This window comes from Oryx dammah, unplaced genomic scaffold (genome assembly GCF_014754425.2).
Source record: "Oryx dammah isolate SB20612 unplaced genomic scaffold, SCBI_Odam_1.1 HiC_scaffold_13, whole genome shotgun sequence".
NCBI lineage: Eukaryota > Metazoa > Chordata > Mammalia > Artiodactyla > Bovidae > Oryx > Oryx dammah.
The window spans coordinates 30,466,362-30,606,117 of NW_024070197.1; the positions used below are offsets into that span (position 1 = coordinate 30,466,362).

General features: G+C 48.5%; 6 protein-coding genes and 1 long non-coding RNA gene across 11 annotated transcripts; 1 reads left to right on the plus strand and 6 right to left on the minus strand.

The window, feature by feature from the left end:
* Positions 1-2,386: 2,386 nt before the first annotated feature.
* On the minus strand, positions 2,387-8,746 carry CMTM2 (CKLF like MARVEL transmembrane domain containing 2). The gene is made up of 4 exons (XM_040253436.1): positions 8,491-8,746; positions 8,206-8,364; positions 3,182-3,283; positions 2,387-2,656 (listed from the first exon to the last, which is right to left on the minus strand). Exons 1-4 carry the CDS (start codon positions 8,713-8,715, stop codon positions 2,402-2,404), a joined length of 741 nt encoding a protein of 246 aa, XP_040109370.1. The 5' UTR covers positions 8,716-8,746; the 3' UTR covers positions 2,387-2,401.
* A 454-nt stretch (positions 8,747-9,200) lies between these two features.
* Positions 9,201-21,876, minus strand: CMTM1 (CKLF like MARVEL transmembrane domain containing 1). The gene is made up of 4 exons (XM_040254121.1): positions 21,574-21,876; positions 18,386-18,544; positions 11,400-11,498; positions 9,201-9,568 (listed from the first exon to the last, which is right to left on the minus strand). Exons 1-4 carry the CDS (start codon positions 21,874-21,876, stop codon positions 9,266-9,268), a joined length of 864 nt encoding a protein of 287 aa, XP_040110055.1. The 3' UTR covers positions 9,201-9,265.
* A 356-nt stretch (positions 21,877-22,232) lies between these two features.
* Positions 22,233-44,118, minus strand: LOC120872794 (chemokine-like factor). 2 transcript variants are annotated; one of them, XM_040253439.1, is made up of 4 exons: positions 42,477-42,554; positions 30,382-30,540; positions 25,678-25,773; positions 22,233-22,523 (listed from the first exon to the last, which is right to left on the minus strand). In XM_040253439.1, the coding sequence occupies exons 1-4, from the start codon at positions 42,552-42,554 to the stop codon at positions 22,407-22,409; spliced, it is 450 nt and encodes a 149-aa protein (XP_040109373.1). In that variant the 3' UTR covers positions 22,233-22,406. The 2 variants fall into 2 exon arrangements, 1 of the variants encoding a protein (XP_040109373.1); XR_005723335.1 differs by lacking the exons at positions 22,233-22,523; positions 25,678-25,773; positions 42,477-42,554 and adding an exon at positions 43,628-44,118 and having other exon boundaries at positions 29,925-30,540.
* Positions 44,119-44,155: 37 nt separating this feature from the next.
* On the plus strand, positions 44,156-70,849 carry TK2 (thymidine kinase 2). 3 transcript variants are annotated; one of them, XR_005723334.1, is made up of 11 exons: positions 44,197-44,377; positions 45,234-45,271; positions 51,700-51,774; positions 53,847-53,900; positions 54,475-54,564; positions 56,662-56,735; positions 64,172-64,260; positions 64,832-64,911; positions 67,844-67,924; positions 68,293-68,406; positions 69,063-70,849. XR_005723334.1 is itself a non-coding variant. In XM_040253437.1 (10 exons), the coding sequence occupies exons 1-10, from the start codon at positions 44,230-44,232 to the stop codon at positions 69,159-69,161; spliced, it is 828 nt and encodes a 275-aa protein (XP_040109371.1). In that variant the 5' UTR covers positions 44,197-44,229; the 3' UTR covers positions 69,162-70,849. The 3 variants fall into 3 exon arrangements, 2 of the variants coding, with proteins under 2 accessions (XP_040109372.1, XP_040109371.1); XM_040253437.1 differs by lacking the exon at positions 68,293-68,406; XM_040253438.1 differs by lacking the exons at positions 54,475-54,564; positions 68,293-68,406 and having other exon boundaries at positions 44,156-44,377.
* An 8,467-nt stretch (positions 70,850-79,316) lies between these two features.
* Positions 79,317-82,135, minus strand: LOC120873316. Its single transcript, XM_040254122.1, has 3 exons — positions 81,781-82,135; positions 80,031-81,009; positions 79,317-79,366 (listed from the first exon to the last, which is right to left on the minus strand). The coding sequence occupies exons 1-3, from the start codon at positions 82,102-82,104 to the stop codon at positions 79,317-79,319; spliced, it is 1,353 nt and encodes a 450-aa protein (XP_040110056.1). The 5' UTR covers positions 82,105-82,135.
* Positions 82,136-88,246: 6,111 nt separating this feature from the next.
* Positions 88,247-94,926, minus strand: LOC120872795 (protein BEAN1-like). Its single transcript, XM_040253440.1, has 3 exons — positions 94,626-94,926; positions 90,178-90,328; positions 88,247-88,710 (listed from the first exon to the last, which is right to left on the minus strand). The coding sequence occupies exons 1-3, from the start codon at positions 94,918-94,920 to the stop codon at positions 88,371-88,373; spliced, it is 786 nt and encodes a 261-aa protein (XP_040109374.1). The 5' UTR covers positions 94,921-94,926; the 3' UTR covers positions 88,247-88,370.
* Positions 94,927-120,626: 25,700 nt separating this feature from the next.
* On the minus strand, positions 120,627-124,842 carry LOC120872796. Of its 2 annotated transcripts, XR_005723337.1 has the most exons (3): positions 124,659-124,842; positions 123,576-123,691; positions 120,627-120,886 (listed from the first exon to the last, which is right to left on the minus strand). It is a non-coding gene; the product is annotated as an uncharacterized LOC120872796 (long non-coding RNA). The 2 variants fall into 2 exon arrangements; XR_005723336.1 differs by lacking the exon at positions 124,659-124,842 and having other exon boundaries at positions 123,576-123,748.
* Positions 124,843-139,756: the final 14,914 nt, after the last annotated feature.

Sequence of the window (139,756 nt, forward strand, 5' to 3'; positions counted from 1 at the left end):
AGTAAAGTGAATCAGTTATACATATTCACATACCCACTATTTTTTTTTAAGATTCTTTTCCCATATAGATAGGCTATTAGAGTATTGAGTAGAGTTTCCTGTGCTATTGTGCTATTACAGCAGAGTGTTTTTTTCCCCCTTATTCACTTGAAACAAATTTCTCTGTCTCTATGAAATTAGGTGAAACAGTTACTCCTTCTGGTCATAGGAGCATCCCTATGCAAACTCTGTGTGCCCAGCGGCTGTGATGGGAGAGCTGGGTTTGGAATGAGCACAGGTCATGTCTTTCCCCAGGGTGTGCTGCCAGCGTCATCCTGGTGGAAGATGAGGCTGGACATGCAGGAGCCAGAGCCCACACGAAGCCAGTGCTTCTCCTCTGCTCAGTGCCTGACACCACCCTACTGGGGGTCGGAGAGGGTCCCAAGGTCCTAGAGCAGAAGCCCTGAAGTTCAGGTTCCCTCTGAGGGTACCGTCTCTCCCATCCCAGGATTGACACCTTCACCCCAGAGAGGAGGAGTGTTGAAGCAAGAGAGGCAGTAGTAGGGGCTCATCGTGGGTGGGGGCACACGCAAGGTAGTTGTGGGGAACCAGCTAGAGCTCTGGGCAGTTTCAATCTGCTTCCTTTCAGGATTGGGAACACGTGTACACCCGTGGTGGATTCATGTTGATGTATGGCAAAACCAATACAGTATTGTAAAGTAAAATAAAGTAAAATTAAAAAAAAAAATCTGCTTCCTTTGCCTGGTTCCCAGGAGTAAGCGAGCACACGTGCGCTCTTCACCGGTGGGGTCTCAGTTTCTCACGTGCGTGTGTGTGCTCAGTCGCTTCAGCCGTGTGCGACTCTTTGTGGCCCCATGGACTGTAGCCTGCCAGGCTTCTCTGTCCATGGGATTCTCCAGGCAAGAATATTGGAGTGGGTTGCCATGCCCTCCTTGAGGGGATCTTCCCAACTCAGGGATTTAACCCAGGTCTCCCGCACTGCAGGTGGATTCTTCACCACTGAACCGCCTGGGAAGCCCCTGCTTAGTCTTCCTGTTAGTCTCAGTAGTTTTCTAATGTGCTATGGAGACTCCCAGTCCATCCTAAAGGAAATCAACCCTGAACACTCACTGGAAGGACGGATGCTGAAGCTGAAGTTCCAATACTTTGGCCACCTGATGCGAAGAGCCAACTCATTGGAAAAGACCCGATGCTGGGAAAGGTTGAGGGTAGGAGGAGAAGGGGGCGACAGAGGATGAGATGGTTGGATGGCATCACCAATTCAGTGGACATACATTTGAGCAAACTCCAGGAGATGGTGAAGGATAGGGAAGCCTGGCATGCTGCAGTCCATAGAGTCACAAAGAGTTAAACACGACTGAGCAACTGTACAATAGAGACTCCTGGTATCAGACCCCAAGGTTGAGGTGCCCCCATATGTGGTTTGAACTGCTCATTCCTCAAGGAGAATCTCTGAGCCCATGTAACTCTCCTCCCTCTTCTGTGTCTCCTCCCAGGAGTATGGGTCCTGACCTCACTGCTTCTGTTCCCTTCTAGCCAACACTGTGTGGGTCTATTCTACAGCTTTGGTTATAGAAGACTCTTTTTTGTCAGTCTCCAGCTTGTTTTCAGTGAGGACTGCCCCACCTGTAGATGTGTGTTTGATGTATTCTTAGTGGGAGATGAGCTCAGGGTCCTTCTCTGCCATTTTCATCTCCTTCCAGGCACTTGCGCTTTAGTTATATTTTCATTTCATCTTCCAGGCACTTGCGCTTTAGTTATATTTTCAAGTCCTAAAAAATCAGGTTTATATTGCCCTTGACAATCTTATTTTTCTTTTGGTCTGGATTTCCTGATAATCTATTTTTAATTTGAGGATAGTTGCTTTACCATCTTGTGTTGCCTGATAATATTTTGACACAGGGAAAGCAAGAACCACCTCCAGAGGTTTTAACCACTTTCTGCCAATGTCTCTTGCTTTCTATTTCCTCTCTGGGCAGAGACCCTGCTGAGTTGATTCTGTTTTTCCCTGTTCCTGAAATGCATAGAAATGTGACATGAAAAGGTCACTGTGAACAAAATGCAGGCTTTTGTTTTCCAGTCTCTGCTTTTCCATTGGCCACTCTGGCTGCCTGTGTGGACAGTGGGTGCCACCCACACTTCTGGTCCCCCCAAATCCCCGGGTCCCCCTCCAGCCTTGCCCTCCATACCAAAACTTTTGGCTACTCCTGTTGAATGAACAAAATAACCATTACGTCAACTTTAAGGTTTTCAAAATCCATTTAAGAAGAAATTTCTTTTCCAATCAGCGATGGTGGTTGAAATGGATAAGAAGACCATTCTAGAGAGAAGACAGGCCAGACAGTGGAAACGTGTTCTGTGGTGAGACGCCCGGCCACTTGTGACACCGTGTGCCTCCGCCTCACTTCTTGCCTCCCTTTGCCTTGCCCTTGTCTGCTTCCCCCTTCTTGGCATCTGTCTTTGCCTTGGGTTCCTTCGGTTTTCCTCCCTCCTTTTTTTTCTCTGCCTGCCCTGTTTTTTCTGCAGGCTTTGGCTTTTCAGGCTCCCTTGGTGGTGGAGGAACCAGCACATTCCTTTTGATCTTCTTGCCTTTGAAGTGTTTCTTTTGAAGACAAACGTCCACTAAAGCAAAAAGGGCGGCCACACCTATAAAGACCTGGGAAACAAAAGAATCCTCGTTACTTGGGGGCTTTTCCTTCAAAATGTCAGAGTTCCTTCCTGGCTTCCATGATCAGTCGCTGCTGCTTAACCCCTTCCCTCGACCCCTCAAGCTGCCAGATCCCAGAGAGACTTCCGGTTTGCCCCCTCCACCCGCCAGCCTCAGCTTCCTCAGCTGAGCCCCATCCCTTCTGTCCCTCTACCTCAGTGCCTTTTCTTTTTCTCTACAGACCGCCTGGGTGGGGCCTTTTGCTCTGGGGTCCGCAGGCTGCTTTGAAGAGGAAACCATTAGCTAGGTGGGCTCCCTGTACACCATCTTTATTTATTTATTTATTTATTTATTTATTTATTTTTCACCATCTTTATTTAAATGGATTTTCCACGAAAAACACCAACTTAACTTTCAAACTTTGCTTGGATGGCAAAATTTTGTGAAAACAGGATCTTTTCCTTCTGGGAAAATAACTGTTCTCCTGAAGTGCTGATTTCTGAGCAAATAAACAGCCCAATGTGCAAGACTCACCACAGCGGCAAGGTAGTTCGGTGGCACTGTTTGCCGACTTCTGATAGCAAAGACCGCGGCCCCCACAAGGAAACCACAGCAAAACAGGTCGTTGAGAAGATCCTGAAAGCATGGGAGAGATAAGTCAGCTCTCAACAGGGCTGAGGCCCCTTCAACACCTGCTGATCTAGCTTCCGCCAAGGGGAATGGTTTTAAAAATGGCCGAGCTTCTGCCAAAGGGAATGGTTTCCAAACTTCTGCCCCATCTAAAATGTGTGTGTTAGTTGCCTAGTGGTATCCGACTCTGAGACCCCATGGGCTGTAGGCCACCAGGCTCCTCTGTCCATGGGATTTCCCGGCAAGAGTACCACAGTGGATTGCCATGCCCTTCTCCAGGGGATCTTCCCTGGAGATCAGGGATTGAACCAGGGATCGAACCCCATCCCCTGCATTGTAGATGGTCTCTTGCACTGCAGGCAGAGACTTTACCACCTGAGCCACCAGGGTCAGATGACATAGGAAGGTATATAGGAAGATGAATGTATAGCGGGGTAGGGGGACATATCTGTAGTTAAACAGCTGGACTCTGAGTTGAGACACAAAATCCAGGATGCTTAACTGCCATTATGGGCTGCCTTGGCTACTATCCTGTGAAGTCACACATTTGGTGGCTATGTTTTTAGCTCTGCTTTTCCCCACTTCCAAGGCTCACTTAAATAAATTTGCAGCACACAACGTCTTTCTACCCTCGGGGCCAGTGCCTCTTTCTGAATCCAGGGTGGGCTGCGTTGCTCACAGGAGGTTCTGTTGCACTCTGGTCCTTCAGCTGGAAGCCTGGCAGCGACGTCTTCACCCTCTGCCCACTCCTCCCCTGAGCCTTTGTAAGGCCAGATCACTTCCTCATCATCCACCCTCTTTCCCATCCCTTGTGGCTGCAGTCCTGCCCTTGCTCCATATCTGTTTCAGTGACCCTATACTGACAAGGTCCAGATGTTCCCAGATTGAGCAAAAGGGCTGTCTCCTATGCTGTCTTCCTCTCAACTACCACCCACTGTGGCTCCCTGGCACAGCCAGACTTAGAGTTGGCCGAACCAGGGCCACAGCAAGTTGGCTTTCTCCCCCATCACTCCTGAGGCCCAGAGCTTGTGCGTCCTTTTAACCCTGTGGGCAGTGGCTGACCCTGCAGAGTTGGGCAGTGCCATCTTTCCCCTTGATTTCTCTGATGCCATTTTCTGTGGGTTGTCCTTCCCTGGCCACCTTGTCTCAGGCCTTTTCTTTTCCTCTTCAGTGTTCTGGATTTTAATACATTTCAAACATATAGAAAATTGTAGAACAGCCCAATCCTGCTCCCACCTCCACCGGCCATGAACCACTGAGATTAAACAGATGTTAATGTCTTGCAGTATTTGCCTCATGGCTCTCAAAAAGAAAAAAACAAACCCTAAACAAAAAAGCTTCACGGATGAGCCAGTCTCACCATTCCATACCTCTCCCTGCCTTTTGCATGACTTCCAAGTCTATGGATAGTCTTCCCAGATGTATAGCAGTATTTTCCTCTCTATTCAGTTCAGTTCAGTTCAGTGGCTCAGTCGTGTCCGACTCTTTGTGACCCCATGGACTGCAGCACGCCAGGCCTCCCTGTCCATCACCAACTGGGTATAAAAGTGGACTAAGGGTTCCTGTTCAATGTCGGTTCTCCCTTGAGCTGGTCCACTGTTCTAACAGCATCTCCCACTCTAATAAATTTTCCACAGGACTGGAAAAGGTCAGTTTTCATTCCAATCCCAAAAAAAGGCAATGCCAAAGAATGCTCAAACTACCACAAAATTGCACTCATCTCACACGCTAGCAAAGTAATGCTCAAAATTCTCCCAAGCCAGGCTTCACCAATACATGAACCGTGAACTTCCAGATGTTCAAGCTGGATTTAGAAAAGGCAGAGGAACCAGAGATCAAATTGCCAACGTCTGCTGAATCATCAAAAAAGCAAGAGAGTTCCAGAAAAACATCTATTTCTGTTTTATTGACAATGCTAAAGCCTTTGACTGTGTGGATCACAACAAACTGTGGAAAATTCTGAAAGAGTTGGGAATATGAGACCACCTGACCTGCCTCCTGAGAAATCTGTATGCAGGTCAGGAAGCAACAGTTAGAACTGGACATGGAACAACAGACTGGTTCCAAATAAGAAAATGAGTACATCAAGGCTCATTGTATATTGTCACCCTGCTTATTTAACTTATATGCCGAGTACATCATGAGAAATGCTGGGCTGGATGAAGCACAAGCTGGAATCAAGATTGCCAGGTGAAATATCAATAAGCTCAGATATGCAGATGACACCACCCTTATGGCAGAAAGTGAAGAAGAACTAAAGAGCCTCTTGATGAGAGTGAAAGAGGACAGAGAAAAAGTTGGCTTAAAGTTCAACATTCAGAAAGCTAAGATCATGGCATCCGGTCCCATCACTTCATGGCAACTAGATGTGGAAACAAAGGAAACAGTGGCTGACTTTATTTTCTTGGGCTCCAAAATCACTGCAAATGGTGATTGCAGCCATGAAATTAAAAGATGCTTACTCCTTGGAAGGAAAGTTATGACAACTTAGACAGCATTTTAAAAAGCAGAGACATTACTTTGCCAACAAAGGTCTGTCTAGTCAAGGCTATGGTTTTTCCAGTAGTCATGTATGGATGTGAGAGTTGGACTATAAAGAAAGCTGAGCACTGAAGAATTGATGCTTTTGAATTGTGGTGTTGGAGAAGACTCTTGAGAGTCCCTTAGACTGCAAGGAGATCCAACCAGTCCATCCTAAAGGAGATCAGTCCTGAATGTTCATTGAAAGGACTGATGTTGAAGCTGAAACTCCAACACTTTGGCCACCTGATGCGAAGAGCTAACTCATTTGAAAAGACCCTGATGCTGGGAAAGATTGAAGGCAGGAGGAGAAGGGGATGACAGAGGATGAGACGGTTGGATGGCTTCACTAACTCAATGGACATGAGTTTGGGTAAGCTCCAGGAGTCGGTGATGGACAGGGAGGCCTGGCATGTTGCAGTCCATGGAGTTACAAAGAGTCGGACATGACTGGGCGACTGAACTGAATACTCCTGTAACCTGTCTTGTAAGATTTGTTTATGCTTTGATTATGATTTTGCACTTGTTTGTCAGGAATCCCATGGATTTCTTCAGAATACTATCAAATTGGGATTGATTTTTATGCCAGTTTCCAGGCACTGTGTTTTCTAAACTTCATGAAGGTTTCCAGGCTGAAGGCAGGAAAAACTTAAACCAAATCTATACAAAGGGCTTCCCAGGTGGTGCTAGTGGTAAAGAACTCACCTGCCAGTTCTAGAGACATAAGAGATGAGAGTTCAATCCCTGGACCAGGAAGATGCCCTGGAGGGGGACATGGCAACTCCCTCCAGTATTCTTGCCTGGAGAATTGCATAAACAAAGGAGCCTGGCAGGCTGCAGTCCATAGGGTCACACAGAATCAGACATGACTGAAGTGCCTTAGCAGGTACACACACATACAAAGTGTAAGCTCAAGGTTCATAGTTCTCAAGGTCTTTTGTGGTTTTTCCTCACTGAAAACTCAGGTAGAGATGAGTATGCTTTCTTGTTCCTCTCTGTAAGGAAAAGGTGTCTCCTCTGTCTTTTCCCTCAGGGTACAGTATTTGCAGGATGCTGGCCTTATATGGGATTTTTGGTTCTAAATCTCCACTTTGCCTAGGACCAAGGCCGCATCTCTTAACTTGAGAATATGTGAGAATCCATGTTCAGAGTTCCTGGGCTAACACTTCATGGGCCATCTCCACCCACACTGAAGCAGCTGATTAGATCACTGCTCCTGTTTCCCATTTCTGGCATCTGTGTGTTTCCCCCTTTTTTTTCTTTTGCCAACTCAGCCATTCAGTTAAATCAATAGTGTTTACATTTCCCCACTAATAGTTTTATGTAAGTACAGCAGGAGGATTTTCAGGATTCAATGATTTTTCATCTTGTGGGAACTACCAGTATCTTCTCAGGGACTTTGGCTGGAAATGTGTCCTCTGCTTATCCCTTTCCCAAGAGCCTTATATGGCCCTCTTTTCCTTTCTCCAGACCTGTGGGTCCCTGGATTCCAAAAACTTTTAACAAGTAGGCAGGACAGATTGCAGTTAGGGACTCAGACTCTACTGAAAAAGCTGGGTTTGAATCCTTTTTCTGCCACTTACTACCTGAATTACCTGGGGGCAAGTTACTTGGCCATTCTGAACCTATTTCGTGTATAAAGTGAGTGAAAATGGTGAGCACAGGACTCCAGAGACATGCTGTGATCAAGCAATGAACAAGGAACCTTGGGTTAGTTGGAAGGTAGGTAGGTAAGTTTTGTGATTACCTAGGTAATGGGCAAGGGTTCAACTCCGTGAGTCTTCGCATCAGGCGCTTTATTTTTCCTCTCTAGGAACAATCTAATACAAGATTATTACTGTCTTCATGTTACAGATGAAGAAACAGTCTGGCAGTGGTAACTTGCCCAGCTCAGTCCCATTCCACTGAATGATTGCTTTGGGCTGAACATCTTTCTGGGCTTAACACCCCTTTACAAGGATAGTCACTGTAGATCTGGTGCTACTTTAGAAGTGATTTTTCTTTTTAATTCTCATTTTATATGACTGATTTCTTTCTTGGATTTCAGGCAACAGGGTACCTTTGAAGTGATCTTTTCAGTCAAGTGTACTGGCATAGGGGTTGGCAGGAACCACTGGTTGCTACATCCCCCTTGCTGCCAAGGAGAGCAAAGCTTCAGGAAAGCAGACTTCTTCCTTTGACCACAAGGTAGGGAAGGGGCCCTCCACCCTTAAGCTGAGCTTTTTGGAAGCCTTTTTTACCTAATTTCAGCTGCCCCTGCTCTGGCCCCACCTGAAGGTGCTAAGCCCATGCCTGGAACACAATAAGAGAGATGAGGTATATCTCTTTGTTCAGTCACTTTTCAAGTGCCAAGATACATGCATGGATGTCACACCAGGCTCAGCCACTCCCCACCACCCCTCACTTACAGAAATGGGCCACAGGATGAAGGGCACGTATCTCTGGATGGCGAAGGTGTAGATAATGATGAAGAAGATGAAGATGGATATCTCCATGGTGATGATGAGTGTCAGGATGGGGTGTACAGTGGTCCCCGTGAACATTACCAGCGAACCTATTAGGCAGGCCTGCCAGAGATATGCCCTTTGAGCCATGGCAAAGGGCTCAGGCCACAGGAGCCTCAGGGAACCCACTCCTCCCTCCTCCCGTCTTTGGACATCCCGCTCCCACCCAGGGATACAGGCCCAACTTACCAAGCTAATGAGCTTGACCTCAGCGTGCCCCACACTCCAGAACTCTTTATTGCTGTCCTTGAATTCCCACTTGTAACGGCGACACCCCTTCCTCGTTCCCACTTCATCTTTGGGCTGCTCTGACTTTTTCTTGCTCTCTGCTGGTTTTTTCTCGGCCTCCTGCGCTCCAGGTGCCGCTGGGGCTGCTGCTGCCGGTTCCCCGGGTTTGTCCTTTTTATCAGCCATCTGACCGTGAAGCTCTCAGGTTCTCACGGCCTCCCCAATTTCTCCTGCCGTCCCTGGCCAGGCCCGGCCTTTGCGCGAGCCAGATGCCCACCGACCTACTTAGAGGCCGCGCTCAGCCAACTGCCAGGAAGGAGGAGCGAAAAGCCAACGCCTGGCGCCCTCCTGGCGCGCGCCTGGTCTTCCCACGCGAGTCCCCCCTACCCGCCCCGGGCCCCCGGCCCCCGCCCTCCGGCGGGCGCGCCCCGCCAGGAGCACCGCGCGCATCTCCGGGCACCGCTCGCACCTCCATCTCCGGGCCGCCTACCCCTTGCGCGGAAAACGCCGCCCCAACTCCGGCTCAGGTGGTGGTGGTGGTTCAGCTGCCGCGCTGAACTCCCCTCGCAACTTCGACCTCGCGAGGCCTCTGGAGGCGGCCCAGGGCTGTAAGTTTACGCCGGCAAACGTAACGCGACTTTTACGCAAGGCCGCAAGAACGAGCAGAAATATTACCGGTTTAGCAGTCCCGATTTTATGATCACATGTGGGCCGAAATGGGTGACAGCGTGAGAGCTCAGCGGCGAGAGCCGCCGGAGGAAGGAGTTGGCGGGGTTTTTTTCATAGGCGTCCCCGAGGGTTCCTCCTGCGAGGTTGCTTTCGAGGGTGGCTGCCACCGGCTGCGTTGCTTCACAGCTGCCCTTGTAGGTGTGTTTGGGCCTCCCCTTGTGGGTGTCCTTGTGGGTGGGATGGGTTCCGGGGCCAAGGGTCCACTGGTTTCCATTTTGATTCCCAGGGCTTTTTTCAAGTTATTCCTCATCGTCTTGGTGACCAGAGTCGCATCAATGACACACACGGTTGCTGCTGTGAGGCACAGGGCCTGGCAGACACAAGACCAGACGCAGGAAGGAAAGATAGGGTTATTTTGCAGCTCCGCAGCAACCTGTGTTCCTTATCCTGGGGTGTGGGAGAGTGTGGGGAGGGGCCTGTGGGCGGCCCCCTGTCCCCCACTGACCTTCCACTACCTCTTTGGTGTCTGCCCACTTGGCTGCAAGCCCATTGGGGCATTCCCAGAAAAAGGGTTTTTGGACATGGGCTTTACCACCAGGGATGACCTTGCCTAAGGCCTGAGGCCCTAGGAGGAGAAAAGGGCACTGATCCTAAGGGGCTCCAGGTGGTGGTGGAGTCCTGAGAAGGCTCCTGGATGGACAGGACTCTTGGGCTTTATTTGAAAGGGTAGGTAGTTGTTTCCAAAGAGACAAACTGGGAGGAAGAGAATTCCAGGTACCCAACTGGGGTCTCCATCTGGTGTGGCTGAGACCTGTGGAGCTGGTGAGGGAGGGGGCAGAGTTGAGGCTGGGAAGGTGCAGGATCTGGGACTTCATCAAGAGGGGAGGGGAGGTTCCGGATTCAGGAAGCCCAATTGTCCCAAGATGAATGGAGAGTGACCAGGGCTGGAGGCAGGGAGACCAGTGTATGTGTTGAGGGGATTAGGGTGGGGGTGGGGTGGTTCCAACCATCCAGGTAAGTATTGATGGAGACCTGGGGGTGGGAACTCCTGAGAAGGTGTGATGGCTGAGTTAACAGATAGGGATCATGGCCTATAACACCCAAGATTCCAAGTACTCCTCAGTTCCTGTCTGCCTTGTATGTTTCTCTTTCTGTTTCTGGGTTGCTAAGTCGATTCAGTCCTGTCCAATTCTGTGCAACCCCATGGACTATAGCCTACCAGGCTCCTCAGTCCATGAGATTCTCCAGGCAAGAGTACTGGAGTGGGTTGCCATGCGCTCCTTAAGGGGATCTTCCCGACCCAGGGGTGGAACCCTCATCTCTAACATCTCCTGCATTGGCAAGCAGGTTCTTTACCACATGCACCACTTGGGAAACGCATAAATCGAGTCTGATTCTGTGACCCCACGGACTGTAGCTTGCAGTTTCTCTGTGTGGTCACTTAATCCCTGGTTGCTTTCATGAACTTTTCCAAGGTAGGTCTTGTTGTAACTGATCTTGAGCTCCCTAAGTTGAAAGGGGCTCAGTCCCCAACACTGAGCTCAGGCCTGGCACAGTCTAATGGGATTGACAAATATTCACAGATCATAGGATGAATTTGAAGAACTTACATTTTTTTTTGTTTGTTTTTTTGTTTTCTGGATTAATTTCTATTCCCATTACTTAACTTCTTGAGTCAAAGTCTCACCACCCTATTCCCCACCCCCTATCTTCCAGGCATTTAATCTGCCATTTCTTGTGCTCTTCATATGATGAGGATTTGTCCCAGCCTTGTGACCTAGGGTAAGGTATTTAACCTCCATTCCCTTATCTGTAAAAATGAGAGTTGTAAAGATTAAGACAGAAGATGCCTAGCCTAGTATGGGAATGTCTTCCTTGCTCACTTTGGCAATGTACTTTTTTTTTCTCTACAATCATTTTTTTGGAATACATTTGGCAACGTTTAAAAAAGTAGTGTGTATGATTTTCAGAAAAGTTTGCATAGACTTGTTTTTGTACTTGGAGAATGAGTATTAGAATGAAGATTTTCATGAGCTTAGAGCTTGTGCAACTTCAAGTCTCTGAAGAAGTCAGCACAAGAAAGAGCAGGGGTGGTTGGTGGGGGGTGTTCTGTAAATGTAATAATGATGGTCTGCTAGTTTCCCTTTTCAAAGAATCTTGAAATACTGATCTTAAATGGAGTTGTGAAGGCTTCTACTTACCCCTCCAATATAGAACAAATGCCTTCTTTCCTTTTCTTGTATAGCCAAGATGGCAACTATTACAAGGAACACTGCAGTAATAAAACTGTTGATAAGATCCTGCAACACAGAATTGAAAACTGTCAGGTTTACATGAAAATGTCATTTCATAAAGTCTTTAAATTAGTCAGTTACGTATCTAAGGATGAATGCCTTTTAAAAACTTTCCCTTTGATTAATATTAACAGGAACGAACCCTCAGCAGCATAATTCTTATATCTTCCAGAGATGTGAATTTATGTGATTATAAGGTCCTGGATAGGACTGTCAACAGAAAGGGGTTTAACTTCATTAAAGAATACTCTTTTTATAACAATTTTTCCATCAGGTTTTTTGAAGTGCATAGGGAAATGGACAAGAAAAAAAACCCCGAGGTCTGACTGCCCGACCCAGACTGACCCGCCGTAAATACAATCTTATTGAAGTTTTGTATTTTAACTTAATGTAAATTCTGCATTCTATTCCATAATACATTTGTTTTAATATAAAAATAAAAATTTAAATTAATGTTTGACTGATTTAATTCCACTCCCAAATCTGCAGATCACTAGAACTGAAACTTTGGAAGGTGGATCATATTTATTCTGTAGGATCACACATCCCAAGAAGACAGGAACCCATCTGAGGAGCTGACCTGGTATTCTGGAGTGAAATTGACTTTCTCTCTTTCCTAAAACATGGCCAGAATTGATTTGTCTAGACATCTATAGGCTATTTGTGTCCTTCTTTTTGGATGTCAGTACTGGAGCCCTGCTGTCTAATCATATTGGGTCTAAGTGGAGCTCCATGGTGTGCTGAGCATTTTCCTGTCATTGTCTCATTTAACCCTCACAAACACCCTGCACAAAGCCACTGTTAGAATCCTCATTTTAAGAGGATGTAACAGAGGCTTAGAGAAGATCATTAAATTGCCTATGATTGAATATCTGCCAAGGAGTCGAATCAGAACTCAACTCCCTATTGCCCTCCATCAGGGACACCCAAATGAGGAGGAAATGATCTGTCCCCCTAGGTTGGAAGTGCAGCACCTGTCTTTGGCATTTTCTGTGGAATGAGTAATAGAGGGTCAAAGTGGCATGGGACAAGCAAGGTGAGGGTGTTTTTTGTTGATCAACTCTTTTGGCCTACCAAGTACTGGATGTATGATCTGGGGCATGTTTTATTGCCCCTCTGTGCCAGCTGGCTAATTTTCTTTTTTAGCTATGCTGCATGTTGGATCTTAGTTCCCTGACTAGTGATCCAACCCATGCCCCCAGCAATGGAATATGGAGTCTTAAACATTGAGCTGCCAGGGAAGTCCCCCAACAGGCTCATGGTGAATATGGGGATAATGATTGGGATTCATTGACTTCATCTGAGGATTAAATGGCATAATGAATCTGAAAGCATCAGATGAGGTACCTGGCATCTAGTTGGTAGTGGGAATGCATCAAAGTGCAGATTCCTGATAATCTGCCCATAAATGTGCACGGAGAGTAAACATTCCGTGAACTCCAGGTGTTCTTCCTGTTGATATTGGTGAGCAAAGAGCCCTATTGTGGAATGGGACTTGCTTCTTAGAAAGGCACTAATGTTTGCTATTCGGGCACATGAGAGGTAACACTGGTGGGGGCACATTGGTGCAGGTCTGCCCACAGTGGGGCAGGTACAATGGTTTGCAACTTTGCAGGAAGCATAGCACCTGAGGATTGTGTAAACCAAGATATTCAAAGATGTGAACAGGGACATTGAAGCAGAGTGTGAACTTTTAAAAATAATAATTAACTGTTGTCTCCATCATTGAGAATTTGGAGGAAGGTGCATTAATAATAATAATAATAAATGCAGACTTGATCTCTCTAATCAATCATTGACTGTCTCATCAGAATCCCATCTCCTCATTGGACTTTTGGACTCTTGCCAGGAAGTGCTGTCCCGAACTGCCTCTTGGTGGTAGCGCTTGCTTTGTATGGAACATTTCTATCATAGCTCACATCTCTTGAGCACTTGCTATGTGTTGCATCCTGGGCCAGGGCGTTCATATGTGATCTCATTCGATTCTCACAATAAACTCTTATCATCCCCAGTTTACTGATGGGTCAGCGACTTGCCTGGGGTTGCTCAGCCAGTAAGTGGCTATGATCCTCCTCACTCCAAGGGCCTTCTCCTGACTAACCCCACTCCCTTTTGCCTTAGACACAGACCCTCTAAGCTGCCCTCATGTTTGACAGAGAGAAAGGTATGTCTTCTCAGATGAAGTAAAACTGCAGCTGAATCTTACCACGTGCAAAAGCACTTCTAGTTTCCCCATAAATGCCATCTTTACTCATCATCTTTTTCTTTCTCTCTTTGACTAAATTACCTTATTGACTCAAATAGTTGCCTCTGATGAAATGATAGGTTTGTGACTTGACTATTATTTTTCCATAAATTGCCCAAACTGTTCCCAGAGATAACAAAATTGTGTCAAATTAAAATTGGGAAAAAAGATGCTTTGATGATGAACGGTTATTATTATTTTTAATCACTAAATATTAGGAAGGAATCAAACATTTTACAATTTGTTTCACGAAAGGTGGTATTTGTTAACAAGAATATATATGCAATAAACAGTACATGGTATTTGACTAACAACAGCTTTCACTGGTTTGTGCCTTGGAGTTCTCCAGACACATGGCAGAACCTAATCAGACATCACCACAATTGTTTTTCATTAATTTGAAGGGGACATTCTAAAGCTGATACCTTTTACTTATAAAGATATTGCTGAGAGTTTTGGAATCATCTCTTTGATAGAGTTTTAAGTAAATGTGTTTTATTATGTTTTTTCTAAATTGTTTTCTATTGGGAAAAAAAAATCAACTTGACCAGAATTCAGTTTCTCTGACTGTGTCAGGAAATATATATATATTTACAGTGTAGAAGTGTTAGTTCAATTCAGTTCAGTTCAGTCACTCAGTCATGTCTGACTCTTTGCAACCCCATGAATCACAGCACGCCAGGCCCCCCTGTCCATCACCAACTCCCAGAGTTCACCCAAACCCATGTTCATTGAGTCAGTGATGCCATCCAGCCATCTCATCCTCTGTCGTCCCCTTCTCCTCCTGCCCTCAATCTTTCCCAGCATCAGGGTCTTTTCAAATGAGTCAGCTCTTCACATCAGGTGGCCAAAGTATTGGAGTTTCAGCTTCGACATCAGTCCTGCCAATGAACACACAGGACTGATCTTTAGGATGGACTGGTTGGATCTCCTTGCAGTCAAAGGGACTCTCAAGAGTCTTCTCCAACACCACAGTTCAAAAGCATCAATTCTTTGGCACTCAGCTTTCTTTATAGTCCAACTCTCACATCCATACATGACTATTGGAAAAACCATAGCCTTGACTAGACGGACCTTTGTTGACAAAGTAATGTCTCTGCTTTTTAATATGCTGTCTAGGTTGGTCATAACTTTCCTTCTAAGGAGTAAGCGTCTTTTAATTTCATGGCTGCAATCACCATTTGCAGTGATTTTGGAGCCCAGAAAAATAAAGTCAGCCACTGTTTCCCTATCTAGTTGCCATGAAGTGATGGGACCGGATGCCATGATATTAGTTTTCTGAATGTTGAGCTTTAAGCCAACTTTTTCTCTGTCCTCTTTCACTCTCATCAAGAGGCTCTTTAGTTCTTCTTCACTTTCTGCCATAAGGGTGGTGTCATCTGCATATCTGAGGTTATTGATATTTCTCCTGGCAATCTTGAGTCCAGCTTGTGCTTCTTTCAGCCCAGCATTTCTCATGATGTACTCTGCATATAAGCTAAATAAGCAGGGTGACAATATACAGCCTTGACGTACTCCTTTTCCTATTTGGAACCAGTCTGTTGTTCCATGTCCAGTTCTAACTGTTGCTTCCTGACCTGCATACAGGTTTCTCAAGAGGCAGGTCAGGTGGTCTGATATTCCCATTTTTTTCAGAATTTTCCACAGTTTATTGTGATCCACACAGTCAAAAGCTTTGGCATAGTCAATAGAGCGGAAATAGAAGTATTAAAATATGGGCTATTTAGAAGACAGTGATTATAAATCATAGTTTTCTTGGGTATACTGATAGATGACACTGGACGAGGGTGGGTAAAGTTGATAATGAAATCTAACAGAGAAGACAGTGATTCCAACACAGGTAGGGTGAGGAAAGCTGGGCCTGGCTCAGCCCCTGGGGGCTCTGCATCACACTCTGGGGTCCCATAGCTATCCAAAGAAAAGAGAAAGTTCTCCTCTAAGGAGTGAAGTAGCAAAAGGGGGCCTGGCTTTACCAGGGTTGAGTGAAGGCCTGCAACCCTACACAGGCTGGCCTGAGCTGCCCACGACTGTGGGAACAGCTCCTCTCACGAGACCCTCCTTTTCATGCTGAGGAGACCCTGCTCCTGCCTCTCTCTGAAACTCTTCCTGGACACCCCCCTTGGACCATCCAGCAAAGCACAGGGCCTTGAGGCTCTCTCCAGCATTGTGGCTGTAGACTATTTTCCTAAGAGGGCTCTAGTCCTCCTTGACCACAGCTGCTGACCTCGGTGCTGTGGAGCCCTCATTTGCCGACCCCCCCAAAATTTGTACCCTGCCCCCACCCCAGAATAATCAGTTCATGGTTTGCTCCACATCTTAAGGAACCATGAGAGAACTGAGTTCTTTCTATCTTCAGAGAAGATAAAATTTAGAAAATGTGAGGAGGGCGAAGACATAGGAAAAAGGGTTGAGAGAAAACATCACAAGGCAATAGGGGTATAAAGCCTGGAAAGAGTCTGGGCTTTAGAGTCAGACAGACCTGGGCTCAAATCTGAGTTTCCACGTGCCTACATATGACCATGGGTAATGGTCATATTAATGGTCTCTTTAATCTAATTTTCTCATCCGTTAAGCGGGCAGTGGAGGTGGGGGGTGGGGGCTGGGCAGTGATCACAACCTCTCTGGGTTGTTGTGAGGATGAAATAAGGCAATCTGCATGAAGTGCCTGGTACGTGGAATGTACTCAAAAACCGTTACTTTACCTTCCCTTCTTGAAAATGCCATGGACAGGGATTTCATTTCCCCTCAGAAACCTCTCCATGGTTATAGCTCTCCATAACTGAGAGGCTTTTCCGCACATCCAATTAAAGCTGCTCACAGTCTGCTTGTTCTGCTTCCTGCTGCTCAGCACTCTGTTGGACAGAGAGAGCTCAGCGGCCTTTTTATAAAATCCCTCAGACACTCGAAGAAAGTACTTTGAGTTTCAATTTAATAGCAACCATCAGCTGCAAATCACCACTTGCTGTCTGCCTCTACAAGGATTAAATCATGCAGCTGCTGATTTTCAACACCTCCTGAAAGGAGATCAGGGTGGAGAGCAGAAACGAGGCACTCTGTACTCAGGCAAAAACTGGCAGGACAGCTCTTCAGATAGATATTTTCAGGAGCTGATTATATGAGTCCAATTCTTGTTCCTCTTCATATCTGGAAAAGCACTAAAATCCTTCACAGTGATGACTCTTCCTCATGACTAGCAAAAGCATCATGAGACTAATAGAAACTGTCTGGAAAAATACGTGCTTGATGGCATGTACTTCCCCTTCACCAGAGTCACATGACCTTCCCTCCTGCCTCTTTGGAGCAGTTTTTCAGAGCTACCTGAGATGCTGTCTCCCAAGCTGCAGCCCTTATTTGGCCCCAACTAAAATTTAACTCACAACTCACATGTTGTGCAATTTTTTTAAGTCAACACAACCGATCCTACTTTGTGGTTAGAAAAAGGCACCATAAGAAAGTGGAATGTGGAAGAGGTGTGAGTTCATTCTGAGTTAGGATGGTTCAAGGTGCAGAGGATAAAAGGGTAAAAGCCACCCAACTGCCTTCTGGGGTCCACGGACACTTTGTAGCGAATGTTTAGTTTTTTGGCAAGCCTTTTGTGATCTTTGCTTTAACCACCTTTAAAGTTACAGGAACCCTATTAGTTTCTATTATCATCCTTTCCTTCCTTGAATTTCCTAGATGGGGAAACTTGAGGCTAAAGTTTTCACAGCTAGGAATGTGGCAGCGCCAGGAACTGGGTCCATGTCTATGTCTGGACCAAAACCGTGCTACGTCTCTAGTCTGTGAGGATGCACAGCCTCAGGCTCCGAAATAAATACTATTTTTCTGAGACCTCAGGAATTAGCTTCGGAAATTTCTCAGCTGGTAAAAATGATGAGGTTTTGGGGAAAAAACTATTGAAGAAGGCTATGCTATGTCTCTTCCTGAATTCCCCACCATATGGCACTCCTTTGGGAAGACGGACCCTTAGCACACATGAAAAAGTTGACTCTTGCAATCTTTCAGGGCACACACGACAGTTTCCTAAACTTTGCCATGTTGTAGAAACATACTTTTCAGAGAGATGTTTGTAATTTGTTAGAGAGGGCACTGTTTGAAAAGTAGGACAAACATGTGCTATTTCATAAAGCAATATATTACTGAATATGGGCTTCCCAGGTGGCACAGTGGTAAAGAATGAGACTGCCAATGCAAGAGACACGCGGGTTCAATCCCTGGGTTGGGAAGATCCCCTGGAGGAGGAAATGGCAACTCACTCCAGTATTCTTGCCGGAGGAGCCTGGTGGGCTATAGTCATGGGGGTTGCAAAGAGTCCGACATGACTGAGCATGAACGGAGAGGAGAAAGGGATATTACTGAATATACTAAGTAAAAACTTTACTTTCTTTAGGACCAGCTAAAAAGTACCACATGTTCAGGGCCATAATCAGATGGAAGCAGGTGTGTGTATTGGTTGTTCTATACACAGAGGGGTTCCAGGAATCTTTCTGGACTTAGGCTAGCTTCTTCTCTGGGATTAGGGCAACACTGTCACAGCTCAGTTATGTGCTTGTCCAAAGAGATCCTTCTATTGTGCTCAGTCGGGGAGAGCCTTTACCCTGGGGCCGAGGGCAAAGCTTATATGCAAATTATGAAAAGGAACACTTACAAGTAAGGGCCAATGTAAATAAGTCATCAAGTGGTGAAGGGTTAGCATATATATTAGAATGAAAAAAACAACGATGCAGGTTTCCAGAATGGTGATTGCTATGTAGGACTCTGGGGCTTCGGCAATGATGAAAAAAATGAATGCCCCTATGAGAAGGCCCTGTGGTAAACAAACAAACAGGATTTGTTTTAATGCAAATAGGCTATTAAAAAAACCCAAAAAACAGAACAAAACCATAAATGGCCAGAATGCAAATCTGATTATATTGCAATGGCCTGTATTGTTTGGCACATACATGTTAGTTTTAAAATTCTTTATGTTTTTAAAGAAATGAAATAATACACACAAATAAAAAATGCACACAGTACAGAAGCTTCTTTCTCCTCCCTTGTCCTAACCCTAGTTTATCTCCTTAAAAGTAATCACTGTTAACTGTGTATATTTCATGCCAGAAAGAACTGTGTGTCTACAGGCCAAGTGAAGTAAATACCTATTGATTTTGATAGAGTGAGATTAAAGTCTCACTTTTCTTTCTTTCCTAACACCTGCTGATTATCCCAACATCATTTGTTGGGAAACACCTCTGATCTGAAACCCAACTGTATCATATACTAAATTCTCATATGTATTTGATTTTGAAACTCTTTTCCTCTATTGAGTTGCTGACTTCTTTTCTAGTACTTTTGAAATTACAAGCAACTTATTTCATGTTGTATTTTTGTCTGACTTGGACCCCCTTTCAGTACTCATTCTCAGGTTGTTTATGTTTCTTGTTTTTGTCTTGATCTAGTTCCCCAAACTAAGCCTGTTGGTATTTTAACTGGAATTTCCTTTAACTTATAATATGGAAAGATTACAAAATTTAGTCTGACCCTTCAAGAACAAAGTATGTCTTTTCAGTTATTTTAGTGGTTTTTAAAATATCTCTAATAGAGTTTTAAAGTTTTCTTTGTATAGATCTTTCAAATTTATTTCATTTAATCTTAGATATTTTACCATCTTGATTGTTGTTGTAAAGAGAAATATTTTCTTCTAAGTACTTGTTTGCTCATTTCTACTGAGTTAGTAGAAATTATTGTGTTCTAGCGTGTTTCCCAGTCGATTTTATTTTTACATCTTTGATCAGATCAGCTGTAAGAAATGATATATTTTGCCTTTTCAGATAGTCTTACTTATTCCTTTTTCCTGTCTGATTGTGATGACTAGTGTTTCCAGCAAAACACTGAATAATAGCATTGATAGTGGGCATCTTCTTTGTTTTTAATGGGAACATTTCTCTCGTTTTAATGGGAATACTTCTGAGGTTTAATTATATCTGATACTGATTTTGGGGTTTATTTTATAATGTCAGTGAAATATCTAGTTAACTAGTTAACTGGTCTTTCTCTCTTCTTCCCTTGCTTACTTTTTTTTTGCAATCAGAGATGAATGTTGAATTTTGTCAAATGTGTTCTATATCCTCTTTGATAGAGTGTCTTAATTTTTTCTCCTTTTACTTATGGTGGATTTGTCTGAGTCCTAATATTGAATCATCCTTATGTTTCTTCTTCATGATGTGTTTTTTAGAAGTACCAATGAATGTTTTCTGTTAACATGCTAATATTGTTGCTTTGATACTAGTGAGATTTCTATTGAATATTTACTTTTCTTTTTCTGAACTTGGTCAGGTTTGAGATCAATGTTCAGTTCAGTTCAGTTCAGTTCAGTTGCTCAGTTGTGTCCAACTCTTTGCGATGCCATGAATCGCAGCACGCCAGGCCTCCCTGTCCACCACCATCTCCCGGAGTTCACTCAGACTCACGTTCATCGAGTCCGTGATGCCATCCAGCCATCTCATCCTCGGTCGTCCCCTTCTCCTCCTGCCCCTAATCCCTCCCAGCATCAGAGTCTTTTCCAATGAGTCAACTCTTCGCAGGAGGTGGCCAAAGTACTGGAGCTTCAGCTTTAGCATCATTCCTTCCAAAGAAATCCCAGGGCTGATCTCCTTCACAATGGACTGATTGTATCTCCTTGCAGTCCAAGGGACTCTCAAGAGTCTTCTCCAACACCACAGTTCAAAAGCATCAATTCTTCGGCACTCAGCCTTCTTCACAGTCCAACTCTCACATCTATACATGACCACTGGAAAAACCATAGCCTTGACTAGACGGACCTTAGTTGGCAAAGTAATGTCTCTGCTTTTGAATATACTATCTAGGTTGGTCATAACTTTTCTTCCACAGAGTAAGCATCTTTTAATTTCATGGCTGCAGTCACCATCTGCAGTGATTTAGGTCTGAGATCAATGTTACACTGACTTTATTGAATAGTATCAGAATTGCATCCTATGAAGGTTTGAAAGGGTTAACCTGTGAAAAAGTCTAGGCCTGATTGTTGTTGTTCAGTTGCTAAGTCCTGTCTTACTCTTTGCAACCCCATGAAGTGCAGCACACCAGGCTTCTCTGTCCTTCACTATCTCCTGGAGTTTGCTGAAACTCATGTCCATTGAGTTGGTGATGCTATCCAACCAGCTCATCCTCTGTCACCCCCTTCTCTTGCCCTCAATTTTCTGGGCCTGATACATTTTTGAAAGATACTCTCATTTTCCTCTCTGTGCTTATATTGGTCTGTTTTGATTTGTCTCTATTCTGGGATCAGTTTTGGTAACTTATATTTTCCTAGAAAATCAACTCTTTGACCCAATTATTCATATTTGTTTTGCAAAGTAACTTGTGAATCCTTTCAGTTTACAGTATCCTGTAAATCCTTTCCCGTTCACAGTATTTTCCCTTTCTGGTTTCTAACTTTATATATATGTCCTCCCCCACCCCACCCCCTTTTTTCCTGTTATATGGACCAGTGGCTTATCAGTTTTATTGGTCAATTATATTACTTTTGTTTGCTAACTTACACTTTCCTGCTATTATCTTCATTGCTTCCCTAATTCCCTTTGTGAGGGAAAACTTGAGAAATATAAGTGAGGGATTAGGGGTGGGTGGGTAGCCTGCCAAATTTAGTAGCAAGGGTTGAGTGCGTGGGAGGAGTCAGGGGAGAGGGGGAAGAAAGGTGAAGACTGGCAAAGGGAATTAGGGATGCTTCCCCCCTCCCCCAGGTGGCGCACCCCTGGGAATCACTCACTCCCAGGGGCCAAAGTTGGCCTGCCTCCACCCATGCATCCGCCCAGCGGGTCACCAGCTCTCTCTGCTCACCAGCCTAATGATTTTCAAGGCTCCTGTGGGCGAGAAGAAAAAACGCTTGATGCTGTCCCTGAATTTGGGTGGGACTTTGGCCCGGCCCTCAGCACGCTTTTGGATGGCCTCCTTCTCTTCTTGGCTGAGGGTCGCAGGCTGCTTGAGTAAGGATGCTGAGGGCGCCGCGCTGACGCGGTGCTCGGAGAGTGTGGATTGACCCGAGCGCTCGGGATGCGGCCCCTCTGCGATGTGTACAGAGCGCGCGAGAGTCCCCCGGGATTTCGAGCCCTTGGAAGGTGGGTTGAGCTTTTGAGCATCCATGGTGGACCCCTGGGCCTGGTGGTGTCTGACGGGCCCTGCGGCTCTGAACCTTGCACGGCGGTGGCCAGCCCTCCTCTGGGAACTAGCGTCTCGCCCCAACGGCTGTGGCCCGCCTCTCCCTCGCGGGCGCACGCAGCTGTCGCTCCTCGTGGATAAACTCAGCCCCCCAGGCACCCTCGTAGCCACGGGATGTGACGCCGGGGAACTCGAGATCCCCGCAATGCCGCCACCTCCGCCTTGCCAGCCAGCCGAGGAGAGTGGGCTCTGGGGACCATTTCGGGCTGTCCGGGCGCTTTCTCTTTCTGCCTCCCGCCCCCTACCCCCTTGGGCCCAGGAGTAGGAAAAGGGATCCGGATTCCCAGCGCTTCCTTGGAAGTTACAGTGCCAGTGAGCGCTGGGCGCACAGTTCCTAAATCTCTTCTTCCAGCTCCCATATTGAGATGAAAATGAGAACTGCAGAAAGTATGTGTTAGAAAAAGAGATATGTTTAATACTTAGCATCGACTAAAAAGAATATAAATTTACAAAACTCATAGTTTCTCATGAGCATCAGTTTTCTGATAAGGGCCGCCTGGATTAAGCAGCAGCTTCCGGTAAATAAGTGCCCCATCGGCAATAGAGAACACCGAGGCCGCGAGTCCAAACACCTGAAACAAAGACACAGGGTCACTGCTTGTGGCCACGGTCACACAGGTTTTAAATGGTCTGCCTGCCAGATTCCTCTCCTGTTAGGGTTCCCTATGCTGTCATCTAATCCTAGAATGGGAAGAGATTTCAGAGATTATTTTATTTGCATTCTCAAGTTTAACCAGTACCTTCCTAGAGAAAGGGAAAGATGATTTAAGTGAGCAGAAACCAATATTGAAGTGGTGTGGGCTCTGAAGCAAATACTTGTCTGGATCTCTTGCTCCCGGATATTACTGTTTAAAGCCCTACTGATAAAATTTAGTTACTAATCAACATTTCTATACCCAGTGTTCAACTGTTCCATTTTTCTATTGCGAACTGTACCAGAGAAAAAGTCAGGGTTAACATCAGCTCAAGATTTAAGCTGTGATAAGCACTTTGGAGAACTAGAGTGATGAGATGATCCTAAGTGACCTCTCCAAGGCTGGGCCACATCCACATAAGGGGTGAGATTCTAAATAAGCCTCAGGAAAAACTGAGTAAAAGGAATTAACTGGAACATGGTCTTTAGGTTCTCTGATGGCTATTTGAGAACTGGCACTCGGGCTGGAGAAAGGGATGTCAGTGCTATCACCAGCTCCATCCAACTGCCCAGGAGGTCTGGCTTCAGACTCTGTCCCTTTCCCATCCTGAATCGCAAACACAGCTTCCTAGGTTCTGACCATGCTAAGTATTTGGTTGCCCAAAAAAGTCATTCGGGTTCTTCCATAAGATGTCACAGGAAAACCTGAACCAACCATTTGATCAACCCAACACTTACTATAGATGCTTTCATGACTCTGCTACTAGCATGCTGCTGGTTCCTCCACCAGTAAGCACCTGCCTTTCTTCCCCTTTATTCCTGGCAAACTATGATTCTAGAGAGAGGTCCTGTTGTTGTTGTTTAGTTGCTATGTCATGTCTGACTCTTGCAACCCCATGGACTGTAACCCACTGGGCTCTTCTGTCTATGGAATTTTCCAGGGAGGAATAATGGAATGAGTTGCCATTTCCTTCTCCAGGGGATCTTCCTGACCCAGGGATGGAACTCGAGTCTCCTGCACTGGCAGGTGTATTCTTTATCACTAAGCCACCTGGGAAGCCTGCCTGAGAGAGAGGAAGTTGCTTCCTTTTTCTTATGCTTCATAGTACTCCACTAACAACTTAAATACAGCTGTTTGCACTTTTGTCTCCTGTATTAGGCTTTAAGCAACTTGAGGATAGGGGTCACATTCAAGTCTGGGGACATCCAAAAGAAATACGAGTTACCAATGTAAACCACATAATTGATCTGGAATTTTCTAATTTCCACATTAAAAAGTAAAAAAAAAACAAGTGAAATTAATTTTAATAATATAATTTATTTAGCCTGATATAGGAGAAGGAAATGGCAACCCACTCCAGTATTCTTGCCTGGAGCATCTCAGGGACAGAGGAGCCTGGTGGGCTGCTGTCTATGGGGTCGCACAGAGTCGGACACAACTGATGTGACTTAGCAGCAGCAGCAGCAGCAGCCTGATATATCCAAATAATATAATTTCAACATATCAATAATATAATAGAATTATAAGTGAAATATTCTACATTCTTTGAGGGGAGTAGTAAGTCTTTGAAAGCCAATGTATATTTTACATGTACAGCTCATCTCAGTTCAGATGAGCCATATTTCCAGGGCTCAGCCACTTGTGGCTTACGGCTCTATACTCTGTCAGCACCTACCAAAGTGCACTTAAAGAATGAATCAATGAATTAATGAGGAAATGAAAGTAAATTCTGTGCCTCCTCGTTCTTTCTCCCTAGTTGAGGGATAAAATAATCTTTAAAGATAGCTAGGAGAAATTGCTGTTACTGCACTGTCTCATTTCTAGGGTAATTCTCATCCCTCATCAAATTGCTTTGGGCCTAGTGAAGTGGAAAAGCCTTTGTGGTTGTTCAGTCGTTAAGTCGTGTCTGACTCTTTGGAACGCCATGGACTGCAACACTCCAGGCTTCCCTGTCCTTCACCATCTCCTGGAGTTTGCTCAAACTCATGTCCGTTGAGTCGGTGATGCCATCCAACCATCTTATCCTTTGTTATCACCTTCTCCTCCTGCCTTCAATCTTTCCCAGTATAAGGGTCTTTTCTAGTGAGACGGCTTGTCACATCAGGTGGCCAAAGAATTGGAGATTCAGCTTCAGTATCAGTCCTTCCAATGAGTATTCAGGGTTGATTTCCTTTAGGATTGACTGGTTTGATCTCCTTGCAGTACAAGGGATTTTCAAGAGTCTTCTCCAGCACCACAGTTTGAAAGCATCAGTTCTTTGGCACTCAGCCTACTTAATGGTCCAATTCTCACATCTATGCATGACTACTGAAAAAACCATAGCTTTGACTGCATGGACTGGATTCTGACATATGTGGCCACTTCTCCCAAGAAAAGATAAGGAAGTTAGAGGGAGATTTATTTAAGAAGAACTTTCTAATTCACTTCTCTAAATTGGAACCTAGAAAAGTCATGATTTTGAACCCCCTCTAAGAAATCTCAGAAGAATATCAGATGAAACTGTAACTAATTACTTGACTCTTGGTTTGTTTTGGCTTGCCTTCCAAATTAAACTGATTAGCTTTTCTTCAAGCAGTGTTCAAAATAATCCTTTTGTTACAAGTCTTCCTACCACCCATTCCCTTACATGACACATGTTTATTCCATCTGTAGCAGGATCTGGACAAGAAATAACTGAGCTCAGAACTGTGTGTCATTCCTTAACAAGCAGGATGTATCATTTTCTTGAAAAGGGATAGCTATGAAATTCATCCACCATTTGTTATTTTTGCTTGATATCAGGTTTCTGAGAGCTTAGTATTGTAACTCATTCCTAAACTGTAAGTTCTCCGTTTAGTCGAACCCTATATATCTGTGAGAAATACAGAGGAACCTCTTTATTTAACTTCAAATTTAGTGTGAAATCATATTCCTTCACATTAATCAGGGCATGTGTTCATGCACAAAAATATTAAGCCACTAGGTACTGTATACTGGGATAGGAGCCTCAAGGATGAAAACGATCTAGTTTTCTGTTCCTCTATCTATTTTTCAAGTAAATTTGAATTCTGATCAAACCTGAAGGGAGAAACTGGAAAGAACCTCCACTTACCCCTCCAAGGACTGTATATACTGTGGTTTCTGGAATCAGTGCCAACACAGATACAACTATCATAAATACTGCTGCTACCACTGAGTTGATAATATCCTGAAAACACAGAATAGAAAGATCAGTGTTACATGAAGATCAGCAACAGAATGAATCTGCTCCCTAAAGATCTTGAAAATTCCATTTTTTAATCAAATTTATTTAGTTTAAATAAATTAGTTTTAGGAAGTCAAACTGCTATTGTAAAATGACATGTATATTGTATTTGGTCAACAATGATGTCTAATGGGTCTCTTAATGTATGACACACCAATCATTAATTCCTTATTAGGGCTTATTTGTTTTTTGTTGAAAGGTAGTTGGAGAGAGAACTCATCTGGTTAGGACTGGGTATGTCTTATGTGGAAGGTTTAAAGTAAAAGTCAGAATGCTCAGTTTTAATAAGTGTGGAGTGGTCTACACCATAAAACAACTTTATAATGTTACTCCAAATGCAATTAATAAAACTTTGAGCAGGATAAACTTAATTTTGGGAAAGAAACCCCCCCCCACATCTGTATGTAACAGCTGGCCAATTATGCAATCATTTCTGAGGATGTAGCTCATTCATGTAATAATTTCTTGAAGCATTTCTGAACTGTGGCTTTAAGAGGTGCAACTTATATTTGGAATGGATGTATACTGTGGAAAAGGAAAGTTGTCTTTATTCTGGAATAGTTTATGTATATTAGCAGATAACTGTAGCAAGAAGGAATTATTAACACAGAAATCTTCCAAACCCTGGTAACTTAGAAAAGTAGTTATTACAAAGAAAACAGGAAGAAATTCAATGGGGACAGGGCAAGAGCAGATGATACACTTAGGCAGAAAAAAAGTCCTCGTCTGCAGGAGATGTTGAGACTAGCTGTCCTAGGTTAATGCTCTTCTCTGCTGGGTATTTTGCTGTTTCAAGGCACAGACCACACTTCTGCTTCAGACAGATAGCCAGCCTCCTGGTAGTAATTTGAGTAAGTGTATATAAATGGCTTCAGATAAAGATGATGTTCTAGGAAGGGCAGAGAATAATGGCTGGGGGTGGGGTAGTGGGGAGGGAAGGATGCGTCTGCCCCAGAATATCAGTGATCCTTAATAGTGGTTTCAAGCCTTGTTTTTCTATTAAAAACCGAACATCAGTATGCCATGGAGTAGACTATAAATGTAATTACAAAAATGGAGTTTTCTTAGAAATTTTGAGCCTGTTCTTACATATCACCGCAAAAACCTGGGTTGCCTCCCTGTGTGTGTTTTCTGTCGCTGGAGCACTTGAGGGGACCAGTCAGAGGACACCTGCTCTGTGAACTGTGTTAGGTACTACACCTCTGGGACAGTGACATGCATCACAGATCTGTTGTGCAGGTGACCAAGCCCTTTCCTAATCAGTGAAGACAGTGGCCATTGATAGAAGTATTGACAGGTTACCTTCCCCCTTCCTCCAACCCCGTAGATTAACTGGAATCTTCCGCCATCTTGGTGTCCCTCACTCATGTTACAGGCGTTGTTCCCAGTTATGCTCCGGCCTCGCTCCTGCCGGCCACTCTGCAGGGACCTCACTCTGTTCATTACCCTCCTTGGTCCCTGGGAGGTTTCTTCAGCTCAGTGCTGACCCTCTGCCCACAGCCGTCTCCTTCCCTGCTCAGTCTAACTATTCCCACCACTTTACTGTCACTTGCCCACACCGGGGGCCTCTGTTAATACAGTGGAAAAAAATATATAAATTTTTTCTGGGCTTTCTCGCCTTACTTGCAACATTAGTCACCTCTCCTTTCTTCCTGAAATGCTCTCCTCTCTTGACTTCTAGGACACGGGTCTCCCTTGGGTCCTCTCCTGTCCTTCTCTGCCTACTCACTTCTCCCTTTCACGCCAGATGTTGCTATTTCCCAGTCTTGCTTTCATCTTGCTCTACTCTCCCTTGGAGCCATTTTCCCATCACAAGGTGATAACTCCCCCAAAGTTGCAGCTCTAACTTCTCTCCTAAGCCTCAGACCGGAACATTTCCATCTGAATGTCCCATAAGGCACTAAAACCTTCTATTTCTCAAGCTGAATTCATTATCCACCTCTCCCCTCAAATAAACCTATTCTTCCTCCTAAACTTCCTGTCTTGTTACCCTCTTAAGATGGTTCTTTAAATGGCAGCTCTCCTTGACTTTTTTCTGTTACCCAATCCTATCAGTTTTCATCAACACTCTTTCTCTCCAGGTACAGTTTTAACCTTGATTTAGGCCTTTCTCATTTTCATGTCTGGATTATGATAACAGACTTCTAAGGGGTCTTTGAGACCCACCTCTGGTTTTGTCCCTCTTCAAGCCATTATTGACATTGCTACCAGCGATCTCCTCAAATATAAACTAATTGTGTTACTCTACTTAAAAATCTCCCAAAGCTTCCAGTGGCTTTTGGGTTAAAACCCAGGGCACTTGAATTCTTGCATGCTCTGACCTCCTGCTACTGTTGCTGCTGCCTCGCTTCAGTTGTGTCTGACTGTGCGAACCCATAGGCGGCAGCCCATTCTCAAATCTCTACTCTTGCCCCTTCTCTGCTTCGCGGCCACTCAGAACTCTTGCAGGTCCTTAAGGGCTCAGCTTTTTCTCCACCTAGAACCTCACACGCACATTGTTCCCTGTACTGGGAGAACGCTCAGCCCTGTTATCAGTCAGCTGACTACTTTTCATCCTCCAGCCCTCAACTCAGGCGTAGTTTTCCTCAGGCAAGCCCATTATGATTTGGTTTCCTTCTCCTCCGGGGAACCTCCACACCATCCAGGGAGCACCTATTAATATTATACTGAATTGCTCATCAATCTTGCTTCCTGGCTATATGGAAAGCCTGTCAGGTATAAGACTTGTGTTTTGTTTTCTCAAAGAGCCTGGTATAGAACCTGGGATTAGCAGAAACTTAATATTTGCTGAATAAATGCTTTCATGGGCTCAAGAGCAGAGAGGAGTCTGGGTTTCATGATGGAGTGATAACTGAGTTGGCCAGATAGCATCATTTCTCAGAGTACAGTATCAGCCCAGGCTGAGCCTCAGAGATTTGGAGACTGCTTTTCAATATGCTGCATGTAGGCCACGCTCCCTCTCCGTGTATTCTGTGAAACTTAATTTCCAAGTTTATTACTGGGACACGTAAGAAGCTCCAGAGAATTAGTACAGTTTGGGGAAAAAAATAAACGCTAAAATGTGCTAGTTTTATTAACCTTGGAAAAGCAGAGTGTGAAGAGCACCATATAACTTTTAGGGTGTAAGATGAACGGGATGTGAACCATGTTCATCATCTCTTTGGGATCATTTAGCTGAGTCCTTCCTGCCACTAAATGATGTTACAGGGCCACCTAAGGGAGGCTTTGTCATCTGTCCGGACCTTACTGCAGTCAGGTCCAGCTGCACAGTGGAGCACAGGGAGGAGTTTGGAGAGATGCCACGGAGATCCTATCCTCCCCCCAGCTCTTCACTTTGGGGATGTTCTCAGCTTGTGATTAGCCTGAAATGCTCATCATTGGCCTTCAAAAGTGGTTCCAGAAAGCGCCACCTTAAGGCATGTTTATGGTTTGAGAACAGCTCTGAAGTCCTCTCTCCTTAATATGGGTTGAAGTGAAGTGTTAGTTGCTCAGTGTCCAACTCCCTGCAACCCCAGGGACTGTAGCCTGCCAGGCTCCTCTGTCCATGGGATTTTCCAGGCAAGAAAACTGGAGTGGGGTGCCACTTCCTACTCCAGGGGATCTTCCTCTGACCCAGGGATTGAAGCCGAGGCTCTTGGGTTACCTGCATTGCAGGAGGATTCTTTACCTGCTGAGCCACCAGGCAAGTCCCCTAATACAGGGTCATCAGCTTGGATACGAGTGCTCTGGAACCCAAAAAGGATGAGACCAGTGCAGCTACCAGTCCGGCCAAAGGGTGGAAAGCCAGCAGGGGTCTCAGAAAGGAGACCTAAGGACACAGGATTCTGGGGTTAAGACTTGAAAGAGGAGCAGTGAAGTTGCTCCCGTTTTCCTAGAACCAACTTATGGTCCAGGCTGACAGGCCAAGAATCTTAGCTAATATCTTCAATTTGCCTATTTCAAGAGTTTCTGGACCATTTGGGTGCTCCACTGGGCAGCTATTCCTAAAGCTGTGAGTATGACAGGTAAAGTCCCTATGCTACTGAAAACGGTTCCACAAGATGAGTTAAAAATTATTTAGCATCAATGATGACAGACATTTTAAAGTAAGATAACATTGTGCTTTATTCAGCCTCTAAATTATTTTGATTTTCCATTTAGTGATCAGGGATATATAAGATGTAGATACTTGTGTATCTGGCTCTCTGTTCCCTAATTTTGAGGTCATATCAACATGAACTTCAAAGGGAGGTAAAGATTAAGAATGTTCTATGATTTTATTTGACCATGATCTTAAATTTAAATTTATTTTGATGATCTACCCCTAAGTGAATTTCCCTGACAGAAGCATCAGCTGTTATCTACCGATAGATGGAGCTCCGAGGAGAATCCATGCTCAATGGTTCCTCTGGTTCCCTGAGGATCTCCCCAGAGCACATTAGCAGTGGATAGCGTTCCTCCTTCCTAAGCCTGTTAGATTCCTTAAAGGTTTACGAAAACTAAACAACAGAGTTTATTAAAATGTTTCTCTATGGCAGGAAAAAGTAGTTAACAATGAAACTGAACACTTACAAGTAAAGGCCAAAATAAACAGCTAATTAATCGATCAAGTCTGAGTATATATAAAAGTATGAAAAAGAAAGTAGAAGTGACTTCAAATCCAGTGACGACAATGTACGGCTCTGGCGCTTGTGCTAGGATGAAAAAGGTCATAGATGTCGCAGCTAGTGCCTAGAGGGGAAAAAAAAACAAACATGACCTCTTCAGTGATGATTGAACAAGTTTAAGCTGTAAAAATGATCAATTCTAAAATGACAAAATAAATGGGTTTCTTCTTTATACACACACACACATCTGAAAGAGGCAGACTAAAATGCACGGATGTCAACTTCTCTTCTCATTTTAGAGAACCAGGTATCCCTTTCTGTTTTGTTTAATTAAGTTCTCCACTTGTATACCTAATGCCATCCCTTCCCACATCCATGCCCTTGATCTTTTCCCACTAAGTAACTCCGTTTCCCTCTCACACCTTCACTCTCTCCTCCTGCCCTAGCTTCTTTCCTCATCATCTTATCAACATATCTAAGTTATCTTCTCTCTCTCTTTTTAAACAATATTTATTTATTTATTTGGCTGTGCTGAGTCTTACTTGCTGCATGTGGGATCTAGTTCCCTGACCAGGGATTGAACCCAGGTCACCTGCATTAGGATCATGGAGCCTTAGCCACTGGACTACCAGGGAAGTCTCTAAGTTGTCTTCTCTTAAAACATACACAACCCTTCCTTTCATCTGCTCCCCACAGAAATTCCCATTTTCTACTTCTCCCTATAATGCTTCTCAAAAAAAGCCTGTGTACTAGCTGTTATAATTCCTTATCCTCCTCATCACTCCTTAACTTGTAACAAAAATCTGGAATCTACCGTCAAATTTAAACTTAGAATGTTGCCATGAAAAACACTGGGGGTGCTTCTCTGATGGTTAAGTGGTGAAGAATCCATCTACCCATGCAGAAGACACAGGTTTGATCCCTGGTCTGGGAGGATCTCACATGCTACGGAGCAACTAAGCCTGAGCACAACTATTGAGCCTGTGCTCTAGAGCCCGGGAGCCACAACTGCTGAGCCCACGTGCTATAACTTCTGAAGCCCACGAGCTCTAGAGCCCGTGCTCTGCAATGGGAGAAGCTGCCACAATGAGAAGCTTGTGCACTGCAACTGGAGAGTGGCCCCTGCTTGCCGAAACTAGAGAAAAGCTCATGTGGCAACGAAGACCCAGCACAGTCAAAACTAAATAAACATTATTTTTTAAAAGAAAAATACTGGGAAGGAAAGTTTAAAACAAAGTGTCAGAGAAAAACAATTCTCTGAAAAACCCTGTGGAGAAGAAAAGAAAAAAAAAAAACACCAATTCTGATACCTCACTTTTTAACATATTTTCTCTTATCTAAACATAATGCAATCAGAATGAACAAAAACGTAAGTGAAAAAAAACCAAGATAATTAATCTAATCTAATTTCCTCATTTCCAAATGAAGATATAGAAAAGAGAAATGATAAGTGACTTAAAGGAAAAAATAAGCTGGTAGGTCCCTGAGAGTTTGTTGATGTTGTGATGTTCTTATGGGAGATACAGCTTTATCCAAAGTCTCTGTGTACTTGGAAGATGGTTTTGGCAGGAGTCTTTGCTGACTAGACTTATGATCAGTCTGTCGGCATCCACATTCTCTTTTTAATCTCAGATCTATCTAGGCTCCTTATTCATAATTCTATCAGTTACTTTAAAAGTATGTGTAAAAGTAGCTTACTTTGAAACTTCTAAATTGGTCAGTTTCTTTTACAGTAAATATAACTTGTTACTAAATAATGTGTTCTTTATAATTAATATAATTACTATCAGCAACATATCTCAAATCACTTCATTTACTCTATTGAACCAAATAAGGCCTTGAGTTCATGGGTTATGAAATCAAGGGTCATTTTTTCAGTCCCCATCATCTGTAACCTCGGAATTGGGCACATTTCCCATGATTTCAGTCACCCGGGGTTCTCCCTCAATCCATATCTACAGCTCTTATAATTTTCCTGTCTCCTGGCCTTCGTTTTCAGTTAATTTTTCAACATTTCACTAATATCTCAAACATTTCATCTATATAGACTGCTTTTGCCAAGATCATCAATGATTTCAAAATTACTAAATTTAACAAACATTTTTCAATCCTTATGCTACTGGATGCCCATGACTTACTTGCTATTGGCTTTTTCCTACTTTTCTACTCCTTGACTCCCATGTCACCTCTTTGAGTTCTTATTCCTCTGAAACTATTCTGCCTTGGTGGGCTTTCCTTTTACGCATCACTTTAAAATACTGACATTTGTTTAGATTCTATCTACAACCTCCTCAATAAATCTGAGTCTCTATCCCAGGTGTATCTTCAACATCTCACACATAAACAGCCATTTAGAACATCTGAATAACCTACAGGAATCTTCAATTCACCGTGGGCAAAACTGATGTCACCTTGTCCCTTGCTCCTGTATTCACTATCTTAATTGGTGATATGACCATCTACCTTTTCACCTGCCCTGGAAACCTAAGATCACTGCTCCAACTTACTGCCCACAACAGACCAATCATCAGGTCCTGCTGACTTAATGCCTAAACATTTTGGGAATCCACTTAGTCACTCCAATTACTGCTCTTCAGTATCTTTTCCTTGAACTAACATGACAAAGGTCCCACAGTGAAATTTCTAAAATGAAGATCTGTGCAATGCTCCACCTGTTTAAAATCCTTCCGTGGCTCCCCATGGTTTTCAGAATAGAGCCTCCCTTCACCATGGTGTTCGAATCTTCCATGACTCAGCTCCTGTCTACTTTAGCAAAGAGCTTTTGACAGTTTATCTACAGGGTAATTCCAGTGTTCAATTCTCAGTCCTCATCTTATTTGAACTGTCATCAGTATTTGTCACAGTTGATCATTCTCTCGAGAACTTCCTTCATTTGGCTTCTAGGACACCGTACTCTTGGTTCCTCTCACTTCCCTAATTGCTCTTTCTCATTCTTCTTTGGTTTTCTCTGGTGGCTCAGACAGAAAAGAATCTGCCTGCAATGTAGGAGAACTGGGTTCAGTCCCTGGGTTGGGAAAATCCCCTGGAGAAGGGAATGGCTTCCCACTCCAGTATTCTGGTCTGGGGAGTTCTATGGACAGAGGAGCCTGGCTGGCTACGGTCCATGGGGTCACAAAGAATCAGACATGATTCAGTGACTTTCACTTTCATTCTTCTTTGCTGGTTATTCCTCCTCTCCCCAACCTCTTAATGTTGAAGTGTTCCAGGGCTCAATCCATGGTGCTCTTCTCCACTCTATGTACAATCACCTCTTGATGATCTCATCAGTCTCGTGACTTTAAATACCTCTATTTCTGCCGTGGCTTCCTGGTGGCTCAGTGATAAAGAATATGCCTGCAATGCAGGAGGTGCAGGAGACTTGGGTTCGATCCCTGAGTCGGGAAGATCCCCTGGAGGAAAACACGGCTACCCACTCTAATATTTGTGCCTGGAGCATCCCATGGACGGAGGAGCCTGGCGGGCTACAGTCTATAGGGTCGCACAGAGTCGGACACGACTGAAGGGTCTTAACACACATTTCTGCAGTGCCAATCTCTCCTACAATCCAGTCTTGAATATTCCAAATGCCTATTCAGTATTGCCACTTGAATGTCTAATAGACATCTCTAACAATGAAATCCAAAATTGAACTTCTGTTTCTCTGGCTACATCTGCTTTACCCACAGGCTTTCAGTGGATGGCAGTTCCATTCTTCCAGCTGCTTAGGCCAAAAACTTTGGCAGGATCTCAGACTCCTCTCTCTTTTTCACACCACACCTGGTTTATCAGCAAATCTTGTTGGGGCTACTTTCAACATATATCCCAAATGTGACCATTTCTTATAACCTACTCTGCTAGAGGCCTGGTCTAAGCCACAGCCATCTCTTGCTCAGATTACTGCAATAGCTCTAACTGATCATCTTTTTTTTCTACCCTTGCCTCTGCAGAATCCTCCTGTCCCCCAAACCCCCAGCCCCCAGTCTACTGTCACCATAGCAGCTGGTGAACTTTTTAAAATGTTAGTCACATCATATAAAACTTTATTCAAAACCTTCATCTCCCACTGTCCCCATGTCACTCCAGCCCCACTGTACTGGTTTTTCTCACTTCTCCTTGAATGCTTCAGGTACATTCCTGCCATAGGGCCATTGTACTGGGTGTTTCTTTGCCTAAAACACATCTTCCTTCATCTTGGGTTGGCCAGAAAGTTTGTTTGGGGTTTTCTATAACATCTTATGGAAAAAACTGAGCAATCTTTTTGGCTAATCCAATGTATTCATAGTTAACTTTCTCTTAACGCTTCGCTCAGAAGTCATCTCAACAGGGCCTAATCTGACCAGTCTAGTCTTGCTACCTGCAACTGTCCTCTCCAACGTTTCCGTGTGTTATACTCTCTTACCTGGCTTTAGTTTTCTCTTGTTCCATAGCACTTACCCCCTTCTGGAATACTACACCATTTATTTATTTCTTCTGTTTGTTGTTTTTTTCCCTCCCTCCCACTCCAATACATAAACTCCATGAGTACAAGGATCTTTGCTTTGTTCCCTGATACTTCCCAAGAGCCAGAAACAGTGCCTGGCCCATGGCAGGCTTTCAATAAATATTTGTTGAATGGAAAAAAATAAGGCAGCACTCAACTTGTTATGGTTTCTTATAAATCATGCATTTTTTTTTTTTTGTCCTCCAAGCCTTTACTCAGGTGACTGTCCCTTAAACCCTACCCGTGTCCCCCTAGGAAGCTTCCTGATACCTCCTTGTTTAAATGCCTCATTCTGTGCCCTAACTTCATCTTATCAAACACCAAAACTATCTGCTTGTGTGTCTGACTCTGTCTAAACTGAAGGACCCCATGAGTCAGGGACTTTTGTCTTGGATGTCTGTTGTTTCAAGTCCTAACTCAGGGCTGGGAAGACAGTAAATATTTAAAATGTTTGTGGAGGAAATTCGTATGTCAAAAATCAAAACTTTCTCACAAAATCCTGTTTCTCCTCCAGTGTTCCAGAGTTTTCAGAGCCCCAGACCTTCCAGTCACTTCTTTCCTGATTATTTACTCCCAACCCAAGGGAATTTCTCTGTTCTTTGAAGTGAAAGTGTGTTAGTCACCCAGTCATGTCCGACTCTTTTCAACCCTGTGGATTGTAGCCAGGTTCCTCTGTCCATGGAATTCCCCAGGCAAGAATACTGGAGTGGGTTGCCATTTCCTTTACCAGGGGATCTTCCTGACTCAGGGATCGAACCCAGGTCTCCTGCACTACAGGCGGATTCAGGCGGATTCTTTACGAGGGATTCTGAGCCACCAGGGAAGCCCTTTGAACTTGAGTAGTTTTCTAAACTTCCCTCAGGCCTTCTGACTTGCAGTATGTTATATTTTTCAGAATCAAAGACTTCGGTGCAGAAGGGCCTTGCGTGCAGTTTGTCCTGCCCACTCACCTGGAGTTGGAGCTGCCATTACAGCCTGCTCACCAGGTGCTTGCCTACACCTGGTACCTCTTCTGTCTGGGAATGTACTGCCTTCCCAAGTGGCCACTTATTTTGCCACTTTCCCAATAGAAAACTCTTTCTCTTATTAAGTGGGGCTGTTTCCTTGTAAGTTTTAACTTTCTATCCCCTCTTCTGATAGGTCACCTCTTTAGAATTTAAGAATTATTTTTTTCCTTCCCCTTTTCTTAAAATTCTTCAACATAGTCTCCTATGATAGTTTCCACTTCTCTAACTAGCCAAACAACAGTTCATTCTCTCCCAAACCTCTATCCAGAACTGGCTGCAATCTCTTGGCAGGTCTGACACCCCCAGAAGTGCACAGTTCCACTGTCCTTGCTCTGGACTCTATTGGCCTTGTGCTCACTCAGATCAAAACTTGTGAGTTATACTGTAAAAAACACACGCACATGAAGATTACACAATACGTTTCTAAATAACCAACAGGTTACTGAAGAAATCAAAAGGGAAATTAAAAAATTTCTAGAAACAAATGATAATGAAAATACAACAACTCAAAGCCTATGGGATGCAGTAAAAGCAGTTCTAAGAGGTAAGTTTATAGCAATACAATCCTACCTCAAGAAATAAGGAAAACATTGAATAGGCAACCTAACTTTACACCTAAATCAACTGGAAAAAGAACAAAAAAACCCCCAAATTATTAGAAGGAAAGAAATCATAAAGATCAGAGCAGAAATAAATGAAAAAAATGAAAGAAACAATAGTAAAGATTAATAAAGCTAAATGCTGGTTCTTTGAGAAGATAAACAAAATTGACAAACCTTTGACCAGACCCATCAAGAAAAAAAGAGAGAAGAATCAAATCAACAGAATTAGAAATGAAAAAGGGGAGGTTACAATAGGCAATGCAGAAATACAAAGGATTATAAGAGACTATTATGAATAATTATATGGCAATAAAATGGATAACCTGGAAGAAATGGACAGACTCTTAGAAAAGTTCAATCTTCCAAGACTGAACCAGGAAGAAATAGAACTTATGAACAACCCAGTTATAAGCAATGAAATTGAAGCTGTGATCAAAAATCTCCCTAAAAACAAAAGCCCAGTCCAGATGGCTTCACAGGAGAATTCTATCAAACATTTAGAGAAGAGCTAATGCCTAGCCTTCTAAAACTCTTCCAAAAAATTGCAGAGGAAGGAATACTTCCAAACTCATTCTATGAGGCCACTATCACCCTGATACCAAAACCAGACAGACAACACAAAAAAAGAAAACTACAGGCCAATATCACTGATGAACATAGATGCAAAAATTCTCAACAAAATTTTAGCAAACAGAATTCAGTAGCACACCAGAAAGCTCATACACCATGATCAAGTTGAGTTTATTCCGGGAATGTAAGGATTCTTCAATATATGCAAATCAATCAATGTGATACACCATATTAACAAATTGAAAGATTAAAACCATATGATAATCTCAATAGATGCAGAAAAAGCCTTTGACAAAATTCAGCACCCATTTATGATGAAAACTCTTCAAAAAATGGGCATAGAAGGAACCTGCCTCAACATAGTAAAGGCCATATATGATAAGCCTACAGCAAACATTAAACTCAATGATGAAAAACTGAAAGCATTTTCCCTAAGATCAGGAATAAGACAAGAGTGTCCACTTTCACCACTATTATTCAACATAGTTCTGGAAGTCCTAGCGACAGCAACCAGAGAAGAAAAAGAAAAGGAATTCAGATCAGAAAAGAAGAAGTAAAGCTCTTACTATTTGTAGATGAATGATACTGTACATAGAAAATCCTAAAGATAGTATCAGAAAATTACTAGAGCTAATCAGTGAATTTGGCAAAGTTGCAGGATACAAAATCAATACACAGAAATCACTTGCATTTCTTATACTAACAATGAAAAATCTGAAAAAGAAATTAAGGAATCAATCCCATTCACCATTGCAACAAAAAGAATAAAATATCTAGGAATAAACTTACCTAAGGAGATAAAAGAACTCTACACAGAAGGATGGGCTCGATAAAGGACAGAAATGGTATGGACCTAACAGAAGCAGAAGATATTAAGAAGAAGTGGCAAGAATACATGGAAGAACTGTACAAAAAAGATCTTCACGACCCAGATAATCATGATGATGTGATCACTAATCTAGAGCCAGACATCTTGGAAAGTGAAGTCAAGTGGGCCTTAGAAAGCATCACTACGAACAAAGCTAGTGGAGGTGATGGAATTCCAGTTGAGCTGTTTCAAACCCTGAAAGATGATGCTGTGAAAGTGCTGCACTCAATATGCCAGCAAATTTGGAAAACTCAGCACTGGCCACAGGACTGGAAAAGGTCAGTTTTCATTCCAATCCCAAAGAAAGGCAATGCCAAAGAATGCTCAAACTACCGCACAATTGCACTCATCTCACATGCTAGTAAAGTAATGCTCAAAATTCTCCAAGCCAGGCTTCAGCAATACGTGAACCATGAACTTCCTGATGTTCAAGCTGGTTTCAGAAAAGGCAGAGGAACCAGAGATCAAATTGCCAACATCTGTTGGATCATGGAAAAAGCAAGAGAGTTCCAGAAAAACATCTATTTCTGCTTTATTGACTATGCCAAAGCCTTTGACTGTGTGGATCACAATCAACTGTGGAAAATTCTGAAAGAGTTGGGAATACCAGACCACCTGACCTGCCTCTTGAGAAATCTGTATGCAGGTCAGGAAGCAACAGTTAGAACTGGACATGGAACAACAGACTGGTTCCAAATAGGAAAAGGAGTACGTCAAGGCTGTATATTGTCACCCTGCTTATTTAACTTCTATGCAGAGTACATCATGAGAAACGCTGGACTGGAAGAAACACAAGCTGGAATCAAGATTGCCGGGAGAAATATCAATAACCTCAGATATGCAGATGACACCACCCTTATGGCAGAAAGTGAAGAGGAGCTAAAAAGCCTCTTGATGAAAGTGAAAGAGGAGAGTGAAAAAGTTGGCTTAAAGCTCAACATTCAGAAAACAAAGATCATGGCATCCGGTCCCATAACTTCATGGGAAATAGATGGGGAAACAGTGGAAACAGTGTCAGACTTTATTTTTTTGGGCTCCAAAATCACTGCAGATGGTGACTGCAGCCATGAAATTAAAAGACGCTTACTCCTTGGAAGAAAAGTTATGACCAACCTAGATATATGTTCAAAAGCGGAGACATTACTTTGCCGACTAAGGTCCATCTAGTCAAGGCTATGGTTTTTCCTGTAGTCATGTATGGATGTGAGAGTTGGACTGTGAAGAAGGCTGAGTGCCGAAGAATTGATGTGTTTGAACTGTGTTGTTGGAGAAGACTCTTGAGAGTCCCTTGGACTGCAAGGAGATCCAACCAGTCCATTCTGAAGGAGATCAGCCCTGGGATTTCTTTGGAAGGAATAATGCTAAAGCTGAAGCTCCAGTACTTTGGCCCCCTCATGCGAAGAGTTGACTCAATTGGCAAAGACTCTGATGCTGGGAGGGATTGGGGGCGGGAGGAAAAGGGGACGACAGAGGATGAGATGGCTGGATGGCATCACGGACTCGATGGATGTGAGTCTGGGTGAACTCCGGGGGATGGTGATAGATAGGGAGGCCTGGCGTGCTGCGATTCATGGGGTTGCAAAGAGTTGGACACGACTGAGCGACTGAACTGAACTGAATGAAGGAAATCAAAGATGACACAAACAGATGGAGAGATATTCCATGTTCCTGGGTAGGAGGAATCAATATTGTGAAAATGCCTATACTACCAAATGCAATCCATAGATTCAATGAGATCCCTATCAAATTACCAATGGCATTTTTCACAGATCTAGAAAAAAAAATTTCACAATTCATATGGAAACACAAAAACCCCAAATAGCCAAAGCAGTCTTGAAAAAGAAGAATGGAGCTGGAGGAATCAACCTTCCTAACTTCAGATTATACTACAAAGCTACAGTCATCAAGACAGTATGGTACTGGCACAAAAACAGAAATATAGACCAATGGAACAAGATAGAAAGCCCAGAAATAAACCCATGCACCTATGAGTATCTTATTTTTGACAAAAGAGGCAAGAATATACAATGGGGAAAAGACAGCCTCTTCAATAAATGTTGCTGGGAAAACTGGACAGCTACATGTAAAAGAATGAAATTACAACACTTCCTAACACCATACACAAAGATAAACTCAAAATGGATTAAAGACCTAAATGTAAGACCAGAAACTATAACACTCTTAGAGGAAAACATAGGCAGAACACTAGACATAAATTAAAGCAAGATCCTCTATGACCCACCTCCTAGATTAATGGAAATAAAAACAAAAGCAAACAAGTGGGATCTGAATAAACTTAAAAGCTTTTATACAGCAAAGAAAACTATGAGAAAGGTGAAAAGACAATTCTCAGAATGGGAGAAAATAATAGCAAATGAAACAACTGACAAAGGATTAATTTCCAAAATAAACAAGCAATACCAGAAACTCATACAACTCAATACCAGAAAACAACCTGATCAAAAAGTGGGGAAAAGACCTAAACAGACATTTCTCCAAAGAGGACATACAGATGGCTAAAAAACACATGAAAAGATGCTCAACATTGCACATTATTAGAGAAATGCAAATCAAAACTACAATAAGATATCACCTCACACCAGTAAGAATAGCCCTCATCAAAAAGTCTACAAACAATAAATGCTGGAGAGGGTGTGGAGAAAACGGAATGCTCTTGCACTGTTGGTGGGAATGTAAATTGATACAGCCACTATGGAAGATGGTATGGAGATTCCTTAAAAAACTAGGAATAAAACCACCATATGACCCAGCAATCCCACTCCTACTCATATATCCTGAGGAAACCAAAATTGAAAAAGACACATGTATCCCATTGTTCACTGCAGCACTATTTACAATAGCTAGAACATGGAAGCAACCTAGATGTCCATCGACAGGTGAATGGATAAAGAAGTTGTGGTACATATGCACAATGGAATATTACTCAACCATAAAAAGGAACACATTTGAGTCAGTTCTAATGAGGTGGATGAATCTAGAGCCTATTATACAGAGTGAAATAAGTCAGAAAGAGAAAGATAAATATATATATGGAATCTAGAAAAATGGTACTGAAGAATTTATTTACAGGACAGCAATGGAGAAACAGACATAGAGAATAGACTTATGGACATGGGGAGAAGGGAGGAGAGGGTGAGATGTATGGGAAGAGTAACATGGAAACTTACATTAGCATATGTAAAATAGATAGCCAAGGGGAATTTGCTGTATGGCTCAGGAAGCTCAAATAGGGGCTCTGTATCCATTTTAGAGGGGTGGGATAGGGAGGGAGATGAGAGGGAGGTTCAAAAGGGAGGAAGGATATATGTATACCTATGACTGATTCATGTTGAGGTTTGACAGAAAACAACAAAATTATGTAAAGCAATTATCCTTCAATTAAAAAAATTAATTAAAAAAACACAATGAGATATCACTACACACCTATGAGTGTACTAAAAACATTTAGTTGTACCCTTTAAATCAGGGACTTCCCTGGTGGCTCAGATGGTAAAGCATCTGCCTACAATGCGGGAGACCCGGGTTCAACCCCTGGGTCAGGAAGATCCTCTGGAGAAGGAAATGGCAACCCACTCCAGTACTCTTGCCTGGAAAATCCCATGGGCAGAGAAGCCTGGTAGGCTACAGTCCATGGGGTCACAAAGAATTGGACACGACTGAGCGCCTTCACTTTCACTTTAAATCAGTAAGCTTTATCATATATGAAATATCTCAATAAAGCTTGGGAAAAACAAAAACAAAAAACTTGCGAGTTATAGTAAGTAAACACAGCATCCTGCAAAACCCCTCAGTGGATTTTTTTGGTTTTGGTTTTAACCTCGTTGGCATCTGAATGGTACAACTGTAGCAGCCTCACATGGACATGGGGAGAAGGGAGTAACTTGGATTGGGGGTCCAGGTGTAGGCCATTCATGCAGGTGTGCAGAGCTTGCTTTATGAGTGGGTCTGTGAAGTGTCAGTCGCTTAGTTGTGTTCGACTCTTTGAGACCCCATGGATTGTAGCCTGCCACACTCCTCTGTCCTGGGATTCTCCAGGCAAGTATACTGGAGTGGGTAGTCATGCCCTTCTCCAGGGGATCTTCCCGACCCAGGGATCGAACCCCAGTCTTCAGCACTGCAGGCAGATCCTTTACCGTCTGAGATACCAGGAAAGATCCTCTGGAGAAGGGCATGGCAACCCACTTCCAGTACGCTTGCCTGGAGAATCCCATGGGCCGAGGAGCCTGGCGGGCTACAGTCCATGGGGTCTCAAAGAGCGGGACATGACTGAGCGACTAACCCTTGCTACTACTACTGGCTACAGAAAGCCCCTGATGAAGAGGACAGTTGTCCTATTTCTCTCCTTCTACCCCCAGGGTGTAAGGCGAAATGCCTTCCCTTTAAGAAGGCCTTGATAGAAACAAAGCTGAAAGAGAGGAGAGAAGGGAGCATAAGCTTCTTACTTGGGGGCTTTATCTCCCAGCCGGGGAGTGCCTGGGACTCCGCCCCCCAGTTCCCCGGCCCCGCCCTCACCAATCGCAGCAGCTTCACGTGGCCTTTCACGCTGCAGCAGAAGGGGCGATACTTTGGTTTCGGTTTCAGGGTCTGCATCGCCCCTGCAGACCCAGCAGCAGCACTTTCCCGCGGGTCCCCCTGTTCAGCGCACCTCTCTGCCAGGCCCTGAGCCAAGTCTGCAACGGCCACCCCGGCCACGTGCAGCGCTTCTAGGCTTCCCGCCCTGGCGCGTGCACATGCATGTCACTGCAGCCTACTTGGGTGCACGCCAGGTCCCCCACTCCCTGCCACAGGCTCCCGCTCTGCGGAAAGCCAGAAAGCCGGTTTCAAAGCCAGAAAGCCGGGTTCAGTTCGCACTATCCATTTCCGGTAACCTACAGGGGAGCTACGAATGCTAACTTCTCCCCACCTCCTAGTCGTCTGTCCAGACGACCACATATTGATTGTACATTTGATAAAAGATAAACTGAGGCATACTAAAATTTTTAAGATTTTATTTGAACAACAATAACAAAAATGATTCAAATAGGGCGGCGATCCAGTCTAACAGAAAGGAGCTCTGAAGAGGTGTACGAAATGAAAGACTTAAAGGCAGAAGGGAGTGGGAACAAGGAAATTGGTTATTGCAAGATTACTTTCCTAGGGGATGGCAGGGGGGTCTATCAGGTTACCTAACTCAGAGGTTCCCAGCCTCTGGGATCTAATGCCTGATGATCTGATCTGAGGTGGACCAGATGTCCTAATAATACAAATAAAGTGCACAATATTACAATAATATAAATAAAGTACACAATAAGTGTAAACGCACTTCAATTATCCTTCCTCCCCAGGGGGCTGGGGGGTAGGTCTTCCACAAAACCGGTCCTGGGTGCCAAAAAAGGATGGGGACCGCAGATCTAACTAGTGCTGATCAGATGATGCCTGACTGACTGGAGAGCCAAAACTATAATTAACTCTTGGTTGGTGAGTAGGGGTTAGTATAAGCGACTCCTTTGGGTCCTGTTGTCTAGTTTTTTAATAGCTTCCAGAGGGATCTAGCATATTTACAGTCCAGATCCCGGAAATGTCAAAGTTCAGAGAAAACAGCGCTGGCTGTGAAGCATGATAGATGGGCTTGAATTTCAGCTCCACCCCTTAATGAATGCTTCTGTTTACTTTTTAAAAGTTACCTGTTTCCAAAGATCAGCTCGGCTGGGAGAATGAGTGACAGCACCCATCTGTAGGCTTGTTGGGAAGAATAAATAACAGCGTGTGAGTTGTCACTGGTTCCTGGATACAACAGATGCTCAATTAAGCAACCTCCAACAGTTAATTAGGGCTTTCCTTGTGGCTCAGCTGGTAAGAATCCGCCTGCAATACGGGAGACCTAGGTTCGATTCCTGGGTTGGTAAGATCCCCTAAGAAGGGAAAAGTTACCCACTCAGTATTCTGGCCTGGAGAATTTCATGTGTAGTCCATGGGGTGCCAAAGAGTCGGACACGACTGAGCGACTTTCACTTTCAATAGTTAATTAACAAACCAGTCGCTGGTGTTATTGGCCACCCAGGCCCCGAATCTTGCCAAATCATGGGTTCATTCTGCCAGCGTCTGGTTGGCGGGGAGATTTCCAGGCTGCTCAACGGCGAATCCCTTACCGTCTCGGGTGAGGGTGAAATGAGAAGAGGTCTCTTTAAGAGTCGACGGGGCGGGGCGGGGCGGGCTGGGGCTACGGGCTGCGCGCGGAGGCGGGCCCCGTCTCCCGGCTGCGCTCGCGCAGGCCCGCGCAGGAAGAATGGCTGGGCATGTGGCATCCGGAGGGCGGGCTGTGCTGCTGCGGCCGCTGCGGAGCTGGGCTTTCCGGGCGCTGCGCCGCGATGTGCCCGGGAGCCCCGCTTCCTGCCCAGGGTCGCGAGGGGCGCAGCGTTGGGCCTGGCCTCGGGGTAACGCGTCGAGCTTCCGTTGCAGGCATCCCGGATGCGGCCATCAGCCCCACTCCCGGCCCTTGGCTCGTGGAACCGGCTTGAACCCGAAACCCCTCCTTCCGGGCGCCGGGATTTCCTTGGGCGGCCTGGGGAAGGGGCGGGGCGGTGCCCTGGACCCTGGCCGGCTGTAGAGGGTGGCGCCTTGGGGCTCTGGGCCCATCTCCAGTTCGGAGCTGCGGAACCCTCTAAAGAGTGGAAAGAACCTCCTCCCCGAGGGTTTCCGGTGCCATTCCTGGGTCCATTCTTTCGGCCTTGGGGGAGGTGCCAGCAAGCGGGGGATGGGGGGGTGGGTTAGGTTCAATGCCCTCCCTTTTCCTTTGGGACTGGAGACCCTGCCCTTCAGAAATGAGAGGCCCCGTTGTAGCCAAGTTCTGGAGTTCAGTGGCACCTCAGAACCCGCCGTGGGCTGGGTGGGCCGCGATGTCAGCCCCGGGGCCTGCAGGAGAAACTTGAGTCCTGTGCCGAAGTCCATACCCACTGACCTCCTACCTGGGAGCTTCGAGTGGAGGCCACTGTGCGTTTTAACTGGCTTGACACCCATCAGTGAGAGTCATAAATATAAGAAGTGTGGAAAATGGAAAGCATAATATACTCTGTGAGCTGAGCACATTGGTGGCCTAGACGTGCCAACAGGATCCAGGCGGCAGTTTCAGTTTCAAAGCATAGACAGCAGTGGTGGGTCTGCCTCCCTCTGCCAAGGGAGGGTCCCAGGTGTTACTGGAAAACATTTCTAGGCCAGGGAGCAAACATAACAATGACCGAAGAGTGAGCTATTTAAAATCGCTTTTAAAAATTGGTTTCCTTTCTTTTCTAGATAAAGATAGAGAAAATGAAAAAGAGAAAAAATCAGTGGTAAGTCTCTTTCTAACGTGCACTCTCTCCAGTGTAGGATTATATGTGTGTAGTACACACACACACACACACACACACACACACACGCAATACATGTTTTGAGGAGAAGAGTGAAGGAATATGTGCACATAAAAAAAAAGAACAAATACAAGGGGATCTCCAGGGATAAAGAGCTGTCCGCTCCTGGGCCCCAGGCTCCCTCCCCAGAGACCAACTCTGTTACCAGTTTCTGGTGTCCCTTTGCTAAGAATCTGCACAGGTAGGAGAATACATGTATTCATAGCCTCTGGGTGAATTTTGACTATTAACTTGAATAGATGAATGATTACAAAGGATTTGTAAAGTGAAAGGTTAGTTTGACTGCTAGTAGATGACAGCCTGACTGTGAGGGCAGGTCTTCTGACTGCTGCCCCTAGACCACCGATGCTGAGAAGGGTGAGTGGGAGATCACAAAGAATTCATGGGGCTCCGTAGACATGGGTTCTGCCAGTGCAGTGACTTCGAGATGCTAGCTCTGGAGGGGGGGATTGTGCCTGGTGTGAGGTTGAAGGTCAAAGGAGGGTCAAACTGGACATGCCCATGGTGTTTAAGCCTTTAGCTGGTTGTGGTGGAGCAGTATTTTGGTCACCATTGGTCCAGAGGCTCAGGGATCTGCAGATTGGTAGATAATGGCTGGAGAGGGAGTTACTTGGTGGGTGTGGGCAGGAGTACCTTGGCTGGGGTCTGTAGAGGGTGGAAGGTGTGGGCAGGCCCCCTGGGGGTATTTAGGGTGATGGAGAGGGCCTGGGAAGGAGAGCAGACACAAGGAGAGTACTGGTGATGAAAATGCTTGAGATTTATGGAAGTTTGTTGAAACTAGACATGGGGTAGGGTATGGCGACAGGCACCACAGCTGAGGGAGGGGTTGGTAAATCGAGCCAGGTGGGTATTGATGCATTGTTGTGCTATTAATTATTGAGCTAGCATTTTTGTGAGCCAGGCCTGTCCTTGGTGCTTTCTGGGTGTGGTCTGATATCCCCCAGACACACAGTAGGTGGTCCATAGGAAGTGGTGTGGAGCTTGCAGTCTGGTCCAGAGCTGCTCTTAATTATACAAATCCTCTGAGTTCCTGTGTGGACCTGGGACTCCAGCAGCCTTTGTTAGTGAGCCTGTGGTCCGATGGGGGAGGGAGTGTGAACAGGACAGTGGTGGATCTGGAGCCGCAGGGAGTGGGGGCAGAGCTTCTTGAGGATGGTGACTGACGGGAGCCTTGCGGAGTCTTGAGGCCTCCTGGGAGAAGGAGGACAAGGCAAGGCAGGAGTGTTGGAACAGTGAGAACTGCAGGGGCAAGTCACAGAGGGGTGAGAGGCTGGTGGTTGTCCCAGAGAGGTGGCTGGGGAGAGCCTTTGGTCAGGCACAGGGACTGGAGGCGGATCCCAGCACCCGCAGCCACTGAAAGACTTCACCGGATATGATCTGGTTTAGCTCTCAGGAAGAAGTGCTGGACCAGAGATAGGGAATAGGGGCCCCGCTGGGCTGGACTGGAGGCAGGAAGGCCAGCAGGAAGGCTGCTCCCACAAGGACGGTTGCAGAGGTGTTGTGAGTTGATGGGTGAGGAGAGAGGCCCTGAATGTCTGGGTAGATGGTGTAGCCTTTCCTGAAGACAGGAATGGAAACAGAAGCTGTAAATGGGTATTGGGGGAGTGATGAATTGAGGTGCCTATGGGACATCCCATGGGATTGAACTGGACAGGGAATATCTGGGCTGAGCTACAGCTGGGGAGTGAGTCACTGCCCAGAATTGCAAAATAAATTCCAAAGTTGGGTTAAAAAGAAGTGACTAATGTTTTCAAGTGAACAAAATATGAACTGACTTTTCCTGAGGGAATTTGTAATAGCTAAGAAACCTATATGCAGGTCAGGAAGCAACAGTTAGAACTGGACATGGAACAACAGACTGGTTCCAAATAGGAAAAGAAGTACATCAAGGGTGTATATTGTCACTCTGCTTACTTAACTTATATGCAGAGTACATCATGAAAAACGCTGGGCTGGAAGAAGCACAAGCTGGAATCAAGATTGCTGGGAGAAATATCAATAACCTCAGATATGCAGATGACACCACCCTTATGGCAGAACGTGAAGAGGAACTAAAAAGCCTCTTGATGAAAGTGAAAGAGGAGAGTGAAAAAGTTGGCTTAAAGCTCAACATTCAGAAAACAAAGATCATGGCATCTGGTCCCATCACTTCATGGGAAATAGATGGGGAAACAGTGGAAACAGTGTCAGACTTTATTTTTGTGGGCCCCAGAATCACTGCAGATGGTAACTGCAGCCATGAAATTAAAAGACGCTTACTTGGAAAACTCAGCAGTGGCCACAGGACTGGAAAAGGTCAGTTTCCATTCCAATTCCAAAGAAAGACAATGCAAAGAATGCTCAAACTACCACACAATTGCACTCATCTCACATGCTAGTAAAGTAATGCTCAAAATTCTCCAAGCCAGGCTTCAGCAATACGTGAACCGTGAACTCCTTGATGTTCAAGCTGGTTTTAGAAAAGGCAGAGGAACCAGAGATCAAATTGCCAACATCTGCTGGATCATGGAAAAAGCAAGAGAGTTCCAGAAAAACATCTATTTCTGCTTTATTGACTATGCCAAAGCCTTTGACTGTGTGGATCACAATCAACTGTGGAAAATTCTGAAAGGGATTGCGAATACCAGACCACCTAACTTGCCTCTTGAGAAATCTGTATGCAGGTCAGGAAGCAACAGTTAGAACTGGACATGGAACAACAGACTGGTTCCAAATAGGAAAAGGAGTATGTCAAGGCTGTATATTGTCACCCTGCTTATTTAACTTATATGCAGAGTACATCATGAGAAACGCTGGACTGGAAGAAACACAAGCTGGAATCAAGATTGCTGGGAGAAATATCAATAACCTCAGATATGCAGATGACACCACTCTTATGGCAGAAAGTGAAGAGGAGCTAAAAAGCCTCTTGATGAAAGTGAAAGAGGAGAGTGAAAAAGTTGGCTTAAAGCTCAACATTCAGAAAACGAAGATCATGGCATCTGGTCCCATCACTTCATGGGAAATAGATGGGGAAACAGTGGAAACAGTATCAAACTTTATTTTTTTGGGCTCCAAAATCACTGCAGTTGGTGATTGCAGCCATGAAATTAAAAGACGCTTACTCCTTGGAAGAAAAGTTATGACCAACTAGATAGCATATTCAAAAGCAGAGACATTACTTTGCGGACTAAGGTCCATCTAGTCAAAGCTATGGTTTCTCCTGTGGTCACGTATGGATGTGAGAGTTGGACTGTGAAGAAGGCTGAGCGCCGAAGAATTGATGCGTTTGAACTGTGGTGTTGGAGCAGACTCTTGAGAATCCCTTGGACTGCAAGGAGATCCAACCAGTCCATTCTGAAGGAGATCAACCCTGGGATTTCTTTGGAAGGAATGATGCTAAAGCTGAAACTCCAGTACTTTGACCACCTCCTGCGAAGAGTTGACTCAATTGGCAAAGACTCTGATGTTGGGAGGGATTGGGGGCAGGAGGAAAAGGGGACAACAGAGGATGAGATGGCTGGATGGCATCACGGACTCGATGGACGTGAGTCTGGGTGAACTCCGGGAGATGGTGATAGATAGGGAGGCCTGGCGTGCTGCGATTCATGGGGTCGCAAAGAGTCGGACACAACTGAGCGACTGAACTGAACTGAACTGAATAAACAGAAGAAAGTGCTCCACCTCCCTAACAGAGAAAAAATGCTTTTGCAAATGGAGTAAGGAAAGTGTGGATCAGACAACGTGGTTCAAGCCCCAGTTGTGCTCTTTAGTAGAGATAGACAAGTCCTTAACCTCTCAGAGCCTGAGTTTTCCCCATCTATGCAAATCATTCTTAGCTGTGATTGTTTCAGGGATCACTGTGACAATGTTGGCAAAGTACAGAACCCCCAGGGGCTAACACTGAATGCCTAGTGACAGACATCATTATTCATAATGAATGGAGATTTAGGATGGGATATGCCCAGTATTGGCACAGTATGGTAAAAGGCACATGCTCTTCCATCCATCTTTTTCATTTAGAAAAAAGGGTGTGAATTGAGACAGCATTTTAGAGGGTAATTTGGCATTATCATCAACAGTCATAAAAACTCACATATCCTTGGATACATTGATTATACTCCTAAAAGTCTATTGAAGGGGAATAATTGGAGCCAGTGACAAGGATTTATGTATAAGAAGGCTCACTATAGCCCAGTTTATTGTATCAAAAATAACACAATTTTATAATAAAAGCAACTGGAGAGAATGTAACATTCAACAGTAGGGATTTCAATAATTCATGGTATATCTTATGTGATGAAATATTATTCAGCCATTCAGAATCACGTTTTTGAAAATACTTAATGACCTAGGAAAGTACACTTTGTAAGAGATAAAAAAAAGAGGATAAAAATATATAAAAGTATGATCCAAATGAAATAATATATAAACTGTCTATAGGGGGTAAAGAAGAAAAGAAATTGTTAGTCTGGTTAAAGGAAAGTTGGGAAGTCATAACAGTGGGTATGTCTGAGGGAGACGGGGAGAGAATTTGAGGGGTGAGAATGGAAAGTCTTAATTTTTTGACTGTTAGATTAAAATTGAACTGTGTTCCTTTTTTTTTTTTTTAAAGAATGGCTTTATTATGTTATGTACATAGCCCCAAATCGACTTAAGTTTACAGCTTAATGATATCTTAGTAAATTTATGGAGCTGTGCAACATCACAGTCTAATTTTAGAACATTTCCATCACTCAGAAAAGAAACCTCGTGCCAATTTACAGTCACTCCCCCAGAGCCAGGCAACCACTACTCTGCTTGCTGTCTCTGAGGCTTTGCTTTTTCAGGACATTTTCTATAAAATGGAATCATACAGCATTTGGTCTTTGTGACTAGCTGTCTTCATCTTTCATATGTTTGAGGTGCATCCACGTTACTGCGTTTATCAGCACTTCATTTCTTTTCAGTGCTGAATGCTGACAGTGCTCCCTCATGTGCATGGGTCGCCCTTGGTTGGACATTTGGGCAAGTCCCCTTCTTATGGCAGATTTCTCAGGCTCTTTAATAGGATAATATATATTTTGATTCTTCCGGTGGGGGCTTTGGGGCTCAAACTTGTTTGCCTCTGAAAACTCTGATTCTGATCAAACATTTAAATAATGGTTATGTCTGGAATCAGGAGTGATTTTTTTTTTTTTGGTCAGTTCCCTGTATTTCTTATTGTGAGAATGCTTAAAATCTGTTTTCAGAAAAGATGAAATGTTATTATTTAAAAATAAGGATAGGGAATCCCTTGGTGGTCCAGTGGTTAAAACTCTGTGCTTCCAACCCATGCAGGAGGCACGGGTTTAATCTCTGGTCGGGGAGCTAACATCCCACAAGCTGTGCAACCCCTCCCGCCCACCAAAAAAAAAACAAAAAACAAGGATAGATGGCACATCACAGCGTCAGTTACAATCATGGGAAGTTGGAATGAAGGCCTAACAGCAGAGGAAGGCGGAGGTAAACTTAGGCACATTCTCCAGAGCAGTGGTGCTGGCTGGCCTTGTGCTCCCACGGCACCGTGAACATCTTTTCTTTTACTTTCCTCCCCATCTTCACTCTTATGAGCTCAGTGGGAGCTGGGACTGGCTCCTGAGTCCACGGTGCCTGGCCCATGGAAGGCCGTCAGTGAGTAAATGCAAGACCCCCAATCCCACGCCTCTAGGTCATCACGGAGCATCAAGCTGAGCTCCCTGTGCTGTGCAGCAGCTTCCTACTAGCTATCTGGTTTACACACTGTAGTGTTTATATGTCAGTACCACTCAGTTCATCTCACCCATACCTTCCCCATCCCGTGCCCACACGTTTGTTCGGTACGTCTGCACTTCTGTTCCTGCCCTGCAAACAGACCTATCTGTATCATCTTTCTAGATTGCGTACATATGCATTAATATATGACATTTGTCTTTCTCTTTCTGACTCACTTAACGTGTATGTTAGACTCTAGGTCCATCCATAGCACTATAAATGACCTGATTTCATTCTTTTTTAAATGGCTGAGTAATACTCCATTTGGCCTAAAATCTAAGAGTCTGAGGGATTGAGCTAGGGAAGGGCAGAGCTAGGGTGGCCGAGGACAAGTTGTGGGGTCTGTGGATTGACTTAAGGGAGCATCTATCCTGGAGGGTGGTGGTCTGGTGGGTCTGGAGCCTGCCACTGGTGGGAAGAATTGAGTTGTTAATTGCTAATAACCGGACCTTGCGGTTTCCTGTGGAGGTTTTGTGTACACACTGAGGTCTTCGACTGAACGAGTTATGCTGTTCACCTGAGCGCTTCCCTAGAAGTTCGTCCTGATACTCCCCCAGGCACTCACTTTCTGGTCCTAACGTGCATTTGTCTTTTGCTAGATCTGTGTTGAGGGCAATATTGCCAGTGGAAAGACAACATGCCTGGAGTTCTTCTCCAACTCAACAGACATCGAGGTATGGCTTCCACACTAGGTTTGAAGCAACCTGCAAAAGCTTGGTGGATTCATAAAGGGTGCAAACCAGCCCTACCCAGCAGAAATGCTGCTGGGGGAATTGAGAATATCCCTTGTAAGAGGAGGGAGGGGCCCCTTGAAAGCATGGGCCTGGTTTCCCCCAGACTTTGCTCCATGCACCTTTTTCCTTGGCTGATTATACTTTGTAACCTCCCACTGTAGTTAGCTGTGAGTGTGACTATATGCTGGATCCTATGAGTCCTCCTCGTGAATCCTCAGACCCAGGGAGGTGGGGCTCTGAGGGGCTCCTGACACACCTGTCCTGAGCAACGTAACTCTCACTGGCACTCTATTTATTTTTTCAGCCCAGCCAAGTGGCATGCGGCAACTCAATTCCCTGACCAGGGATCGAACCCCTGCCTCTGTAGTGAAAGTGCAGAGTCTTAACCACTGGACCAGGGAAATTCCTCCCCGCTGCCCCCTGGCCTTAGAAGCGCTTATATTCTCACTGAAGACCTTGGAGCTAATGACCACCACCACCAACAGCAGTGAGAATTAACAGCTAATGAGGGTGGTACTCTGTGCCAGGCACTGTGTTGAGGCTTCGTGATGATCTAATTGATTTCATCCTTAGAAGAGTGGTCCCTGTGATAGAGGTCCTACTGTCAGCTGCAGAGGAGGAAACAGAGGCTCGGTGGGGTCACATGGCTCGGCCAGAGTCTCCTGGCTAGTGCCTGTACCGCTGTGTCCCAGCCCAGGCCGTCTGCTCCAGGGCCTGTGCCCTCGTTTGGCTCCACAGCATAGAAAAATGTTTTGGCTTTAAGAAGACCACCCTTCAGATCTCAGCTCTGCTCTCTGACCTCCCCAGCTAGGTTACTCTCCCTGGTGTAGTTTCTTCTGGCCCCTCTGTATCCTTATTTTATACTACTCAGGGTTTGAAAATATGTGCTGACTTTCTGTGCCGATCTGATTAATGTTTCCTTCCCTAGCCAGTGTAAAGTTGCATGAAGGCAGGGCTGGGGTGTTTTGCTCTTGCTGTATCCTTGGTACCTAGTGTGGTACTTGACATGGGAGATGCTCAGTGTGTGTTGAGTGACTGTCCCACAGATGGGGCGCAAGTCAAGGCTGCCTCTGTCTGAGCCTCTGGTGAGCCTGAGTGGTACAGCATTTGCTACTCACAGGATAGGAATGGAATGAAGACCCAGAAGAAGGAGAGGAAGGTTGGGAGGGGGCTGGGAATGATTCACAGAGGAAGGGATATTTGAACTGGCTTTTTTAAGGATATGTATGAGCTTTCCATGTAATGAAACTTGAGGTAAAATAAGTTGAGGTGGGCATACTGGGCAGAACAACAGCATGAGCAAAGGCACAAAGGGTGAAAGGTGCGGGGAGGTTCCTCCTCCAGGGTCCCATGCATTGCTTTCCTTTGATCTCTTGTGACCTGTGGCACCTGCTCACATGCACTTGAAGATCCCCAAATATCCCCATATATTCTCAAAGTCTTGGCTCCAAGAATACCATTTAAATCCTTTCCAGAACTCACCTGCACAGTTTAGGGAAGCTACTAAAAGAAACATGATCCTTTGCCCATCGGTGTGTCCAGCGCAGAGATCAGAGAGAGGAAATGGAGGCAGAGCTCACTGCCAGGGTCACAGGGTCACGGCAGAGCCCCCAAACCAGAAGCTGTGTGAACACGAAGCAGCCTCCCTCGTGGCTTCTCTCACCTCCCTGCCTGCCCTCTGGTGGGCAGTAAGGAACAGGATGGAAAACAGGACGGGTGGCTGGGAGAACTCCCTTTGCCCCCGAGGAGCCCCCATAGCAGCAGAGGAGGGGATATGTGCGCATACTTGTATACGGGGTGGACAGGGTGGGCCTTAGATCTTTTCTGGAAGTCACACCAGGAACCGTGTCTAGATGGAGTTCTGACCTTGCAGGGAGGGTTGCTCCACTGTTGTAGCCCAGCCTGGGTGCCCAGGTCTTGACTCTGTCCCCATCCTACCCCTAACACTCATCTGCCTTCACGGAGCTCAGAACTGAGGAGTAACTGCTCTCTGACGTCTTCTCTCCTGGCAGGTGTTAACAGAGCCTGTGCCCAAGTGGAGAAATGTCCGAGGCCATAATCCTCTGGTGAGTGTGCGGTTTCCTTTGTGAACCGCCAGCTTCTCAAGTGTACGGGAACGGCGGTGCTAGTGCACGACGTGTGTCCTCGCTCTGCCCTGGGCGAGGGGACGGGGAAATGGTGGCAGGTTGATGTTCTGAGGTTGAGGTTCTTTGAGGCCTGGCTGGGTGTGTAAGGAGCCTGGAGCCCTCCTGTCGGCTATCCCAAACCATAGCAAGTGCTTCGCCCCGGCTCCGTGGGTTGGGGGTTGGGGAGCAGTCTCCAGCTGCTCATTCTACCCTGACCCTCTCCTAGAAGAAACCCAGGTCTCCTTGCAGGTTCCCTGGTAAACCTCCAGTTGGGGTTTGCACTTGGCTCTGCTCCGGGCTGCTGCAGGCTCCCTCTGAAGCTACCCTATGCACTTTGCCAAGGATGGACCCAGCAAGCAGGGGCTGTAATGTGCCTCTGCTCCTTCCACCTCCTTCCCGGTCAGAAGGCTCAGCTCTGGCTGCTAGAAAGGGATGGGTGGGGTCTGGGCCCACAGTCAGGGAGTCCTGCAGATCCAGCACTGCATTCTCCCCCCACCCCCCCACCACCCCGCAGGGTCTGATGTACCAGGATGCCTGTCGATGGGGCCTCACGCTGCAGACATACGTGCAGCTCACCATGCTCGACCAGCACACTCGTCCGCAGGTACATCTCAGATGCTTGGTTTCAATTTTCTTCAAATGAGGGGCATTTGGTTGCCAGGAAGGGAAACCTTACAAGGAGCTGCTCAGCCTTCTCTGTCTCTGGAGTCCAGGTCTCTGGTCCTGCCGCTCTCTGAGGACCAGGCTTCAGGGCCCCTAGCCCCACCCTCAGCTAGCCAAGAAGTTGCTACGATGCCACGTGAGCCCAAGTCTTCATGACCTGCTGGCTCCTGGGCTCAATGCCCTTTAACTCAGTTTTCAAAAGTGTGGTCCCCAGACTAGGAGCTGCAGCAGCACCTGGAGACTTGTTAGAAACGCACATTTTCTGACCCCATCCTGGACCTGTTGAATCAGAAATTCTGGAGATGAGGTCCAGCAATCTGGGTTTTATCACACCCTCCAGGTGATTTTAATGCATGCCGTGTTTGCATGAGAACCACGGACCTAACCTTCAGGAGGGCCTGTTCACGTTCTTGGTTCAGATTCTTGAGGGAAAGAACCTGATTGGCTCAGCTTGGGTCGGTGTCCAGCCCTGGGCCAGTCAGGTATTGGGGCGGATCACCTGGGCACAAAGATGGCTGCTTTGGCTCCTTTCATCAGCCAGGGGGTGTGAACAGGGGCTCTGAGGAGATCCAGATTGGCACCTGTGGTTCAGAATGGCAGCCCAGCCTGAGGGACTGGCTTTGGAGGCTCTCCTTACAGGAGACGGGACATCCACCAGCCAGTGTCTCTTGACACAGCCACTTGACCGGCAGTTTGATGCAGGGCTGGGCACTTGCAGCCATAGCTCTCGTCCTTCTACAAATCTGTGTGTTTTTTAAAATGAAAAAAGATACAAGTAGAACTGTTTGAATTTCTCTCTCTCAAAGTGAGTGAGTGAAAGTCACTTAGTCATGTCCAACTCTTTGTGACCCCACGAACTATACACAGTCCATGGAATTCTCCAGGCCAAGATACTGGAGTCGGTAGCCTTTCCCTTCTCCAGGGGATCTTCCCAACCCAGGGATCAAACCCAGGTCTCCCGCATTGCAGGCGGATTCTTTACCAGCTGAGCCACAAGGGAAGCCCAAAGATCTGTCTAAAAGTTACATGTCAGAGGATCTGAGATTGACACTCGCCCTACTTTTTCCTGAATGGGCACTCAGTTGCAAACAGAAATTGTGTCTAGTATATCTACATATAATGGGTCATATGTATGTTCTTCTGTTTAATGAAATGTATCAGGAAGGAGGCAGAGAGAGAAAGAGAGATGGACAGACTAGGAAAGAAGATAAAAGAGGGATAAATTGGGAGCTACAAAAGATGGGTAGGAGAGAGTTGGAAGTAAGGAGAGGATGGAAGAATAGAAAGGAAGACGGATGGACAGATAGGAGAGAGAGGACATGGCTTTGAATCAGGTTGTGGCTTTGAATCGGCCTCTGATTTGTGGGTCCAGGTCCCAGTGGGCAGGCTGAGTCAGAGCAGTGTTTGCCCATTCAAGTGTCTGGAGCCAGGGCAGCTCTCCCTTCCCAATGGGACACCATGGACGAAGGGAAGGCCTCGTGGAGGGTCTGAGCCTGCTGGTGGAGAGTGGCGCCATCAGTGTTGTCCTCCCCTGCTGTAGGTCATGGTCCTTTACAGTTGTGAAGGACGGCGTGATCCTCACCAGCTGGCAGGTGTTGGCAGGCCTGCTGCTGGGGTTGCAGAAAGCCACACCCTCTCGTCTCAAAATTCTGCCTCTGCTTCAGTGGATGCACCTGCTGGGTCAGTAATAGTTACCACACTTCACACTCGCCACCACTTTGCCGGGCGTCACTTAGCAGTTTCTCTAGCACTCCCCAAACCCACAGTCCAATAGAGCCTCACCCCTTCCATGAAAGAGGCTACAGCTGACAGGCTCTCCGCCCGCCTTGCTGCACTGACCACCGAGCCTCAGGCCGTAGGGAGGGTCCAGGGCCTAGGAGGCTGGACACAGGGTTCTTTGTTGTCCGCCCTCACCCCTCCCCGGTGGCGTCTCAGTTCTGTATTCAGCATAGACCAGAGGCCGGGGAGCAACAGTCATTGTTCCAGGCTTCCTGACCTTCCTGCCTGAGTTTAGTAAATAACATTTGTTTTCTTTTAGACGTTGCCTATACGGTTGATGGAGCGGTCAATTCACAGTGCAAGATACGTTTTTGTAGAAAACTTGTACAGAAGGTATTGTAGTTTGCACAATCGATAATTTATTTAACCATTAAATTTTTAGAAATAAAATTGGAACTCATTTACTAATTGACAGATACCTGGTATAGCAACCAACCATATTGATGGCTCGACCATCCAGAGTGGGCAGCCTGGCAGCTCTGCTGACCTTGGCTGGGCTTGATGACACATCCAGGGGTTGGCAGGTCTGGGGTGGCCCGGGGAGGGTAACTGGGGTGACTCATCTCTCGTATGCTTGCTGATCCTCTCCTGGGACCAGTGAGCCAGCCTGGGCATTCACTTCCCATGGCGATGGCCAGAGGGCAGAAGTGCTAGTTTTTTCTCAGGTCTCGACTTCATGTTGGTTGACCTCCATTGGCCAAAGCAGGTCACACCAGCTGACCCCAGTCTGAGAGGGGGCAGGGCCCTTGTGGGTTACGTAGCAGAGTGGGACAAGACATGGTGGGGTGAAGAGTCAGAGAGAGTAGAGCCGTCAGCCCAACACGGTGTGCGCGGTACTTCTTGCGATTTCACTCAAAGACGTCTTTTGTCCTCACGGGAGCAGACTCCACCACACAGACATGGCTGGGCGCCCTCAGGGCTGCAGCCTCAGAGGTGTGGGGCCCTCCACTCCTGTGCTCAGTTATTTGTTGATGTTAGGGGTCTTGGGGGAAATAGGCTGCAGGCTGGGGTCTGAAGTTTCAGCTTCTTCCCCGCCCCTCCCTTCCTGGTAGCTGTGTGCCTGCTCCCCTCTCCATGCCATCTCCCCCACACCACTGCCTCCTACTGCCTTGAACTTCATCCCTCTCAGAGCTGGTCTCAGTGTCTTGCTTCTACTCTGTACACCCCAGTTCCCTAGTTCTCCCATCTACAACTGTGGTCCTACACATCGCCTCTCCCCAGCCTCCCCGGTGCCCTTGTCTAGATGGGTTGAGCCTGTTACTCTTTTCTTCTTTTAAATTGATTAATTAGTTGATGGCATGTGGAATCTTTAGTTGCAGCATGCAAACTCTTAGTTGCAGCATATGGGATCTAGTTTCCTGACCAGGGATTGAACCCAGGCCTCCTGCATTGGGAGCATGGAGTGTTAGCCACTGGACCACCAGGGAAAATCACTTCTTTCTATTGGTTTCCTTCATAGTATTTAAGACCACTTCTAATGAGGTTCAACCATATGAAATTGTTAAAACGTGACCGACGGTGACCTATAAAAATGGCAGTTTCATGCGGCTTAGCTTAGTCACATCCCCGCCAGCTGGACTGTAAGCTCCTTGAAGACAAGGAGCATGTCTGGTCTGCTGGCCTAGCTGGGACCCAGCACAGAGCTGGCACCTGGGTGACACTTGTTAACTCCTGCTGGGTGTCGGGACCTGAGGCAGGCCTTTGGTCTCCAGCTAGACTTGTCCCCCAGCCGTTTCTCACCCCTTCCTCTGAGGGGTCCATAAAGGCTTCTCCCTGGGTCCTGAGCTGCCGAGGATCCATCCCCTCCAGGCCTCCTCAGTGCTGTGGGGTCAGGGTGGGCAGCCAGGGCAAGTCCTGACTGGGCTTTGTCCTTCATCCTCGGAACTTTCTTGTGGGCCCTGCCCTTCCAGCAGGCAGCGTTTCTGATGCTGGAGCCCCGTGTGAGCCTGGCTGCCTGGGTGTCCATGGAGCAGGGGTGTCCACTGCTAGGTTTACACAGCTCTTCGCTCTGCTCTGGGGCTGCCACAGGGAGGACGGGCAGAGGAGAGGAGCAACGAGGACGAGGGAGCCCCTCCAGTGGTTACTTGTTGCGGTTTTACTCTTCTGCCCTCACGCGAGCAGACTCCCTCACACAGGTGTCGCTGGGGCCGGGGGGCGTTTGGCATCCCTGGGAGTTTTGCCCCTGTGGCTTCCTCGGGGCCTCACCTGGACCTTTGGGGTTGTGAAAGCAAGAGCCCAGTCCTGTGAGTGGCTGTCTGTGGCGTGGGGGGAGGCGGCCCGCCGAGATGAAAGTTCTTCACGGGGCAGGGTTTCCTCATTTGCCTGCCCCACCTGCGGTTTTTTCATTTCATGTTTGTGGCTTCAGAGTTTGGTTGCTGGGGCTTTTGTTGTAGTCCCTTTGTGCTCAGGGTCTCTGGGTGTCTTCCACGCTCAGGGCTTTCTTTCTGCAGGCTCGGCCAACAGCGTTCTGGCCAGAGCCAAAGAAGTGATGACAAGGAGGAAGAGTGGAGACCCAGCTTCTCTCCAGGCAGCGGGCCTTCCCAGTGAAGTGGTGCTCTGAGGGTAGATGTTTGGAGAGGTTTCGCCTCCTCGCAAATACAGACTGCCATCACCGTGAGCCTAAACCGAGTGACATCTAGAGCTGGGTTTGTCTGGATCCTTTGCTCGTACCCAGAACAGGATGTTGCGGTTCCCCACCGGGGGAGTTCGACTGGGTGCTGGGAACCACAAGACGGCTTGTGTGGGATGTCAGCTCCTACCTGGGAGCTTGTGTGGGGATGGCCCTTACTGCTGCCCCTTCAGCCTTGGGGTTGATCCCTTTCTCAGAAGCCCTGGCAGCCTTGGCTTGGAGTCTGGAGGGACTGGGACGGAAGGAAGTAGGACAGGCCTGGCCTTGCTGATTGCAGTTGCAGGCCTGAGTGCCCAGAGAAGCCCACAGACTGGAATTCTAACCCGAAAGCAAAATGTCTGGAGGGCCCTTCTTAACTTATGGGCCTGGGACAATTGAGGAGCTCCCCTGCGGAGAAACCCGCCTATTCGGCCCACACCCCCACCCCAGCGGCTTTGCGGTGGGCAGAACATGCAGTTATGCCACCAGGGGTTAATTGACAACAAGGAAGATTCTGGTTCCACAATCTCTTTAAAAACTTAAAAGACCTAAAGAACTTCTGAGATGTGGGCAACTGCTGGAATGAACAGCTGAAGGTGGAGAGGAAGACTCGGCAGTTAAGGCGGCCGTGCAGGCCATTGTGTGGCCCGGCCCCGTGGGCGGAATCATTGAGCACACAGGTTTTACAGGACTGCCTGGTTGGCGTTTTCAAAGAGTATAGAGGGGGACCGAGTGGGGCCCAGCTGGGGAAATGACACACTGACTCACCTGGGGCTGGGGGTCAGGGACATCCATTAAAGCCCGGCGTTTGGAACAGCAGGCAGGTCGTCCCACCACCGCAGTGGGTCCTGGGCTTGGGCTCCTCCTTACTCAGTCCCGAGTGGGCACTCACTGCCTGGGTCACAGGCCTGAGAGCTGTGGCTTTCCTCAGGCAGAGGCCAGAGAGACACTGGATATGCCCTGGGACATGGGAGGCGGCGGCAAGTGATGCAACTGGGGACATATGGGTTTGGGGGCCGTGGTGAGCCAGGCTTTCTCAGACAGACTTAGGCCAGTCTTCTCTGGGCCTCAGTTTTCCTCATCTATAAATTGGGGCGGACATTGACTGCACAAGGTCTTATAAAGTAAGTAATGTGTACAGGAGGCTGGCATTTGAGTCTGTGATTTTTGTTTTAACCTGTGCTGTGCAAACCAGGGGCTCTCTGGACCTCAGGGAGAAGGTGGCAGCAAACTGTGCCAAACAGACCAGTCAGCAGTTTTCCTGTGGACCCAGGACCTAAAATTTTACTCCTTGGGATCAGGGGAAGGCACAGTGAAACCCCTTCAGCTCACCAGTGGTGGGTCTGCAGAGAGGCTTCCCCACTCCGTGTGTTCTGCAGAAATAAAAGCAGTGCCTCAGGAGTGATTCAGGGCACCCCATTCCTGAGGCAGACACAGGAGGAGCTGGGCAGACTCCCAGGAGGAAAACTAGATACAGGTAAAACAGTGCCTGCTGCCTGAAATCCCCCAGAATCACGGGAGCCAGCTCCCATTTCCTCATTCAGCCCAGCCAGCAGCCAGTGGTCCTGGAGCCCTCAGCAGATGGCTCCTGGCAATCTTGGAAGAGGTTTCCGGATCCTGCCCTCAGGGAGGCTGCCCTGGAGCCACCTGCATGGAGGACCTCCAAGGAGAGTTTCCGGAAAGGAAGCCCTACTTTCTCTGTCTGCCCTCAGCCCTGGGTTCGCCTGGCCCCCCCAGGAGGTGTCCTGAGACCCCCCTGGAGCAGCAGCTCTCAGACCCCAGAGACCCCTCAGGAATGAACCCCATCCCCATGTCTCAATGTGCCTCCCTGCACACGTGCACTTCTGTGGTGTCAATCGGTTTGGTTTTAGTTAGGACTGTGCTATGTGTGTCCTGAATTGTGACTCAGTTTGGTGGTCACAGCTAAGGGGATCCTCCCAGCTGTGGGATTTCACAGAGCCTCGCAGACAGCAGTGAAGTCCTCGGGCAGTCTGACACCAGACTGTCCAGTGTCAGTGATGTGGGAGACTGTGGGGCGGCCTTCCCTCTGCACTGCCCACTGCCCTCTGCCCCACCCTTGAGTTGCCAGTCTGCTGTGTCCCCCAGGCCATGTGTTTGGTGGAGGGGGTGGGGCTGATCAGCAGCTTCCTTTTTGCAAATCTTGTACTTGGAGTCAGCTTTGCTCCCAAGAAGGAAAACATGTCAAGAAGAGGCGTGTGCTGTTTTGAATATCAAATACTGTCAGCTGCAGCTAACTGCAGCCCAGCTCAGAGTAGCGTGAACATTGAGGGTGTTACTGGCTGTCTTAACATTAGACTTGGGGGTCGGTTTTATTCAGTGGCCCTCGTGCTGTTTCTATTGGAAGCACGGATGCTAAAGCTGAATTTCCAATACTTTGGCCACCTGTTGCAAAGAGCTGACTCATTGGAAAAGACCCTTACGCTGGGAAAGACTGAAGGCAAAAGGAGAAGGGGGCAGCAAAGGAGGAGATGGTTGGATAGTATCACTGACTCAACGGACATGAATTTGAGCAAACTCCAGGAGATAGTAAAGGACAGAGGAGCCTGACGTGCTGCAGTTCACAGGGTCACAAAGGTTCAGGCACGACTTAGTGACTGAACAACAGCCGCCGAGTGCTGTTTCTCTGTGGTTCAGCACTCTCTATCTTGTTTGTGTCAATATGTGATTCCCTCTTGGTGACAAAACGGCTGTGGCAGAACCGGGCTTCTCATCTGCTGGCCACAGGGTGGGTATCTTGTCAGTGCTTTCCTCTTAAGAGTGAGGAAGCCTGGTTATCATAAACCCCAGCAAACTCTCCTGTCTCACTGCTCAGGTTGGGCCCCTGTGACCTACATCCATCAGCTCACCTTGGCCAGGGGAGAGCATGTCTCCGAGACCAGTTGGTCTGCCCTGAAGGTAAACACTCAGGCCTGTGGGATGGACCCTGAGTAGATCATGGGTTACTTTTAAGGAGATAGGAAAAGAGAACTGGGGGATGGGCAGCCATACGAGCGTGGCAGTCTTGGAGGAGAGCCTGCGATCACAAAGTTGGCACCTTTACTACCTGACTTTTAGTCCCCTCTGCAGTGTTCCCGGACTTCCTCCCTCCTCCCTCCCCTTCAAAGCCTCCCCCACTCATTCAGGGTGGGGGTCCTCACCCTGCTTGGTGCTGTGCTTCGTTGCTCAGTTGTGTCCGAATTTGCCTCCCCATGGGCTGTAGCCTGCCGGGCTCCTCTGTCCATAGGGATTCTCCGGGCAGGAACACTGGAGTGGGTTGCCATGTCCTCCTCCAGGGGATCTTCTCTGCCCAGGGATCAAACACAGGTCTCCCGCCTTGCAGGTGGATTCTTTGCCATCTGAGCCACCAGGGGAGCCCGCTGGTACCCCACCCCCCACCCCCGGCAGTGCGCATTCTTTTGCTGCTTGGCCAGGCGCAGCTCTTTCACCCTGAGGGCATCGGCTGGACTCAAGCACTAGTGGAGGAGCCCCCCTCCAGGCTCTGCTGTGCTCTGTCACTTGGGCCCCCGGCAGGGCTGCTCAAGCCTGTCATCTCCAGATCACCTCTCTCCATGCCCACCCTGCCCCCTGCCCCAGGTGGGAGTCCATGCCCAGCACCTGGCAGCAGGGCAGTGGGTGGGGAGTGGGGCAGGATGCTGCAGACCACCCTCTCTCCCAGGCTCTTCTCCCACCTCCCCTTCTTTAGTCAACAGTGAGAAGCTCCCCCAGCTACACACAGCTCAGGCACCTCTACTCGCCCGTAGCTGGCCTTGTCATCCCCAGTTTGGGTCCATCCAAGATGATGGTCAAGACTGGTGGAGGATGTTGAAAGGCCGAATTCCTCTCTTGGTCTGTTTCCTCCAGCTGCTGCCCCTACCTCCACCTCTTCCATGCTCATTTCCACCAGGGCAGAGGACAGACGCTGGGTCTGTCTCTCTCTCAGGCATTCTTTCTTAGCATAGCATTTTATTTTTTTAATTATTACTATGGTTTTTTAATTTTTTTGGCTGAATAGTGTGGCATGTGGGATCTTAGTTCCCTGACCAGGGATCAAACCCACGCCCCCTGCATTGGAAGCACAGAGCCTTAACCACTGGACTGCCTGGGAAGTCCCCTTCCTTTCTTCTTTCCAAGTTATCACATTAAATATGTAGTAATTCTTACCCCCATTTTGTTCCCTGATTTGAGAGCTGCTGTTGCTAAGTTGCTTCAGTTGTGTCCGACTCTGTGTGACCCCATAGACGGCCGCCCACCAGGCTCCCCCGTCCCTAGGATTCTCCAGGCAAGAACACTGGAGTGGGTTGCCATTTCCTTCTCCAATGCATGAAAGTGAAAAGTGAAAGTGAAGTCGTGATTTGAGAGCTAGTATGCTGTGAAGTTTTAGAAAATACAGAAAGGGATAAAGAAACATTTCCAATAGTCCTACTGTTCAAAGAAAAGCTGTGTTAACGTCCTGGTGGTTTTTTTTCCAGTCGTCTTACAGCATGTGTGGATGAACACCCTTGATAATACGGTTGGGTCATGCCATATGCAACAGTTTTATATCCTACTGTTTTCACTGAATGATGAGCACTTGATTATGAGGGTTTTCCATGTCATAAAGTATTATTTTATGGGATCATCTTTCAATGACTGCATGGTTTTTCTGTTACATAGATGTACCATGATTCAGTTTTTCATTATTTTTTGAAGAATGCTACAGTGGGCATCCACTATCATTTCCATAAAATACATTTCTAAAGGAGAGACGGGTTTGCTACTCCACCTCCCAGCCTGGGTGCTGTCCCTGTGCTTTGGGGACAGGCTTTATAGCCCCTTCCTTGGCTTAGAGTTCACATCCTGAATTTCTCCCCTCAGGCAGTGCCATGACACTAGCTGCATTTTATTGAGTTGACCAGAAAGCTTGTTTGGGATTTTCCACGAGGTGTTACAGACACAAACTTATTGGCCAACCTGGTACTACGAACCGTCCCAGGGAGCGGGAGGTTGGAGGTGCTTAGGGTCCCTGTCGTCACTGCCCGCCCAGTGTCGTGTGATCACACTCTGCTTTGGTGCCCCTGGCAGTGCCCTTTCAGCAGAAGCTATGCCCAGGTGCTTTAGGGGGAGTGGCGTAGTCCAGGAGCTATCTCGTAGGAGAATAAAAGCCTCAGAACTCTCGTTGCAGTGGGAAAATGCCCGAAGTGGACTATGTGGTCCTGTCGGAATGGTTTGACTGGATCGTGAGCAACATCGACGTGTCCATTGACTTGATAGGTGAGACGGCCCTTCCCCGGCCTCCCTCCCCTGGGCCCACTGAGGACATGCTTGGCTGGGCCCCCAACCAGCAGGGGTGGTGGCTGGGGCCCTCTCCATAGGGGATTCTTTCCTGTGTTAACTCGGCCTTCTCCCCAAGGGGCACACAGAACCGGGCTTCTGGTTCCTCCTGGAGAAGCCTATGTTTCTCAAACTGCTTTCCCCTGGGTCTGCTGTGATGTGATGGGTTTTCTTAGTTCATAAGAGAGAGAGAGGAGGGACGGAACCCGAATGGTTACTGAGACCAGCTGGGTTCTGGGCCCTGTGCTAAGCTCTTGTCTACACATGGGCCTTCATTCAGCCTTACAGTGACCCTGTGGGGCTTGTGACACAGGAGGACAGTGGAAGTCGCCGCGAGGGTCAGACGCCTGTCTGGCCGCACAGCTGCTCTGCGTCCCCTGCTCAGCGCTGCGGGCAGATGCTTCTCTGCACGCCCTGCCCCTGTGCCTTCCTTCTTCCCACCCTTCACTTTCACTTCCAAGCTTTGAATGGAGCAGTGAAAACCACATGTGTATATATTTTTAAATCTCAGTTTACCTCCGGACCACTCCTGAGACCTGTTACCGGAGGCTGAAGATGAGATGCAGGGAAGAGGAGGTGGTCATCCCACTGGTGAGAGCCCCTCTACCCCGGGAAAGGGCTGCATCCCAGCCTGGCCCCACCCTCTGCGAGGTCATCGTGCCCTCGTTGCAGGGAGAGAAACAGGAACTGAACATGTGGGAGGGGGAACTCTGACTTCCTCTGAGGTCGGAGACCCTGTGTGTGTCCAAGTCCGCTTCACTTCTTGTGGCCCCGGACTCAGTGGTGGGCATCGCCATGCTCAGAGCTGTCCCTTCTCCAGCTCCTGCCTGGGTGTCCTCAGGGCTTGTCTAGTCCACCTCTTGAAGATGGCATGCCTTTGTGCCCTCTCACTCCCAGACCCTCACTATGATGTGTCCACTTGCTCACTTCTGCATCTCCAGGGCTTGCACTGTGCCCGGCAAGGAGGTGGAACTCACTGCTATTTGTCCAGTGCCTCGCCCTTCCAGGTACTGGTTCAGGGCCATGGCAACTCTGGTCAGGCTGTCGCAACCGGCTTGCACCACTCTCCTGGCCTGGCCCCTCACTATTCACATCCCCCAGAAATCCAGCCCCAATACGGCTGCTCGGCGAGGTGTCTGATACAGAACACCACGCGTGTGGTTCCCTAACCCTACCCCTCGGTGCCTTGCCACTCTCTAGGTCACAGTCCTCACTTGTATTGTGCTATCTGGATCCTGCGTGATAGGCTTCGTCCCCTTCCACTCCCCGCTTTTTCATGCTCCGGCTCTAAAGAGCTAGTTGTGGTTACACACACAAACACACACCCACACACACACCACCACCACCCCCCACACACACAACACACTCTTTCCCTACTCCCTACCATGTGAAAGTGGCTCACTTGTGTCCGACTCTTTACAACCCCATGGACTATACAGTCCATGGAATTCTCCAGGCCAGAATACTAGAGTGGGTAACTGTTCCCTTCTCCAGGGGATCTTCCCAACCCAGGGATCAAACCCAGGTCTCCTGCATTGCAGGCAGATTCTTTACCAGCTGAGCCACCAGGGAAGCCCCCTACCGTGGAGTTACACACATGTGTCTTTGCAGAGCAGTTTCTTTTGCCTTCCAGGTTCAGCTCAGGTATCACCTCCAGGAAGCCTTCCCTGACCTTCCCTTTGTTATGCTTCCCCAGCCTCTGTGCTTTATTATGGCCACAGACCTTAGGACAGATACTCTGAAACTGTTTATGTGTTTGCTCCCCATCCCTTACAAAGCTGCCACGAACCTTTTCAGATTAGATCTTACCCCTTCTGCATGCCTAGCATGTGTCCCAGGGCTTGGCATCTTGGGGTTGCTCAGTTAATATTGAACTGAATGTCCTGTGTGAATGCCACTGGAGGTGAACAGACAGGCTGGGCAGGCATTTCCTGGGATGATATGGGAGTCTGAGCTCAGGGTGAGCTAGACTGGGGTCTAGACAGCCAGTCCAGCTCCAGAGACCTGCTTGGGCACCAGGAGGGTTGATTCCAGCCATGAAGTCCCAAGCCTTGGTCTGAGCAGCTTCTTTCCAATCTGGAGACAGGAGTGATAGAGGGAGGGTGTAGCGCGGTGGGGCTGGACTGTGCTGGCCAGGGCATGGCAGCTCTGTGCGGTGAGCCAGATGTTTGGAAGAAATGACAAGGCTGGAGTCCTTCCAAGTCACTATCCAGAACATTGTCTTAATGGTTTTGACAAGGCCTGTAGACCTGTCTGTTGCTGCCGAGAACCCGCGAGTGGGTAAAGAGGCAGCAGTGCATTTTACCTGAGAGCCTCGGGGCTGGGAGGAGGAGGTGTTTGCTGGCAACCAGCGTGGGCTTCCCTGATAGCTCATTTGGTAAAGAATCTGCCTGCAATGCAAGAGACCCCAATTCGGTTCCTGGGTTGGGAAGATCCACTGGAGAAGGGATAGGCTACCCACACCAGTATTCTTGAGCTTCTCTTGTGGTTCAGCTGGTAAAGAATCCACCTGCAGTGCGGGAGAACTGGTTCGATCCCTGGGTTGGGAAGAATCCCATGGACATAGACCATGGTGACACAAAGAGTCGGACACGACTAAGCGGTTTTCACTTTCACTTTCAGTGTGCCACTCAGTCCTGCCGTGGTTGCCTTTGAGGCAGGGCTGGGCCTCTTTTCCTTTGAGTCTCACCTTGTCTGCCAGCTGAAGTTGGTCCTGAAGGCTTCGAGGATCCATAGGTTATGAGTTGCCTGTTGGGGTGGGATTAGCTGAGCGGGGCTTCTGGGCCAGTGAGAGCTGCCACAGTCCTCTTGGTGGGATGGATGGAGGGAGAGTTCAGAGGCTTCCCAGGCCCCCATGAAGTCACGATGGCCCTGTTGATGGGGAGGTTGCAGAAAACGAGACCAGCCTGGTAGGAAGGTGTGTCTGAAGTGCCAGTGGAGCCGAGTATGCTGAAGGGTGGCCATTTTTTTCTTTTTAAATAGCTACTCTTTTTTTTAAAATTAATTAGTGATTTTTGGCTGTCTGGGTCTTTGTGTTGCTGTGAGCAGGCTTTCTCTAATTGCAGTGAGTGGGGGCTGCTCTCGAGCTGTGTGTGGGCTTCTCCTTACAGTGGCTTCTCTTGTTGCGGAACGTGGGTTCTGGGGCTCGTGGATTTCAGTAGTTGCAACACGTGAGCTCAGTAGCTGGGGTGCACGGGCTTAGTTGTCCTGTGGCATGTGGGATCTTCCCCTGACCAGGGATCAAACTGGTGTCCCCCGCATTGCAAGGCAGATTCTTAACCACTAGACCACCAGGGAAGGACCCTGGAGGGACACTTCGGACTTGTGCCGTCGGGGCTGGCCGGCGGGGTGCTTGGCTGCGTTCAGCCTGGCCCACCTGAGTCAGGCTGGCTGTTGCAGGCTCCTTTGTCCAGGGTGGTGCTCCGTGTTCACTGACCTTCCCTCACCTGCCTGAGCCCCCCAAGGGGAGAGGTTTAACCCCATCCCTGCTCCTGACTGCTCTTGTGTTCCCCACCCCCCACAGGACTACCTGGATGCTATTCACCACCTGTACGAGGAGTGGCTCATCAAAGGGAGCCTTTTCCCTGTGGCAGCACCCGTTCTGGTAAGTTCCCCTGAGGGGGCAAAAAAATTTTCTAGAAGGAGGAATGACCCACGGGCATGCCGGCCAGTCTGCAGTCTAGGGAAGCAAGGACCAAGTCCCTCAGAGCTGGAGAATTTGAGAGAAGAAAGCAGGGAGGGTGGAAGGGACCCTATCTCTCAGTTCCCTTTCTGGATTGAGTCTTGGTGAGCTGAACACACCTGGGAGAAGGTGACCTGTCCCAGTGTCACTACACCCGTGACACAGTAGCATCTCACTTATCCAGCATCGTCCCTAGAGGAATGTTCCAGGGGACCAGAGCCCCTGGACCTGGGTTTTGGCCTTAACTGCTTGGGATGGTGGTCTTCCTGATGCACCTGTCCGTCCTCCAGGGGGTGGCTGGCCCAGAATCTCATTGCACCTTTTCATGGTGACCCCGGGCATCCGAAGGAACGCCAGTTGCTGTTCTGGTCTGTCACACAGGGATGCCCTTAGGAGGTGCTGAGGTGTGTAGGACTGTTTGCCCTGGACTGCTAATGCCTTTGAGCGCCTGTGCTTTCCCCTTACGCACCTTCTCCTGCTGACACTCACCATTTCTAACTGTTCGATGCTTCTGCCCAGTCAGTGTTTCCCTGCTTCCCTCGCCCTCATTTCCTGATTTGCTCCTGCTCAGAGTTTCTCCAGGCGGGCAGATAGGTCCCGTGAACTGTTTGGAGTGTGTGAGCAGCATAGGAACCGAGGGAGGGCTGTGCAGCCACTAGTGTGCCTGGCCTTGGGGACATCTGTCTGGGTTGCTCACACACTGTGCTCACGGCTCTTCCAGGCAGTGAGGTTGCTGGAAAGTGAGATTTTACTCTACTGGATTTTTCTAGAGAGTTTATTTTTTCCCCTCTTTATAGAAAAGTAGGTGATAGAAAATGATGAGAAAAAAATGCATTCTCAGACGACTGTCCTGGATTCTTAAGTGAAAATACAGTTGAGAATGTGGATTGACCTAGAACTGGTTGTAGCTTGATCCTGACCTCCCTGTTCTCCTGCCTGTGACCTTGGGCTTCTGCGCCTTTCCCTGCCTCATCCTGCCTGCCTCTGTCTGTCTCTCCTGTGAAGGGAGGAGGATGTTGAGGTCAGGTGCAGCCCTGTGACCCCTGTGCTTCATTTCCAGGTGATCGAGGCTGACCACAACATGCAGAAAATGTTAGAACTCTTTGAAAAAAACCGGCACCGAATCCTAACTCTGGAGAATCGGAAGCTTGGTCCATAGGATAGGAAAGATCGTGCCTGAGAAATGCCTGCTGCTGCCAAGTTAGCTATTAGGAGCAGTTTGGAAAACTCCACTCTCAGGAGGGCTTTGTATCTGCCCACAGTTGTCTTCCTTCTGGCCTTCTCTCCTTTCCCAGTGTCTTCATCCTGGGATCCTGGGCCTCGTGGGTAAATGGGACCAAAGGGTTTGCCATGCCCTCTGGTGGCATAGCCTTGCATTCCTCTGGTGCATCTCCTGGTGGTTTCCCACCGCTGGGTCCTTCTAGGCTAGGGAAGTTCCACCTGACTTGTGTTGGGCTCATGGTCTCTAGCCCTTCAGGCCATCCAGGAGGGCGAGGTAGCGGTCTTCCATCCCAGGGGAGGAAGTTGAAGCTCAGACAGACTAAGAGACTCCCAGGGGTCACACGGCCAGTGACAGTGGAGTCAGCACCATTCAGACTTCCAGCGACTCCCAGCCCATCTCTTGCCCCAGGCTGCCTCACCCCAGAGCCCCGCCTTGCCTACTGGAGACCCTCACATGTGCGAGGGGAGGGCCAACTGTGTGTGCAGCTGGCATCATCACTTTCTCATGGTTTGAACTGTCCTTGAGGGCATTTGGTGTTTCTTGACTTTCACAAAATTGCGCCACGTTTGGCTTGAGCCCAGGGTTCATCCGTTCTCTAGCATGAGGCTGATGTGGTACTTAACACCTCATCAGGACTTCCGCGACTTAGGAGAGGTGTGCACTGGCTCCTGAATGGTGCTTGGTCTCCTTGGTGACAGAGGTCGTGCTTGAGCGGCTGCTGATGACCTGTCAGGGCAGTGGCTTGTGGCCCCCTGGGCTGGTGTGCCCCGTGCCACGCTGGGGCAAGGGGCTGCCAGCCTGGCTTCTGAGGCTCCCTCCCTCCTCAGTGGGTTGCATGATGAGCTTCACCTTTGGAGTTTCTCTTGAGTTTGTGGCCTAGGGGAGAGACACCAGTGGCCTTAAGTCTTTTTGAAATGTTTTTCCATCCAAGGGGACATCGCAGGCCATAGACTGTGAACCATCTTTATTAGCTCAGAGACTGTCTTAGCTGTGTTCAGCTGTAACAGTGCATCAAAGGCACAGCTGTCTCCTGAGTCAAGTAGCAGCAAGAGACAGGAAGAACATTCTCTCCGAGGACAATCTGGACAGGAAGGATGGGGCTTGCAAGCAAAGGCTCTTGGAGCTCTGGAGCTCCTGAACTTCGGAGGTGGGTGGAGAGAGCTTCCAGAGGCTCTGTGTAGACGTGGGGGTGCGGATTGATTATGAACTTGGGGGAACAGGCCTCGGCCTCTCCTGAGTGGTGGTCGGTGTGCCTGAAGGTTGGAAGGCCTCGTCACGGCCCCCGTGTGAGTGAGGCACCTGTGCATGCAACTCGCTGATGTAAATTGGTGACAGGTGCCCCTGGTGGCCCGGGCCCAGAGGCAGCACTCGGAGGGCAGCACTCTGGCTCCTGGCCCTTCGTGGAGGGACCGATCCTGGGCCAGTTGCACAGGCGGGGATGCGTCTCAGCCTAGACGCCAGTGATGGACCAGCAGGAAGCACAGCCGCTGCTACCAGACACCTGGACATGCCGGGACCAGCTTTGGGACTTTGCAGACGAATGGTCCAGTTTTCCCCACAGCTCAATTTGAGCATCTGTACTGGGGGGAGATGTGAATAAAAAACCCCCCTAAAGATAGAAGTATGTATCTCCTTCACATCGAAGTGCAGCTGTGGGTGGTCCAGGGCTGGTGTGGTGTCTCAAGACCATCGGGTCCCAGGCTCTTTCTGCCTTTCTGTCCCCAGATTGACTTCCTGGTTTGAGGCTTTCTTCCTCCAGGGGCCTTACTGTCCAGATGGCTCTGGAGCTCCTGTTCTGTCTAGTGTTGGCATCGGACACACTGCCCTCTCTCCCTCACCATTCACACCTAAATTCAGATGTGGATGGTGACTTTTGCACAACTAAGATAAGCTGGAACGTTCTAAGTGGACTTGGCTAGAGACCTCAGAGGTGGGGGACAGGCAAGCGGGAGGGCTGGGCCACACAGTCTGGTTTCAGTTCTGTGGTGCCTCTGGGCTCCTCCTCCCCTCCCTTCTGCTTTCACATCACCCACCCTCACTGCCTGGTGCTGTGATGTCCTCAGCGCTGGCCAGGGGGATCCCACAGTGGAGTTCTCAGGAGCCCCTTGCCAAACATGGACTCTGGGAAATGATGTCACCCAGCCTGTTTTTCCCATTCCTGCCTCCTTTCTACCAGAACCCCTCACCTAGATGAGAAGTGCCTCCCTGCCTGGGGAGTGCATGGTTGAGACACTTCTGGGATTCCTGCAGACTCCCAGCATCCCACCTGGGGAAGGCAGGATTGAGGTATTTATTGCTCTAGAGCAGGTAGAAGGTGTTTTCAGAACCTCTCTACCCCTGGATGCTATCTATCAAATCTGCATCACCCTCATTTTCCTGGAGCCGGGTGGGAGAGCTCACGTCAAATGCTTACATTATCTGTGGAATGAGTAACACTTGTTCCCTTGGCCTCTGCACCCTGAAGAGTTAACAGTTATTAAAATAATTGACAAGCTCTTGGAAATGTCAGGCCTCCACTGTTGAGAATCTAACAACAATTATATTGCACCCAGTGCCTCTGGGCTTTGGCAGTGGATTACTCACTTACCAAAGGCCAGGATCAATGGAACACAACTTCTTTTTCTTAATAACCTCAACCCTGTGGCCCCCCTGAGGCTGGGGTAAACTCTGTGTGCCTCTAGTTTCCGTAAGATGGTGAACTTGGCCAAAGCTGTCATTATACAGAAGCTAGGAGAAAGCCAAGCTTGTGGGATCAGAATGGGTATTAGCACTTAATGCTGTCCTCTTGAATTTCTGCATCTTTTGGCTTTTCCTTCTCCAAGACAGGTTCACGGAACACGTGTGTCTGGGGACATAGTAATAGGTACTCTGGGAAAAGAAGGATTTGTAGTCCAGCAAATTTGAGATCCACCACCTGGGTACTCTCTCTGAGCTACACATAGTACATTAGCCTAGGTAAAGTCAGGAAGTCCTGCAATAAAAATGCCTTCTGAAATTTGCTTTAGTCAGGGACTCTCGGACTCATTTGACAGTAGAACCCCTCATTTAGGGGGTGTGTGAGTGTTCCTTGGAACGCATGTTGGTAAGCACTGTTTTAGGGTGCCTGCAGCTGCTGATGACTCCCAGTTCTGGGCCCTTTGAGATGCTGTAGCTCCTGGTTCTCTAACTTTAGGCTGTCTGAATCCTCTGATGGGCATGTTAAGGCATGGTCTGCAGGGCCTGCCCCCAGAGTTTCTAATACAGTGGATCTGGGATATGCCTGAGAATTTATTTTCTAACAGCTATCTAGGTGATAATGAGGCTGCTGGTCAGGAAGCACACTTTGGGGACCACTTCTCGTAGCTTTAGGTTTTCTAGAAGTGCACATCCAGGAATTCCCATAAAAACTTGATGCATTACTGAATCTCTTGTGAGTGCTGGTTTATCTTATCTGTCAAATGGGAGCATTGCTCACTTCTGGTGTTGTGAGGATAACTGGCCTGATGTGTGGAAGGGGCCCAGAGCATGGGCAAGTGCTAAATTTTAAATAAATCTTAACCTTTGAGGATTTAGATGTTGAAACATACTATAAAACGTCTATAATTAAAACAGTGTGGTACTGGTGCATGAATAGACCTGTGGGATAGACTAGGAAGCCCAGAAGTAGATGTAAGTACATGATAAAGGTGGCATCTCAGTGATTATCCCACTGTATTAGAAACTCTGAAAAATGGGCCAAAGAACTAAATAGACATTTCTCCAAAGAAGACATATGGATGGCTAACAAACACATGAAAAGATGCTCAACATCACTCATCATTAGAGAAATGCAAATCAAAACCACAGTGAGGTACCACTTCACACCAGTCAGAATGTCTGCGATCCAAAAATCTGCAAGCAATAAATGCTGGAGAGGGTGTGGAGAGAAGGGAACCCTCCTACACTGTTGGTGGGAATGCAAACTAGTACAGCCACTATGGAGAACAGTGTGGAGATTCCTTAAAAAATTGCAAATAGAACTGCCATATGACCCAGCAATCCCACTGCTGGGCATACACACTGAGGAAACCAGAATTGAAAGAGACCCATGTACCCCAATGTTCATCGCAGCACTGTTTATAATAGCCAGGACATGGAAACAACTTAGATGTCCATCAGCAGATGAATGGATAAGAAAGCTGTGGTACATATACACAATGGAGTATTACTCAGCCGTTAAAAAGAATACATTTGAATCAGTTCTGATGAGATGGATGAAACTGGACCCGATTATACAGAATGAAGTAAGCCAGAAAGAAAAACACCAATACAGTATACTAACACATATATATGGAATTTAGAAAGATGGCAATGATGACCCTGTATGCAGGACAGCAAAAAAGACAGAAGTATATAGCAGACTTTGGACTCAGAGGAGAGGGTGAGATGATTTGGGAGAATGGCATTGAAACATGTATAATATCATGTAAGAATTGAATCTCCAGTCTATGTCCAATGCAGGATATGGCATGCTTGGGGCTGGTACACGGGGATGACCCAGAGAGATGTTGTGGGGAGGGGGGTGGAGGGGGGTTCATGTTTGGGAATGCATGTACACCCATGGTGGATTCATGTCAATGTATGGCAAAACCACTACAGAATTGTAAAGTAAAATAAAAAATAAATACATTAAAAAAAATAAAAAAATAAAATGGATAATAAACCTAAATGTAAAAAAAAATAAAATTAAAAAATAAAAATTAAAAAAAAACAAAAAAAGAAACTCTGGGGGCAGGCCCTGCAGACCATGCCTTAACATGCCCATCAGAGGATTCAGACGGCCTAAAGTTAGAGAACCAGGAGCTACAGCATCTCAAAGGGCCCAGAACTGGGAGAAAAGATGGATTTTTAAATAAATGGTGCTGAGACGACTGAGACATTTGTAAAAAGATGGCTCCTATGTCACACCATACCCAAGAATGAACTCCAGGTGGCTTAGGGATCTACACGTAAGAAAATGAAACCGTGCATATACTATAAGCATGAATGCTTTGAAACCTCAAGGTAGGAGAACTTTGTAACAGATTCCAAATCCAGCAATAAAAAGATTGATAAATCCGGCTAAAACATGTGTATGACAAAAGCCATGAGAAAACAAAGTCAAAAGAGATCTGACGACATGGAGAAGATATTCAAAACATATCACAAAGGATTAATATTCTTGAAGAATTCTTAAAAATAGACGAAGAACCAAAACTCCAATAGAAAAATGAGAAAACTATCCAAACAGACAATTTACAGAAGAGATTAAAGTGGCACTGAAAGATAGGAAAAATACCCGAATTCACTCAGAGAAATATAGATGCTATGGTCTAAATATTCGTGTCTTCCCCCAGATTCATATGTTGAAAACCTAATGTCTAAGGTGATGGTGTGAAGAAGAGGGACTTTATGAGCAGGATGATTAGGTCATGAAGGTGGACCCCTCTCAGTTGGGATTAGTGCTTTGGTAAGAGACCCCCACAGAGGTCCCAAGCCCCTTCTACCATATGAGGCAACAGGGGGACATAGGCAATCTGCAGTCTGGAAGAGGACCTTCACTAGTAACCCAACCATGCTGGTGCCATGATCTTGGGCTTCCAGCCTCCAGAACCCTGAGATTTAAATGTCTGTTGTTTATAAGGCCCTCAGCCTTTGGTATTTTGTTATAGCAGCCTGAACAGACTAAGACAGCAATTAAAAGAATACCGAGATACTTACTAGACTGGCAGAAAAAAAAAATGCGCACAGCTCAACACGTTCTGTTGTTGAGGCTGTGGGGAAACATTCTCATACATTACCGGTGAGTATGCAAGTTTGTACAGCCCTTCTAGAGGGAAATTTTGACAACACCTCACAAACTACATATGTACGTACATACATCTTGATTGTGATCCAGCAACCCTGCTTCTAGGATGTGAAAATATATCTGCACAAGGTTATTTACTGCAGCATTGCTCGTAACTGCAGGATATTGAAGAGAGCCGAAAGACTCATATGAGAGAGAGAGGCTAAATAGGCCGTGGCACATCCGTACAGTGCAGCGGCATGCAGCCGTGAAGTAGAGTGAGAAGGCGCTCTCTGAACAGATGTGATTGAGGTTTCCGGGACATGCTGTTCAGGGAAGAAAGTAGTGTCCAAATGAGTTCCCAGAGTATGCTCCTGCTGCTGCTGCTGCTAAATCGCGTCAGTCGTGTCCGACTCTGCGACCCCATAGAAGGCAGCCCACCAGGCTCCGCCTTCCCTGGGATTCTCCAGGCAGGAACGCTGGAGTGGGTTGCCATTTCCTTCTCCAATGCATGAAAGTGAAAAGTGAAAGTGAAGTCGCTCAGCCGTGTCCGACTCTTTGTGACCCCATGGACTGTAGCCCACCAGGCTCCTCTGTCCATGAGATTTTCCAGGCAAGAGTACTGGAGTATGCTAGCCTAAGAAAAATACACTGATGTATAGGGCGGACAGGAAAGATAACCCAGAAGATACGCAGGTTGGTGGGAAAAGGCTGGAAAGGAAGAAAAATGAATGGGTTCAGCGTTGCTGGGATGAGAGGGGAATGTACTCAGTGAATAAATCATTTTGGGTAACTCGACTTTTAGAACCATAGTAATGTCTCACATACCACCCCGCCCCAAATAAACAGTTGACTAGGATAGAGGGGAACGGAAGATGGAATGCAAACACAGATCGAGCACAAGCGAGTAATGACCACAGTGAAGGTGCTGGGAAGAGCTAACTGAAGTAACCCTGGAAAACTGTATCTAGATTGGACACAAGAGGAGTAGAGGTAAAAGTTACTTCACGTTAAGTGCTGAAATACAGTTATTAAAAGTATTTCTCGTAGGGATATATTTAGCAATTCTGAAACTACACTAGAATCAATTTAGTAGACTCAATAGACTAAGTAAATAATCTGTAGATTCTGAGAGCTGTGTTCTCAGAGCTGTTAGAAAGATATGTCTACAAACAAGAGGAAGGGTAGAATAAATCCTGTGGCAGTGGATTAGAATCAGAGGTCTCAGTGTGAACTCATGATTTTAAAATTACATAATAGCTAGATATGGAACTATAGCTATGTGTGCGTATGCATGGGTTAGTATACAAATGTGTTTCCTCACTCTGTCCTGTGAGTGGGCTTAGAAGCAGTGACACCCAGTAACAATGTGTAGACCTGGCACTTAGATCTTGGTCTCTAAACATTCTCTAATACAAGGAACCAGAGATCCTAGTGGTTTATTCCAGGGATGAGCAGGTAAATATCACCAGTAACAACATCCATGGACATCATACATCCTTTGATAAGATGCACTGAGGACAGAGTGTCCTTTTTTTTTTTTTTTTTAATGGTGGTATTCCTGCCCAAAATGTCTAACCTCACTCCAGCCATAAAAACACCAGACAAACTCAAACTGAGGGACATTCAACAAAATAACTGAACGGTATTCAGTTCTGATCAAAAGCATAAAATCATCAAAGACAAGAAAAAGAAACTATTACAGATTGGAGGGGATGAAAACTCACAAAGGTAATGTGAGATCCTGGAGAGGATCCTGGAATAGAGAAGGATATTAATGCAAAAACTGGTGTAATTTAAATAGAGTTTGGCTCAGTGGTAAAGAATCCACCTGCCAATGCAGGAGACATGGGTTCAGTTCCTCAGTTGGGAAAATCCCCTGGAGAAGGAAATGGGAACTCAGTCCAGTATTCTTGCCTAGAAAAGTCCATGGAGAGAGGAGCCTGGCTGTCTATAGTCCAGGGAGTCGCAGAAGAGTTGGACATGACTTAGCGACTAAATAACAACATAGTTTGATAATAATTGTATCAATATCAGTTTCCTGTTCTTGATGACCATACTGTGGTTATGTACAATGACAGTTTCAGGGGCAGCCAGGTGAGGGAGAGAAGGAAATTCTTTGTGCTATTTTGCAACTTTTTTCTAAGTCTAAAGTTACCTTAAAATGACTCCTTTCATGGGAAATGAAAACAGAACACTACTATAAAGATTATAACCCCCCAGTTTTAATACACGTATGTGTGGAAAGACAGACTGAAAGGAACTGCACCCACAGCCTAACACTAGGCATCTCCAAACGGTGAACGTGATGGTCTTTTTGGCTTTTGTGTTCACATTCACCTGCCTTCTCTGTTTTCTACCCATTTGACGGTTTCATTTGTTGGAGACTTGGAAACACTGGTGAATGAGACAAGTGTCTCCCTCATGGAGCTTATATCCTAGTGCATGAAAAGGAAGATGAATAAATGCATTGAAGATACCTTTGTGCAGAAAGCTGAGCTAAGCTGATGTGATTGGTGGCCAGGGAAGGCCTCTGTGAGAAGGTGACGTATAAGGTGAGATGTGACTAACAAGAGAGGATGGGGAGGAGCGTGCAGTGGGCAGAGGGCAGAGGGAACAGTCTTCACAGAAGCTGTGAGGTAGGGGTGGATTTAGCTTGTTCAAGAGCCCAGAAGAAGTCTGGGTACCTCGGCTGCAGGGGGTTTAATGGGGAAGGGGGCATGAGGGGATGTCAGAAGGGTAGGACGTGCCCTGCCTATGGGGCTTGGTATGGCCTTGGGAGCCCCAGGAAAGAGTGGAACACCCAAGTCACGATGGAATCTAGGTTTTAACAGAATCCTCAGCAGCTGGATGGAGCTGACTGCCAGGGGTGAGGGTGAAGGCTGGGAGACCAGGGAGGCGACTGGTGTCCTCCAGGGATCTGAGTGGGAGGCCTTGACAGCTCAGTCAGGGGCTCAGCCTTCTGTGGAAGGAGGAGGGACGTGGTCAGATTTGGTTCTTGTCGTGACAGAGAACTATCGTTGGATGAAGGATGTGAGAAAGAAATCAGGAAGGATGTCCACCTTGGGCTTCAGCTTTCCAGTAAGTGGGGAATACTGGGGGCAGGAGCCTGCGGAGAGAGCAGGTTGTGGTTTGGGACTGAGCCTATTTATTATGTTAATAATCAGAAAGTAATGAATAGAGAATGGAGAGGGGCTGTGAATCAGACCCAGGACTAGGTGCCCTGGTGGCTGTGGTTCCCAGGTCGGTCCCTGCTCTCACCTCATCCCTTCTCCTGAGGTTCCTGACCCTCTTTGTGCCCAGCCCAGCCTGTTCCTAGCCTGGTCCTGATGTTCTTCTTCCCTAGGATGGAGGCTTATGGCTGGGGTCTGCTCCAAAACCACCACTCTCACCTCCACTGGCTCCAGACACTGACAGCTCACCAGTTTGGGTGTTGACGGCTGGGTGCTATGCGGAGTAATTGGCACGAGTAGCTCGGAGGAAGGATGGATGGATGGATGGATGCCTTACCAGTATGCCTCTCTCTCCCCAGAGACTGCTTTCTGATTTGTCTCAAAGTCTGTGTAGGGCCTGACCAGCTGTCGGGTTGGGAGGGAGGTGGGGCCAGTGTTTCTTAAATCCTTCCCTCCTGTGGTACCCCTTGATTTGGGGACTGAAAATGGTAGAGTCATATGCTCGGCTCTGGGGACAATAAGGCAGGCACCAACATTTATTAAGCACCTGCTGTATACCCAGGAGAGGCCTTTGCATTTATGGTCAGTCACTTAGTTGTGTTCGACTCTACGTGATCCCCATGGACTGTAGCCCGCCAGGCTCCTCTGTCCATAAGATTCTCCAGACAAGAATACTGGAGTGATTGGCATGCCCTCCTCCAGGGATCTTCCTGACCCAAGGATCGAACTCAAATTTCCTGCATTGGCAGGCAGATTCTTTACCACTGAGCCACTTGGGGAGCCCCAGAAAGGGCCTTTACCACCCTCTTTATTATGAACTTTCCTGTTCACCACCACTCTCAGGGGTAGGTGTCCTCCTTCCCACTGGACAGAAGCAAAGCTGAGGGGCAGGGCCTGGGTGGGTGCCACCTGCCCCTCCATAGAGAGGCTCTCAGCTGGAGAGGGAGACCACTCTCTCTTGGGCCACTGTGAGGGATGCCCGTGTGCCTGTGTGTACATGTCCCTGGTTGCACCCACTTGTGTGCATGAATGCGTGCATATGTGGGTGCAGGAAAGGCTGGTGGAGGGGCACCCCCACTCCACGCAGCCTGGATGATGGAGCCCCAACCCTGGATGCAGAGCAGGCCTGTGAGCTCATCCTGGGCTCCCGACTGTGGCCTTGCTCTCTGTGAACCAGAAGTTAGCTGAGAGAATAGGGAGGCTGACAGACGACCCTGAACAGATGGAGGGCGGATTACACATCTGCTTGTCTACACAGCTGTCATATAATCTGCCCTGTGACAGGTGCCTGAAGGATGCCAAGGGAGGCTGCCGGTCAGAGATGCAGGGTGATGGTGCTCCCAAGGTCACACGCTGAGCTGGGATGTGAAGGGCACAGGAAGCGCCCCCACTCCTGAGGTCGGCGGTGTACACACACCTCCTAACCCGTCTCAGCTCCCTGTGAGGCAGATCTGACATCACCCCCACTTTGCAGACAAGGAAGCATGGCTCAGAGAGGTGTGGGGAGTGGCCCAGAGTCACACAGTCTGTAGGTGGCAGGGCTGGGTCCTGAGGCCAGCTGGGATGAGCAGGCTGGTCCCCGTGGCTGACATGCTGGGGATTTGGCTGGTGTCCCCACTGTGGTTCCAGACCCATCATTTCTTCAAGTGTCATCTTCCTGGAAGAAGAGTGGTTGGCTTAGGGAGTCCGACCCTGTTCCCTCGGAGTGACATGCTCATCTATGGCTCGTATAGGATCCTCGTGTGGGAACTGGTTCCTCCAGCCCCTTAAGGGGGACGTAGTGAGCACTGGGGCCTCTTGTACATGAAGTGGAGGACTGCGGAGACCTCCAGAGCAGAGCAACTTTACCGTCCGGGCTGCAGCCTTCGGTGGCTGGCTCTGGCCCCATGAGAAGCTCCGATTGTCTCTCCTCCTCCACCCTGGGGCAAGGGGTGTCTGCCAGACAGCTTGCTGGAGTTGAGGTTCTGAGGAGGTGGGTGAAGTGCTCACAGAGCTCTTCCATCTCCAAGGAAGCACTTGGAGGCTCAGTATCCATGCCAAGGGCAGCTGGATCCGGCAGAGCATCTGGCTTTGGGGCTAAGGAATTCTCTGACAGACAGGACCCGGGCCTCTGGCAGAGCTGGCTGGGGACGGTGGCCCCTTTACACTCAGAAGCCCTGTCGGGGACCCAGGGCTGCCCACCACTGCTACCAGAGGCGGCGGCCACCTCCGCTGGAGCTGGGCTGGGCCCAGGGCCTGGGCCCTGGAGTTGCTTCTCTTCCTGGCTGCTCCAGGGCTGGTCCCAGGGGAGCAAGGGTGTTCGGTGCAGCGCGAGGTCACTGTAGCAGGTCAGGAACTCCTCACTGTCGGAGCATGTGCTGGCACGGTGCAGGGAGCCCAAGGGGCCCAGGGGCCCAGTCAGGAGTCCGTGGGGGGCTGTCAAGACCTCAGGCAGGTTCAAGGCCACAGGCAGAGAGCAGTGAGCATCAGGGAGTTCGGCCAGAGTGCTCTCGGCTCTCACTCCTGCTGAGGGATCCGGGCCAGGCTGGGCCTCCCACAGGGCCTCCTGCAGCCCCGTCTCTGAGCCAGGCCTATGGTGGGGCCCCGCCACTCTCTCTCTGCCCGGCCCGAGGAGCTGCCTGCCCTGGGTCCTGAGAACGGCCTCACACGCGACTCTTGTCAGGAAGATCTCAAACACCATCTGTTTGGTGTCCTCCTCGCTGATAGCCTGGACCAGGGAAAACTCAACCTCAGAGGTGGCCATATAGCCCAGCCGGCCCAGGAAGGTGTGCAGGGTGTGTTCTGAAAGCACAGGCCGCACCCAGTAGGCAAAGCTCCCTGTGTACGTCTGAAACAAACAGGGGTGCTCGTTAGGGTGGGACACGCAAGAGCAGAGTGGCTGCGAGGGGAAGGATCAAAGACTGGCACAGAGGCTCCTGAGAAGCAGGAGGGCCAGGGCATGGGGCCTTAAGGAAACCTGGCCCACAGGCATGTCACCCCTGTCCCATTTTACAGAAGGACACACTAAGGCCCAGAGGCAGGACTTTTGTCTCAAGTCACACAGCAGAAGAAGGAGCCAGCCGGTGCCCTGGCCTGGAGCCAGAAGCGATGAAAGCTTTCCAGTGGCTTTCCACAGCCCAGGTCTTTCCCTTGTTTCCTGTGGGCTCCTTGTTGCCTGTTCTTTAGAGAAGCAGGAGAGCCTGGTGGTTTGGAGTGGTACTGTCTGAGTCTGAGTCCTGTCTGGGCTGCGTATTAGCTGGTGACCACAGAGCAATTTCCAGGTGGTGCTAGTGGTAAGAACCTTTCTGCCAATGCAGGAGACATCAGAGACTCCGGTTCGACCCCTGGGTCGGGAAGATGCCCTGGAGAAGGAAAGGGCAACTGACTCCAGGATCCTTGCCTGGAGAATCCCATGGACAGAGAAGGCTAGTGGGCTCAGGGTGGTAGGATGGAAAAGAGTTGGTGACAACTGAAGCGACTCAGGCTACAGATCAGTTGCATTAAACTCTTTAGCCCTCAGTTTCCTCAACTGTAAAATGGGACCAATGTCAGTGGGCATGACAGACACATTGTTTCCTCCTCCCGAGACCCTCTCTCCCAGGGTAGTGGCGACACCTACCTTCAGGGACCTGATTTCCTTCCTCCAGGGAAACAGGAGCAGGTGGATAGAGACCAATTCCAGGAACTCCAGCGCCCGCACAAGTTTGTGGTCGATATGCTGGGCAGAGCGGGGAGCCCCCGAGTCAGGGGCCACCTCCTCAGGCAGGTAGAGTTGAAGAGGGGGCCCTATGTCCAGGAGCTGCTGGGCCCTGCTGGTGAGAGCGGCTTGCCTGCAGACCCCGAGCCGGCCCTCTCCTGCCCCGTCCAGGTAGAAACTGATGAGGTCTTCGAGGAGGGTCTCAAGAGCGTCCTCTTTGGTGCCCGGTGCCTGGGGCCAGCTCATGGCGGCTGTGAGGGGCTGGAGGCAGACTCCCGAGGCCGCCTAGGCCGGCCCGCCTCTGTCCCGCCCTACGGCTCAGTCAGGAAGCCCAGGAGGAAGTTGTGTTTGCAAAAGAGAAAGCAGGGCCTTGTATGGTCTGGCGCTACTCCTCATCCTGGAGCTGGCCGGGGCTGCGGCCAAGCAAGGAGGCTTTGTGGGTGCAAACCCCGGCATCCTGCCATGGGTGGGATGGTTCTGAGGTGTGTTCTACCCTGTGTCTGAGAGGGTCCCTCGTGGGACCACGCCAGTTGTCCACAGCAACAACCTGCTCATAAGTTCGTCCCTGTGGATTCAGTTCCCTCCCTTGTCTTAGTTCCCCGGTTCCTTCACTGTGCTTCCTGGGATCACCTCCCACAGAAACTGCTTAGACCCAGAGGTTGAATCAGGCACAGGTTTTTGAGGGGGTTGAGATGGACCAATCACCTGTGCACTCTCATCTAGCCTTCATCCCTTCCCTCCTTCCTTCTCCTCTCTCCTTCCCTCCCCCTTTTCCCCTCCTTCCTTCCTTCCTTCCTTTCGCCTACTACTTAATTCAGTGATGATTCACTCATTCATTCAGCCACTCGGTGACTCACTCCTTCCTTCCACATGGGTCTGCATTTCTCAAAGTGTGCTCCACAGAAGAACACTTGTCTGGGGGCTCGTAATCTCCCATGAGTGAAAATTTCCTGTGGCCAAATGCATTTGGGAACTGCTGGATTAAAGAAGATCCCCCGGCTAGGATGGGCGACCTGTGTGCTGTTTCCTGACTTCTCAGGCCCTGGGTTCTTTCAAGGTTCTCTCCTGGTGCTTGGGGTAGTACCGCCGGAGGCCCATGTCCTTCCACACTTCCGAGGCAGCTGGGAGCCTGGCCTCAGTGGCTCGCTGTCTGGAGAGCCTGTTGGAAGGTACGGTGGCTATGCACGAGCTGGCTGTGACCTGGCAGTCACACAGCCGAGGTAGATCTGGCTCTTGACCATCACTGGCTTTCTAGGAGGCTCTGCTGGCCTCCTGCCCCTCCAGTCACCAGGAAGGGCGTCTGATCTGCCAGGCGCTTGGCCTTGGAGCAGCCTCAGACCTGGGCTGGCCGCACCCAGGGTCTCATTGCTCCCAGCCCCCGACTCTCCTGCCACCTTTTCTAAGCTCAGTGGCCAGAGCGTTCCTACCCCTCCCATTGGGAACTTACTTCCCAATGGGAGGGCTGCTTGGGAATGGTTCTCTCGGCTAGTCTGAATCCATCATCTGAGGTCCACTGGTAGGGATGCTAGTCTCTGACACACAATAGTTCACCTGATCCTGAACCTCGGCAAGATTAGGTAACTGGCCCAGGCCACATCTGTTCACCCTTCTGGGTAGGAGACATAGGTCAGCATGGATGGGAGACTGCTGGTGGACGTTTGGCATCCTGCTTTGACTTAGGGTAGGCTGGTGGGGCATGGGCCCTGAAACCGAGAGAAGAATGGGGACTGGCTCAAGGTCCCAGGAGGCGGGCTGGATGGATGCCTTGTTGTGGTCTGGCTGAGGCTGTGACCTCGGGGCCTGAGGCCTGCAGACCTGGGAGTCCTTGAAGAGATGCTGAACGGGCACAGGTGGGCTGCAACCTTTGTGCCCAGCCCTCCGCCCTGAAACACCAGGCCTGCCCCGGGCAATTGGTCCCAGTCGAGAGAGCTCACCTGGGCTTGGGGAGGAGCACTGTGAGGTCAGCAGAGCCAAACCCCGGATGGGGCATTCGCTCTCTCGGGTGATGACGCTGTGGGTCCTTCCACCGCTCGTGCCCTGAGCCTGGTCAGTCTTTGGGGGACACTGACGATGATACCTGACTGTGAGTGTGGGTGGCCTTGGGGTGGGACCTCTGGGTGTGTGAGCTCTGAGTGTGAGGGGCACAGTGTGTGTGTGTGAGCTGTGTGTGCCGCAGGTAGTGTAAACTGAGTGATGCTGCACACGAGTGTGTGACTGAGTCTCTAGGAAGTTGATATGAGAGACCCCTGTGTGTGCATACGTGGGTGGGCTTGGCTGGTGCAAGACAGCAGTGTCCCAAGGGGCCGCTGTGGTCGGCCGTGCTTGGTATCCGCCCTGTTCCTCCCTCTCTCAAGGGATTCCTGCTGCTCCCAGAGGCTGTGGAGGGCACTGTGCTCATGCTTGATGGCCCGGTGGCAGCCCACACAGACCAGGGTGATGGCCTCAGCTGAGGTCTCCGGTCTGAAGACCTGGGCCAGAGGAGCTGCTCAGCTGCACAAGGTGGAGCAGCTTGGCTGAAGGGCAGCCTCAGACAATGATCCTTGAGAATCTGAGAGCCATGTGTGATTAATCCACCTCTCTCCCCATTGGCTGACTAACCCTGAGGCAAGCTCCACTCTGGCTCTCGGAGTTGCCAGGGGGACGGAGTGCAGTTGCCCACAGCGGCGACCAGCTCGACAACACCCTGCCTGGACTTTCCACCCTTCCCAGTTTCACTTCCCACTCCCTGGTGCTGTTTCTGGGGTCACCTTCCTCATCAACCCCTTGCACCCCCATCGTGTCCCGGGGCTGGTCCTGCCCTTCTTCCTGTCCCCACTGTCCTGGGAATTTAGCTTCACTTCCATCTTCTTGGGGCCCCAGTGAGCCCCACTGCCCAGTGCTCATGTGAGCCGAACCCCTCAGGACCCCCTGGCAGAGAGAGGCATCCAGTCTCCTCCTAGGAGTGTGAGGAACTTGGATGTGGTGCCATAGTGTGTCAGAGTGGACACAAGGCATGCTGTGAATGGAGGAGGTGGAGAACACTGAGCTTGATAGCCCCTGGGGGGCTGTGGGATCCTGAGCTTGTTTGCTTTTGGAACTGTGTGTGGGTGTGGGGTTGTTTGGTTGGGATTGCCATGGGTACCAGGTGAGCTGGGCAGCACCACCATGAAGGCTGCCACATTCATTCCCAGAAGGGGCCTCAGGGTACAGAGGTGGCACCTGAGCTGTGCACCGTGGTGTTTAGGACAGGGGAGTGGTTATTTTGCATACCGTGAGAGGTGCTGAGCTATCTGGCTGTGCCTAGAGAGATGCTGATGGAGGAGCCTGGTAGGCTGCAGTCCATGGGTCGCAGAGTCAGACACGACTGAGCAACTTCAATTTCACTTTTCACTTTCATGCATTGGAGAAGGAAATGACAACCTACTCCAGCATTCTTGCCTGGAGAATCCCAGGGATGGCAGAGCCTGGTGGGCTGCCCTCTATGGGGTCGCAGAGAGTCGGACACGACTGAAGCGACTTAGCAGCAGCAGCAGCAGCAGCAGAGAGATGCTGCGGGGTGGGGGTGGGGGGGCCGGCAGGAATGATTCCTGTAAATGGAATGCTTGAACGGTTTAAACCTCATGGAACATCCTGAGGGTGGAGGAAAAGCCCAGGACCAAAACAAGTTCTGTTACAACTACGAGTGTCCGCAGGCAGTGGGTTAGAAACTGGGAGAAGGGAATTTGCGTCTTTCAGGGGCTGACTCACTGGCTTTGAACAGTGGCGGCAGGCAGCCAGCAGGTGGCAGTGTGGGCTTGCAGTGGGACCCAGGACAGGCTGTACTGTCCTTCAGGATCGCACCCCACTTTCAGGGCACTTGGGGGTTTAGGACTATGCTAATGGACTCTACCTGAATTCGAGTAGGAGGGAAGAGTGACAGAGAAAAGGAGCCTGTCAGACAAGGGATCAACAACAAAGGCCAAAGTCTTATAGAAAGCAGAGACAAAATTTCTGAAAGGGGGAGAAAATGACTTATTTCAGTCATTTCAGCCTAATTTCCTCCCCCACACCTTCCCCCACCGCTTCCGGATGGTCAAAGCTGTCAGAGTGTGGAGTGAAATGCCAGTCTTCTGGTGTTCCTGGAGCCAAGTCCTGCAAGTTTATGGCTTGTCTTGGCGGCAGTTACACTGGCCAAGTCTTGGAGAATCGATGCCATGTTTTAGAGAGGTTTAAAAGAAATTACGGCTTTTTTAAGAATCCACTTGCCAAGCAGGAAACGTGGATTCAATCCTTGGTCCAGGGAAGTTCCCCTGGAGGAGGACATGGCAACCCACTCCAGGATTCCTTTCTGGAAAATCCCACGGACAGAGGGGCTTGGCAGGCTGTGGTCCACGGTGTCGCCAGGAATCAGATACAACTTGACCACTAAGCAACAACAGCAAATTAACTGGTGTAAGTCACCGACTACCCACATATCCCTGTCCGAGAAGAATAAAAAGGTTTCAGTGACTGCTGATTTTCAGAAAGGTAACATATTTTCAGTGTGCTGATTTAACCCTTTCCTTAAAGTGTCAGATGGTGCCAACCCCACCATGGGCTCCTTATTCAGGTTACTTCTTACAACATTTTTTATTGATATATTTATTTTGAACACAGAAAAGATACACTGTTGCTTATTTAGCGCTTAATCCAGGGACAAGAAAAGCTGCTGGGCTCCATCCCTTCAACACTGATGAGCATGTGGGGGTTTTTGTCTCCCCCCCCAACACCGGCACTCTCTAGGGTTGCAGAAGCAAGCTGTGTTTCTTAAAAGAACCTCAGCCCTGGAGTGCATTTTAAAGGCTATACAGTACAACAGACAAGAGATTATTTTTTTTGCCTAGAAAACAGTACACCACAAAGGTGGACAGAACAATACACCACAAAGGTGGCGTGTAAACAAGGTCCCTTCCCCGGGCAGAGTTAGGGGCGCCAGGATGCTACAGAACCTCTGGGTGGATTCCTTTCAGTTCTGCACCAGAAGAAATGCTATTTCTACAGAAAATAAGATTCACGATTGCCTTCCTCGCCACCTCTCTTCTTAAGAAAGGGATTACTAAATTGTCTTAGCCCTTTATTGGAGGAATGGAAATGTTGGGGGGGGAGGCTGGTTGGGGCTGCTGCAGTGTAAGGAGCGGGTGGGGCGGGAGGCGGGGCGGGTTGGGGGACTGCCGCTGGTGGTGCTGGCGGGGACACTGCTCTTTACGGGCGCTGGGCTGCCACCCTCATGCAAGCTGCGTCTGCAGGCATCGGCTCTGTTACCTGCGCGGTCTCTGATGGAAATTGCTAGGATTCAGGGGCCAAGGTCTAAGTCTGTTTACAACCAGGCCCACGTACTCCTTTCTGCGGTAGCCCCAGCAGCAAGGCTAGGATGCAACCACTGGTCCTCTCGCGGTGGCACGGTGGGGCCCACATCCCCTTGATTTCATTTGCGCCAGCACTGTGGAGGGCAGACCAGAAGGTGCTGGCTCCCAACTCCCAACCCTGAGCCCCCACCCAGAGAGCCAGCACTGCTCCTGGGGTCCATCTCCAGCCCACTTGAGCTTAGGCCATGAATGGTGTGCAGGGCATGCACCTAGCGAGGGGCTGCTTCTCTGCCTCAGCGCCTGTCCCCAGGCAGGCCCCACCCCCTCTTCTTTGAAGACCCTCAGTCCCAGGCAGTGGTTGGACGGACATAGGCACAGTCGTGACCCACTACCACCACCCCACCCCCACCACCGCATGCCCGCTGAGGGCCCGGTCCATCACTTGTGGCTTGGAGTGGGGGCTTTGGAGATGACTCCGCTAGCACCACCAGGCGGAGGGTGCTGGGCTAGGGATGGGGCGGGGTGAGGCGAGGGTCTCCAGGTTGTGCCCGGACCCCCCGTCCCATGTCCCTCACCCTGTAAGTGGCAGGTGCTGTGGCTCTTCTGCCCTGGGGTGGGGACATAGAGACAGCGTGGAGCCGAGCCTCACTGAGGCCTGACCCGCCAACCGGGAGGACCAGCTGCCTCCTGGGGGCGGGGGGGTGAGTTTGGGCAGGCAGCTGACCTGGGATGGCTGAGCAGCTTCTGGGGGTCAGAGTCAGTGTTGGGGCCCAGCCTGCCCAGCGAGGGCAGGGCAGACGGCCTGGGGAGAGGGCAGAGTGAACCCCAGCCCCTTCTCTGCCCCCTTTCTCCCAGCACTGGCTCCAGGGGCGTCACTGGCAGGCTGGGGAGGAGACTGGAGGTCAGGAGAGCTTCATCTGCAATGAAACCTTCACAGGTGGGATTGTGTATCTGGCGGGGGGGGGGGGAGACCTGTGTGTGTGTGCACGCCTGTACATGTGAGGGACATGTCTGGATGTGTGCGTGCACATGGGTGTGTCAGTGTGTGTCTGTCCAAGTTGTGTGTATATGTGTGCATGTGAGGGTGCCATGTGAGCATCCGTGTGTGTGTGTGTGTGTGTGTGTGTGTGTGTGTGTATACACGCCTCTGTGTGCCTGAAAGATGTGACTCAGCCCTGAGGGGCCGGCAGGACCTGACCACCAGGTCGCTCACATGATCCGCTCTGGGCCCAAGGCCGGGGCCTGGGTTGGGGCGGGCGAACCCTGGGAGCTCTGCAGGCCTGGCTGTGGTCCAGGCAGTGGCAGCCGGCCTGATGGGGGGCTGGCCCCACACACAGCCTCGTAAGGGGGCAGGGTGTCCATGGAGACAGTGCGGAGGCCACTCTGGCCCTGCGGCCTCTGCGCCTGCTGGTGTCGGCCAGGGCTGTGGCCACCGCCCGCATCCAGGGCGCCGTCCAGCTCGGGGCAGGAGTCGGTCAGTGAGTAGGGGGGCGGGGCATCCGTGGGGACGTACAGCTGAGTGGCGCCCGGTCCCACACACTCCTCGTAACTGCAAGAGAAGAAGCTCCCTCAGGCCCTGTGCGAGCTGGCGTCAGTGGCAGGTAGTGGGGTCTCCCCGCCCAGGGCTAGAGGCCTAGCCACAGTGACAGGCTGCCCTGGAATGAAGCAGGCCAGGCCTTGGTCCCACTGACTTCAGTGAGACCCCTCCACACCCTGGGGAGGGGCACCAAGCACATTGAGACCTGGATTCTGGCCCTGACTCAGCCCCGGTGTCCCTGTGAACACAAGTGAGTGAGTCACCAAATGCTGGGTCCCAGATCTCTTAGAACAGCAGCTGCCACTGCCGAGGCATCTCCAGGTGGGGCTCCCAGTGTGGGGAGTGCTGGTGGGGGCAGTCAGACACTCCTTGGTCTCAGGTCACCCCAAAGTGCTCCTTCAAGGGTTAGGGAGGACTTCCTGGAGGGTCCTCTGAACTTGAAACTGCAGGGCAGAAAATCACCCGTCCTCCCAGGAAAGTCCATCCCTCCCAGTGACCCTGGGGGGAGGGGGCGGTGGTGGTAAAGAGTAAAAAGGTGATGGGGAGGACAGGGCTGTGTGCAGGGCGCAAGGGGGGTCCCCTGGATGGGAAGTGCTCTTCCCAGGTCCTAAGTGGTGGGTGGCAATGGCACCCCACTCCAGTACTCTTGCCTGGAAAGTCCCATGGACAGAGGAGCCTGGTGGGCTGCAGTCCATGGGGTCGCTAAGAGTCGGACATGACTGAGCGACTTCACTTTCACTTTTCACTTTCATGCATTGGAGAAGGCAATGGCACCCCACTCCATATTCTTGCCTGGATAATCCCAGGGACGGGGGAGCCTGGTGGGCTAATGTCTACGGGGTTGCACAGAGTTGGACACGACTGGAGTGACACAGCAGCAGCAAGTGTGGGTGAGGTGCCTGAGAGTGGCTGCCAGGACAGGACCCAGAAGAGAATCCCCCCAGGACAGGGCCACCTGGTGGGCCATGAGCGTAACTGGAGACAGTGACACCTGTCCCAGTGGGTGTGATCGGGACTTCAGGGGTTCATACTGAGGGTGACAGAGGATGAGATGGCTGGATGGTGTCGCCAGTGCAGTGCACGTGAATTTCAGCAAACTCCGGGAGATGGTGAAGGACAGGGAAGCTCACTGCGCTGCAGGGTGTGCTGCAGTCCACGGGGTCGCAAAGAATCGGACAGGACTGGGCAACTGAGCAGCAACCAAGGGGCTCGGGCTGGACCCTCCACCTCAGCTCCTCACCCATCCTGGAGCAACTGAACTGTTCTTCTTTTCGCCTTTTGGAGTGGCCTTCGGTGACATCTGCTGAGTCAGGCCCCACCTCACTCGGTCAGGAGGGTGAGGAGATGGCCACGCCCACTGAGCAGATGTGTTCTGCATTTGTACCATCTGGGGTGTTGCCAGTCCCCGTGGAGGCGGGGCTTCCTGTCCGGAGCCCCGCCCTCTCAGGCCCTCCTGCCGCCCCTGCGTGGCCTCCTTACCCGGGTGGAGAGTCTGGGTACAGCTCTCGGAGCACCATGGCATCCACGTCCCCATCAGAGCTAAGGTCCAAGGGCGGAGGCCAGTCCTCGGCGGGGCTGCAGGCGTAGCGCATCCTGTGGCTCGGGCGGCCGTAAGTGTGCCCGTCGGACACTGCAGGGAATGGACGGACATTCGGCCTGAGTCTCAGGCTGGCGCCAGGGAGTCTGCCTGCGGCCACTGAGATTCTGTTCTTTCCAGCTCACTATCCTGTCCCTCCCTCACCATGAACAGCTGCCTTCATCCCCTCAGCGAGCCCCAGAATATGAGTGCCAGTGCTCTGCTGGGTGTGTGTTGGGAGTGGTCACAGAGAGGAAGCAGAGCTGGCCCGGGCCTGGTGGGGCTCCCAGGGTGCTGAGCAGCCTGTCCTGGGGACAGCCAAGTCGTGAGCAGCACATCATGAGCTTTGATAGGTGTCGTACTAGGGCTGTGGGAGCAGAGAAGGGCCCGACCCAGCCTGGAGGTCAGGGAGGGCTTCCTGGAGGAAAGGCTCTCAGAACTGAATCTTGTCCAGAATTTAGCCAGGGGGACAGGGGCAAGCCTGGCAGAGGGAACAGAACAGCTCAGGTCAAGGGCGGTGGGCGTGCTAGGAGATGAGAAAGAAGACTGTAGTGTGAACAGGATGCTTTGAGCTGTGGAGAAGGGCTGGGGCATGACAAACGAGGAGGAAGTGTCGGGGAATGAGGACTGCAGAGGTCTCTGGGGTTAGGTCTCCCTCCCTTTAGGTTTCCCAGGGAGAAAACGGGGCTTCTGTGATGAATCCTGGTGACTTCACAGACGACACGGTCTTCTGTTGTTGTTTTTATCACACAAGTACATCAAAGACTCTTGAAATGTCCTGAAGCTGAGAAACATATTTAACTGTGCCTGTGCAGCATCTACCAACAGAATCTTATTTTCTTAGACCTAGTAACACTGCTTAGGAAATGCCAAGGGAGTACAGCCTTCTCATTCTACAGCTGGGGTTCAGAGAGGCTCAGTGACTTGACAAAGGCCACACAGCAAATTATTGGCAGGGCCAGAGGGTGACTGGATGTCCCGGCTTCTAACCCTACAAGCTCTCCACCTCCCAGTTTCCAATAGGTCTGGCAGAGGCTGGAGGACAGTGGGAGCTGCAAAGATGGCTGAGATGTGAGGTCTCCAGACCGCCCTGGCCTCCCAGGTAGCTCCTCCCCTCAGAGGGTGGGGCCTGAAGTAGGCGGGGCTTGTCTCCTTTCGGGGGGGAGTTGCGACCTTTCTTTGAGGTCAACACCACTGTTGGGTTCCCCTTCCCATCTATAGCCAAGAGCTCAGGGTCCTGTGGCTGGCAGAGTGTGCAGCTGGAATTCACGCATAGTCTGTACAACCCCAGAGACTGCTCCTTGCATTCTGCAAATTCTCCACTCTTGACACAATGGTGAGTGGAAAAATCTGGATACAAAACTCCATCTGCGGGTACAATCCCAGGATTATCTACAGAGATCACGGAAGCTCTCAGAAGAAAACTTTCCAAACAGTGGCTCTGTTTGAAGGACAGGAACAGAACCCTTAATTTTTTATGTTTTCTGTATTTTAAAGGTTTTCCGCAGTGATCACACATTACGCTTCTACTAGGAAAAAGGACTCCAATAACATGCTGAGAAGATGCTGAAATGAGATTTGTTTCCTTTCAGGTCACCAGCTGGAGAATGAGAATTTGGGGAAGAAGTTGGGGAAGAAACTGAGGAGAGAGGAAAGCATGAAATAACTGGGTGAGAAGAGAAGCCCCAGACATCCAGGTGGGCAGGGCTCTTAAGGAACAGCTGGAAAGAAACTCCACTCCCTCAACCTGAACTCCCCAAATTCCTTTCTCCTTTACCCTCCTTTGTGTTCTCCTCATCAGCACGCACCCAGATAGTCCAGGGAGACCCAAATCTCTCTCTCCCCTTATTTACCCAAGTTAAGGTGTACCTCTGTTCATTATTCAGCCCCAGTCCAAGGTTAGCAACCTTACACAGGCTCCAGAGAGCAGGGAGGAGGAACTTGCATCCATAAGCTTCACTGTGCGGTAGCCTCAGGATCTTATTCACCCTCACAGGGATTTGAGAGAGGGACACAGTGGGTGCCTCCTTCTTGCAGATGAAGAAACAGAGACGTGAAGTCACTTGCTCTAAACCTCCAGCAAGTGAGAGAGGGCCAGATACATCTCCTAAAACTCAAACTTAGGATCTTTCCATCTTACAGAAAGAGAACAAATTTCTTTCTCTCTTCCTCTCCCTCTTCTTCCTTCTTTCCTTCCTCCTTTCTTCCCCAGTCTCTCTGCCTCATTCCTTCATTCACTCACTCTTTCATTCATTCTCAAACATTCCCTGGCGCCTCTCTCTGCACCTGGCCAGCCTGCAGAAGGGCCCTGTGGGCAGGCAGGGGAGGGCTGACTTGGCCCCGAGGGCAACGGGGAGCCGCTGCATGGCACTGAGCAGAGGTCACAGTTCAATCGTGGTGCTCGTCCCATGGAGAAGGCCTTGGAGGCACCAGGCCACCGGCTGGCAGCTGTGGGGGCTGCAGCATTAGTGACGTGACCCCGAAGCAGGTTGTCTCAAGGGGAAGAGATAATGAAAATAGTTAACATGAACTGGGCACGTACTCATAAACCAGGCGCTGTGCTATTTTAGACCTGACAATAACTTTGGGGCGGGTCCCCATGTACCCATTGTATAGATGACTCACAGAGCTGAGTGACTTTCCTGAGGCTGCTTGGTAAGAAGTGGAGATGAAGGCTGCTGTGGACCCTGGGTCTGAGGTGCCTCTGAGACATAAGAGCCTTGGGGCATCGGGTGAGGAGGATGGGTGGGGCCTGGAGCTGGAGGGTGTGTGAGATGGAGCAGGGGTGGGTCCTCCTGAGAGAGGACCCAGGGCCCAGGGTGGGGCTCTGAGGAACCTTGAGATTCCTCTTCTCAGGAATCTACCAGCAAGTCTGAGAAGAAGCCACCAGAGCGATGGGAGAGAGCCTGGAGAGGCTGAGTCACTGGAGCCAGGGAGGGCGTCTGAAGGACAGAGGGTCCCCCACGGCCAGGAGGCTGCTGCTCGTCGGAGCGTTGTGGGTCTTGTGTCCCCTCCCCCCTGGCTTCTTTCCAAGCCTCCTGGCAGTCCCTGGTGTACCCCCTGAAGGCCGGGGGATGGCATCAGGGCATCAGCACCTCCAGGCCTCCTGCTGAGGCCCCAAGGAGATGCCAAAGCCAGAGCTGAGAACAGAGGCGAGGGCAGGGAGGCGGGAGCCCCGCAGCAGGGTCTCCAGGGCGACAGGGCCGCGGGGTTGCAGTGAGTCAGCCTCAGGCAGCAAAGGCCTGAGCCCAGAGCAGCCTGGTGGCGGCCTGCAGTCACCCCACCTGCTCTGAAGTCAGGGCCGGGGGCTTGCTCGTGACACTGGCCCCATGGCCCCACCACGCACTCAGGACGGACGAGCCTGCCCCGAGGCCTCTCTCTCTCCTCAAGGCCAAGGTCGACCTCTCCACTCAATCTTGGAAATTCCCCTGGCCCTCTCTCCTGAGCTTTAAGTCCCAGGCTCAGGCTCGGGCACATTCAAGCCACTCAACAAGTCCTTCTAACTCCTGGTCTTTAAAATGGGCTACCACAAATCTTGCTGGGAAAATGGGATGGGGAGGTGACTTCCTCTGCTATGGAGTAGGTCCCTCTGGGCTAGGCCCGTGCTGGGCTGTGAGCTCAGTGCGAGGAGAGCTACAGCTGCCCAGCGTCGGGGCACTGCTGGGGGTGGGTGCAGTGCTCAGGAAGTCCTGGGAGTGGGGATCACCCCTGCCTGAGCGGAGGGTGGCAGGAGAGGCAGAGAGGCTCTAAAAGGAGGAGGCATTTGTGCCAGCTCTGGAAGGACAAGCAGGCTTCTGTCATACGGGGAGGTGGTGGGGAATGGCATTCTAAGCACAGGGAAGAGCGCATGCAGAGGCAGGAGGGAGCAGGAAGGAGGCGTCTTGGGTGGGTGAGCAGGAAGGGTAGAGGGCAAGGGTCAGGCTCTGTGAGGTGGGCAGGCTGGCCATCCTGGGCCTGACTGGCTCCATCCTGGGGTGGGAGAGGTCGAGGGTGGTACTGAGCTCCTTGTTGGGGGTGGGCACGCTCTGGGCAGGAGCCTTGTGCTCCTCAAGGGTCAGGCTGGTGCTTCAAGGGCAGGAACAGGCAGGCCTGGTCTCACAGTGGCCAGGGCTGGGGAAAAGCCCTATACCACCCTTTGACCTTCAGCCTCACCCTTGGCAGACAGCTGGGTTTCCCACGCCACTGAGGCATTATGGTGAGTGCCTCTGGGCTCTTCCTGATCACTCAGGACCTCTAGGATGCAGCCTGACCACCCTGTCCCACCCGTGGCAGAGCCGCCACCTCCCTGCTGCCGCCTGGGCGACAATTGGGCAGGGGGCCTGGGGGTGCCCGGGGACGGGCAGCAGCTCACCGTAGCCCTGCTCGTACTCTCGGTGGCGGCGGCGGCGGCGGCGGTGGTGGCGATGGTGGTGGCGGCGGTGGCGGTGGTGGCGGCGCTGGAGCCGGGCTTGCCTGTCCCTGCGGATGCTGCCCACGATGATGGTGATGCAGGAGAGGATGATGACCACACCTATGACTGCACTCGCCACCAGCACGGGGGACACGAGCAGGTGGCTGTGCTCTGAGCTCTCCGAGAACGTGGGGTAGAAGTAACTGGTGCGGTTGTATCGAGCTACTGTGAACAGAGAGAGACACTGAACAAACATCCCGCCCCACACCTTCCTCCTGCCTCCCTGCTGCCCTGCAAGTTATCCCTCCCTCGGTGTGCGTGTTAAGTGACTCCAGTCGTGTCCAACTCTTTGTGACCCTACAGACCATAGCCCACCAGGCTCCTCTGTCTGTGGGATTCTCCAGGCAGGAAAGTGGAGTGGGTGGCTGTGCCCTCCTCCAGGAGATCTTCCTGACCCAGGGACCAAACCTGTGTCTCTTGAGTCTCCTGCATTGGCAGGCAGGCTTTTTACCTCTAGCGCTGCCTGGGAAGCCCTCATCCCTAGGTAAATGGAGGCTATTGTGGCCCATGGACTTTATCCTGACTGCTTCTGCCAGGGAGGAAGGGAGCAGCGCCTTGCCCACATCCTGTCCCCCCCCCCCACATCTACAGGAGCCTTTACTAGTGAGGGTTGACCTCTTCTCCTCTCCCCCAAAGCCTCTGCCCTGGGAGCTCAGCCAACTCACAGATAGGAAAAAGGAAGCTCAGAGAGGGCAGTGGACTTGCTCAAAGTCACATAGCAAATTAGTGGCGGAGCTGAGGCTTGAACCCAAGATCCAGTGCTAGACCAGGACTCTCCTCCACCAAGGCACGAGGTTGGAAAGTCAGTGTGACTTTGCCAAGGTCTTGGGAAGGGATGGCGGATACTCAGGCATTGGAATTTGAGGACAAACCATACTGGTCTCCTGCTTCGGGGGTGAATCCTACCCATGGGACACCAGGGAAATCAGGCGGGCCTGGGCCTATGGGCAGTAACTGACCCAGACAAGTCAGGGGGCTGGATCTGATCAGGGAGGACTTCTCGGAGAAGGTGAAGTATGGAGGTATTCCAGGCAGGGGAAGAGCAAGGGCAAAGGTGCAGAGAGGTAAGAAGGGGCTTCTAGGAAGGGGTGTGACATGGCAGGAGTATAGGAAGATCAAAGAACCTTCTCTAGGGCCAACAGCTGGGTCCCTGGGAGGCCTACTAAAGGGAGCTTCTGGGAGCCATGATGGTGTTGTCCTCCCGCTGGATAAGATGATGGAGCCCTGGGGGCTGGAGCTCCAGGGAGGGGTTAGAATCAGCCAAGGGCATCCAAGGGCCTCTGCCCAGGGAGAAACAAGCACCTCATTAGTGAGTCTCTGAGACTACCCCTTAATTCCCCCCCCCCCCCACTCAGCTGGGTTGGGGTGTGGATTTCCTCTTTTACAAATGCGTGGACTGATGCTCAGGACTGGTAAGTGACCAGCCCACGGTCATTCTGTTACTCTGTGGTCAAGTCAAGCAAGAACTCAGGCCCCAACTTCGAAGTCCAGAGCTCACTGCCCTCTGTGTCCCTGTCCCTGGCCTGCTGGTCCCACCTCCCCAGAGGGAGTGAGCTGCAGACACTCGGTGAGCCACAGAGGCAGGGCAAGCATTCCTGGGCCCTGTTCTGAAAGGGGTCCTTCTGTCTGCTCTCCCAGAGCCAAGGTCTCAGGCACTGTTCTGCATCTGTCATGTACGATCATGCACGGTTACCAGGGCTTGTGTCTGAGTGCCCTCTGTATCCTCAAGCTCAGCCCTGGGTCCAAGTTTACCAAAGGTGCCCAAAGCATGTATTGAATGGGTGGCTCCAGCCTTGAGACCAGACAAAGAAGTGGCAGGGAGGCCCTGAGCTCCCCCGGGGGAATGAGGTCTCTGTCTTGGGTGTTTGAGGATACTGTACCGAGGATGCTGTTAGGAGGGCTTTGTTCCCAGGTGAGAGCCTGGACTTAGGCAAATCAGAAGCTGGAAGCTCAGCTGTGGCCACCTGTCCCTTCTTATCCCTTTCCAGCACCATGTCCAAAAGCCTCTCCCACATTCAGCCCGTGGCAGGGACAGGTAGGTGAAGCAGGAACTCGGGGTTTCTGCCTGCACTGTGAAGATGCCCGGCCAGCAGTTCTGCCCATGCTGGTAGCTCTTGAAACCTTATTAGGAGGGGCTGGCTTGAAAGCCTTACTTTCTGGGCCAGTATGTCATCCTAACCTGACAGCCAAGCCTTTGCTTGCTGAAGTTCATTGTAAGCTGCTCCCCTGCAGGTGCATTCACTGGGGAGAGGGAGAGACCCTTGGCTTTGGCTGGGCTTGTGTGCTTCTTGACCCTGTGATATGAGAATGTCAGGGTATGTGATTTTCTGGGATTCTTTGGGGGCCAAACACACACCACTGTTTTCACAGCCCCTGCTATGTGTAGGGTCTGTTTAAAGAGCTTACTTCATCCCTGAAGCTATGTTATCCCCATTTTGGAGGTGAGGATCCTGAGGCTCTAAAATATTAAATGACCCACCGCAATCATATAGCCAGTATAGGGCTAATTGATAACCATTCTCTTTCTGTTTGGCCCAGGAGCCAGCCTCAGCATCCTTTCCTTTTTTTAAACATCCTTTCCAACATAGCACTTCACACAGTGATTACCCTGGTCATGAAGCGAAGCTTGTGGCCACCTCTCATCTAGTCCACAGTGCTGCCACTGCTGAGCCAATGACCAGGCTTTGGCTTGGACTAGGTCTGAACCAGTGGCCACTCTGTTACCATATTCTCTCTAATAAAGCACAAGCCAATTGGCCATCCAACCAATGTCACTATATTCTCATCTACCATGTGGCCTCTCCCCCTTAGAAGCCAATGGCAGGACTTGGGAATGTCAGACAGGCAGTCCTCCTTGGGGAGCATAGGAGCGTATGGAGTCCACACTTGACTGGTTCAGTATGTCCCAGCTGCTTTGATGGCTTGGGACATGCTGGCCACCCCATGATCCAAGACAGATGGGCTACTAGAAAGCTGGCCAAGGCAAGGTTGTGGGTGCCCAGAATAAAAACCTAGGGCAGGACGTGTGTGCGTGCATACCTGCCCTGCTCAGCATGCAGTACCTTTTTCTGAGGTGCCAGTCCCATGGGGTCACCTTGAAGACGGCTTGCTGCCACCTGCTTCAGCTGCTAAGGGGAGCCTCACCCTCCTGGCAGTGCTGGGCTCATTACCAGCCAGGCGTGGAGATGGCAACACCCGCACCTGCATATGAAGCCAGTTTGGGCAGGCATCCGCCTGTATGGCTGGTGAGAAATTAATCTTCCAGTCACTGTGACCAGCAGAGGTAGGTGCTGCTTTAAATTATGAGGGAAATTCTTCCAATTTCCAAATGCAGGGTCCACTTCATCAAAGAGGTAAAAATGACTGCAGAAAAATGACATGATGCTAACACCCCTTCCCACCCCTCTGCCTCTCTGCCCCCTGTACCAGCTGCAAGGACAGAGAATGAGGCAAGCTTTGCCTCTAGCCTAGATTTTCTTCCCAAGTAGCCTCCTCTACAAAGGTGCTGATGACCAAGAGGAAATTGCACCCTGAGATGTGGCCCTTCCTCCACACACCAGCATGACTAGCTAACTTCTGCTGAACACCTACTGTGTATCCTGCACCATGCTTGGTACTTTTCATGTACTAGTTCATTTAATTCTTATGATGGCCCATGATGGGAATGCCAGTTTTCATGTACTAGTTCATTTAATTCTTATGATGGCCCATGATGGGAACGCCAGTTAACAGGTAGAGAAACTGGACCTCAGAGAGGTTAAGTGATTTGTCCGATGTGACACAGCCCACACAGAGGGACCCAAGTCAGTGGGCAGCCAAAGCCCTGTGCTCTTAGGCAAGATCCTAGTCTGTGGCTAACAGGCACTGTGAGACAGAACTCGTTTTTAGGATCTTGCTAAAGTGAAAATTTCCTCTCCCTAAAATTGAGCTTTGCTTCCTCCTGGCCACCTTATATGTAGCAACGTAGACCATGACCTAAGTCTTATTCAGGGTGAAAGTATATCAACAGCTTAAACATTGCATGTCATGTTTAGCTAAACTAAGCCTTTAAACAGCTAAACATCCCTGCGTCAGGAAGATTCCCTGGAGAAGGAAATGGCAACCCACTCCAGTATTCTTGCCTGGAAAATCCCATGGACAGGGAAGCCTGGTGGGCTACAGTTCATGGTGTCGCAGAGTCAGACACAACTGAGCACAAATATTGCTAAGTTTTGAGGGGCTGGCAGGGGTCCACTATTAGAGGGTCTAGAAAATCAAAAGACCGTTCTTGGGTTTTCCCTGGTGTCCAGTAGTTAAGACTCCATGCTCCCAATGCAGGGGCCCAGAATCCACCCCTGGTCAGGAACTAGATAACACAGCTGAAGATTCCATGTGCGGCAACTAAGACCAAGCGGATCTAAATTAGGGGAAAAGGCTGTCCTTTATCTCCAGGGCAGAGAGGAGACGTCCACGGGCCTGGTCCAGATGTTTTAGGGGCGCCCTCTGGCTGAAGAAAGGGATAGTGTATGTGTATGTTAGTCGCTCAATCGTGGCTCTTTGCCACCTCTGTCCATGGAATTCTCCAGGAAAGAGTACTGGAGTGGGTTGCCATTTCCTTCTCCAAGGAATCTTCCCAAGAAAGGGATATGTCATAAACACACGAAGGCTGCTGCCAGGCTCCAAGTGAGCGTGGAGCGAGGGTGGAGCGGTGCGTAGAGCAAAGGGCATGCGTGGAGCATGGAACGTGAGTGGGCGAGCGTGGGGCGTGCGTGGCGTGTAGGTGGAGCGTGGGGCATGCGTGGAGCGTGGGTGGAGCGTGGAGCGTGAAGCGTGAGTGGAGCGTGGAGGAGGCTGAAGCCCCGGGTCCCGGGTTCTGAGTGGAGCCAGGCTCAACTGAAAGCTCTTGACGGTGAGCTGTTCCTGAGACAGTTCCTCCGCCGCGCCGAGCTGAAGTACTGTGAGCGCGCCGCAGAAACAGCCCTGGTGCTCTCCTGACTCTGCGCATGGGGTCCTGAGGCTCCTGTCGGGGCTGGGATGGTGCCTGGGTCCATGGGCCAGGCAGAAGCCAGCGCTTGCGCCTCCGGACTTCTGCTCCAGGCTGCCACTGGGAACCACTGGTGAGTCAGGCTCTCAGTGACCCCGGCCTGGGGTTGGGGCCGCGTCTGGCGCTTGCCTCCTCTCTGTGTGAAATCATGGCCACTCCCATTTACAGGACAAGTTTGTCCACCTGGTTTTGTGGCAGAGCTGGGAGAACTGAGCTACATTCCTGGTTCTGCCAGTTACCCTCTGTGTGACCTTGGGCATGTTCTCTGCTCTCTCTGGACCTGCTCACTGTTTGTCTGAAAGATGTTTATTCTTGGATCTTGAATCGTTCTTCCTGAAGGGTGGGTAAAGGGGTAGGGAGGAGGTGGGAGCCCGGTGAACGCAATGGGGGAGGCAGTGAGATCAGAAGATTGCTCTTGCAGTCTGAAGCCACCTAGGACCACTGGCAAAGGAAGGGCACCGAGGCACCGAAGGTGCTGAGCCACTGTCTTTAGTTCTCCAGTCCTGCCCGTATCTTCGGAGACGCTGGCTGGAGGAAGAAGGGGGCCGCGGACAGAGTTCTGACTGATGGTCCCCGTCACAGAAAATTCTGAACACATTTGTCATGGGTCCACTTCCCTAAGTCTGGCCTCAGCAGTGCACTTCTCCACTGCTGAAGCCACCAGGGTGAGGCTGTGAAGTCACTGGAGAAAATCTAGGGAAGAGGATTCAGGCACTGTCTTTTCTTTGCTCACCAATGGCTGGTCCCAGCCTCCCAGCTAGGGTAGGGGGACACGGCAGGGCAGGCTCACTACAGGTGGGCGCTTCTGAGTCCTATCCCCTTCTTTTTTGGGGGCAACTTCTCAGCCCACTTGGCGATACCTATCCTCTTGTCACCAGGAGACTGTGATGGAGAGATATTAGGGCACTGGGGGGGCAGGTCAGGAACATCCACACAGGGGCTGGGGTCTTGCAGGACGAACCAGCAGAACAAGAGCAGGGGAGGGAGGAAGGGTCCTGGGCAGGAGTACAGAAGGGTGAGGTCGCAGAAGAGCTCAGGGAAGGAGGAGGTGCTCCTGGGGTGAGGCTGTGGGCTGCCACATGAACACTGGGATTATGAGGCTGGGGAAATGACTGCTTGGCGTTCAGGATTCTTCTTACAATGGAAATGTATCTCTGCAATATGTCAAGGCCCTGACATGTTTCACTTGGCTGTTTGAGGCATTACAAGTGGGGCAGGTTATAGTGGAAACTGAGGATTAGAATGGGAAGTCATCCACCCCTCCATTAATTCACTCAACCAACCAATTATCCACCCTCCCATGTATTTATGTATCTAGGCATCTACTCAGGATCCACTTGATCATCCATGCATCCATCCATATATTCAGTCATCCATCCACCCATCCATCCATCCACCCACCAGTACTCACGAAGTGCTTCTCTGCTTGGATACATGCTAGGCACTAGGAACATGTATGTGAATCAGCTAAAATGAACCTCTCAAACTGTAGAAAGCACAAATACCCCAGTGCTCAGGGGGAAAGTCTTGGTAGATCATGGAGTTCTCTGCTCTCATGTTATGCAGAGTAGCCCTCGCCCTGCTTCCCTCTGTTTATACATCAGAGTTAATAGGAGAGTGCTCCACTGCCAAGTAGAAGATTTTTAGCCACTGCATTAAAATATAACTGGAAAAATAAAAGTGACCACCCACAGGCCGTTCATGATTCTATAAATATAAGATGAAAATGATTTATTCCACTATTAAGATAGATTCTGCCACTTAAATAAACTCACCGAAATTAACTCACATGTACTTCTATGTATCCAAACTCCATAGCTTACCATCCTGTCATCATTCACCACAGTTTTATCTCCAGTTTGATGAACAATTTATTTGTTGGCTGGAAAACTCACTGAAACAGTATCACAGACCACTTTTCCCTGTTTCTGCAGAGGAAGTGGTGAACTGACTGACATTACAAAATCAAACCACAGCAGAATGAGACTTTCAACTTGAACCCACACCAGCAATCTCTCATTTTCTTGCTAGAGTCATCAGTGGCCTTGAACTCATTATCTCTACTCTTCCATCATCACCTACAGTTGGCTTTTCGGCTGTTTTCCGTGAAGGACACAGGCTTTACTAACACCAGCAGTCACTGTGCTTGCTTGCTGTGTAGGAAACAGGGGAACTGTGTGGAGAAGCAGCCGGACGGGAGCTGTGGGCTGGCTTGACCCACCAGTCAGCTAGGGAATTAGCTGTCACATCCTCATTCGCACTGTGCTGTGCTTAGTCATGCCCGACTCTTTGCGACCCCATGGACTGTAGCCCACCGGGCTCCTCTCTCCGTGGGATTCTCCAGGCAAGGATACTGGAGTGGGTTGCCATTTCCCTCTCCCTCATTTGCATTATGAGCCTCAAAATTGTGGCTTCAGAAAATGACCATTTACTACAATGTGGTCTTTCCAGAAAGTTCATGAATAATTGATATATAAATGTTACATTTATGAATGCTTCAAATTATCATCAACTGTCCCCCAGGCTGGGCCAGCCTAGAGAAGTGTTCTTGGGCCAAAATGGCTGAGCCCCCACCCCAAGTACTATCATCCTTGGTTTTGTTCTGGCCTTTTGCGGGTTCTGATTCTGGAACATACCACAGGAGTTTGTCCCCTGCTCCACAGTAGTTCCCTCAACTCCTAGAATTTACAAGGGCATGTGGGAAGCCACCACGGCAGCAGTGTACTAAAAATAATACATTATGAGGAGAAAGGACCTATTCCAGGAATGCAAGAATGGTTTAAGACAACGAAATCTATTAATGTAACATGTCACTTCAGTAGGTAGAATGAGAAAAACTACTAGACCAGGCACAGATACATACTTCTTGGCCACAGCAGATACGAATGATCTCAAATGGCTGACAGCATCACACTGAACCATGGTGCTTTGGAGTAGTTTCTCAGCGTGTGGCTCATGGACATAGATTTCTAAAAACATAGAGTGTTTGTGGAGAAGTCCTGAATCCCCCCAGTCCCCAAGGTTGCTTTGCAGCCCTGAGCTGGGGCACCCCAGCCCTGGTCCTAATGCCTTTTATTCACCAGCATTCACTATCTGAGGTGAATGGCCTTAGTGTCCTCTGGGAGAAGGGTCACTCCTCAGCCATCTTCCTCAGGGCAGTGGTGTGTGAGGGGAAACCCCAGAGCTCCGCCACCAAAGCTGACATGCATCTGGTCCTCAGACCTTGCCAAGTCAGAGTCCTGGGTTCAGATCTTGGCCCTGCCTCTTACAGGTGGTCTCTGGGCAGTTTACCCCTCTGAGCTTCTAGCACTTCAATTGCCAAATGGGAACAGCAATTTCTTTGAGCTAATTAGAGCACAGTGCTTAGCAGGATGCTTGGAACACAGTAGGTGCTCAATATATGACAATTAAACCTTAAAATCGTAACAAAACATTCCCTAGACATAGTGCTAAATATGAAAGGCAAAACAGTAAAGCTTCAATAGGAAGACACTGTAGAACATCTTTATGACCTTGGATTTCTTAAACAGGATACAAAGGTATTAATATTGACTATGAAACAATGGGTGAATTGTACTATGTTAAAATAAAGATCTTTGGTGGGAGTTTGGGCTTCAAGGTGGGCAAGGGGCATGGGGACTGAGATGTGAACAGGATCAAGGACATAGCTAGAGCAAGGGGAAGATTTTGAAAGAGTTTCTGAATAATTTGTAACTTGCCCTGGGACACTGGTGAATGCTTCTCAGGGAGGAACCTGTCTGTACAGGTGTCTGGAACCAGATAATAAATCCCAAGACATAGAAGCCTCCTCCTTCACATTCTTATGGGATCCTCCATTTTTGCACAATTAGCTCTTTCACTCTAATAGTTCTCTGTGGCATACCCAAGAGAGTAGCCACACTGTCACAGGAGTTCAATGTCAAACAGTAGTAACTGAGTATAATGCATCTTGTGATGATAGAGGAAAACTCATTTGGAAACCTTGGTCTCATGTTCAAAGAGGGGACCTAAAACAAAACAGCCTTTCTTCAAGTCAGTGATAAGTAAAAAGCCCCACAGGATTCCTTTGCAGTTCGAAAAATGCAAGTCTTCGCAGCAGCTGACAGGAAATGTGCGATATTTACCCGGGCTGTCTTTTGATGGTGACTCATGTTGCCAGTGCCTGTGCTACCTCTGATTACCTATGTTTCAGTATTAGTGTCACTTTACTTTCAATCCTGTGAAGATTTTTGCAGCGGAAGTATAACTCTTGATTACCTACTAAACTTGGAAACAGTTTAGTTTCTTACCTACTAAACATGATCTTCATTCAGTTTTTATGATATGTTTTTGCATTCTCCTCTCCTCTAAATCAGAGCCAGTGTTGAACAAAGGGATGATGGTGGGCATGTCTTTCTCCTCTTGTGTGTGCTCCATGGGCGTGCCCTCCCCGTGGCTCTTGTAATAAGACTATGGTATATAGCTGGGCCTTTCATTCTTGAGCAGTTAAAAATAAACACCACTGCAGGAGAAGAGCTGGCTGTGCTAGGATTGGGCAGAAGTTGATTTTGAAATGATAGGTAAACATTTGTTAAATCAGACACTGAATTTCAGCCACTGTGGTGGTTGAACTATTTAGTTCAGTGTTTTTAATGCTCAGTATAATTCCTATTTTACAAGAATTTAAGGAACACTCCATAGGTTTCTGAATATACGGACTCAGAAATTCCATACTGGCTGGGAATTTGATAGTCATGTTGTCCTAGATAATTGGATTTTACGCTTGGTAGATACGGCAGTGTGCTAGCATCGCTCAGGTGTAATTGATCATTGTGCTTTCTGGCAAGGAAAATGTGAGAGCCGTGCCCCAGTGTGACTGTTCTTACTGTTTAGAGAGTGTTGACTTACTGTGCAAGTATATAGCCACATGTACTGTAACTGTCCTTAAACTGTTGGGATCACAGTCATTATTTTAGTGTTAGAGGTACTTTTGTATCTTGGAAAAAATAAGAAAAAAATTTAAAAGTTTAAGTTATTTCACAAGCAGTCTCTTTAAATTTCATTTAACCTAACACCTAAAATTTCAATAATAGACAAAAACTCATTATTAATATCTGCCATCCAACTTAAAAGGTGCCCACCTTGACTTTCACATTTATAAAGATGTATTCTTTGAAGTGCATCAGCAGGATCCTCTGCTCCTAAGAAGTCCAAGAGGGTATCCCCTAACTGTATGCTCCATGTCATTTTATTTTCTATAAATTTTAAAGTTAAATATGAATAAAAGAGGGTATCCCCTAACTGTATGCTCCATGTCATTTTATTTTCTATACATTTTAAAGTTAAATATGAATAAAGCAAACAGTTATATGTAAGACTTGATAAATACTCTCTATATAAAAATTTGAGAATATCTTTGAATGCAAAGACATGGTTATAAGAGTCAAAAAACCTTCCAGGGACGTCCCTGGCAGTCCAGTGGACTTTGCCTTCCAATGCTGGGGGTGCGGGTTTGATCCCTGTTTGGGCAGCTAAGATCCCACATGCTTCTCAGCCAAAAACACTAAACATAAAACAGAAGTAATATAGGAACAGATTCAAAAAAAATCTTTAAAAAGCAGTCCACAAAGAGGAAGAAGATTTTTGCAATATATCCAACACAGGTCTGGTATTCAGAATATATAAAGACCACCTAGAAATTAATACTAAAAAGACCCAATTAAAAAAAAGTGGGCAAAAGGCTTAAATAATCACTTCACAAAAGAGGATATCCAGGGTGCTAGTACACTGTACTTAATAACTAGAGAAATTCAAAGGAAAACCACAAGGTGATATTTCTACTATTTTCCAGAATGGCTGAAGTGAAAAAATTCAGAGCAAGCACTGGTGATGATGGAGGGCAACTAAAACTCATATATTGATGACAGGAGAGTGGACTGGAAAACTGTTTAGCCCTATCTATTAAAGCCAAACATATGGATGTCCTGTAACACAGAAATTCCACTCCTGGGCAGAATGAATCCTCCAACAGAAATGCATCAATATGTTCACATACTAGAATAGTGCTGTCCAATATGGTAGTCACTAACCACATGTAGCTGCTTAAATTAATGAAAATTAAATTGAAAATTCAGTTCCTCAAAATTGGAGATGATTCAAAGAAACTGAAAGATGTCCCATGCTCCTAGATTGGAATAAATATTATTAAAATGCCATAGTATCCAAAGCAATCTACAGATTTAGTGTATTCCATACCAAAATAGCCATGATATTTTTTGTAGAACTAGAACAAATAATCCTAATATTTATATGGAACCACAAAAGACCCTAAGTTGCCAAAACACAGTCCTGAGGAAAAAGAACAAAGCTGGCAGTACACACAGATAAGACAGATAACTGACAAGGACCTACTGTATAGCACAGGGAACTCTACTGAGCATTCTGGGATAATCCATATGAGAAAAGAATCTGAAAAAGAATGAATGTATATGTATAATGGAATCACTTTACTGTACACCTGAAACTAACAGAACATTGTAAATCAACTATACTCCAATAAATAAAAAAAGAACAAAGCTGGAAGTATAACTCTGCCAAATTCAGACTATCCTACAAAGTTACAGTAAGCAAAGTAGTATGGTATTGGGACAAAAACAGATACATAGATCCATCAAACAGAATAGAGAACCTGGAAATAAACCCCCACACCTATGGTCAGTTAATCTACGACAAAGGAAGCAAGAATTATACAAAGGAAAAGAGACAGTCTCTTCAACAAGTGGTGCTGGGAAAACTGGACAGTTTCTTGTAAAACAATGAGACTAGAACATTCCTTCACACTATATACAAAAATAAACTTTAAAAGAGTTTAAAGATCTAAAGGTAAGACCCGAAACCATAAAACTCCTGGAAGAGAACATAGGCAGAACACTTTTTGACATAAATTATAGCAATATTTCCTTGGTTCAGTCTCCTAAAACAAAAGAAATAAAAGCAAAAATAAACAAATGAGACCTAATTAAACTTAAAAGCTTTTGTACAGCAAAAGGAACCATCAACAAAACGAAAAAACAGCCTATAGAATGGGAGAAAACATTTGCAAATGATGAGCCCCAAAAGAGATTAATGTTCAAAATATATAAACAGCTCATACTGTTCAATTAAAAAAAAAATAGAAAAATGGTCAGAAGACTTGAATAGACATTTATTCAAAGAAGACATACAGATGGCTAACAGGCACATGAAGAGATGCTCCACATTGATAATTATTAGAGAAATGCAAATCAAAACCACAATGAGGTATCACTTCACACTTGTCAGAATGGCTGTCATCAAAAGGAAACCCAAATAACTAATGTTGGAGAGGATTTGGAGAAAAGGGAACTCTAGTTCAGTGCTGGTGGGCATGTAAATTGGTGCAGGCACTGTGGAAAACTGTATGGAGAGTCCTTAAAAAACTACGAATAAAACTACCATATGATTCCACTTCTATGTATATATCTCACAAAAATGAAAACACTAATTATAAGAGATACGTGCACCCCATACACTCCATGGATTTCTCTAGCATTTCCCTTCTCCAGGGGATCTTCCCAACCCAGGTATTGAACCCAGGTCTCTCACATTGCAGGCAGATTCTTTACCAGCTGAGCCACAAGGGAAGCCCAAGGGTATTGGGGTGGGTAGCCTATCCTTTCTCCAGTGGATCTTCCCAACTCAGGAATCGAACTGGGGTCTCCTGCATTGAAAACAGCTTCTTTACCAAATGAGCTATCAGGGAAGCTCCCCAATGTTCATAGCAGCACTATTCACTATTACCAAGATTTGGAAGCAACCCAAGTGTCCATCAACAGACAATTGGATTAAAAAGGGTATGGAATGGAATACTGTTCTGCTATAAAAAGGAATGAAATAATGCCACTTGTAGCAACATGGGTGGGACCTAGAGAATATTATTCTTAGTGAAATAAGACAAGGAAGGCAAATACTATATGAAGTCACTTATAGTAGAATCTTAAAAATGATACAAATGAATGTGTATACAAAATAGAAATAGACTAACAGATATAGAGAACAAACTTGTGGTTACCAAAGGGGAGGAGGAAGGAACTAATTAGGGATGTGGGATTAATAGGTACAAACTACCACACACAAGATAGATCAGCAACAAGGATATACTGTGTAACACAGGCAATTGTACCCATTATCTTGTAATAACCTATAATGGAGTATAAACCGCAAAAATGCTGAATCAGTATGCTGTACACCTGAAACTACCTGTATTGTAAATCAGCTGTACTTCAGTTAAAAAATTTAGTCTTCAGGTGCACTAGTCACATTTCAAGGGCTCAGTGGCTGCAAGTGGCTAGTGGCTATCATACTGGGCAGTGAAGATATAGAACATTTTCATTATTGCAGAAAGCTCTGGACAGCATTCTGCTAGAACGTTCACTATTCATCACCTCAACCTGAAGAGTACTCAGATGTCCACTAAAGTAGAATGGATAAGTTATTTGTGGTATATTGACACAACGGAATATTATACATTCCATTGTGTCAATATACACAATGTGATGAGAACAAGTGATCTACATTTATACACAATAGTGTCATTGAATCTCATGACAGAATATTGAGCAAAAGAAGCCAGACCAAAAGAGAATATCCTGTATGATTCCAAACATATAAAGGTCAAAACCTAGAAAATTTATAGTGACAGGTGTCAAGACAGTGGTTGAGCTGGGCATGGCACAGGGGCTGGGAGAGCACATGGCCGGAGCTGCAGCTCATGATGTATTTCTCGATCTGAGTGTGCTGCGTTTGTGAAGATTCAGCTGCACACTAATGATCTGTGCATATTTCTGTATGTGTGTTTTATACAGTGGTGTGCTGGCAAACCAGCTTTTCAGGAAAAAAAAAAAAAAAACAATCCCTGATTTGTAGTGTTGTTTGCCAATTCTACAGTGTAGAACTCCCATCATGATGGATTTCAGGCTGGCTACCAATGATTAAATGGGTCATTAATCCCCTGAATATTTAGCTACTCACTCTTGTGAGCTGGTATTTCTCTACTACACATACAAACAAAACTAACTCTAGAGAATCCCCATAAAAGGGACTCCTCAGTTCAGTTCAGTTCTTACTTCAGATATTTAGAGGTCCTCCTGAAGATTTGAGGCCCAGAGAACAAGGACTGAGCAGGCAAAAGGGGAAGGTTTTGTAGGCCTGACTGTCCACTGCCTCCATTTTTGACTGAGCGGGGACCAGATTCTAACAACCTTTGTCCTTTTAAAGACTAGCTTGGCAAGCCAGTCCTGGTATTACCATTCCCTGATGGACAGGGAGGCCTGGTGTGCTGCAATTCATGAGGTTGCAAAGAGTTGGACACGACTGAGCAACTGAACTGAACTGTGATTGGCTTAGGGGTGGATATGCAACTAAATTCTGGCCAATAAGACATGAGGGTGGTCTTCTGGGAACTTCATGCTGGGGAACTTCTGGGAAAAGCTGTGTCACTGCCTGGGTTGATGTTGGCCATCTTACAATGCAGCAGTCTTACAATGGCCATTTTACAGTGGAGCAAGAAGATGGAAAGAACCTGGGTCCTCAGTGATGTTCATCTCTGACCACTGAAACTAAAGCCCTACAGCTGCTCCATCTCAGGGTTTCCCTCCCCATGCAGAAATAAGGTCTTAATTGTGTTTTTTTTTTTTTTTTAAAGACATGGCTTGGATCATAGTTGCGCTCTTTGTCCTCCCTGGAAGCAGAGGAGAGCAGGCTCCTCGCGGAAAGAGCGCTTCATGTGGAGTCGTGCTGGGAACATCAGCGCTTCAGCTGCCAACACGCTAGGTGACCTGGTCCAGCCCCCAGCGTGCATCTCAGTTTGTGCATCTCTGCTGAGAGGCAGTTGGGGTAGAGTCCCTGGGTAGGTCCCATAGGGTCAGCAGAGGATCTCTTACATCCAGTCTAGAAGGTCGGGAGAACCCATTTTCTTGCATTGTCTTGTTATGTGCCTGTGATGGGGTCTGATGAAAGGCTGGCCCCTGGCTAGTCCCTGATGAGAGCCTGTCAGATGAAGTACGGCCCAGTGTGCCATGCTGCATCTGCATGCCCGGCTGGGAACGGAGAGGGAAGATGTGATCTCCCCTTGGAACAGTCTTGGGAGGACCCTGCAGGAAGATCTCCTCTCACTGTGGGATAGAGGAGCCAGAGGAGAACGATAGAACACACCCTTCCTGACTGACTGTGTGCTCACTACACTCTCAGTCACCCTGGAAAGCGGGTCTCATGATCCCATTTCATAGCTGAATAGCAGAGGCTAGTATGATTTAAATACATTTGCTTCAATGGTTTTTGAACCTGTGTCATTCAGCTGTTGCTGTTTTTACTGTAATCGGCTAGATCTCTAGCCCTACCCCCATTCCTAGGGGAGACAAGTATTATTCGGGGGCTGAAGGGCCTGGTGAATGGGCAGAGGAAAGCTCTGGAATGACTCTTTTTCCAAACAAGGCCTGGAGGTCACCTACAGATGTGGAGTCCAGGTGGGAAGAGGGGGCAGCCCTTAGAAGCTGATGAAACCAGGGCTAATAGAGGACATGGTACTTCAAATGCAGAGAGAAGCAGATAGAAGAAACTCTAGGAGGTGAAAATGTATCAGGCTCTCAGAGGGACTAGTGTGGCCAGTTCCCTGAGCTTGGGCCTGGAAGTTTCTGCTTTTAGATGCTGCCACCTCCTCTAGTGGTCCCTGGGCCCACAGGGCATGTTACTTCTCTTTCCTGGGGCCTCTCTCTTCCTGACTGGGAAGCACGCGGTCCTGCACACTTCTGTGGTGATGTCACAGAGGACGACCAGCCTTTCCTAATCACCCTAGGCACGGTTCCAGGTACAGGAGGGTAGCTAATGTAGTGTAGTCCTTGGCAGAGAAATGGCAGTGTCCTTACTCATTCCTGTTTGCAGGTAATCCTTCCCAGTGTACTTGGCTTTAGGGCGCCGTGGGTGACAACTCCAGGGATCATGCTTGCTTGGCAAGATTTCTAGATACAGAAACCAACTCAAGGCTCAGTCTCTAGATTCTTCCCTTTCCCACACTCCCAGGGTTGTGGCAGAATAGGCTGGTGTGGGGCAAGAGGGTGGCAGAGAGGTCAGTTAGGAGGCCAGAACAGTGGTGCAGGTGATGACAATGGTGTCCTTGGTCCTGGGGCTTAGTGGTGGAGATGGCAAGATGGAGTCATATTTCAAAGTGAAACTGTTAGGATTTTCAGATTAATTGGTTTGGGGTAGATGAGAAAGGAGAGCAGTAGAGACTCAGAAAGTTTGGGGTTTGAGTACATGGAAGAACTGAGCTGCCATTTACTGAGATGGGGAAGATGATGGGTAGCTTGGGTGGGGGACTAGAAGTCAAGATTTAAGGTTTTGACTTGTTCTATCTGAGATGCTCTGTAGACACCTGAGTGGACATCTGAGTGAAGATACGGGGTAGACAGTTGAATATATGAGTCTGGAGTTCAGGGAGAGTCAATATTAATATAAAATGACTGTGCACTTAAAACTGAGGTTAGCTGTCAGATGCTGAGCACTTGCTACAGTCAGACTCTGGGATCGACCAGAGAATTCAGAGGAGGGGTAGCCAGGATGTCCACGGGGCACAGAGTGGACTCTCCATTCAAGGGCTGGGGGTTTAGGAGCTAGCTCTCAAGTTCTTCCTTCTGCTGACAGTGAAGTCTCTTCAGAGGTAATACAGTAAGCAGAGCAGAAAACAATAGTGTCTGGTCTACACCCCAGGTTCATCTCCAGAGTCCCAGTCTCTCTCCATTTTCGCCAATCTGTTGCCAAAGACTTGGGTCATTGTAGAGAGAGGGTGGGCAAAAGGCTATGATTGTCAAGTTCTCAAGCATCTTTTCACGTCTGGCACCAACCTAGATTCTCCTTGTGGCATGTCAAATCTGGGCACCAAACCAAAAGGCTATTATGACTGCTTACATTTTACAGATGAGCAGATGGAGGATTCTAGATGTGAAGAAGCTTGCTCTAGATCTCACAGCTGGCAAGTGTCAATGCTATGTTGTCCTTGAACCCAAGCATTGTTGACCACATCACACCACTGTGAGGGAGGCCCAAGCCCAGAGGCTTTTCCAGGCTGATTCCTTCTGGCCTGCTGGCAGCCGGTGCACTTAGCAGAGACAAGCCCCATCCAGTTCCTCTGTGGACCAGTGGTTGCTGCCCTCTACTCTTAGCCCTGCTTCACTGCATCCTCAGTCTCCCCTGGAGCCCCAAAGCCCCTCCTCCCCCAGGTCTGTCCCTTGAGGCCACCCCCACTTCACAGCAGAGGAAGCTCTGTGGAGCTGCCATGTGCTGGTGGTGAAGAAGTAGTTACGAAGCATCTGTTCTTGAAGCCTGGATCCTGGGGGAATCCTGGGCTGCCCTGCCCAGCTGGGGCCAGATGGAGGAGGCTCCCACGCGTCCAGCCTCTCTGAGGAGCTGGGCTGGTCCTTCTTGCTCAGTGCTTAAGGCTGGAAATGGCTCACAGGCCTGCACTTGCAGGGAGGAGGCCAGATTTCCCTCCTGCAGCCTTGTAGCCAAATCCCTCAGGGCTTCCCCTCTCCTGTTCTTGTCTCCTCTCCCTGCCTTAGTTTTTTCATCTGCCTAACTGAGAGGGAGGGACATGGAGGTTTACTGGGGCTGTCTCTGTGAGAGGCTGAGATGAGCTAAGGTCCTTGTGATGTAACAGGGGTTGGGGGAGCCCAGGAAGTGGGCAGGGCCTGGGAGAAATCGGCCCAGCCTGGTCTGATCCATGGCTGCCCAGCTCCTGAGAGGCCAGTGGATGGTCCCACTTCACCCGGTGTCCAGAGCTGTGGATGCCAGCCAGACCTGTGCCCACTGCCCTGCCCAGGTTCACATTCCCTGTTGACTCACCCTGACTTCCCTGAACTCTTAACTCCTAGAAGCCAGGTCTTTCTAGGGAAACTTTGGTGCTTGTTTTTCCTCCTGGGGACTTTCCTCTTTGCCCCTCTCAATTGGCAGGATGTAGGGGTGTGGAAACCCAAACAGGAACAAGCTATGGTTCCTGTCCTAAGTTTTCCAGATTTTAATGGGCTTTGGCATCTTCACATGTACCAAGCAAGATAATTTTGTGAGCCAAGACAGTTCTAGTGATTCCCTGTTAGGTGTCTAAATTCACAGAGCAGGAGAGGAGGTGCTAAAAAAGGGTGTGTGTCTGTGGCCGGATGATGAAGCCTGAGACGTCCGGCTTTGCCCCTCAGAGTTCCCCGGCCAGGTGAATCAGGGCATCAGGGGCTCTTGCGGTTCTGCATCCCTCCTAGAAAACCACCTGAGGGCCTCTGGTCTGTGAGCCCAGGAGGCCAACCACGAGGAGTCCACTTCACTCTGTTTGTTCACTTGTCTGGTTGTCTGGTTCCATGAATATCTACTGAGGCAGTGATTTTCAGGATGGGGTCTGAGGAGGGGGTTGGACTGCGGGGGAAGTCAGGAGAGAGATCTATTGACCTACTTTGGAGACCCTAGGGTCTCCCTGGGCAGCTGGTAGTGATGCAGGTGTTGGAGGGAAACTGAGGGTCACTTGTAGATTTCTGGCCTGTGGGACTGGGTGGTGGTGATGGTGGTACGCTAAACCAAGACAGCAGAATCAAGCAAGCTGGCATGGAGGAGAGGGCAAGGAGTTCAGTACTTGAGCAGTGGGCTGTACTTGAGCAGTGGAGGTGGGGCTGCCCAGGGGAGCCAGGCAGTGGAAGGCAGAAGGAATTAGCTCAGGCAGAAACAGGGGTGGAAGAGAGTCATGGGAACTGCTGGCCTCTAGGTTGCAGTTGAAAGAAGAGTGAGGATGAAATGGTCTGGGGTGTACAGGGCAAGAAGGCCAGTGGGGTTGGAGTCCTGGGGGACCTGGCATCCCCGGGCAGGTGTGGGAAGAATGCACCCTCCTCTTGCACCAAAGGAGACCATGAATGGATGATCAGAGCCCAGAGAGCCAGAAAGGCTGGAGGAAAACCCCAGGGTTCAGAGTCCAGAACCCGCTGGAGGAGCCACTGGCAGGGTTGATGTGACCAACAGGGTCAGATGCAGCTGAGAACTGAAAACTGGGATGGACTTGGTGACACAGCCGCTGATCAGGATGAGGGTGCAGGAGCCAGGCTGAAGCAGACTAGGGGTGCTGAAAGGGAGGATGGTGAGCACTTCTTAGCTCAGAAAGAAGGTGAAGAGTCTGACTGGACACTGTGAGGAGAAGAGAAGAATCCTGCAGAGAAGAGATGAGATGATAGAAGAAGAAGTGGGCCTGGATACCCTCATGGGACCTGGCCTACCACTGCCTGGGACCTCTTTCTTTAAGCGAAATCTGAACAGACCTCCAACCGAGAGATGTAAACAGAGCTGCTCTGGCTGAAGCAGAGGGTGGTGGGGCATCTGGGTTCTGCCCACCTGGTCTCCCCTCACCCTCCAAGGAGCCTCACAGCTGCTCTGAGCTCCTAGAATGCACTGGCCTCAGATAACCGCTTCATTTCAGAGATGAGGATGGGCTGGCCAGAGCCACGGAGAGAGTCTGGTGGCAGAGTCAGGAGCTTCGGCTTCTCCCCCTCCAGGGCCTCATCCACAGTGTTGGACTGCATTTATTCATTCAGCAAACATTTATTGAGTGCCTACTGCATGCCAGGCGCTGAGCCTGTGTGGGGAGAGGGGGATTCAGAGAAGCTCAGTTAACTGCTCCTGACCAGCCCAGGATACCCATGACCACACCCTGGAGTCCTCAGGAGCTGCTCGCACAGAGCCTGTCCTGGGGTGATGGCCCCTGTTAGTGCAGACGGCAGGGCTCCAAAGGGCCTGGCTCAACCCTGGAAAGTTCTGGGAAGTCCTCCACACTCAGCAGCCCCAGCCTTCTGCACTGCCAGCTGCTCCTGGGGGTGACAACACAACCACCCTGACCCGCTGTGGGGCAGGTGGCCCTGGGCTGACCTGCTCCCATGGTAGCCTTCTGCCCAGGCCTGAGGCTTTGACAGCTGACCAGTCCACAACAGCAGACCTGGTGGGAACAGTAGCAGCGATTTACTGAGCTTGTCCTATGTATCAGAAAGCTTACTGCTGTTGACCTATGCCCTCCTCGGTACCCATGGCAGCCAGCAGCCAGGCTGTGCTCCCCTACCTCCTGAAAACCAATGCCTGCACAATGAACGCACTGCCACCTTACTCCCCCGGCATGCCTGGGGATGGTCACTCCCGGACAGGATAGGCCAGCTCTCCTTACCTCCGCTACAGCAGCCCCTTGATGCTCGCAGAGTTGACAGTGGCGATTTGACTCTCTGCAGGAGAGGTTCCCCAACCCCAGGATGTAGGACATTAACCAGTGGTACAGATTTGAACAGATACTGGTGAGCAAGGTGAGGGGAGTTGACAGGTAGACAGGGAGCCTCAGCTGGGGGCCCCGATCTCACAGACTCACAGTCCCAACCTCACCAGGGAGAAGGGATGGGGAGGTTATGCACGTCCTCCCAAAATGCAGCAAATGATGGTGGCTTGGAGGGGGCTCAGGGGACATCATGGGAGGAAGCAGGTGGCTGCCAGGGAGAGAGGCAACTCTGGGGTCAGGGTGACAGCATGAGTCGTGAAGGCAGGGTTGACGATGAGTAGGGGAATAAGCCACAGGGGCTGCAGCCTTGAGCCCCAGGGTATACCTGATTGAGTTCACTGTCTAGATGCGTGGGCATCAGGGAGCCATGAGCAGAATGTTACGGGCAAAATCATCTAGTGGCTTCATTAGATGAAAAAATGAATTATTAATAGCAAACAAGGGACTGCCTGGTGAGGCTGCTCTAGGAAGGGTTTCCTCAGACACTGAACCCCAAGGAGTATATTCTATGAAGCACCCATCTCAGGAGACATTCCTTGTTGTCAGCTAAGTTTGGGTAGAGCCCTGGGCTTTCTCTTTCCTATGGAGCCTCACTACACAGCACCACCTTAACGGCTCTGAAGAGTCCAGCAAAACTGACTTGACTTGTGTCACTCTGCATTTCCCACACTCATTTGACTATGGAATTAAAAAAAGTAACCTCATTAATATCCCTTGGAAGAACCCTGACCCACACTCTGGGAAGTACTGATATGGAGGGATTGGCAAGGTGAGACATCTCCTGCAGATGGTCAGGGGTCTTCTGTGTTGCCCTCCCCCATCCGTCATATCACATTGAACCCCAATCAGACCCCTGGAGCTCTTTGGCCAAACATCCTAAAAACATTCTCTGCATCGTGACTCTGCCATCCTGGCCCCGGTCCATGGGAGGAGGTGGGGAGGAGACTTACAGGGGCAGGGGCGTTTGAAGGACATGTAATCCTTGGAGCAGAACAGTGGAGCCAGCCTGCCCACGTGTAGAGCTCTGACTTCTCGCAGGGAAGGACCCTCCGCTCACCTGCAGAGACACAAACAGGCAGGTGATGGGGGCGCCTGCATGGCACCTGCTGACCCTGCTGGCTGGGGGCTTGTGTACCCGGGGCTGTCAACCTCTGGGGAGAGGACTGTGACTTTGACGGCATGTGCCTAGTCCGTGGGGAGGGAGTGCTGGGGGGCTCTGGGCTCTGGAGTATGAGGGTTCCAGGGCAGAGGTGGCACAAATGTGTGCTGGCATCTCAGTGGTCAGTGGAAGGGGGCGAATCTCTCTCCTGGGTTGACCTCTGAGAATCCTGTACCTGTTAGGGCTGAAAAGACCCTTACAGATCAGCTCAATGTCCTCATTTCACAGAAGGGGAAACTGAGACCTGGAGAAAGCGAGAAACTAGTTCAGGGTTCCACAGCTGGCTCTGGAAGGGTATTCATAGATGCCTAGCTCAAACCTTATTATTATCATCATTATCATCACAACAGTTTTAAGAGAAAGATGCTTTTTTCATTCTCATTTTATAAATAAGGCAGTTGAGGCTCAGAGAGGTTATGAAGCTTTCCAGGGTCACACAACTTCTAATTACAGGCTGGGACTGGAACCCAGGTTTGTGTGACTGCAAAGCCCACACTGTCAGCCAGCACACTTCCTTAGAAGGTACCTACTAGATTAAATTACCACTTCAGAAATAAAGAGCTAGAGAATACAATTGTCTCTTTACCAACACCCTCCCCCCCCCCGCCACACACACACCCCTATGTGAATATCAAGGTGTCAAGATGTCTGTGCAGTAAAGGACTGCCACGTCACTCTAGTACCTGTTTGCAATGGAGGAAACATTTTCAGAAAGTAATTCATCCTCTCAAGCTGCTGGAGATCAGAGCTGATTCAGGCTCTCCTGGTAGGTCCCCAAGTGATAGGAGGCCATGGGAATATTAGGGAGTTAGAGTTCTTATTTCTTAGGGAATGTGGTCGCTCGACTTGGGAGAAACCAAACCCTGCCTTTGGATGGATGTGGAGCCCAGCAGGCACTTGCAGGGGAAGCTGCCAGTCGCAAGCCAGTGGGCAGAGCGCCTGGCCTCTCTACATCCCAGGGGGAGCAGGCTTCCTTGATCCTGGGGATGATATCATTGTGGACAGAGCTTTTCCGTAAGAGGCAGTTCCAAAGGTTCCCACTTTTGTCTTCTCCAGGGATCCTTTTTATTATATATATGTATATATCCTCTAAATGGGTTCTATGTTTTGATGGAGCCAATTGGCTAAACTATACTAAGAATTCATTTTTTTTACTTCGTAAATAAACACCTATCTTTGGAGAGCCCAAGCTCAGAAATCCAGTTCCTGAGTGCTAATATTGACTCTCCCACTTTCTGGCAGTGTAGCTTTGGGCAAAGCACCTCATCTCTCTGAACTTCAGTGTCTTCCTGGGGAAAGCAGAGTAAGAACACTTTACCTGCCATGAGGACTGGGGTTATGTACAGACAGTCCCTGGCATGAGGTATGTGGCTGCAAAATGTTCATTCTGCTGCCTGAGGCAGGTGGGAGGGAGGGGCCATCACTGCTGCTGACCTCGGAATCCCTCTCCAGGTGACTTCTTCCAGCTCAGCCTGTCCTGGTGTGAACCCCATGCTGGCCTGACACCCACTCCCAGTCCCCATAGAAACCAAGTCAAGAGTTCTGATGGGGGAAGTGAAGGTAGATGTGATCTCCCCAGGCCTCTAGAACTGGCATGGCAGGCTGCTTGGGGAACTGTGATTTCACACCAGAAAATTCACAGAGCATCTCAGGGCCTGGGATCTGTGCTTTCTAAAAATACATGTGTGTACGTGTGTCTGTGTTCGTTTCTGCGGGTGTGCAGTGTGGCTGCGTGTGAGTTGGGAGGAGGATATAGTGCTCTGACAGGCCATCTCTTGTGCCACTTCCAGAGAGGCAGAATGGATCAGGGCATCTGCTGAAATGTCTTTGGTAGCTCCCAGTACCCTCAGGAAAATGCCCAAGCTTCTGCCCCAACCTCTACAGGTCCAGCCTCCATTTCCTTTTCTAGTGAGCTGGTATAGAGCAGGCAGTTAGTAAGTGCACAATGAATGTATACATCCTATATGGCTATCCTATATGATGCCACCAAGGGTGCTGGCCACCCCCAATGCTTCAAGGAACCGTCCCCAAGGTCACACTATTAGAGGTCCCCTGTACCCCCTCTTTCCTCTCACTGGGCATTGTGACTCTGAGATTAAGACAGGTTTTTGCAGGGCACGGGGAGGTGGGAGATGAACTCCCAGGGCAGGGGCCACAGAGAATCCCTGCATTACATATGGTTTTCCACCGTCAGTTTGGGTGGGTAGTGGAGATTGTGTAAGTTCCCAGGTGGCTAGGAGGTTGGCAGGGGGCTGGCAGGCTTGGCCACCAGTCAAGTAGACATTTCCGTAAATGGAGATAATCTGGGCACTCCAGCTTTCAGGGTGGCTCATGTTCACCAGGCACCTCCATGTGCCAGTTAATATCACCGAAATTAAAGCAACAGGTCTCCTGAAGTAGGTAACATTTTCATATTGCAAATAAGAGAAACTCATAGGCTCATGACATAACCCACCCAAAGTCACAGAGAAGAGATGGAGAGAGAGAAATGCAGAGAGGGACCTTGTTACCTCGCGGTTACTGCCAGGGACACCCCACACCACAGATCTGACACCCAGGTCACGTCTTCCCTCACGCCCGTCTCACTCAGCGCCCAGCATCTGAGGCGAGGCGCATCCCTGCCTGTGACTCATCTCCGACTGGATCGCGGGCAGACGGGCGGCCGGCAGACTGCAGTTTTCCAGGTTCTGAAGTGGCTGAATGGTGGGCGGTAAGTCCACGTCACTCCCACTTCGCTTCGCGTCCCTGCTCCCAGAATCCCTCCGCTCCGTGGCTCACCGTGACACTCCGATCTCGATTAGTGAGCTTGTGGTTAAGGGGACCGGCTCCGTATCCCGGGCAGAAGCAGCCGGGTAACTGCGCGAGACAGGATGGTTCGCGCATGCGCAGCAGAGGCAGCCATACTGGAGGGTTGCGCTTCACCAGGGTCCGTGGTGAACTGGGCAGGGCCGCGCCGTGGCTGGCCTGGGGGATGGGCCACGTCTTTGCGATCCGTGCTCAAACCGCGGCATCTCAAAACAAACCCCCATTTTACACAGAAAGGAGCCTCAGAAATGAGGGAGGCTCGTTTTGAAGTGTGAGAACCAGCTGATGGTCCCTCTAATGGAGAAAAAAATCCCATGGCAAGTGCAGATGTCATTACAGGTAATACCTCAGAGATAACTGTGGTTTGGTGGTCCGCGAGATTCCAGACCACCACAGTAAAGCGAGTCATTCAGTTTTTTTGGTGTTCCAGTGCATATCAAAATTAGGTTTACATTATCCTGCACTCTATGAAGTTTGCAGTAGCCGTTTGTGTAAAATGCAGTGTACATACCTTACTTTAAAAATACCTTATTGCTAAGCGGCGGTAGCCATCCTTTGAGCCTTCAGTGAGTGGTAATCTCACTGTGATGTGTGCTCACTTACTCGGTGATGTCTGTCTGTTTGCAACAGGGATTGTAGCTCGCCAGGCTCCTTTGTCTATGGAATCTTACAGGCAAGAATACTGGAGTGGGTTGCCATTTCCTCCTCCAGGGTATCTTCCCTACCCAGAGATCGAATACATGTCCCTTGTGTTTCCTGCGTTGGCCGGCAGATTCTTTACCACTGCGCCACCTGGGAAGCCCCTTATTGCAATAGCAGCATCAAAAATCACTGATCACAGGTCACTATAGCAAATATAACAATAACAAAAAAATTTTGAAATGTGAGAATTACCATAATGTGATACAAGAGACATGAAGTGAGCAAATGCAGTTGGAAAAATGGCGCTGATAGACTTGCTTGGTTCAAGACTGTCCCAAACCTTCAGTTGGTAAAAATAAGCAATATCTGTGAAGAGCCATAAAACAGGGTGTGCCTGTAAACATTTGTCTTGTGATCAAATGAAGACACAGATGAACTCATGAGCGGAAGACAAAAAGAGTGAGAGGATGATAGCAGAGAGGCAAGCAGAGGACACATAGATTTGCAAGCAAGTAACTTGGCACTGATTTTAGAAAAGGAATCCAGGTTGTTTGGCAGCCCCGGCAGCAAAGAGGCCTCTGCCCCCATGCAGCATCTGGCCACACGTGTGCTATCCTGGGTTGGTCAGGAAATGCCTGAAGCTTACTGGGTCTCCATGTTGCCTTAGTTTACCTGGAGCAGCGCTCTGTTGGATCAGCTGCTGTCCCCACTGCCACCAGCACCCAACCTCTAAGAATGGATTTACTAACTACATAAACCAGTCCATTTGCAAACCAGCAAGTAGGTCATGACTGAGGTTGTAGAGAAGACTCATTCAAGGCCTAGACAACACCAGTAAGGATATAGAAAACATTACAGCAGCTATCCCAGTGTCCAGTAACAGAGGACAGGCTGAGAAAATTTTGGCATATACTTATAATGGAATATTATATAGCCATGGAGTCATGTTTTAAAGAAATTTTAATAATATAAAGACTTTCACTTTAATGTCAGTGGTGGGGGGATGTCACCAAGTAAGCTGGTTATATAACTGCTGACAATATGATCCCTTATTTTCTAAGGAAAAAAATGAGAGAAAATATTCATACACAGAAAAAGATGAAAAGGAAATAGAAGTATCCAGGCATGTGGGTATCCACACTCTGGGCAGTGGTGGGATTGAGGAGGCTTGTTATGTTCTTTTGTTTTTTACAAATGATTTTCTGTAACAAAATAAATAGTAAGTAAATAAATCAATGATAGTTAACTCATTGGAAATTTTAAATGCTAATTTAATTGCCTTTGAGCATGCCATTTGTTGTTGCAAAGATTAAAAAAAATTAACTTGTCTTTCAACTTAACTGATAAGGAGCTTTATTAACATGTTAGGAAAGTAATCTCCAACTGGTTTTAACCTTCATCACATTTTCCCTGGCACTTGAGCAGGTCCTATTTGCCAGAATTTTGAGGGAAGTTTCTGCCATGAACCTTAAGGTTTTATTTTCAGGCAAGCTATACACTTGGCAAAAATAATAACAATAACAGACCTTATGTTTGTAAAACACTTTACAATTTGCAAAGCATATGAAGTGCTGGTTGTTGTTTTTGTCTCTGGGGATACGAGAGCAAAATGGTTAAAAGTCCCTGCCTTTGGGGAGTTTACATTATATGGATGAGGGCAGACAATAAACAGATGAATAAGATATATAAATGTTGGGGGTGATAGGGCTATGGAGAAAAATGGAGAGGAAGTATAGGGAATAAATGGGGGAAGCTGCTTTAAATCAGTTTGATACTGTTTGAATAGAAAAACATGAAGGTGTCTCAAAAAATTGCCCATGGGCAATTAACACAGATGTCCAATGATTGGAGATACCCATGGAGGAAACATTCCAGTAACTAATTACATATCATCTAAAATACAGTGTGCTAATTACCAATTTTACAAACTCATAAAATTATGATGAGTCACAGTGATGTTTGAAGTTTCCTGTACCTAGCAAAGTTAGTCCTTAACCTTTCTAAGCCTCAGTGTTCTCGTCTATAAAATAGGGACAATTATAGTACCTAGATCAGAGGGCTGTTGTCAGAATCCAGAGAGAAAATATTTATGCTTGGGAAACAGCATGTGTTCAATGCATGTTCTTATAAGCAGACATAGCAAGGCCATTGCAAGGGGTCTATTCGACACTGCTGTGTGATTCCTATATATTTTTCTTCAGTCCTCACAACTATACTGGGAGGTGTGGAGTATTTGTTCCCATTTTCAAGAGGAAATGGAGGCTCTAAAGGGTGAATCTCTTGCCTAGAATCACATGCCATAAACCCAGGTAGTCCAGCTGCAAGAAGCTGTGCTCTCAGACACAGCTCTGAAGCCCCTTGGTACAGCTCCTTTGGTTTCCAGGAAGCTTCAGGAAGGTGAAAGCCCCTCCCTTTAGGAGGCTGAGAGCCAACTGCCACCTTCCCACACCTTGTGCTCTGAGCACTTCCAGGGCACAGGCTTCAGGTAACAGGCATCTGAATGTGTCTAACTAATGATTCCCCAAGACCGAAGGAGGTGCCTGTATCCCCATCACGTTGATGCCTGGCTGTGCTCCAAATACTGTGTAAACTAGGAGACACAAACCTCCTAATTAGTTTCTGATTAACTCCTTTGGGAAGAAGAGGTGAGAGTTATGGAAGATGCCAGGGTGTGACACCCTGGTGGGTGAATGGGGCAGGGAAGTAGACTGCAGAGGAAGAAGAGGACAGAAGGGGTTTCTGTGTAGAAAGAGCTTCGAGGAGGCAGCCCATTCTGTGTGTCCGACCAGGCAACATGTGGACAGACTGCCCCCCAACCCCCAACATTGCCTTCTGTTGTGGCAGCTGGGGCACAGGTGAGTAGGACTAATACAGGTGTCCACAAGTGGTGGAATTTGTTTTCTTCCCAACACCTGGGACACCTTCAAGCTGCCATGCCACCCCAGGGATTCCAGCATCCTCCCTTAGCTCCTGGGCCTCCCGGGTTCTGCTCTGGGTCTGAAGCCTCCACTGCACAGACTGGGCAGATCTCTTCCTGGGGACCTTCCAGCTCTGAACTTTTAACCGCTCAAAGTCATTCATGGGCCCCACTTCCTCCCCAAGACTCGTCATTTCTGGTGCCTCGTGGCTCAATCACCTGGATGAATATACAGTCCACATAGCTTCAGGATTGGGACCCCCTCTGGCTTTCCACCGTCTCCTTGCCCTAGTAGCTGCTCCCTCTGCTGCTCTTCGCTGCCTGAACTGTCACCACTGGAACATCCAAGCCACCTGACTGTCTGATTGCTCCTCAGGGAAAGCAATATTCCCTAGGCCCAAACCCAGGAGTGGAGGGAGGTGTGAATTCCCTCGCACAGAGTGTGAGAAGGACGTGGGGAGCCCTCTGCCTGGGGAACAGACAGCAATCTAGGGCCAAAGAAAGAGTGGGTTAGATAGTCTTTCTCAACGGGGATGGAGAAGCAGAACGCCCAGGGAGGAGGGAACAGAGAGAAAGGGCTGGCCCTAAGGAGAGGGTTCAGCCATTGCAGTATGTGTCAACAAGGCCTTATGGGATTCAAGACTTCCTCAGAGTGGGGTTAAGAAGGGGTCCACCTCAGAGGACCTTGCTTTGCCTTAGAATCCACTGGTGCTGGACACTTCACAGAATGTCACCTGTAGTCAGCCTGAACTGAGTGCTAGCTGCGTGCCAGGCACCAGGCTAGCCCTGCCCCGGTCCCCAGGCATCGCCTCATTTATTCCCTTCAACCCATCCACCTTTCCCGTGTTTCAGATAGGGAAACTGAGGCTCAGAGTTGTTAAGTATCTCGCCTAACGCCGCACAGCTAGAAAGTCAGCCAAGCCCACCCTCTGGTTCGGAAGCCCTTTAACACGTTGCTCACAACAGAATCCTACCTACGTGTCAGTAGAGCAACTGAGGCACAAAGAAGTGAAGCCACTTGTTCCAGTGAGCAGTCAGGATGTTTGAGGAGAGTCAGGAGGGGCTTCCTCAAATGCAGGCGCCTGTGGGACTGTGTGAAATCAAGACCAAGGACCAAGCTCCTGGAGCCCCCGCGGCTGACACCTGTCACTCGTGCCCTCCCCTTCCCAGCCTGGGCCTGGCTATCCCCACCCCCACCCCCCCAACCCCACCCACCTCGGCACGGCGCGTGGGATCAGGAGGGCAGCCCTGGATCCTCTTCGAGCCAGCCTCAGGACCTCCTGGCCGATGGGGAGAGGGGAAGGGCTGTGCGAGTCAGCCGTGGAGCGGGTGGGCACTAACCAACTTCCGAGGGCGCGTGGGGAGGGGCGGCTATACCAATCGGCGCTGCGCAGCTGGCCAGAGCAGCCGCCTCGGACTCAGCCTCACTTACCGCGCCAGGGAAAGTCTGACCCAGAGCTGGAGAAGGTGCAGTGTGGACACCTCCTCTCCCACCGATGGTACTAGACCACCGCGGCAGGCGGGCACTGAAGCTGGGGCATGGCCCAGGTGACCCGCCCGTTGGAGGGTCAAACTTCCCTGCTCGAGGGTCGAGGGTGGCTTCTAGCTTCAAACTCTTCAAGTCCGGGGCCCCTTTCCTCTTCCACCCCAGCGATAAGTGCGTCCTGGTTCCCCCTTCTTGGGTGGGTTGTTTAGGGGTCCGGGAAACCAAGAGCGCGGGGTCGTGGACATGCCCCCTACATAGGGTGGATATTCGTGTAGGACTCCAGTCAGGCAAGAATCGGGGAGTGCTCTCCATCCCGGGGCCCGAAGGCATGTTTAGGGGCAGCCACGGTCCGCGCGGGTCCCAGTGGCCCGCCTCGGGGCGCGGGGGTCGGGGCAGGGATCCGCGGGAGAGCGGGGATCCCGTTCGAAGCGCGCTGCGGTTTCGCCCCGGGACAGCGTTGAGCGCCCCCGGGGTGTGTGCATGCGCTGGGGCCGCCGCAGAGCGCGGGGGAGGGGGCCGGGACCCCCTCCCCGCCCCTCCCCAGCGCCGCCCCCAGCCCCACGCCCCTTACTCGGCTTGGCTGCCTCGCTCCACTCCGTGCGCCGCACTGCCGGCTCCAGTTTCGCCTCCAGCTCGGGTTCCCGCTCTGGCTCCGCTCCCGCTCGCGTTCCGGTTCCCGCTCGGATGCCGCTGCGCTCTGGCTCGGGCGTCGCGGGGGGCGCGCCTTTCCGCCACGGCCTGCTCGGCGTGCAGGGGCGGGGCGGGGCGGGGCCCGGCCGAGCCGACCCGGGGCCCGCGATCCCCGGCCGAGGTGGCGGCGGCGGCAGAGGCTTCCCGGTGCCGGCCCTGCCCTGCCGCAGCCCCGCCCGGCCCTCCGCCGGCCCCGCGCAGCCGCCCACGCCACGGCCGCCCGCTCCCGCCGCCCCGCGCCGCGACTCCGGGGCCTCAACAGCGCCGGGCCGCCGCCCGGGTCATTCCTGAGCTGGGGGGAAGCGGCGGAGGGGGAGGGCCGAGCCGCGCCCCTCTGCGCACTGCCAGCCCGACACCCACACAGCGGCAGGCGGGGCGCACGGCCAGGAGGCCGAGAGAAGCTGGGAGGGCAGCGCGCCAGCCAGACGTGTGAGGACAGACGGACAGGCGTGTGTAGAGTGTGACATACAGACAGGCAGGAGCAGAGGCGCAGACATACAAACCCGCAAAAGAGAGTAGACAACCAATATGAGCAAGTGAGAACATCAGACAGGTTTTTCAGAGGCCAGCCTGGGCACTGGGCCAGGGGACCCTTGTCATGGCCACTGGGCGAAGCAGACAAGCCTGGCAGAGCCTCCTGCTCCCAGTTGCCCGCCGGTGATTCTTGGGTGTTCTGGAATGTCGGCTAGGCTTGGCTGAAGCGTTTCTCTCATTAGCGACCGGCTTGCCTATTTCCTATTACCCTCGCCCAACCCTGTGCCCTCTCACCCCGCCATACTCAAACCTTGGGCACAGAGCTTGGCCCCGACCCTGGTGCTTTCAGGGCGGGGCTCCTGGCTTTCCGGCTCTGTCCCAACTCTACTTGGGCGCCGTGGACCAGACGTGTCCGCCAGACCTCCCTTTCTTTATTGCAATAGATCTCCTGGTTATTGCGCCCTGCTCGTTTTGGTGCTTCCCAGTTATTTGTGGAATCATTTAATCTCCTCTATTTAGCTGGGGGAGCTTCCCAGGTGGTTCAGTGGGTAAAGAACCTGCCTGCAGGGCAGGAGATGCAGGAGATACGGGTTCGATTCTTGGGTCAGGAAGATCCCCTGGAGGAGGGCATGGCAACCCAGTAGTCTTACCTGTAGAATCCCATGGACAGAAAAGCCTGGTAGGCTACAGTCCATGGGGTCGCAAAGTCCTGGGCATGACTGCAGTGACAGCACTCATACAGTTAACTGGGAGCCTCAGGAGGGAGACCCTTGGGGCCTGCCCAGAGCATGCACTCTAGATTTGATGAATTAATTGATGAAATACTTTATTGACAGTTCTCCTAACCCCCGTTTCCTTGATGGTCATGTTACCAAAAATATAACATGAGGATAAGGAGCTGCACATGTTCATGATAAAATGTGGGGAAGGAGAGGAGCCAGAGCGATGGGGTGGAGGAGAGGCCAGGCAGCCATTGGCACTGAGTGGAGGGTAGGGGCAGAGCAGGCTCTGGTTGAGAAAGCAAACCTCCCTCCACCCCAGCTCTGCCAATCACCATATCTTGGGCTTCCCTGGGTGGAGGCAGAGGGACCTGCATGGTCTAGAGCCTTGGTGAGTGAGGCTCTTCCCAGCTCTTTTTTGCTAGCTGTTTATTCTGGGCTCTGCCTCCTGCACTGTCTACCTTATCGCCCAAGACTGAAGGAGATGAAGGGACCCCAGCTGGAGGATTCCACCTCCATCCAGAACTGTCGGGGAGGTGGGGCACATGAACTGCGTCGAGGATGGGGCCAGAATATAGGGAAACATCTCCCAGTCCTGAGGAATGGAACCTGAGAGGTCTTTTGTTCAACCTCACACATTTTTATGGATGGACAATTAAAGGACTAGAGAAAGGAGGGGACAGACCAGCTAGGGTTGGTGGTTCTAGGGCTCCCAGGCCAGGGCTCTGCCCCCTGTACCACCCTGCTAAAGGTGACCTTGACCTTCTTGAGCAGACACCCACTGATCTGTGCAGGATGGATATTCTGGTTGTTGAGTGGTTTTACCTTTAATCTGTCCCCTTTGGCGAGACTGTGCTGCTGCTGTTGCTGAGTCGCTTCAGTCGTGTCCGATTCTGTGCGACCCCATGGACGACAGCCCACCAGGCTCCTCTGTCCCTGGGATTCTCCAGGCAAGAACACTGGAGTGGGTTGCCATTTCCTTTTCCAATGCATGCATGCATGCATGCATGCATGCTAAGTCACTTCAGTTGTTTTGGACTCTGTGCGACCCTGTGGACAGCAGCCCACCAGGCTCCTCTGTCCACAGATTCTCTAGGCAAGAATACTGGAGTGGGTTGTCATTTCTTTCTCCCATTGGCAAGACTGTGTGTATGTGTATTTTGTGGGGTCCTTGTGGAAGGCCCTAGCTGAAAAAGAGTTCACCCCCTTCCACCCGATTTGAATGTTGCTGAGCTGACAGATCTAACTTGTTCTTTGCACTGGAACTCAGAATGATTTCCACTGGGCATGTGGTTTTGGGGTTTAGATTCAGGCTTATGTTTATCTGCCTATGTATCTATCCACACACATATTAGTTGAAAGAGTGAAAAAAGAACACAAATACTGATCACTATTAATGTTGAGGTTTCTTTTTCTTCCTTTTTAATCTCACAACTCTACAAGTGTCCTTAATGGAGTGAGCTTGCCCACCCTCTTCTCCTACATCATGGTTTTCATGGCTGCCTAGCGCTGTGTCAGATGGCTTTACTGTATTTTATTGGGTTGTCCAAAAGGTTCACTTGGGTTTTCCTATAAGATGTTACGGAAGTACCAATCCAGTATTTAATCAGTTCTCTACTGCTGGTGTTCAGTTTTGAGATTTTCACACTTCCACGCAACACCGCAGTGAACATCCTCGTGGGTAAGTTTGTGCGGGTCTGTGATTATTCTTGACTTCAGTAGGTATGTCCATATGTTCTTGAGGCTTTCTTCTGTATGGGGTCAGAGTAATAGGAGGGACATCTTCTGGACACCAGGGAAGCACACTGATGTTCAGTGTCTGTTACACCAAAGGCAGAGTAGCGAGGCTGGAGGAAGGAGCTGGGAGGGGTCATGCAGTTCCATCTCCAGACAGTGAGATGCCCCGAGAGTCCAGTGCCAGGCTGTGGGGACCTGCCTTAGGGTGTGCTCTCTTATCCCTGTCACTCCTAGGTTTGGTCAACTTATCAATTCTAATGTTGGGAGGAGTCTTCTGGTATTTAATACTAAGGGTCAGTTCAGTTCAGCCCCTCAGTCACGTCCAACTCTTTGCAACCCCATGGACTGCAGCACACCAGGCCTCCCTGTCCATCACCAACTCCCAAAGTCACAGGCTCAGTAGTTGTGGCACACAGGCCTAGTTGCTTCGAGGCATGTGGGATCTTGCTGGATCATGGATGGAACCCGTGTCTCTTACATTGGCAGGCAGATTCTTTACTACTGAGCCACTAGGGAAGCAGCTTCCTCCCCCGCCACCCCTGCCACCAGCTTTAAAAGGCCTTTTTCTCTCCCTCTGATTTTGCTGATAGTCTCCTTGAACATGTTAAGGGAGATGAAGGAAAAAAAGAGGGCTTGGTTCTTGCTTGGTGGGGTGTGGGACCCAGGAGTGCAGCGCCCCCAAGGCTGACTAGCTCAGAAGTGCTAAAGCAGAGGGTGGAAGCTGGGATGGGGCAGATGGGCACAGAAACACCTGTGGAGCTCTAGGCAGCGCTCCCTGGAGCTGCTCTCTGCTGAGAGCGTGGAGGATTTTGTGCTCACACCCCACTTTACCGGTGAGGAGACTGAGAACCATCAAATGTAAGTGATTTTCCAGAGATGCACACTTGGTTAAGCCGTGCCAGGTAAGATGATGAGACACTTTGAAACAGCAGAAAAGATCACCAGGTGTCCTTCTAATTGACTCTTAGGTGTTACCTGGGGCATGATCGTCTTTCTCTGGGGCTTCCCTGCTGGCTCAGCGGTGAAGAATCTGCCGGCTGAGAGGGAAACGTGGGTTTGATCCCTGGCTTGGAAAGGTCCCCTGGAGAAGGAAATGGCAACCTGTTCCTGTATTCTTGCCTGGAAAATCCCACGGACAGAGGAGCCTGGTGGGCTAGTCCATGGGATCACAAAGACTTAGCGACTAAACAACAACAAACAGCAATAGGAATTTGTAGCTTTCATGGTCTCTGAGCTGTTTAATTACTTTGGAAGTTGTAGGAACCTGACTCTGATGGGAAACTGTTCCTGTCTCTTTGAGATGCAAATACATTTTATCAGGTGAGGTCAATGGAGATCTTGTGAGAGGAGGCTAAGAGAGATGCTTGTGGCTGTGCTTCAGATTTTCCTTTAAATTGTGTAAAATGTCTTATTTTCCCCTCATTAATTAATGAGTTAAAAATGAAATTTTTGACATGTGCAATTCATTTTATGTTTGTATAACAGTCATGATTTTATTTTTTAAGAAATGCAAACAGTAGTAAGCTTGCAACTGTATCCAGATGGGTCTGTTTTACATCAGAGCTTAGCCTTTCTTTGGAGATTTCAGACCCAAGGCCCTCAGAAGAGAAGGAGGTTAGTGTGGGCTTGGTGAGTCCTAGAGGGCTTTCTGGAAGACGGAGGAGGGGAGTATAGGGGTAGCCAAGGATTTAGAGAGGAACACCTGAAGACTGAAGGCTTTGCAGAATGGGGGGTGGCAGGGCCTGCAGTCAGGAAGGGGTATGGAGGCTTAGTGAGGAGGCCTTTCTGGATGAAGGATGGGCTCTGGGGAGCCAGGTGCCCGATGGAGAATGGAGATGAGATTCCGGGTAAAGGAGGCTGCCTCTGATGCTCTAGGCAGCAGGGAGCCACTGTGACTCTTGAGGGAGGAGGGGACTTGATGACATGGACCTATTAAGAGGGCCGGCCTCAGGGGTCCTAAACCCTTCCGGCCCCCACATCCTTTCTCCCAGGTGGAGGGCTGGGGCAGGCTGCCCCTCACTGGCCCCTGTTAGCAGGGAGCCCACCCTTTCAGGACCCTGGGAGAGGTCCTTAGAGGCCTATCTCGGGGAGCCTACTTCTGGGCCTGCTTGAAGATCTGTATTCGGGACAGGGCTTATTTCAGGGTCAGCTGGTTGTGAAGTGAGCATGGTCTGTATGCAAACCTTTCTGCCGCTGTTTCCAACCAGTCATGACATGTCCTCCCAGCGACCAGAGCCTCTGTCAACCACTCTACGTGCATTGTTTATTTCCATCCTCATGGCATCCTGGAGAGGGGGTGATACTTTCTCCATTTTTCTTTGTGCAGCAAGGAGTTTATGGAGGCTGAATAACTTGCTCATTGTCACATGGCTAATTAGAGGCAGAACCCAGATTTACACACGATCCTGCTTGATCCCAAGACAAAGCCAGAATAGTCATGGTCTCTCCTTTGTGGGGCTCACTGTGTAGAGGAGGTGTCAGACATTAACCAAGGAGTGGCAGATAAATGTAAACTTGCCACGATGAGACATGCCGCAAGTTTGGGAAGCCTGTGAGTGGGTGTTATAGGAGGTCTGACCTTGTCAGGAGACAGGAGAAGTGGGCTGGGGCCAGGACTTCTTTTGATCTTGAGAACTGTGGAGGGCATAAGAGTGTTTTAAACAACATTGGACTTATTGTTGTGGTTTTCAGTCACTAAATCGTGACTGACTCTTTGCGACCCCGTGGACTGTAGCGTGCCAGGCTTCCCTTCTCTGTCCTTCCCTGCATTCTGGAGTTTGCTAAAACTCATGTCCATTGAGTTGGTGATGCCATCTAACCATCTCATCCTCTGTTGGGCCCTTCTGCTCCTGCCCTCAGTCTTTTCCAGCATTAAGATATTTTCCACTGAGTTGGCTCTTTGCATCAGGTGGGCAAAGTATTGAAGCCTCAGCTTCAGCATCAGTCCTTTAATGAATATTCAGGGTTGATTTCCTTTAAGATTGACTGTTTTGATCTCCTTGCAGTCTGAGGGGCTCTCAAGAGTCTTCTCTCGTGCCATAATTCAAAAACGTCAGTCTTTGGCGCTCAGGCTTTTTTATGGTCCAGCTTTCTCACATCTGTACACGACTACTGGCAAAACCATAGCTTTTATTAGGCAGACCTTTGTCGGCGAAGTGATGTCTCTGCGTGGATGAGTGGTGGTAGCGTAATCAGACTTGTGTTTTGAAAAGAGTTTTACTGGTAGTGCTGAGATGGTTGGGGGCAAGACAGAATTGGAGGCAAGGAGGCTGAGAAGTGGTGATCGCTCTAGCCCAGGAGAGGAGTGATGGTGCCCCGGGAGGCGGAGAGAGAAAGATGTGGAAGGTAAAGTCAGTAAGGCTCGGCGATGTCTTGGGTGTGGGGGTTGAGGTGGAGTCAGGATGATGCCTAGATTCCTGTTTGGTGCAGCAGGGTAGATAGATTCACTGGGAGGGGAACACTGGAAGGGAATCAAGTTCAGGGAAGAATAATCTGAGTTTGATTTTATACATGTTGAGTTTCCGGAGTTGCTGGCATGCAGCAGAACTCTGAGAGGAGTCTAGATGGAAAGATACCCTAAGGACTCAGGTGTGCAGGCATTAGAATTGGTTGATTCATCCATTTCTCCATCCACCCATCTATCCTCCCATGAGTTCATGTGCTCTTTCTCCCGTCCTGCGGTCATCTGTTGATGCACTCATTTGCCCATCTGCCCTCTCACTGTTCCACCTCTCCTGACTCCTGTCTTCCAGTCCGTCTACCCATCCGTCCCCTAAACGTGTCTTGGTAATGTTAAGGAGAGATGAAGAAAGCAGCCTTGGTTCAATGGTTGTTGAGGTGTGGGGACAGTGGCAAGGCCCTCCTAAGGCCAACAGGCTCAGAGGCGGTGCTGAAGTAGAGGGAGGAAGCTCAGAAGGTGGAGAAATATCTATTAAAGCTACAGCAAGACCTTCTGAAACTGTTCTCTGCTAAAAGCATGGAGGGGTTTGTGCTTTCACCCCACTCTGCTGATGAGGAGACTGAGGCCCTCTGAAATGAAGTGGTTTTCCAGAGATGCACACCTGCTTAAGCCATGCCAGGTAAGATGATGAGACACTTTGAAAAGATCACCAGATGTCCTTCTCATTGACTGTTGGGTGTTAACCTGTCACATGTTTATCTGTTTCTGTAGGAGTTTGTAGCTTTCATGGTCTCTGAGCTGTTATGTTATTTTGGAAATAGTAGAAAACTGATGGTGATGAAAACTACTGTGGTCTGTGTGATGCAAGTGAATTTCTTTAGGTGAGGCCAGTTGGTGTCTTGTTGGGAGTGGGTGGGCTAGAAGCTGTAGTTGTGGCTGCACTTTGGATTTGACTTTAAATTGTGTATAATGTCTTACTGCTTCCTTCATTAGTTAATGAGTTAAATCATTGATATGTATTCATGAGTTAAATGAAATCTTTGACATCTGTCCATCCATCTAATCTTGCTGTCATCCATCCACCTCCCACACACGCACTTATTTTTCCTCATGTCTATTTACCCATCCCTTTGTTCTTACAGACTCCATTTATTCACCCATCTATTCATCTGTTTACCCCATTTGCACCCATCCATCCATACTTACTGTTGCCTCCTCCAGGCCCAACATGTTGAAACAAAATAATATAGGAAACCAGTTACCTGCTCTTAAGGAGCCTACAGGCCATCAGGAGAGGTAGGACAATGGTCGCAGAACAATGTATTTTCTGTGCCAAATGTGCCCAGAGAAAGGGCGTTTAACCCAATGTGAGGAAGTTAGAAATGCCTGCATTGTGCTCTTTGAATTGAGCTTCAAGTTTAATTAAGATTTTGCAAGATGGACAGGATTGGTTGATGTTCCAGGAGAGAGAGTAGCTTGTGTGTACAATGGTGGTATAGCTGTCAAGAGACCAAGGTAATTTCAGAAACACAGGTAATTTGGAATACTGGGAGCGCAGTTGAGTGTGAATGACTTATGTACTGTTTGAGAAGATTGGAATACAGGTCTGGAGTGTTTCCCACACCAAAAATTGATTCTCCAACTCTCCACACATCAAGTGGTTATCCAACAACTTGGTTCAATTCTTCAACTCCTCAGAGTTAGCACAGATCCCACAGCTTAAAGGCACAGCACAGCAAGACTGCTCCCCACATTACTTATCAGTTGCAAAACCACCCTTTGATTATAAAGAGAAAGTTCCCATGATCCTTTCCTTAGGTTCAGTAGTTTGCTAAAATGGCTTGAAGAACTCAGGGAAACACTTTACTTAGGTTTATCAGTTTCTTACAGAATATACAACTCAGGAACAGGCAGAGGGGAGAGATGTGTAGGGAAAGGTGTGAAGGTGTGGAGTGGTGTGTGAAACCTCTGTAACCTCTCTGGGGGCACCACCTGCCTGCACCTCTGTGTGTTTGCCCACCAGGAAGTTCATCAAGTCTCACTGTTATTCAGCTGAATCTCCAACCCCCATCCACTCCATCCCCTTCCTATAGGACAGTGAGTGGGGCTGGAAGTTCCATCCCTGTAATCGCTTGGTATTTCTGGTGATGCTAGCCATCCTGAGCTGTGTTAGGGCCCTACTCGAAGTCACCCTACTAGCAAACGCTCAGGTGTGATTGATGGGCTTGGTGTGATTAATAAAAGACACTCACTTAGGAAATTTCAAGAGTCTTAGGGGTTCTATATAAAAACCAACTGTTGTAACAAAAGATGCTCATATCACCCTTCACATTCAAGAAATTATGTCATTTTCACTTGCTCTGTGCCAGGAAGCCAGGATAGAGACCAAATATATTTCTCATTATACTGCAGCAGGTCGTAAAGGCCTTGGATGACAGACTAATGCCTTGAATAACAGGCTGAGGTCCTTGGGGGGCATGTAAGAGCTTTATGGAGGGAGTGACATTGTCAGGTATGTGTTTTAAAAAGATCTCTGGCTGCTGGCTGCCTTGTAGAAGATGGAGTTGGGTATGTGTGTGCTTAGGAGATCAGATGGTCCAGTCTGTGTAGAATGAGGACTTTGCCCATGATGGGCTCTTGATCCAGCCCTCGAGTTGGCCTAACCACCATGTTTGGCCTGGCCCCAAACCTGATTCTCATTCCACTTACTCTGCCAAGGCTGAAGTCAAGGTAGCCAGGCTGAGGCTTGTGGCATGAGAAAGATTTAGATGTTCTGCATTTTTGAGGGTAGCATGCAGAAACCCCCACCAGGGTCTTCAGTCTTATTGTGGTCCATCTCCAGCTTTAGAGCTGCCATGGACTTTTGTGAATTGCTCACTGGCTCATCTGTCAAGGTTACTGGGATCTCAGTTCCATGCCTCATTTTTTTGCCTCTACAATTTACATCCACAAAACCTATTAACTTCCCATCAGTCACACCATGATGTTTCCTCTGGTCCCATGAAACCTCCATCCCACCAGGCTTGCTAGTGACACCCGACAGTATTTAGCCCAAGTAGAGCTACTACTGGGAGTCAGACATGGCCCTAGCCCTCAAAAACTTGCCAGTGGGATGAAAGACTGATCTGGGGGTCCCGTTGATTTGGGCCAAGAAACACCAGCATGTGGAATGGGAAACAGCTCAGGCTGCAGAATTGGGTGGACTTGCGTTTGCATCTTTACCATTCACTGGATTATGCCCTTAGGGAAGTCACTTCATTTCCTCTGAGCTTCAATTTCTTCATATGTAGTAAGGGAAAAATAATATTTACTTTATCTTAGTCTGGATTTTTTTTAGGTAGCAACTAATACAACTGATGAGAACCAACTTGAGTCTTTTTAAGCCAGAAAGGAAATTTACTAGAACCCAAGTCTGGGCTTTTTGAGTGGAGTGGAATGGAGACCAGAGAAGCCGATGGGAACCTTGGTGAGACTTTGCCTCTTTGTCTCTGCATCTGTCTGCTCACTGTCCTAATTTTTCTCACCTTGCAGACCCTCTTTCTCCATTATTCCGTCTAAAAAAATCCACATCGCAGCTTAGGAGTGAGTTCACAGCAGCTCATTTTAACTGCAAGCAGATCTGACTGACCCTTTTTCAGACATAAGTCCAAATACCCAAGAGATAACCTGATTGGCTGAGTTGTATTAGGTGTTCACATCTGATCCAGTCAGCTGTGATGGGGTTGGGGAGGGAGCATGTAGCACAGATGTGGCAGCTGGTGGACATATGCATAAGCAGGGGGTAGTTCTTTGTTTATTGAGGTACAGTTGATTTACAATGTTATTAATGTATTAGTTCCAGGTGTACAGCATAGTGATTCAGAATTTTTATAGTTTATACTCCTTTTAAAGTTATTACAAAAATCGGCTATATTGCCTTTGCTGTATAAGATATCCTCATAGTTTACTTATTTTATACATAATAGTTTGTTCCTGTTAATCTTCTACCTGTATATTGTTCCTTCTCCCTTCTCCTGTCCTCACTGGTCACCATTAGTTTGTCCTCAATTACCTGTGAGTCTGTTAAGTTTTGTTACATGCTTCCATTTGTTTTTATTTTTAAGATTCCACAAATGAATGATAACATGTAGTATTTTTCTTTCTCTGACTTACTTTACTAAACACAATATCATTCAGGTTGATCCATGCTGTTGCAAATGGCAGACTTTTCTTCTTTTTATGGTTGAGTAATATTCCATTGTGTATATGAAGCACGTCTTCTCCATCCATTCAACTGTTGATGGACACTTAGGTTGCTTCTGTATCTTGACTATAGTAAACAGTGCTTCTGTGAACATTGGGATGCATGTACCTTTTGGAATTAATGTCTTTGTTTTCTTCGGGTATATATCCAGGAGTGGGACTGCTGGATCACATAGGAGTTTTATTTTTAGTTCTTGAAGAACCCTCCATACTGTTTTCAGTAGTGGCTTCATCAGTTTACAGTCCCACCAAGAGTGAACTAAGATTCCCTTTTCTCCACATCCTCACCAACATTTGTTATTCGTGGTCTTTTTGGTGATGGCCATTCTGACAGGTGTGAGGGAATATCTCCTTGTGGTTTTGATTTGCGTTTCTCTGATAACCAACAATGTTGAGCATCCAAAAATGGTGACTGTTAGCACATCTGTCCCACTCCAGTGTTCTTGCCTGGAGAATCCCAGGGACAGAGGAGCCTGGTGGGCTGCCGTCTGTGGGATCGCACAGTCGCACACGACTGATGTGGCGTAGCAGCAGCAGCAGCAGCAGCAGCAGCAGATCTGCATGTCTTCTTTGGAAAAGTGTCTATTCAAGTCTTTTGTGCATTTTTAATTGTTTTTTATATTGAATTGTATGAGCTGCATATGTATTCTGAATATTAAGCCCGTATTGGTCATATCATTTGACCAGTGTTTTCTCCCATCAAATATTTCCTTCCTTTCCATTGGTTGTCTTTTTATTTTGTTGAGGTTTCCTGTGTTATGCAAAAGCTTTTAAGTTTAATTAGATCCCATTTGTTTATTTTTTTCTTTTATTTCTTTTGCCTTAGGACTCAGGTCCAAAGATTTTTGCTGTAATTTATATCAAAGAGTGTTCTGCCTATGATTTCTTCTATGAGTCTTATGGGTCCCAGCCTTACATTTAGGCCTTTAATATATTTTGGGTTTATTTTTGTATACAGTATGAGACAATATTTTCGTTCTTTCACATGTAGCTTTCCAGTGTCCCCAGCACCAGTAATGAAGACACTGTATTTTCCCCATTGTGTATTTTTGCCTCCTTTGTTGTAGATTAATTGACCATAAGTGTAGGAGTTTATTTCTGGGGTCTCTATTTTGATCCATTACTCTATGTGTCTGTTTCTTAGGTCTGTACCATACTATTTTGATTATCATATAGTCTGAAGTCAGGAAATGTGATACCTCCAGCTCTATTCTTTCTCAAGATAATTTTGGCTATTCTGTATCTTTTGTGTTTCTATATAAATTTTAAGATTATTTGTTCTACTTCTGTGAAAAATGCCTTTGATATTTTGGTAGAGATTGCACCGAGTCTGTAAACTGCCTTGGGTAATATGGTCATTTTAACAATGTTCTTCCAGTCCATGAAGATGGATTCCCATCCTTCCATCTCTGTAGTCTTCAGTTTCTATCCTCAGTGCCTTTTGGTTTCTGAGCATATATCCTTTGGGACTTCCCAGGTGGCTCAGTGGTAGAGAATCCACCTACCCAGCAGGAGACACAGGTTCAATCCCTGGGTCGGGAAGATCCCCTGGAGGAGGAAATGGCAATCCACTCCAGTATTATTGCCTGGGAAATCCCATGGACAGAGGAGTCCGGCAGGCTACAGTCTGTCGGGTCTCAGGAGTTGGACGTGATGGAGCACACGTGAGACATGTGTCTTTTACCTTTTTAGCTGTATTTATTCCTAGGAATTTTATTTCTTCTCATGTGCTCCTGTGTTGGATGCATATGTATTTACAATTGTTATATCTTTTTGTCGGATTGATCCTTGGATCACTATGTAATGTCCTTCTTTATCTCTTGTTACAGTCTTTGTTTTAAAGTCTATTTTGTCTGATACAAGTATTGCTACCCTGGCTTTCTTTTGACTTCCATTTGCATAGAATACCTTTTCCATTCCCTCACTTTTAGTCTGTCTGTGTCTTAAGATCTGAAGTGATTCTCTTATAAGCATCATATATATGGGTCTTGTTTTTGTATTCATTCAGCCAATCTGTGCCTTTTGATTACAGCACTTAGCCCATTCACATCTAAAGAAGTCATTGACAGGCAATGTTCTTCTTGCCATTTTGTTCACTGTTCTGGGCTTGTTTCTGCAGGTTCTTTTGTGTTCCTTTTTTCTTCTTTTGTTCTCTTCCTTGTGAATCGACGACTGTCTTTAGTGTTATGTTTGGACTCCTTTGGAGTGGCTCAGTTGATAGAGAATCTGCCTGCAATGCAGGAGACCCAGGGTAGGGAAGATCCCCTGGAGAAGGAAATGACCACCCCCTCCAGTACTCTTGCCTGGAGAATTCCATGGACAGAGTAGTGGGGCAGGCTACAATCTATGGGAACCCAACGAGTCGGATACAACTGAGCGAGGCTTTCTTTTCTCTCTTTGGATTCCTTTCTGTCTATCTCTCTTTTTTTTTTTGGTGTGCGTATTTCTTATAGATTTTTGGTTTGTGGTTACCATGAGTTCTATCTATCTATCTACCTATGATTGTTTTAAGATGCTGATCTCTTAATTTCAAATGCATTTTAACATCCCTGAATTTTTAAACTCTCCTCCCCTCATGATGACTGTTTTTGACCTCGTATTTTACATCTTTTTGTTTTGTGTATCCCTTAACTGGTCATTGTAGATATAGATGGTTTTGCTGTTTTTGCCTTTTAACTTTCTCACTAGCTTTGTACGTGTTTGATTACTGTATATTTGCCTTTACTGATGAGCTTTTTCCTTTTATAATTTTCATGTTTCTGGTTGTGGCCTTTTCTTTTTCAGTTAGAAATCCCTTTAACATTTCTTGTAAAGCTGGTTTGGTGGTGGTAAACTCCTTCAGCTTTTGCCTGTATGTAAAACTTTATATCTCTCTATCAAATCTGAATGAAAGCCATGCTGGGTCCAGTATTCTAGGTAGTATGTTTCTCCCTTTTATCACTCTAAATATATCATGCCACTCCCTTGTGACCTTTTAATATTTTCTCTTTTTAAAAAATTTTTACCACTTTAATTACAGTGTGTCTTGGTGTGGTCTTCTTTGGGCTGATCCTGTTTGGGACACTGTGCTTCCTAAATCTGGATGTCTGTTTCCTTTCCTTGGTTAGGGAAGTTTTCAGGTATTATGTCTTCAGATATGTTCTCTTCCCCGTTCTTTCTCTCTTCTCTTTCAGGCTCTTATAGTATGAGTGTTAGTGTGCTTGATGTTGTCCCAGAGGTCTCTTAAACTGTCCTCATCTTTTTTTTTTCCTGTTCAGCTTCAGTGATTTCCATTTTTGTCCAGCTCACTGATTCATTCCTCTGTATAATTTAATCTACTGTTGATACCATCTAGTGTATTTTTCATTTCAATTATTATATTCTTCATCTCTCTTTAGTTCTTCTTTATATATTTTCTAACTCTTTGTTAAAAACATCTAGCTTCTCACTTTGTTTATTGTCCATTCTTTTCCTGAGCTCTCTGACCACCTTAATGATCATTACCTTGGACTCTTTATTGGATAGATTGCCTGTCTCTACCTCATTTGATTCTTCTCCTGAGGTTTTATTGTTCCTTCATTTGGAACATGTTCCTCCGTCACCTCGTGTTGCCTAAGTTGATGTTTTTATTTCTTTGTGTCTGGTAGTTGGCTATGCTTCCTGACGTTGGTGAGGTGGCCTTTTGTACAAGACATCCTGTGCGTCCCAGTAGCACACTGCCCTCTGGTCACAGAGCTGATACTCTAGGTGTGGGGCCTTCTGTTGTGGCAGGTTGATAGCCGTGGGTGGTCTGGTCGGCGCGGTTGGTCCCCAGTCTAGTTGTCGACCAAGACCCTGCCTAAAGCAGGGGGTGATTTTCAGAGAGAGTGGGGACTTGTGAGGTGGGCAACACCCCCAAAGTTGTCTCCTAGGTTATCTCAGGTATGTTGAGGAGACTAAATATGATAAGGAATGTAGGCAGTTGGCACAGTTCCTGGCATATACTTTGGGCTCTATGAATGGTATCCGCTATTATTCATTCATTGCCTTATTTAATAAGGACTTTTAAAGGGTGTGGTTTCTTAGATCCTATGCTAGGTACTTAGGACAAAGCTGTAAGGTCCTGTTGAGGTTTTTGTCAGGATTGAAAGAAATAATACATACAAAATATTTAGTGCAGTTCCTCACTCACAATAATGTTTCAGTAAATGTTGTCTATAAGTATTGAGTCTAATTGAAAAAGAGTGAGAAAAATTCTTACATTTTTTTCTCTATGTCTTTTGGTCACTTGGCTTACAGGACTGAGCCATGTTTGGTTACAAAAAATAGATTTTATTGATCAAAGTAATGTCAGCTGCCAGACTGATAGTTTTCAGATGTTGTTTTTAAGTCAGAATTAAAAGTTTAGGAATAACTGGCAAATAAAATAACACTGGCATCTTCTGAACG

Coding starts and splice junctions, on each gene's coding strand:
- CMTM2 (XM_040253436.1), bottom strand. CDS start 8,715: ATGGCTGATAAAAAGGACAAACCCGGGGAACCGGCAGCAGCAGCCCCA. Junction 3,284..8,205: donor TCATCCTGTGGCCCATTTCT/GTAAGTGAGGGG, acceptor CCATGCTTTCAG/GATCTTCTCAACGACCTGTT. Junction 2,657..3,181: donor CGAACTACCTTGCCGCTGTG/GTGAGTCTTGCA, acceptor TTTGTTTCCCAG/GTCTTTATAGGTGTGGCCGC.
- CMTM1 (XM_040254121.1), bottom strand. CDS start 21,876: ATGGATGCTCAAAAGCTCAACCCACCTTCCAAGGGCTCGAAATCCCGG. Junction 18,545..21,573: donor CCTTGAAAATCATTAGGCTG/GTGAGCAGAGAG, acceptor TGTTTACCACAG/GGCCTTCTCATAGGGGCATT. Junction 9,569..11,399: donor ATTTGTTCTATATTGGAGGG/GTAAGTAGAAGC, acceptor TGTGTCTGCCAG/GCCCTGTGCCTCACAGCAGC.
- LOC120872794 (XM_040253439.1), bottom strand. CDS start 42,554: ATGCAGACCCTGAAACCGAAACCAAAGTATCGCCCCTTCTGCTGCAGC. Junction 25,774..30,381: donor GTTTATTTTGGCCTTTACTT/GTAAGTGTTCAG, acceptor CTGTGTTTTCAG/GATATTATCAACTCAGTGGT. Junction 22,524..25,677: donor TATATACAGTCCTTGGAGGG/GTAAGTGGAGGT, acceptor TCTTTGTTTCAG/GTGTTTGGACTCGCGGCCTC.
- TK2 (XM_040253437.1), top strand. CDS start 44,230: ATGGCTGGGCATGTGGCATCCGGAGGGCGGGCTGTGCTGCTGCGGCCG. Junction 44,378..45,233: donor GCGTTGGGCCTGGCCTCGGG/GTAACGCGTCGA, acceptor TTTCTTTTCTAG/ATAAAGATAGAGAAAATGAA. Junction 64,261..64,831: donor CGTGTCCATTGACTTGATAG/GTGAGACGGCCC, acceptor TTTAAATCTCAG/TTTACCTCCGGACCACTCCT.
- LOC120873316 (XM_040254122.1), bottom strand. CDS start 82,104: ATGAGCTGGCCCCAGGCACCGGGCACCAAAGAGGACGCTCTTGAGACC. Junction 81,010..81,780: donor AGGAAATCAGGTCCCTGAAG/GTAGGTGTCGCC, acceptor TGTTTGTTTCAG/ACGTACACAGGGAGCTTTGC. Junction 79,367..80,030: donor CGAAGGCTGCAGCCCGGACG/GTAAAGTTGCTC, acceptor CTATTCTCTCAG/CTAACTTCTGGTTCACAGAG.
- LOC120872795 (XM_040253440.1), bottom strand. CDS start 94,920: ATGTTTGTTCAGTGTCTCTCTCTGTTCACAGTAGCTCGATACAACCGC. Junction 90,329..94,625: donor AGAGTACGAGCAGGGCTACG/GTGAGCTGCTGC, acceptor CATTCCCTGCAG/TGTCCGACGGGCACACTTAC. Junction 88,711..90,177: donor TACCCAGACTCTCCACCCGG/GTAAGGAGGCCA, acceptor CTTCTCTTGCAG/TTACGAGGAGTGTGTGGGAC.